General features: G+C 36.2%; 1 pseudogene; it reads left to right on the top strand.

The window, feature by feature from the left end:
- The first annotated feature begins 4,102 nt into the window (after window positions 1-4,102).
- LOC119801784 lies at window positions 4,103-4,308 on the top strand (annotated as a pseudogene).
- Window positions 4,309-144,179: the final 139,871 nt, after the last annotated feature.

Below are 144,179 nucleotides of genomic sequence, written 5' to 3' on the forward strand. Positions count from 1 at the left end.
TTCCAGAGAACCTGAGTTCTATCCGTAGCACCCACACAATGGATCACAACTGTCTGTAATACCAATCTCAGGGGGATCTGATGGACTCTTCTGATCTCTGCAAGCACTGCATATACATGGTACACAGATATACATACAAGTCAAACATTAATATACATAAAAATAAATATTAAAGACTAAAAAATCAGATATGGCACAAAGTTGACTTTTGGTATTTTTATATTACCACAGGCAGAATGACAAAATGGTATAGGGAAAAGAGAACCCTCCTTCACTGGGACTGCAAACCAGTTCCTTTGGAAAACAGTGCAGAAAATCCTCAAAATGTTATAAACAAATCTACCATATGCCCTCAACAAGACAACTTCTTGGCATATGCCTAAAGAGATTGCCATCCGACTCCATACATATACATGTATAGTTTAAATATAATTTTCTCATCTAGGCAAACAATGTTCCCCACAAGTGCTAAAGACTATCTAACAAAATTCAAATACTAAGCATGAGACGATCTCTTGTGAATCTGGGACTCTTGGAGACTCCCAAAACATAAATTAGTGCTATTGCCCAAAGTTTCTACCCAGCTATGAGGCACAGAAACACAATAACAACTATGAAGATGCAATAACTGCAAGAAGTAGTAATGGCATACACACATTGGTGATAAATAGCAACTTTCTTATGGACCTTAAGAATGGATTAACAATGAAACTGTGCCTGGTAGTGGAAATTTATCCAACCATTTTGGGCTAGTGGAGCTGCAGGTCATGGAAAAGAATGTACAACTACCAATTTACTAAACCACCACCATATTCCTGATTTACATTCTAAGTATTTATCCTTGTGTCCAAAAATGTTCTCACTCCTTATCAAGAAAATTTCTCCTTGCAACAGCTGGAGAAAAAACATTACAAAAAAATGGAACCAATCAAAATTCAGTTATGGAGCCCTACCTCAACTGACACATATAACATGACTCCTGAACCTAAGGCTCAGGAATTATCACAAATGAGGGTTCAATGAGATTTTAAGAGTCAGAGAAACAAATGATTTCTTGTGGGATTCTGGGTATTCATTAAGGCAGCAGCAGACCAAGACACTTGCCTTCTGACAAGTCTTTTCTTTTAACTAGTTTTATTGGCATCATTTAAAAGAAATGTTCTTACTCTTTCCTTCTAGTAGAAAACTGGGATCCAGGAGCCATTTTACATATTGAATAACCACATGTCCTTAAATAGAGAATAGAAATCATTTGAACAATTTAAGCCTGCTGGAAAATGTTGGATTATTTTTACAGATTTAATGTTAGTTAACTCAGTATGTTTAAAAGTTCATAAAATTATTTCTGAGACACGATTTTTCTCCTTAGATTACCTGCAATTTTACTATGTCTGACTTCAAAGGTGCTGTTCCATACATTATTTTTTCCAAGTGATTCTGCTCAGGTAGAGAGACTTGCCAGAAGCCATATAACAAGTAGACTTCATGCAATCATCTGTTCTGGAATGTTGACAGAGGGTGGTCTGGTATGTTTTTAGAATTAATACTTTTCTTTCAAAATTCCATTAAATAATTTTGCCCATGATTTGCTCTTTGACCTAATAATGCATCCTTTGAAGTTTTTCTTTCAAAATACTCAGTTTATGTTTTCTGTTTAGATATGATATTTACTATTTTCTGACATATAAGTTCAAGACACATAGAACTATAATTCCCTTTAATTCTTTCTTGAAAACAGTAAGGAAATTTTTCTAAACACATTATAGCATTTTAAACAACCTAGTTGTATATAATTAAACTACATTAAAACATTTTATGTGTAAATCTGTTTGTTCATAACCAGAATTTCATTACATAAATTTATTCTTTTCCAATTACTAGATCTGATGATTTTAATGTTTTTCTCAGCTATATAATATAGGAAAAAAATTTTCTTGCTTGTAATAAGATGAATTTTCTGTCTTTGCTTTCCATTGTTACATGTATATTAATTCTGTTTAATCATGTATGTATGTATGTGTGTGTGTGTGTGTGTGTGTGTGTGTGTGTGTGTACTTGAGGATTACAATATTCCTGATTACCTATGCTGTACTAGTGAGGTTTTCACCTCTGATGTTGTGACAAGAAGTCCTAAACCTTAATGGATAATGAGTGCACCGTTGGTTTCTAACCCCATGTTCCTTTACAGTGTAGCCTGGCATTCCAGTTCTCTAGTCTATGATGACACATATGTTTTCTTTTAATTACATATGAAGGGACAATATCAGTACAGTTTGGTCACTCTAATAGCAGGGTAAATGAACTATATAATGATGCTAAATCACTATTGTATATACTGCTGCTCATAAACTACTGTTTGCGCTCTTCCTAAGGTTCAGAATCTTTCAGATATGTTCAGATCAAATTTTTGGGGGGGTGGGTTGAGGTAGTGTTTCCCTGTGAAACAGTCCTAGCTGTCCTGGAACTAGCTCTTGTAGACCATGTTGGCCTCAAACTCACAGGGATTCGCCTGCCTCTGCATCCCATGTGCTGGGATTAAAGGCGTGTGCCAATTATATTAAAATAGTTTAATGATGTTTAAAGAGGGTGATAGAAATACAGACAATAAATCAAGGCCTCAGGGGCACAGTAGTAAGTACAATTTCAATAAGCAAAGAAACAATGAAGAAGGACCAAATAGATCGACAGAAGTATCAGTGAACTATAAAATCATATAAAAAGATGACTGTAGTTACAGAAGTGTGAATAGCTGCGAGAAACCAGTACAGCTCTAAATAAAGTACAGCGTTAAACATTGCACGAGGGAAGGGAGATGAAAAGTATCTGCGATCTAGAAAGGAAAATCTCTAGTAAAACACAGGTGCTACTAGCGGGCAAAGGCACTACTTCAAAAATGAAGAGAAGAAACTGGTGAATGTCACTCTTTACCTCTCTCCTGAGTTTAGATTCATGGAAATAATAACTACTGAAATTATAACAATAAATCTAACCCTAGTAAACCTGTACTGCTGATAGACTCAAGCTCCTTGTGCTTCCCATGTCCCCCTTTTATGATGAAACAGAGTGTATCCTATAAAGATAGGATAGGACCACAAAAAGAACTTTCAGCCAGCTATTTAGTGAAAGAAAATATGCTTCAGCTGCTGCAATCCCTGCGAGTCATTAAATGAAGATACTTATTTAAGGAGTAATTAAATGAGATCTATGTCTCAACTCAACTATTATTTGTATCTAGAAACATGAACAGTACAGAAAGGCACACATGTAAATGTATCAGGACGATCAATTCCTTCACATCTCCCCTTAGTGCTTTCATATTACAGGTGCTTCAGTGACTTTTCTCAGGACAACTGCGTGAATTGCTGGAGTTCTAGTCATATTTGCTCTTGGGGTAAACTGGGTACTATGAGAGTCAGAATGATTCAAACACACTATGGATAGAAGCTTCTGGCAAGTGTATATTATCATCTACACTTTAGCAGCCAATAGAATATCCATATAATGAATTATATAAAGATCAGGATTTTACTCTCTAATAGGATGTAGTGCTGCTGCCTCATAAGATTGGCATATCAGAGGACTATTTGACATGCCCTGGGGCAATATGACCCAATGGAAGCATAATGCAGGTTCTTTAAAATTAATAGATGGTAGGCTGAAAGCAAATCGAAAGCAATCATCAGGATGCAAAGGAATAGTAAAAAAGCAATCCTTTAAATCAATTCCAATAAGATGCCAATCTTTGGGAATAGCTACGGGAGAGGGGAGCCCTTGCTGCAGTGGCCCCATAATTTGTATGGTTCTATTTACTGCACGAAGGTCCTGAAGCAACCTCCATTTACCAAATTTTTTTCTTTATTACAAAAACAGGAGTATTCCAGGGGGATGTGGATGGCAATACATGCCCAGCGAGTAATTGTTCTTGTATTAAAGCATGGGCTGCCCGCAATTTTTCTTCCGTTAGGGGCCACTGTTCCACCCATATGGGGTCATCTGACAACCATGTGAGAGGTATGGGTGCGGGCGGTGAGACAGTGACCCGTACTAAAAATGTTCCCTTCAGTTCTTGCCGTACGGTCTCCAGCGCCGAGCGCCCGTCACCATGCCTTGGAAAATTGAGGAAATCAAGGACTTCCTGCTCACGGCCGGCGGAAGGATGCCAAATCTGTCAAGATCAAGAAAAACAAGGATAATGTGAAGTTCAAGGTTTGCTGCAGCAGGTACCTTTACACCCTGGTCATCACAGACAAGGAGAAAGCCGAGAAGTTGAAACAGTCCCTGCCCCCTGGCTTGACAGTAAAGGAATGAAAGCATTTGCCAAGAATGCCCCTTTATTGTGTTAAGGGGCAGATTATATAGAGATAGACACGCCCCAGCCAAACCCACCAGAAACCACTCTCCTGCCATCAGGAACTCCTGAAGGTCTCCTGCTCAAAGCAGCTGTAAACACTCAGATCAGAGGATTGCAAGAAATTCAGGATCTGGGGTCTCACTGCTCCCAACAGAAATGCGCACATGTAAATGTATCAGGACGATCAATTCTTTCACATCTCCCCTTAGTGCTTTCATATTACAGGTGCTTCAGTGACTTTTCTCAGGACAACTGCGTGAATTGCTGGAGTTCTAGCCATACTTGCTCTTGGGGTAAACTGGGTACTATGAGAGTCAGAATGATTCAAACACACTATGGATAGAAGCTTCTGGCAAGTGTATATTATCATCTACTTGCTCTTTCTTGCTTTCTTGTTTCTGAGATCTGGAGAATATAGTAATAACAACCTAGTTACTTAGTAGCTTGGATCTATACATCACCTCTTATACAAGTCATTTAAGTACTTTGAAGCACCATATCCTATTAAATTCACATGAAAAATATTTTTCTCTCATTTGTCTGAAATCTTGATTCTAAAAAATGATTACATACATAATTTAAATATAATTTAAAATTAGTAATACTATACTGACACTATTAAAAATTTCAAAAAATTATCATTCCAGGGATGCTATGAAAAGTAAAGATATTAAACCTTTAGCTTTAAAGATGTGATAATGATTTAATGTCACAAAATATTTTGATGTGGGTTTCCCCTCTGTATGCTGTGAATGTGTTTTACTACTATTGGTTGATAAAAGAAGCTGCTTCAGCCTATAGCGGGACAGAATATAATCAGTCTGGAAGAGATACATAGGGAGAGTAGACACAGTCAAAGAGAGATGCCCTGTAGCCACTGGAGGAGAAAGACGCTCAGGCTCAAATGATGGTAAACAACAAGTCTCATGGTAAAATATAAAATAATAGAAATGGGCTAATTTAAATTGTAAGAACTAGCTATAAATACAGCTAAGCTATTTGTCAAGCAGTATTGCAACTAATATAGTTTCTGCGTGATTATTTTGGGTCTGGGTGGCCGGGAAACAAATGATCACTCTCCAACTACAATATTTGATAAATCAGGTACAGTAGTGAAGATGTATACTTTCCAACCATGTAGACTCTTCCGGTTCACTTTGATAGATAGAAATCAATGGGCAGGCACGGAATCCAACCTTAATTTCATTGGTTAGGTAACTTATTCGTTCTTTTATGAGCAAGATTGGTGTCAATATTACAAGGGAATTGAAAAAAATTATGGAGTCAATCTTTTGTGTTAAAACTGTGTATAGAATATTGGTAAATTTTGAAAGCTTGAAATATACTGCAGATAGACATTTGTTTTGTTTCCCTATACCTTTGTAGCATTTGAAAGGAGTAACTATATCAAATTTTATATGTAAAATGAGATGTGAGTTTAAACACAAGAAATGGTGCTAGTTATTGTTAGAATTAATTGCCAATATAACAAAAACTCAAATCACTTGGGAGATAGGCCTCTGGGCATGCCTGTGAAAATGTGTGGACATTATTCTCTGGTTGAGATCCTGGACTATGTACATGAAGGGTGGAAGTTAGACAGATCATGTATTTACAGATTTTCTTTCTGACTGTGGTTTTGATATGAGCAGCTTCTTCAAGCTCCTGCCTGGGAGACCTCACCATTTTAGACTGTACTTTAAATTATAGTACACAATACACTTTTCCCTTAGGTTGCTTTTGTCAGGGTATTTTACACAGAAAAGGGAAAAACTAACTAAGGCAGTTATTTTCAAACGATGGATAGTATGTTCTTAATGAATAGAAACAGAAAAAAACACAGGATAGAGAAGATGAAAAGTAAAGAAGACAACTTACAAAGAATAGAAAGAATTAATTGCATATGCAGAAATCTTTGGTTCAAAGAAATAAGATGCTTTCTCCGTTTTAACAAAACAAAGAAATAAAATATAATACCTCCTGCCTATGGATACACATATTTGCTGCCACGAGAATGAGTGGATGTGTCTCCTTTTGTAGGTCAAAGAATGATTAGATCATTAGTGAAGCATGCTATAGCAACAATATCTTGAATAAAAAAAGGAGACTAGAAAATGTGAGTGCATTTAAAAAAGAAAAATGATATGCTGAAAAATAAGAAAGTCAATTTTCAATTTTGTTGTTGTTTTAACAATTTCATATATGTATGCAATGTTTTGCAAACATATTCATTCCACTATCTCCACTTTTCTCATTTCCAGTTCCTACAAATCCCTGGTGTAGTTGGTCCTTCTGTCTATATGTCTAGGAACTGCTTTGGTCCTATAGCAGAGCTATAAGGGAACAGAGCTAGGTGGGGAAAACTAAACGGAATGCTGGGAAGGAAGAAGAGGTGGAGAGAGACGCCATGGATCTGCCACCAGAGTAAGACATGCTGCTGAAACTTAGTTGGTAAGCCACTGCCACATGGTGATATACAGATTAGTAGAAATGGGTAAAGTTAAGATGTAAGAGTTAGCCCAAAAGAAGTTAGAGCTAATTAGACAAGCACTAATTTAATTAATACAATTTCTGTGTGGTTATTTTGGTTCTGGGTTGCCATAACAAACAAGCAGGCCCTCCTCCTACAGATCCCCTTCCTTCCAAATACTTCTTCCTACTTTGTGGTGTGTGTGTGTGTGTGTGTGTGTGTGTGTGTGTGTGTGTGTGTGTGTACAGACAGATCTTGTATGGGCAGCCATAGCTATGGTCTGTTAATTATTTCATCTGTTTTTTCATATCCAAGACAGCACTTCATAGGACTCCTCCTCACTCATCCTCTAAATCATTTAACAACATTTCTCCACCCTTTTCTAGGATGTTCTCTGGTCTTGGAGGTGACGGTAGAGACACCCCATTTATGTGGGTTTTTTTTTTTTTTTTTTTTTTGAGACAGGGTTTCCCTGTAGTTTGTAGAGCCTGTCCTGGAACTAGCTCTTGTAGACCAGGCTGGCCTCGAACTCAGAGATCCACCTGCCTCTGCCTCCCGAGTGCTGGGATTAAAGTCATGTGCCACCACCGCCCAGCAGAGATACTCCATTTATGAGTGAAAGCTGAACAATCATTCATCCTCTACATTTTACAGAAATTTAATGGGAAACACAAAGAGTTGGGTTTCTTCTGTATATTATATTGTCAGAGTTTAGGTTTATGAATTTTAAATAAAATTGTGTATCTTTAGGTAATAGTATTGTCACAGTGTTTAGCAGCAGGAATGAAACCACACATAAAGAAGAAACTTTATTTCAATTAATGTTTGTTTGATAACAGCATATGGGACAGAGACATAAGATGTGTAGGACATTGAAAGTACTTGCCAGTCGTGCCTAGGACACCATATTATGAATGCAGAAAGGAAATAAAGCAAATAAGGGGCAGATAGATGGAGTGGAAAATTACAGAATCATTGGAATGAAGATTTTATTGATATTGAAAAATGTACTGTTGTATGAAGTAGTAGATACTGATGCCTTTGTTGAAAATCCAAAGTCTTCATTATGATTCTCACTTTTTGCTAATATCTGCATTCATATTTCTACAAGGAGAAAAAAAGTAAAGCACTGCAGCCAAGTGAAAAGATCACAATCTCCCCATCTGTCATGTCATATCCCCATCTGCCAGATGACCTGCCTTTGTAAACTTTCCATGAACTCTTTCCTCTTTCATGAATTCAAGGATAAACCATTCACAATTCTCACCCTCCACATCACCCTCAACCTGAAACAAATTTATCAGTTCGCAACACATGTTAGTACATTTCATTTCAAATCGCCCTACATAAACTCAGAAGCATATTTCTCTTAATTAGTTAACACTTTCCATTTAATAACACACTACTCTTTTTTAATTTTATAATAATTTTTTTTAAAGCAGCATCTATAGCCATCAGGTAGACCATCTATTTTCCTTTCCTTTCTCCAGTCCTGTCCATGTGTTCTTGGTTACTCCGCATTGGATACATCGTCCATGTATCCAATGACCACTCACCCCCACCCCCACCACCAGATTGAGAAGCCAATGGATTAAATTTTTGATATTATTCTAATGTATCAGTCCCAACATGAGCTGCTTACTTACTGACATCTGATCATATTTTTGATTCTTTCAGCCCTTATGCCGTCTCTGATTGTTCTTGTTTCATCACAGTTTATTTTTGTCTACTTAATTTACTGATTTCTTAATTAGAAAACCTTTGCATATAACAAAATATTAAGTTTAGACTCATTTTCTTTACCTCTACTTCTTCTATTTATTATCTTACTCAAGTATATGAATTTTCATGGAATGGAATGGTGATTAGACATAAAGTTACATGCCCAAACTGAGTGTCCATCAAGTCAAGTTTCAGATTTCTTACAGGAAATTTTATTCAAATGTTCGTTAAAGACTTCAAGTTTAACATGTCCCAAGAAAAACTCAGAAGTTTCTACCCTGCATTGTCCATAGAATTTCTTATACTAACTGGAAAAATTATGTCAGAGCCAATTCTAATGTGTCTATTCCTCTCAAACCATTTGCATCAATATATGATCTGAATTACTTTGTAACAGGCTTCTCATCCAATTTCTTCTTATACATCTCTTGTCTCTATATTTCTAGTCTAGCCTAAATTCATCTTTTTCCAGAAGTACAGCAGTAGATGCATAGTTTTGCTCCTTCTGTCCTTATCCTTGTATAATTTTTCTGTATTCTATGGGGATAAACATTTTAAAAATGTTAGTTACCATGAATAAATCATATGAGTTTCATGGTTTTCCACTTTAAGGACATAAATCTCTACATCATAAAGAATTATACAATTGAATCCTTTGTCTCACTGATTTCTGAGATGCCTAGAAATATAGGAATTTTATTTTGAGTTATCGAAATCCTCTGTGATATGCCCCTGTTTCCCTTTAGTAGTACTAGTTACACTAGGGATTTGGAGGCTGGGATTTTATCCCAGAAAACAGCTTTTCCCTCACTCTCAGCAGTACAGTTAATGTACTCTATTGAGAAGAATAGCATCATTAAGCTGATCTACAACAAGCATGAACTACAACGACAGACACGATCTAGTGAATCAGCATTCTGATGAGGATCATGACAACTGTCCCATAACACATGCTGCAGTTTCTCACTGAAAGTAAACTATTTTCGTACACCTTGACATTACATCCTATGTAGAATGCAGACATGTTTCCTTGTTTTACCTTCAACACCTCGATTTTATCTTTGCCCAGTTTTTATCTCTTTATTTTCATTTCTGGAAAGGCTAAAATACCTAGCTGAGTGCCCTGATTTTATTTAAAAACAAGTCCTTCCTATATTTCAAATACAATATTTTGATTTGTCATTTTCTTTACTGTACATTGGTTTCTTATCATTTTATCCCCTGATGTTTACAAAATCAAGACTACTCCATATAGGAAAAAGTTTCTTTTTTTTTTTTGTTCCTAGAAAGGATTTATTTAGATATCACAAAACTGGCCTTGAATTTGTGATACGTTTGCCTCAACTTTAAAATTTGTACTTATAGATATGTACCACTATGTCCTGCTCCAGATTTATATTTTCAGTTCACTACCAAGACTATTAACAGGTATATTGTTTTGATTGGAATATATTGACCCCCTCTATTAATTGTCAGATATCAGTGCTCATTAATATTCCCATCAACTTTGCTTTGGGATGTAGTCACCAGTGACAAATTAACTGACAAATTAGCAACAATATTTTTCATTTTAATTATTTTACTTTTCTTTTATCATTTTATGTTATATACATTAGTCCTGTTGTTTTTTCTTCCTTTCTAATCTGTAAACTCTCCATTATTCTAGATTTCTCTGACACTTATCTTCTCAAGTGACATGGGAGAGAGGCAAACTCAACTATTTACCATGAAAGGCTGAGGATTTCTGATGGTTTAGGGACCTTGGTACAAGCCATATATTGTGGTGAGGAGCAGCAGGCTGTGTTCCTGCTGCCCAGCTCCTGGCCGCCTGGCTAGCTTATGCTCCAAAATAACAACATACAAACTGTACTCTTTTAAACACTGCCTGGCCCATTAGTTTTAGCCTCTTATTGGATAATTCTCACATCTTGCTTTAACACATATTTAGTAATCTGTGTAGCACCACGAGGGGTGACTTACCAGGAGAGATCTTAACCTGCTTATGTCTCAGAGAGGAGAAGCATAGCAACTGCCTGAAGCATCTGCCTCACTGCCATCTTCCCAGCATTCTGTTCTGTTTACTCTGCCTACCTAATTTTCTGTCCTATCAAAGGGCCAAGGCAGTTTCTTTATTAACCAATGAAAGTAACACATAGACACTCCCCCATCAATATATAGACATATAGCTTTAAGACAGAGAGTAATTTAAGGGCAAGTCAATTTGATGCAGATTTGGGCATTGGTAAAGACTTGAGCTTAAATATCGACAGAAGGAAATGACATTCATAAAGAAAGCAAGACACACTTATAGTATGAGTGTGGTATTGTATAAGAGATAGAGTTAATTGAAGAAATGTTATTTATATTTTAAATGTGTATAGTAGATACTCAGAAAAAAATATAATTAAGAACATGTTTGTGGAACTCTCTAAGATACAGGGTATTAAAAGATATCTTTAACAAAAATGTTACATGGGCCAAAGGGCTGATAACATTTAGAAATACAATAGAATATGCCAGAAAACTTGAGTAAATGCTTCTTTAAGATATTCATACCCAAAGGCTAGATTTTAGCAAAGAATCCATTGCTCTGAAGCTAAAGTTTCTTCTCAGCCTCAAATAACATTTCAATAAACATTATAACCATTTAATCCTATTGGGCACAGACCAAAGCTAATTGTTCTTTTTGAAAGTGAAGGGACACATAGCTTCTTCTGAGACTTTCAGGGGTCTTTATAGTGTGGCAATGCAAGGGGTCTTTGAAGGTAGGAAGTTAGTTGTCATGAACACTTTAGACCCTCAGTAAGAGGTAAATATTTTATCTTCTGAGGAAAGTGTAAGAACTTCTTTCTTACATGCACCACACTGAATAACAGAACACTGAGAAGAACTTCAAAATTTTCTAGCTCCATGTTATAAGGAGTACTCATATTGCAAGGAGTTTATAACATCATATAGAATTAAAACCTTACACACAAATCTTTCTGGAAAGGGAAAGGATATAAGAACTTACCCCATAAACTTTAAATACAAGTAGTTTGATTTTAAAACAGAGTATGATTTAACAACAACAATAATAAAATGTCACACAGCCCCGTGTGATGCTATTAGTGGTATAGGATAGTAAGGAAAGTTTCCATCAGCCACCAACATGGAGAAAGATTGCAGAATTTCTCCAGGCTACAGCCTAATCATTCCAATTTCTCATTGACTGTTCAATTTTGAAAATGTTGAGTTGCTTAAGGCAAACTCAGCTATTCACCATACATCTCTTAGTGTTCATTGTCCCCAAAAGGCTGCCCCCTTCCTACTTTGTTCTTTTAAACTCTCAGTTTTTAGATATTTTCTTGCTTCTTTAAGGACCAACTCAAGACACAGAAATTTCTAAAACTTTTCCCAACTATTATTTATTTTATTGATTTCTCTAAGTTCATAAAATGCTAACAGCCTCTAAGTGTTAATGTATTTCTCATCACAGAGAGTGTACACATTAAGTGTCCCAAGAAATTGAGATAATACTACTATAATATCTGTTTGATGTAATCTATTGACTGGACAGAGTTACCTTTGATTCCATTTTTCTACTGTTCTCTAACAGAGGACATATCAGAAATTAAACTCTTAAGAACACATAAGCCTAAAACAAAGACATGATTTTGCTGAGCTTTAAAATGGAGAGGGATGGGGAGGGGAGTGGGAGAAGGGTGAGGGAAATGGGAGGTGGGGAGGAGGTAGAAATTTTTAATAATAAAAAATTTAAAAAAACATGTTATTATTCTCCCAAGAATTACCACCCCCAGAAAACAAAACTGAGTGACAGTATACTCTAAAGAGTGGGTTTTAGTGTACACTAATTAAGAGCAGGCACACAGAAGAAAGAGTTATGAGCTAACTAGGACAGGTAAATATTGCACAGTACAAACATATTCTTCTTTATAGAAGTAAGCATTTCACTGGAAATACTCAATATTTAACATATCATTGAGTTGTAAGTTTTACTTCAGATTTCTCTGACACATTCAAGGTCTACATATGCTGTGTCTTCAATATCACATGAACATGTATATTGTTAACCTATGTCCTCCATTTATCTTTTCTTGCTGTTTGTTTCTTTGTTTTTAGAAAAGGAGTTTGTGGAATTGGGCAGATAAGAAAGATCTAGGGGAGGGGAAGCTGTGATTAAAATATGTTGTCTGAAAAAAATTTGAACTGTCATAGTACTTAAATATTTGCTTAGTGAGAAAATAGCCTAACCTACTGACAATATTTGATGACTCAGATAATCCCTTCCTAAACTACAATTATGTATGTGAACATATAATTTATAAGTATAAAATGTAAGTATTTATGATAATAGAATAATTGACACAGAAAAACGAATTTCGGAAATGAAACAAAGTCCTATTGATTCTGAATAATATAAAGCATTTTTGTGTGGTGATTGTTTATCATCATGAAAACTATCCTTGATCCTATTTTTTCTTTTTATTTATTAAATTTATTTATTTATTATTTTATTTATTTATTAATTACTTAAATTTATTTTATATCCTGAGAAGAGTATCCCACTCCCTAGTCTCCTATTCCCTTCCCCCACCTCCTCTCCATATTCATCATTATCATATATGTCCCATCAATGCGTAAGCATGCATGGCTAGCCCGTTTTGGGCAGTACTCTTGTTCTTTCTTTCCAAGGCAGTCCTAGATGCTTTATTGTCCTAGATGTGTTATTGTCATACCCAAGTCTTCCTTTATGCTCTCTATTCAGCATTTTTTGGCCTTTCTCTTTGTCTTATCCCATGCACTCCTACAAGTAGTAGTGCTATCTTTGGGTATCTGGCATCATTCATTCTCATAATATGGCTGAAGTATCTCAAGCACCATTATTGTATCCTGTAGTTCTTCTTCTGTAGATGTATAAGTTCCTTAATGTTATCATTGTGCGGCCTGTCTCTTTATGGGATGCCTAGAATCCTTCTGAGAGATGCCATCTGAACCACATTCAGCTGCTGTTCTGAGGAGTGCTTCGTTGTCCAGGTTTCAGAGTTGTAAAGAAGGCAGCTCAGGACCAGTGTCCCATATATTTGTAATTTTGTTGATGTCATTATGTCTCTTACTGAAGAAATTATTCTTAGTACCTGGCATGCAGCCCTCACTATACCCATCTCCCTCTTGACCTCTAAAATAGTTTCCTTCTTTGAGCAGAGTTTTCCTCCCAGATAGACAAAGTTGACTATTTGCTTGAGGTCCTGATTCTTTATTAAGATATTAAAATCCTTGTGCATCCTTCTCATGTGTTGCATCTCAGTCTTCTCAATGTTTACTTCATACCAAGGTTTTTACTTACTCCCACCACTCTAGTTACCATGGCCTGAAGCTCATTGGACTTTCAGCAAGCAGTGCTGTATCATTAATGAAACAGGTTATTGATTCACACAGCACCTATCTGCACACCTATCTCCTCAACCTTCAGGTCTGTAGATATTATCAGTTCTAGAAATATATTAAAGAGTAATGGTGAGAGGACACATCCTGCAACACTCCTATGACTGTCTTAAAATGATTACTTAGTTCTCCGTAGATTTTGACTGATGCAAAGGTATCTTTATAGACATTTTCTAGTGTTATTATGATTTTCTCTGGGTACCTGTATAACTTCATTGTATCCCAAAGTCCTATCCTTCAAATGCTTTTGAATACCTTCCTGAAGTTGATATAATAGACATATATGTCTCTTCCTTTCCAGGCTCCCTGAATACACTAGTCCTCTGTTTCTGTTCGAAAAGGGTCAGCCCTCCCATGAGTATCAACAGAGCAATGGCATATCAAGCTGAAGTTGGACTATGCTCATCCCCTTTTTTTAAGACAAGCCAGTATAAAGTATAGATTCTCAAAAACCAGCCAAAACCTTAGGGACTACTTTGTTCCTCATTAAGAGTCCCACAAGTAGAACAAGCTACAAAACTGTCACACATAAATAGAGGGCCTAGCTTGATCCCATGCAGGCTCCCTGGCCGTACTACATACTCTGTGAGCCCATATTTGTTAATTATGTTGGTTTTCTTGTGATGTCCTTGACCTCTCCAGTTCATAAATTCCTTACTCTCCATATCCAACAGGGTTCCCTGAGCTCAGCCCAGTGCTTAGCTGTGGGTCTCTGGATCTCTTTCCAGTAGTTACTGAATGAAGGCTCTCTGGTGACAATTGGGGTAGTCACCAATCTATGAGTATAGCAGAATATAGTTAGGCATCATTATATTTCCTTTTTTTTCTCCAATAGTGTTTGGTTCTATCCTAAAACTCTGGGTCATCCACTCTTTGGGTCCTCACAATACAGACAGTGTCAGGAGTGGGCTCACTATAGTGGTATGAGTCTGAGGCTGGAACAGCTGTTGGTTAGACACTCCCAAAATCTCTGCACCACCCTTAACCTCCCCCACATATCCCATGTACAGAACAGATTGTAGGACAAATGTTGTTTGACTATGTTGTTGTTCCAATCCCTTCACTAGAAGTCTTGCCTGGACACTTGAGATGGCCAGTTTAGTCCACATATCCATTATTGCCATGAGTTTTACATATTGGCACAGAAAACAGAACATCAGTAGTACAAAGACTGAGATTAACAATTAATAAATGAGATCTCATGAAACTATAAAGCTTCTGTAAGGCAAAGGATACCCTCAATAAGACAAAACATCAGTCTTCATAATGAGAAAAGATCCTTATTAATCCTACAAACTACAGAAGGCTGATCTCTAAAATATATAAAGAACTCAGGAAACTAGGTATTTAAAAAACAAATAATCCAATTTAGAAATGTGGTACAGATCTAAAGAGAGAATTCCCAACAGGAGAATCTCAAATGTTCAAGAGAGTTAAAGAAATGTTCAACATCTTTAGTCATTAGGGAAAAGCAAATCAAAACAACTCTGAGTCTCTCTTACTCCCATCAGAATGGCTAAGTTAAAAAACACAAACGATAGTTCATGTTGGAGACGATGTGAGGCAAGAACACTCCTCCACTGCAGTTGTGAGTAAAAACATGTACACTCACTTTGGAAATCAATATGTGCAGTTCTCAGAAAATTGGGAAACGATCTACCTTAAGACCCAGATCCACCATTCTTGAGCATATACCCAAAGGATGTTCAGTAATTCCACAACGATACTTGCTCAGCTATATTCATAGCAGCTTTATTTCTAATATCCAGAACCTGGAAACATCCTAGATGCGCCTAAACAATGGAGTGTTACTCAGCTCTTAAAATCAATGACATCATGAATTTGAATACAAATGGATAGAACTAGAAAAATCATCCTGAGTGAGGTAACCCAGATCCCGAAAAACAAACATGGTATAACAAACACTTATAAGATATTAGCTGTAAAGTAAAGGACAGGCATGCTATAGTTCATAGAACCAGAGAGGCTAGGTAACAAGGACTCGAGGGAGGATGCATGGATCTCCAAGGGAAAGGGAAATAGAAGAGATCGCATGGGTGGACTGAGAATGGGATCATGAGGGATCACAGGATGGATGGAAGAGGAAAGGACTGAAATAAAAGATTGGAAAGAGGGCACATTTTGAGCCTCAGGTAGAAATCTGGTGCAAGAAAACTCCCTGGGACCCTATTAGTTTATAGTAGTTCACTGAGGTAGGAAACTATATCTCTTAAATAAAAATCATAAATTACAAAATATACTCTAGAGGTGTTCAGAATGAGAATATCATGCCTCTCGGCATGCTGTTGCTTCAGATATCAGCACTTCGTTCACTGTTTAGCTGTAGGCCACTAGCAAATCAGCAAATATGGCTGCAGCAGTTTCCATTGATTTACTGAATACTAACACATGAGCATTGTCTTTGAGGGATTTAGGCATTCCTGGGAGGTAATTTTTGAATCTGTCCTCTTCTGGAAAACCCTTTCCTTTCTTCAGCACGTTTATCCAATGGTGTCTGAAACTACTCTACATGTTTAGAAAAAAGATATTTCAATGACTGTATTTAAGGAGACAATATTCATGAATTAGGCAGCTCTTACAACCACAGGAATGCAGACATAGGGACTGGAGACTCTTTTCTTTTATACCGTAAATGTGGAAGGAAGGCAAAGAAAATACACTTAATCAGAGTGGAAAATCCTTAGCAGTCGGTTGAGATTTTCTAATTGGGGACGTCTTTGGTTCAGTTTTGTGGTTCTGTTGGATTTCAGTTTGCTTACATAGGAATTTTATGCACTAGAGCTAGCCAGATTGATGATCTCTTAAGAAAATACTTTTAAAACATTAGATAAAAGACAGAATTTTCTTCCAAAAGAGATCTTTTAACAGTAATTTTAATAGAAACTTGCTCAGCTTCAAAGAGGAAAATGAGTATTCTAAGTGTTTCTCTCCAGCTAACAATGATTTTGAGATTCTTAGGATGGAAAATTGCGAAAAACAAGCAGTCGGGTATGAATATGAGCAATCAATACAGGCAATTTACATTTTTATGAAAATTCTACATATGGCTATGTGGAATAAAGTCATTAGGGTAGATAAGATTCATTTATATATTTTAGAAAGGCTAGCTTAGTATTTTGTCCTATTAGCTGGACTATTGCTGATAATGAGCATCTATTTAGAAAAAAAAAAAACAGTAGCCAATTTTCATTGCTGAAATAGCTGATTCCAAAATTACAATATTGAATACTCAACAGCCAATGGAGCCTAGTTTCTTTTAAATATCAGGAGAAAAAAAGACAAAATGACATTCTGTTATTTACAGACATCTTCATTAACCTGAGATAAGGACACTAGGTGGAAGGTGAAGCATGTTCTATTGATCTTTAGATAGCAGCAAATAAGGAAATACTGTGTGATCAGCACTGGGAAGAAGACAACCTGCACTGGAGAGCAGAAAGTCATCCTATTTAGGAAGCAGGGAAGATGTACAATAGTTAACAAATTTAGAAATGTATGTTTGTATCATTAGGTCTTTATTCATAATCAAGGGAAACAATGCAACTGTAACTATTAAATTTTATTTTCCTTATTTGCAAATAGGAGAAAGGTGAACCACGGAAACAGCTCTAGTATAGAGAGGAATTGAGGTTTTCCTAACGCTAATAGGAAAACCATCAGGTCTTGGTAAGTTAGCAACTTTTTTCTCCCATCATGAGGAAAATGTAAGCGGTGATATTGAATGCAAATTAAATAATCATTTGTATTATGAAGATTGTATGTAGCTTCTTTTTAAAACATTTGTCTGGGAATAAATGACTTTGCGACACATTTTTTATATCTCGAGGTATTTAGGAAGTATCTATTCGTAAAGATATGTAGCCACATGTATTTGCATGTTGCATAGTGCTCTGATTTAAATGTGTCTCCTCCAAACTTTACAGGGTGAAATCTTTGTCCCCAGAATAAAAGTGTTGGAAAACAGCTTCTTGGGAGATAAAAAAATTGTGATGATTTTTCTTCAAAAGTGGATCACTGGTGATATAAAAATGAAAGTAGAATCAGGTTATACAATCTATGCTAGTATACAATGAGGATAAATATACAGTTTCGATCCAAGAGCTCTGACTAGGAGCAGCCAGGGACTGGGGAGAGGATAGTCCTATGGATGGACACACATACAGTGGTGCAACTTGTCAGATGGGGTTCTGTAACACTCCCATTGCAACATAGAATCTAAGCATTGTGAATTCCTCTACAATTCATAAAACCCACATTGTATAAAAGCCAATGACTTTATTTTGTCCGTTTGTGTTTTACTTTTGAGTTCTGAGCCGCTCACCTAGTGATCAGTAAGACAAAGAAACTTTCTCTTTCTTATATACATGAAGGGCTTGGCACTCACCCAGATGACAAAAGTACTATTTTATATTCTATAATCACTTCGAGGGAGTGTTAGAACTGCTATGAAATATCTGGTTTAGGAAAGACTGAAAAGAAAAACAGCATTTTTCTACATATGCAATATAAAAAGATACTTTTTTGCTGTTTTGATTTTACCTCTACATCACCTTTCCAGCTGTCAACAGTTTCTCTCTATTGATATTAATTTAGTAATGTGAGCTATGATAGGAATATGGGGAAATATTCTTTTCCCATATTCTGTGATTGCTTCACCTAATAGCAAAAGCAAACAAATCAGGGTATCTGTAGATTGCCTAGTGACTCATATATATTGAGAATGGTATATAGAAGCATATATTTGAGTATCACTATACACATAGTATATGATACTAATGAGCTTTCCAGCAAGAGACACAAAGTGTTCATTTTGTCATGCTTTCAACAGTCTGTCTGCCTAGCATTATGGAGGAGCTCACCGGAAAAGTGCTGCTGGGTGGTTGGAACTTTCCCTGCTACTCTGGATGTGATGCAGAGGCTGATGGTATAATGGCATAATAAAGCCACAATGGGCACATCAGGCTGATCCTAGTTGAGAAGGGAAAGGAAGAGAAGAGATAGGTAAGGAACAGTGGAAGAAAGCTCCCCACACTAAGTTCCAAACCAGTACAACACATTGGCTTCAACCAAATCACCCAAAGTTAATAGTAAGGATGTAAAATTGTAGGAAGAGGCTGCTTGTGTGTTCCCAGCCACTCTCCGGTTGTTTTGTTTCCCTGCCGCCCATACTCCTGAAATAACCACACAGAAACTGTATTAATAAAATCACTGCTTGGCCAATTACTTAAGTGCATTGTTATCTAGCTCTTACGTCTAGAGTTAACCCATCTCCTTTATTTTATATTTTACCATGAGGTTCATGGCCTACCGGCAAGGTTCTAACATGTCTGACTCCAACAGCGGCTCCATGGCTTCCCACTCTCTGCCTTCCTTCTCCCAGCATTCAGTCCAGTTTTCCCTGCCTACCTAAGTTCTGTCCTATCAACAGGCCAAGGTAGTTTCTTTATTCATTTATGGTAATCACAGCATAAAGAGGGAAATCCCACATCATAAAATCTTGGAGTTACTAATCTTCGACTTCCAATTCATGAAGTAGTTTTGAGTTTTGTTCTTGATATTCACATACACGTCACTAAGAGAAACCATCTATTACAATTTTTTATCTCAAGGAAAAATTAAAATGAAATTCAAAGTGAAAAAAATTGTCACTAAATTAACTTGTATAAACTACAATCTATATTTATTCTGTTGAAATTGATCATCTGCCTCTTTGCTCATGCATTATATACATCAGAATCAAATAAAGTTTATAGTATTCCTGAAATAGTGTATCTATGTATGAATATAGGTACTATCATAGCCAAGAAAAACAAAATTATTTGCTCAGGCTTTAATTTTTTTTGGCTTTATTGGGACAGCGTTTCTCTGTATTGATTTGAAGCCTGTCCTGACACTAGCTCTTGTAGACCAAGCTGGTCTTGAACTCACAGAGATCCACGTGCATCTGCTTCCTCAGTTCTGGAATTAAAAGCGTGTGCCACCACCACTAATTTTTCAGTATATTTGTATTGTTCCTCTAATATTTTTGGCATAAAATTAATGTTATCATTTTAAGAATTTTAACATAATTATTGTTGGTTAAAATAAAAATTAATCTATTATCTTTAGTTTTTAGTCTCATTTTCAGTTATCACATTTTAAAGACATCATTTATTTATTCATGTCATTATTTGTTTTACAAAAGACATTATTTTGAACTTTTACACTGTTTTAAAAGTTATTCTTCTCAGCTGCCTTTCTGCATAAGGTGTTAATCAATGATTAGCTTATATGTCACCTTTCACTAACACTGGAAATGGTAACAAAACAATAATCTAATATTTAAAACAGATCTTTTATATATAAAAATATCTTATGCATGAAGAATATTTACAGAAAGAGATCATATAAAATTTATTTCTGCTTTTCTAAAATTTTGGAACAATAAAAGATTGAAGTATTATTGAGTTACAATTTGGAAAAAATTTCTTCTACCCTTATAATTCTCTGAATCTATTCCCCAAAGGAACAAAACAGTTTTTGTAAGTTTTTAAGAGATCTATGACTAAATGTTAAAGTGTTAACCAAAACAGTCATGAAATCTAATTAATTTGAGTCCAAATACTTTGTTATTTTTCAAAATCACTAATGTTTCAGCTTTAAATTGCAGGGATAAAATTACTTATCTTAGGGAAGTCTGTATTTGTTTTGGCTCTACTCAACTCTGGAACTTTGCACATTTCTCTGGGTTCTGTGTTATTTTTCCTTTCAAATAAATATTTCTAATAGAATTTACTCATGTTATAATGAGTTGATAGCTTAATTATTTAATTTTGCAAACATCTGAATGAACAGTGATTGGAATGAATATATAACATGAATGTGTGAGCAGCATGAAAGTAAAACATATTCACTTTAAACGAGTGCATTAAGATAAGCATAGTGGAGATTTACGTCCTCACAAGAACCAGTTGAGGTACAGATATATTCATAGTTCTGTGTCTTCCCTCATAGAAAATTGAGTTTTGAAAATTCAAAAGAGGCATATCAAAAAGGAGACACCATTTATATTCTACTGCTTCGCTGTTAGGATGTCCCACCATACTTAGTGGTGTTGGTGACTTCAAAGTCATTGGAGCTTTGGTACAGCACAATCCTTCATCACCCCCTTACACACAACCCCTTTCAGATGCCATTATTGGACATAGCCATTTATTATTTTTCCTTAAGTTATAATGTGTGGTTTTCCTATAAAGTTTTCAATTTTTAAGGCTAGGGGTATATGCAATGTGATATTTAAGAGTTACACAGTCACACATTAAAATGCCTTTCCTGGTCTAATATTATCTGCTACATTACTCACATTCAAATTGGTCATGTATTGCATAACATGAGGTACCCCTAAATAACTCAACTTGAAAATATCAATTTACTGATTAGCGTGAGATTTATAACAAGCAAAGGCCTAATTAACTTGGTTGTGTATTAGGAAATAATTTATTAAAAACATAACAAAAATGAAAGAAAATGGGTGTCTAAGGATTACAAATGGAATGAGAGATCACATAAAAGAAAGATGAAGAGGAGTACATTGATAAGACCAGAGAAGAGAGTCATTGGTAGTAGAAAATAAATTTAAAAGTGGATAAAAGTAGCAAATCTATAGCATTACTTTTGTCAATAGGATCATTTTCTAGAAGCAGACAATGAAGGAAAGAAACTAACAGATTCAGATTAGAGTTGAATGGATAAGGAGGTAGAAATTATCTAAGAGATGAGGGAGGGGAAACTATGACCAGAATATATTATATGAAAATCAAGTATGTTAAATAAAAAAGAGTATTAAAAAAGAAAAGAATATAAAGAATCATTTATCTCTCCTTTATGGAATAAATGGACAGGAATATATGTCATGTGGAAATAAGTGAAGACTGCTAAGATGAGAACAAGCAAAGACTGTTTATTTGAAGCTCACTATGAAGCAAGGGATTCAGTGCCATAGCTTGCATTTGGCAGAGACTCAAAGGCAGGCTGGGAAGTATGAAAGCTTCATAGTGATGAAAGAGAAGCCTCTGTCTAGATGCTATTGGCACTAGGTACCTAGAGGCAGGCTGACTACAAGCAGGGTGTCCTGTGTGATTCATAAGGCAAAGCTATGTGACTTTTTCTGGTTGGTGTTCAATTGGAAGCAGAAGCAAAATCAGGAAGGTTAGTATTTATTGATCAAAGCAGATCACTCATTACTGAGATTTGCCTTAGCTTTCTAGAGTCATACTTTGGAGATTAGATTCCTATTTCTTGTTTTTATAGTAAAATAAAATATAATAAGCTAAAACCAAAACTAAGACATGAGAATTGTACAAAACAAAACTGGAAATGAGTTCAAAGGAAGGTACAAGAAGGAGAGACCCAGTTGTTCACATACACAGGAGGGATTCCTATTCAGTAATAAAGTGAGACCATACTCTAACTTGGGTTTTAAGTTTCCTACCATTTTTTATTTAGATGTGGACAAAGACAGACATCCAACTTTCAGTCTCCCAAACTCAGTTTTCTGACATCAAGAGTTACCAGTTCATACCACCACACCGAACTTCTTCACTTCCTTTTCTAACTTTAGCGATGATTACTCAAATTACCAGAATTTCTTTGCAATTTATGGAAGGGTCCAAACAATGATCATAAGGTAAGTATTTTCACAGGAGTGTGTGTGTGTGTATATGTATGTATGTATATCAGTCTTGTGTGTGTGTGTTTATGTGGTGTGTGTGTGCGTGTGCGTGCGCGCAAGCGTGTGTTGGAGGGAGGTTGTTTGTTCATCCTGGCAGCCCAGAACCAAAATAATCACACAGAAATTGTATTAATGTTATTCCTCTGAAAATGGTCTGTCAGTTACTCTAGGTCTTAGCCAAAGTTGGTTGCTCTAATGTTGCAAATGAGATTTTGGGTGATTGTCCAGGTATCCAGTTGTCTCTGTCATTCGTAGTACATTTTGGAAGTTGCTTGATGGTACTTCCTTCTTACTCAAGTAATATAATTTCCCTTCTCACATCTTCATTGGGGTTGAAAACTAGATATTGTAGTTATTTTCCTTTCATGACTTGGCCATGGTATTTATAATGCAAGACTTAAGCTCCTTAGGATAGGCTAATTATTAAAACGTTTTTCATGTTTCTTGTTTAATATTGTTTATGCTGTTATAATTCTAATTTTTATACCTGATATTTGTTTTTATTGTATATAACTTTGTATTAGGCTTAGAACTTTCTTATTTAAACAAAGGGGAGGTGATGAGGGATTTACCTCTGTATGGTGTGATTACCATTAATGAATAAAGTACTGCTTTGGACCTATAGCAGGGCAGAACTTAGGTAGGAATGAAAAACTAAACGGAATGCTGGGAGAAAGGAGTCAGAGTCAGGGAGAAACCATGTATCCCCACCTGAGCCAGACAGAACTTAACCCAGTAAGCCAATGCCATGTGGCAATACACAGATTACTAGAAATGAGTTAAATTAAGATAAATTAGCCAATAAGAAGCTAGAGCTAACGATCCAAGCAATGATTTCATAATATAATTTGTGTGGATTTTTCAGGTTGAGCACCCAGGAACCAAAAAGTGGCCTCCTCTAACATGTTTATTTCAAGAGAAAGCAATTGCCTTTAACTGGCATTGATCTTGAATTTGTTTAACTCTTAAAACCATGTTTTTGAATGGAGCAATGTAGTGATATTTCACTTATATTTTAATAAATAATGCTTGCCTGAAGTTCAGAGAGTAATGCAACTGCACTGATCAGCCTTATAGACCAGGCAGTGGTGACACACACACACACACACACACACACACACACACACACACACACACCTTTAATCCCAGTAGTCATACTAGTTTGCCACAGAAATCAGGTGGTAGTGGTGCATACCTTTGATCCAAGCACTAGAGAGGGATATAAAATGGGAGGAGACAGCTCTCTCACACAGTCTTATTCTGAGAATCCTGGAATCAGGATCATCATTTCAGACTGAGGTAGAGGTAAAAGCCAGTGGCTAACTGTTTTGCTTTTCTGACCTTAAGGTTGAACCCCAATTTCTGTCTCTTGGTTTTTAGTAACTGTGCCACAGAGAAACATGCTATTTCTAATAAGTTGAAAAAATTAAATTTCTAAATAAAACAATATTCTTAGAAACACTTTTTTCTTTTGAACTAAATTCTGCCTTAAATATAGCCATATAAATTTTTCAACAAATAATGCATAGCAAAATGTGGATGAATTCCAGCTGAGTCATTGAACAGGATATGATTTGTGTGCATTGTGTTCTAAAACACCAACGCAACATTAAAAATGAGGAACTCGATGTACATGGTAGATGTTAGTCTTCCTTTCAACAAACAGACCTGCCTAGCAGAGGTGAGCCACTGACCTGCAGTAGATCAGTGTCAGGAAAGGACATGTTTTCACTTCAGTTCTGACCATCTCCCAGTGAAACTTGATCTCTCTTAACTGTCCTTTATCAGAAATCCATCGCTGTTTATGACTTCAGAGAAATCTGTCTTTCTTCGTGCATCCCATAGAAAATTGAAAATCACAATATAGTTCAATAAAGCAGCACATCTTAAGAAAAAGATAAATAATATATTTCTTATTTAAAATTCAAATTCCTCTTTTGAATTTAAACAGGCAAATAAAGTCTTTGAGACAACAACAGAGAATACTTGGCCCACTTCAGTGATGTATAATCTTGCTCTGACTCCTAAAATCTTTTCCAGTTTATCTCTTTCCTATCCCTTACAAAGTACCTGGTTAGTTAATGATATGCATTGTTAGCATTGCTGAATGATTCCTTGATTTCTGTAATCTAGCATTTAGAAACATCTTTACGAATATCAACAATGTACTTTTAAAAAGTATTTTAAGAAGCAACCACAATAAAAAAATCCCCCCATGAAACTTCCAGAGAAAAATAGAAAATTCCAATAGCTGTTTTTCAATAAATAATTAGAAAGGCGTCTGGCTATATCCTTTACTTCCACAGAGCATCATTTTTCTCTGGTTCCTGCTCCCAATGAGAAGCATCAGTACCTGAATTTAGTAAATAGCTTCTCTCGTTTTCTTCTATGGTCTCTAATGAGGCTGTAGCTTGTTTTACTTATTGTTGATTGTAGGATGTCTTAATATTGGTTCCTCATTGTATTCTCTTACTTGCTCAGCTATATTTCTATATATTACTCTACTGAACATACAAATAAATAAAAATGGTTAAAGGCATTAATAAGCACCCTAAAAACAAAAGAAGAGGTTCAAACCCAGGAAAGCAAGGGAAATTCCAAATGGCACATGGAATGTCTTCATATTTTAAGTAAGAAAGAGGAAGAAAAACTTGCATGTAGAATTAAGAAACTTGTGCCTTATGTTTTGTAATTTTTATGTAAGCCATTCTTTCTGGGAAAATTTGAGGCAACTGGGATTATGTTACAGGTGAATTCTATTTTCCAAGATTACTTCAGCAAGGTAGTGAGTCTCCAGAGAAAGGCAGATGAGTTCTGTTATGCAAATAAATCATTAAAGAGTGCCAGAAAGCTCTGTGAGCCCTTAGTGCATAGCAGCAACAGAACGAAGTACATGTAACTCAAAATACACCCCAAACCAAAACAGTTGCAGGGAATTGCTCGACAGGTGGGAAATTAATAGAATTTGAACAGTTCCCCCAAGCATGGTGCATAAGGAAACAAAGAATTTCTCTATACCTATGAGTTGGCTGGTGAAAGAGAATGGCTAACCACAATGCTTGAGAATTGTTTATATATGTAGCGGCAAGTGGTAAATCACTGAAAAACAAGCAAAGCATTGACTGGATAAAATATAATGATGAAAGATCAAACACAGGACATTCAAATTGATTCGCTTTTGTCTGTTTCCTCAGAGTATGTGGATCCACAATGTAGTACTGCAAAGAAGACAGGGAAGACTCTAGGCAGCTGAGATTATAAGTTACAGTTTTATAGAGTAGTTTTCAAGTAAAGGACAACGTTTCAGAAAAATTAGTTGCAGTTCACATCTAAGTCAGTAAACAATTTCTTCCAAAATACAAAAGTTTACTTAGATATCTATAAATGCAATTCAAAAATAAAAGTAATTAAATTGTTGCAGGATCTGTGCATTAAAGATATAGTTTAAATTATAATAAGGAACTCAAGTTGACCAAGAGTGCAGTGTTGGAATCCTATAAATAAATTAATTAGCAATTTGAATGTTTAGCTAATGTTTCTTATCTCATACATCATAAAATTATTATGTATAAATAGAGATAGCTGACAAATACTTTAAAGAATCTTGTGTGTACACACAGATAAGTGTGTTTTCAAAAGAATAACTAGATCTAGACCTATATGGGTTAAATTATAACCAGTAAAAATTTAAGACTGAGGTAAAAATATACCTGTTTTATACTTTGAATTCCACATCAAAAAAAATGTCTTTCACTAAGATTCCCAAGCTTAAAATTACCTGTATGATAGTTTTCTGAACATTTTCAATTTGATACTGAAGTAGCAAATTTAGTAATAAATATGTTTACCATATTTATAGAGGAGATATTTTTCCCCAGAGATACAGAGACAATTTTCAACTCAGTCAGTACAATGCACTGGTCAAAATATGAGTTTTGTATTTCCCTAAAGTGCAAAAAATAATTTTATACTTGATAAGGGCAAACATCAAGATAAAGTGAAAGAATTCATTGTTTATATAACAGGTTACTCACAAATTTGGATTATTTAGCAGATATCTTTCAAGTGTGAGCATTCACATTCAACAACTGTAAAACAAACTGTGAATTGTTGTACTGTACTTGACAATACCCCTGTAATGGAAATTAAGTTCAAGTGTTATAGGAAAAGAATTGGTCAGAATTATATATAAGTATTTTGCTTTTCACAACACTTGGCTAAAATTGCACTGTTTGCTTTAAAAGATGTGTGTAAGAACAATTAATGAAAGAATAGAGCAAGTATTTGAAAGAGAGCAAGGAAGAACATATGGGAGTCACTTTTTTTAGAAGACCTAATATTTTTATTTATTTTTATCTTTTTTTTTTTCCTCATGGTTTATTTTTTTTTTATATTTAAAAATTTCCATCTCCTTCCCTCCTCCTCCCCCTCCCTCCCCTCCTTCTCCCCCTTCTCTCCCCTCCTTCTCCCCCTTCCCTCCCCTCCCCTCCACCCATACCTCCCCTCCCTCCCTCTCAAGGCCAAGGAGCCATCAGGGTTCCCCACTCTATGCTAAGACCAAGGTCCTCCCAACTCCCCCCAGGTCCAGGAAGGTGATCGACCAAGCTGAGAAGGCTCCCACAGAGCCCGTCCATGAAGAACAATCAGAGCCCAGAACCATTGTCCTTTGCTTCTCAGTCAGCCCCCGCTGTTGGCCACACTCAGAGAGACAGGTTTGGTAGGATTTGCTGAAGGAGGCAGAGGCAGGAGGATCACGAGTATTTTTATCTTTTAAAGCAATCTTTTCTCATTTTACATACCAATCCCAGTTTCTTCTTCCTCCCCTCCTTATGCTTCCCCCACCTTCTTCCCACCCTGCTCCCCATCTACTCCTCAGAGAGGGTAATGCCTCCCATGGGTAGTCAATAAAGTCTGTCATCACTTGAGGCAGGACCAATGAGTTGTGGCCCCATGTTGGGCACCATCTGTCATAGCCGCACATTGGGGTGACATTTGTTAGGATCTACCTTCAATGGGGTGTGCATTTTCCCAGATAGTGGCACATGGTCTGGTAATGGTTCCTGGTTCCTGGCAGGATGGCCAAGTGGTGGAGAACACAGCTAGCTGTGCTAGCCTAGTAGACAGCTGCAGATCACAGCCTCCGGGAGCCAAGCATTTAAGAATGCTAATGCAATATGTAAGGCTGCTTTAGGCCTTACAGAAACAAAGATGATATCTCTTATTTTATTCAGATTTGTTTAGATATCGACCCCTTGTATACACAGGCACTAGCTATAGCTACTGCTTTACAGGGAAAGACAATTAATGATGTTCTTTTCCAAAAGAGAAACAAGCTTATGGCTCATTCACCTAATGGAGTTTCTGTTGTAAAGCAAGACAGAGGGTTGATCAATTAATTTTTTTCCTAAAGTGAAAATTGGAAATCAAGCTAAGGGATATAAGAGAGGAGAGGCTTGATTTGGTTCATCTGATGCCCATTACGTATAAGCCATAAGTCCACAGTGACGAGAATTCATTCTGTTTATAAATGGAAAAGCATTTCTTGTCTTCTTGATATTCGTGAAGATATTTCTGTTATAATTGCCAGTCAATGGGATTCAAGGTGTCCTAAAACAGAGACAATTACACAGTTACAAGGGATTGGTCAAACTCAAAATCCTGAACAATGTAGCAATGAGCTTTACTGTAAAGATGGAGAGGGTTAAGAAGGAATTTTGTGGCTATACATTGTTCCTCACTTCCTTGTAAATTTGTGGGGCTGAGACATTATGACAAGAATAGGGGTGTATTTCTTTTCCGCCGACACAGTTATTGCTAATCAAATATTTAAACAAGGGTTGTTACCCAATCAAGGGTTGGGCAAGGAGAATGAAGGAAGGATTGATCCAACCATACCTAACAAAAGGCCTCCAGGTCTCCATTCCCAGAAGAATGGCAGAATTTAGGAGGGTGTAGCATAGCTCTGCCCTGCCCAGACAAGCATCTGTGAAAATGCAAATGAGCAAATGGTACCTGTCAGTTAGTGAGAGCTCTTACGTCTTGGATTAGAAAGACAGTTTACAAACTTTAAATGATTTCCAGAGGTTATTTGGGAGATATCTAATGTCTATAGTCCATTTAAAGAAGACGAGATCTTCTGAGTAGATTGGCAGCATGGGGACCTTGGGAGAGGGCTGAAGGGGAGGGAGAAAGTAGGGAGTAGAGCAGATAAAAATGTAGATAGAGCTTAATAATAATAATAATAATAATAATAATAACAACAACAACAACAAAGTTGTTTACAGGGGATCTTGAGAGTATCCTAATTCCCCTGGGCGGCACATGGAAGCTGCCAAACAAAATTTTAGCTCTAATAAGGCATGCAATTAACATGTCCATAGAGCTTTGACAACATGACTTCTAAATAAACAAACAAGGAAACAAATAAATGAGGAGTTATACCCTCAGTCTATGTTGAAAGGGACCCATTCCTGTGTTAAAATAGGGTCAAGGGCATGTTATGCTTTTTCGCAGGAAAACACAAGGAAGCTTGGTGACTGCCTGTGGGGCAGAGGAGCAGCAGCCGTGATGCAACAGCTGCTGAGGTCTTCACAGAAGTATTGGGGTGAGACTGCTAAGCCTGCCTTCCTGACCCTTTGATGGCATTATGCTTCAGTCTGAGAAGGGAAGGAAGATCGTGGTGATGGTGGGTGATTTCCAGCTTCTTGGTGTATCGACTGCACAAACTTCCAGACCTTAGTGAGTCCTATTTACTTTGGAGCTGGCTCAAGAATGTTGACTGAATATTTGACAGTTTGTACATCGTATATATTAGAACACAGAACTTATTTTTGCCAGTATGGTGTTCCACAAGCTATTGAAATAAAGGACCTGAGAACTGATACCTCAGAGAATTTCCCCTCTGGGGGAAAGAGACTTGTTCAAGTAATGAACACTATTATGGAGGCAAAGATACTGAAGCCCCTCTTCAGAAATGAAAAAAAAAATGGCATAAAAGTTTTTGTTGATACTTAGACAACAGGACAATTCAAACTTATCTTTGAAAGTTAAGAGCAGCAATACAAGTAGACTATAAGGAAAAAGGACTCATAGCTTACCCATAAGAAAAACCTCTTCTTGTCTTTTGATTAGAATGGATTTAAGAGAATTGTGATTTGACAAATTAAGTGTTTATTGTTAGTTTTATACTAGAATTATTATATTGAGCGGTTAATGTTTGTAACTACTTTAGTCCACCATGAAGATGTTACTGATTAGAAAAAGGTTAAAATTTGTTAGAGAAATTTTGATATGCTGAGTTTTTAGATTTAATATGTTTAATACGATATATTTGGATTTCGAGGCAGTTAAAAACTGTTACATGAACTCTACAGCATGGACGGGCTCACTGTGAGCCTTGTCAGTCTGGTTGCTCACCTTCCTGGACTTAGGGGGAGCTGGGAGGACCTTGGACTTAACATAGTGAAGGGAACCCTGATGGCTCTTTGTCTTGGAGAGGGGTGGAGTGGGGGTATGGGTGGAAGGGAGGGGAGGGAAGGGGGAGGAGATGGAAATCTTTAATAAAAAAAATGAGAAAAAAAACTGTTAACACTGACATGAGATTATATTTTAATGTGGAAAAATTGTGTTCTTTGAGAAATATTTCCAGTACACAGAATATTTAATAGTTCAAATTCTATATTTAAAGCATCAGTTGCATTTTTCTTGGTTTAGCAGTTTTCATGAAAATAAGTTGTTCACAATCCAGCCTTTATCTTTGTCTTATGATTTATTTAGATCGTGTTATGTATGTCTTTGTATTTTTGCTCCTCTCTGGGGAAGGTAGTGATGAATATAGCACATCTCTACACTTGACAGCTAAACATTCTAAAACAATCATCTGCCACAGCATAAAAGGTTAAGAATGCATACAATCATCCATAATATATCTCTTTCACTTGAGTGTTACCATTGGGGCAACTATGCAATGATAAATTAGTTCATGTAACCATAATATATCTTAAATTATACAGAACAACTGCATTTATTATATGATATTTCAATGTTTTTCTATTTGTATTTATTTAATTATAAATTTGTGGGTTAGAAGTTTTAGATGATTAAAATACATCTGTATAATACATACATAGATGAGAAAATACATCTGTAATTATTCTTCTTTAAACTATAACATTCATACCACACACTAAGATACATTTTCCACTATTTTGTCTTGGTATTAAACAATCACATATATTATAACAATCTAAATGTGACACAAACACGCATATAAGATAACTGGAATATCATTTATGGTCATTTAAGTGTCACGAATTGTAACACTATTCTGTTTAAACTTATGAACTTTTTCACTTACTATTTAATAACATATACTTTCAGATATTCAAAGCCCTACATGATGTTTTTGTTTCTTACACTGAGTATTTGTTTCTTAGTGAAACTGAGACAGCAGAAATTTAATATTAAGATCTAGTTTTCATTCTCATATCATTCAACATTTAAAGTCTACCATATTTAAGGCGACTTTTCTCTCAAAAATGAGTTTTATAAGGTATTACTAATAATTTTAATCAAAATTTATGTTTCTTAGTTTACTGAAATGTTAATTAAATAAAATTAGAGGATAAACAACAACATATATTTTGGTGTGATCTATAGAAAGTTACTTTGATAAAATGAATAGTAATTTTAGAATTAATGTTTAATAGAAATATTTTAGAAATTTCTATGTGTATAACATTCATAACCATCATGATTTTATTTTGATTTTAATATCCATTATTTTCTTAGATTTTGAAACTTAAAATATTTTTTAATGTTTAAGTATGTATCATATCTGTAGAATATATACATTTCTGGCAAATTATAATATTTTTTTCCTCATGGTTTATTTTTTTTTTATATTTAAAAATTTCCATCTCCTTCCCTCCTCCTCCCTCCTCCCTCCGCTCCTCCTCCCCCTTCCCTCCCCTCCTTCTCCCCCTTCCCTCCCCTTCCCTCCACCCATACCTCCCCTCCCTCCCTCTCAAGGCCAAGGAGCCATCAGGGTTCCCCACTCTATGCTAAGTCCAAGGTCCTCCCAACTCCCCCCAGGTCCAGGAAGGTGATCGACCAAGCTGAGAAGGCTCCCACAGAGCCCGTCCATGCAGAAGAATCAGAGCCCAGCGCCAATGTCCTTTGCTTCTCAGTCAGCCCCCGCTGTTGGCCACATTCAGAGAGACGGGTTTGGTCGCATGATCCATCAGTCCCATTCCAACTGGAGTTGGTGATCTCCCTTTAGTTCTGTCCCACCGTCTCCATGAGTGAACGCACCCCTCACGTTCCTGACTTTCTTTAATAAACGTCTAAGCTAAGTTAAAAGTTAAAGATAAAACTAAGATTTTAAAGGTCCACTTTTTAATTAAAGGAAATGACTCAGTTTTTCTCATTTTCCTGAAGCCTGAAGGTTGTGAATAAAAGAAGTTACATAAGGCATGCCTGTTGCTGTCATTATGCAGTATAAGACCTTAAAGACTTTGTTCTGCTTTCAATAGGGAGCCAGAAAGAGAAAAAGAATGATGCATTAATTTAAGTGCTTGAATTTCATCTAAAAGTTCACATAGCAAGTTCAATGTTTCATATTTAGAGTTTGAAATCTTCCACCCTCTTTTCCAGAAACTCTTTGAGTAATAAGAACAGTCACAAGTAGAATCAAGACAAAAAACTCAATATAGAAATATTTGATTTGATGTTTCCATGGATGAGAATTTTCCAGCATTCTCACTCTTGAAGATAGTCTTTAAAAATATATTACATATATCTGATTACATACCCTTTTCTAGTTGTGGTTTATCTTTTAAGGAAGTGAGCAAAAAGAACAATTTGTATTTCTTATAGCATTCTTTTACTGGCTGTTCATTTATGTTCTGGTCCTTTGGGGACCTGTTTGAAGATTGTGACTGGTTTTGCTAAAACAAACCAAATAACTACTCTGCAAACAATGGTTGAAAAAAGAAATGTATATGTATACTGCTAAACAATAATATGATTATATGAAGTATAATTATTTCATTGTCACCACCATAGTAGTTTTTACTTTTTCTTCCCTCATATGAAGTCATATGATACTTCATTATTCAAAATTCAATGAAAAGGTTAAAGTGTTAAGGAATCTGCCATTTCCAAGATATGTGAGAGGTTTTCAAATCACCATCACCAAAAACAGCAAATACAAACTGGCCAAATAATTGTGTTATGTGATCACAAATCATTCACTTATGACTATACTTGATTTTACCTCTCTTTTTTGCCTATAACACCCAACTAATGTTGAATTTCCCTCTCTATGCTGTGATTACCATTGATAAATAAAGAAACTGTTTTGGGCCTATAGAACAGCTACAGGGGAACAGAGCTAGGCAGGGAAAACTAAGCTGAATGCTCGGAGACATAAGGCAGAGTCAGAGAGAAGCCATGTAGCCCACCTGAGACAGACACTGGATCTTAGCCAGAAAGCTGCAGCCATGTGGAAATACACAGATTAATAAGAAGCTAGAGCTAATGGGCCACACAGTGATATAATTAATACAGTTTCTGTGTGATTATTTTGTGGCTAACCCGCCAGGAACCAACAAGCAGCTCTCTCCTCTAACACTCAACTGTACAGTTATTAGCACTTGGAATTTTTTTTTCTCAGGAGAGACATTACAAGAAGACAAAGATGATGTATGTCTCGCATTTAAGAAGTTCAAGGAAATGCTATTTTTTAAGGAACACAAAACAAAAAGAGTTTTCTTTTGTTCTTTCTGACTTTAAAAAAAAATTCAAGCTTTGTATTCACTTCTGGTAAACTCCCTACACAAATTATTCCTGAAGCTAAACTCCCTGAATAGTTGCTAAGATTCCCCAGCCCCTTCTACTTTTAAGAAAAAAAATCTAGATTGATATCTTTTTCACTTCTAATATGGAAAAATATTTTCTTCATGTTCAGTTGAATGAATAACTGGAATAGAGAATTGTTGAAAAAATTTTAAGTTACTGGTGTACTATTTGTCTACTGTTAAGTTTATTAAATTTTCATTATTGTAGAATATTAGATAATGAATGTATATATTAGAAAATCATGGCAATGAAATGTTTAGTATATAAAGAAATATTAGAGAAAGACAAGGGTGCATATATGCATTCATTGTAAATAATAAAAGCAGGGGGAATTGAGGCTAAGAAATTACCTATAAATACTGAAACTTGACCATTGCAAGACACTAAAACAAAGGGGTAATCAAAGTGTGTCAAAGTTCTTTGAAGAAGGACTGCTATGTACTTCCCAGTAAGATACAATGGGAGAGAGGAAATGGATATTAAAAGGAATCCAGAAGGCAACCGTAACTATTAAAGTAGACATTCCCAAAACACATAAAGTTTTTGAAGAAAATTGGTATGTAGGGTACTTTACTACAAGCTTATCATCCATTATGCGCTATTTGCTATACTAAAGACGTTTAAGTAAAGTGCAGGTAAAAGAAGTAGCATTAACTGTGTGTTATCCAACAATAAGAGAAAGCATAGGATTGGAGAAATAAACAGCCACGCTTAGAAACTGATATGCTGTGTGAAATACGGTCACTGGTACGCTGAGGCAAAGGGATTTCTTTCAATGAGAATAAGCCAAAACATCACTGATGAGAATAATCTGGACAAAAGAATATGGAATGTGCACGGGAATCTGAAAAATGCAGTGTTTTTCAAACAATGGCAGATAAAAGAATGCAAGCTGAAAACAATCTGTTCACATCCTGATGATAACCAGTGGAAGTGCACTGTCAAAAGTTAAGGATAGCAGGGCGGTAGTGGCGCAGGCCTTTAATCCCAGCACTCGGGAGGCAGAGGCAGGCGGATCTCTGAGTTCGAGGCCAGCCTGGTCTACAAGAGCTAGTTCCAGGACAGGCTCTAGAAACTACAGGGAAACCCTGTCTCGAAAAACCAAAAAAAAAAAAAAAAAAAAAAAAAAAAAAAAAAAAAAAAAAAAAAAAAAAAAAAAAAAAGTTAAGGATGACAAGAATGGATGGATATATTGCAAGAAGAGAACCGTGAGAGCAGATTCAAATCCCTTCTTTTATTCCTCAATGCAATATGATAGCCACTTAATATTTTAATAAAAGAAATATCATCATATTTATGCTTTAATCTTAATTTGGTGCTGTGGTTGAATTGATTGGGAGTAAAAGGAGGAGTGTTGAAGAAAATGAAGAAAGAAATTACAGAGACTAAAAGAGGGTGGTGGAATAGAACTGGAAATAACTTGTCTACTTTGAGATATGTGTGAGCTGATAGTATTGGCATGGTGTGATATTTAAGGTATGGGAAGGCTACTCTCCTTTCAGCCTCCAGGAATTAATAAGGAAACTAGACCTGAACCCCAAATGACAATGTCTTATCTCTTATGTGTGGTCCCTAATTTTAAATATTTAAGTGTGAGCATATAACCTAATGTAACTACAGAAATCAGGAAAGTAAAACAAAACCAAATGGGCTAGGGATAATGGGAGCTCTAGGCTGAGGAATGTCAGGCCACAGTTGCTGTGAAAGGGAAAAGATAAAGGAGGGAAAGCTTTAACTAGGAATAGAAGGCCAAGAGAGGAATAAATAACACCAAAGATGCTTGAAAACACGTTGGAAATCATTTGTTTATATTTACCAATATTTGCATGCATAATATATTCATATTTATAAATAAAAACAACAAATAAGAGATAATCAAGCGTTTGTTTTTTTCTGGGTCCAGGTTACATCATATACATATATACATGGTCTAAAAGAAGTTACACTACTTAGGGTGATACCAATGCTCTGCAAAATGTCTTAGACTAAACAAAAGCCCAGCAATAGGCCTGGTAAACTTCTGAGTTGATGGTCAGGTAAAGAGATATCCAAACAACAAAGATCATTGTTGTTGCTGTTGGTTGTCTCCCAGAATTAGAAGGTAGAACACTGGCCCTACTGCTAGACGAGGTCCCTTAGCATCAGATGATGCTCTGCATGCTGTCAAAAGAGAGAAGCTCTCAGTAGTCCTACCCTGACAGGAAGCATTGAAGCACAATGACTACAATGGAAATGTGTCCATAATTATGCAATAGTGGCATTTTTAACTTAGTGATAACCAACAGCTGCCTAATTATGCCCAACTCAACAGGGTAGAATCCATGCCTAGTACTATAAAATAATTACCAATGACTAGAGAGGTCATAGACCTGAGAGAATCAACTACTGACAGGTCCCTAAAGCAGTAAATTTCTATCTTTTTTCTTAGACACTCAGATAAAGGTAACATTAAAGCTTATTTTAGAGCGAGACTATTTCAGAAATCCACAACTGGCCAATCCCAAAAGATAAATATACAGCTTGAACCTCATATTTGTGGCTTATGGAAACTCATATGAGGGGAGAAACACAGAAAGATTGAAAAAGCCAGAGGGCCAGGAAGCCTAATGGGAGATAGTACCTTCTTTATTTAACAGAGAAAGCTTAACCCATGAATTCACAATACTATTGTCTTAAAAGGACCAGAAAATGATGATACCAGTTGACATGCCAACATAGAGTAATTCCTTGTGATCCAACCCTAGATAAGCAACTACAGGTGCCCAATGATAGACAAGAGAGAGAGAATCAGTTTCTTCCAAAAATAAACTCCCACATAGGTTGTTCAATCTGAAGTGGTCACCCTTGGATACATGTGAATAAATGTGTGTGTGTGTGTGTGTGTGTGTGTGTGTGTGTGTGTGTGTGTGTGCATGTGTGTGTGTGTAACAATGGAAAGATCAAGAATTTGGGAGGACAGATATTAGAATTACAGGACATCGAGTGAAGGGCAAGAGTGATATAGGTACCGAACTCTGACATAAAGTTCTGACAAAAATTAAAAATTAGAAAAGAACTAATTTTGGCTCACCTTAGAACATTTACAAAATCTTCTGATTACTGCTGAAGAGGTCTAAAACTCAAAAGCAGAAATAATGTTTATTATATACTTTTGGGAGATGTCATTATATAAATATGACTAAAGATGCAGGACTATATGGACAACTCATATATAAAATACAAACATTTATTAAAAAATCACAGAAGACTGAACAAAGTCCTTTTTGCAGTACTATTGAGTACTTTCTTAACTGCTCTGACAAATTCACTACCAGAAGCAATTTAAGAGAGGAAGGATTATTTTCATTCCCGCACGTGGAAGGGTACAATCTGCCATAATGGGGAAAGTGCCAGTTCAGAATCATTTGGGTACCCTAGCTGTGGAAGCTTATGTTGGCAGCTTTTCAGAGTGCCAACACTGAGGAGAAAAGGACTTAGAAAGAGGTAGAACCAGCATATGATGCTCAATACATGTTCTAGTCAGTGTTCTGGTGATGTGGAGAGACACTATGGCCATCATTCTTATTTAAAAGACCACATTCCATTCCTTGCTTCCCACAGACTTATAGCCATATCTTAATACAAAATATATTTAGTCCAACTACAATGTCCCCATAGTTTTCACAGTCTCAACTCTGTTTAAAATTCCAAAATTCAAAGTATTTTTTGACACTCAAGGCAATGTCTTAACTGTACAACTCTATGAAATCAAAATTAAAAAGCAGATCACATATTCTCAATATGTAATGGTATATAATATATATTGCCAATCCATAATGACAAAAAAGAAGCATAATTAGGAAATACTGGATCAAACACAAAATCAAACAGCAGGGCAAACTCCAAACTCTCTTCAATCAACAACTTTTAGCTTTGTTCATTGCAACAAACTTCTCTTTCTTGGTTTGGTTCCTCACTCCATCTTCATCTCCCTAGGCAAATATTTCAGGATTCTGGCATTTTCAACATCTTGGGGTCTCCAACACATTGCAAGCTTTACCTTCACAGCTTTTTGCAATAGCCTCTATGGGCCTTCTTGATGCATGCCAGGGCTCAGCAGCTTTTCTTAATCATGGAGGACAATTCCACAATCCCATTCTTGTTTCCTTGACTTCAAAGTCAGAACCACCTGGCCAAAGCTGCCAAGTTCTGCCGCTTGCTGGAGGTGGATCAAGGCTCTCTCATTCTATTACATCTCTATCAGGCTTTTTCTTTGGGGCCACCAACCAGCTCTGAAATCATTAATCAGAGACTTATTTTTAGTCTTAAATGCTTGGCCTAGCTTAGGCTCATTCTGGCTAGTGTAAAAAAAAACCACTTAAATTAAACTGTTTCTCTTTATCTTCCTTTTGATTCTGACCTTATTACCTTTCTTCTGTATGTATCTTTCTTTCATTGCTTCTCTATGTCTGATCAGCTGACATCTGCCCGGCTTCTTGCCCTGGATTTTTCTTTGTTCTCTCCTTCTTCCTCTCTCTAGATCCTAGCTTTATCTTCCTATTATTCTCTCTGCCTATTCTTTCATCGGTCTAGCTATTGGCTATTCAGCTTTTTATTAGACCAATCAGATGTCTGAGGCAAGCAAAGTAGCATAAACAAAAGTAACACACCTTTGCATAGTTAAAGTATTACTCTGTCGCATAAACAAAAGTCACACATCGTTGCCCAGTTGAAGTAATATTCCACAACATTCATCTGCATCAGCTTTTTGGTTTTCTTCACTGCTTATACTTTTCCTAATTCTTTTACACAAGTTGTAAACTTAGCTGGGTAGGGTCTTGCCCTTTGCTCCTCACTCCCTTTATTCATTTTAGCATCAGATTTTCCTTTAAACTTTTTGTCCCCTTGAGTACTAGGTTTAACTCCATTACACTTCCTGGTGTTCATTATCTCCTTAATCTCTACATTTTGCATCTTTTCTTCTTTAGCTTTCTCCTTTTCATTACAAATTGCCATAAGAATGAGCACCAATAACCACACAATACAGTAAATACTAGGCTATTTTGAAATCTCCTCTGCGAGTACCAATAATCCAAAACTTTTCTGTTTAGCTTAGCTTCAGGCAGAATTTTAGAGAAGAGCATCAAGCGGACACATTATTCACCAAAATCTCACAATGATGGTTGCTAGACCACTTAATCATATTGTTTCAGAAACATCTGTAGTGGCAATTCAGTTGTATTTTAATAAAGACTGCCTAAAGATCGGAGACTAACACAATCCCACTGGTTAGTTTTACAGACCAGATTATGACAACAAGCACCTTTAATCCCAGTAGCCACACTAGTTGTCATAGAAACTGGGTGATGCATGCTTATTTTTTAGGCATAAAGCTTTATTAAAGGAGACAGGGAGAGGGAGAGAGAGAGGGAGAGGGAGAGAGGGAGAGAGAGAGAGAGAGAGAGAGAGAGAGAGAGAGAGAGAGAGAGAGAGAGAGAGAGAGAGAGAGAGAGGCAGAAGCGAAGCTGCCTCTCTGAGAGGAAGATGGAAAAGAGTGATGCATGCTTTTAATGATAATGATGCATGCCTTTGATCTCAACCCTAGAGAGGATTATAAAATGGGAGGAAACAGCTCTCAACAGAGTCTCATTCTAAGATTCCAGGAGGCAGGATCACCATTTTGGTCTGAAGTCCCAGTAAGAGCAAGTTGCTGGCTGTTTTCCTTTTCTGATCTTCAGGTTGAATCCCTATTTCTGTCTCTGACTTTTTATTAATAGTGCTACAAGATGCTACAGGTTTTTCATCATCACTGTCTTCTACACTCCTACTATTTGGCCAATTAAATCCTTTTTAAAGCTTCCAGCTGCTGTTGTAAACCCCAATTTCAAATCCACATTCTCCCTACAAGCAGCATGGTCAGGTCTGTTACAGCACTATCCCACATCCTGGTACCTACTACTTTGTTGGTGTCTATTGGTGTGCACAACAATTCATAAAATACAGCACTTACTTGAGGCTTGCATACAATTTCAGAGGGTTGTTCCATTATTATCGTGGTGGAAAGCATGACCCCACACAACAGACAGGTAGCTGAAAAAATAGCTTTGAGTTCTATATTCAGATCTGCAGGCAGCAGGAAGAGAGAGATGCAGGGCCTCACTTGGGCTTTTAAATTTTGAAACCCAAATGCATTGACACACTTCCTCCAACAAAGCAACATCTACTTCAAAAAGAACACACCTCTTAATTATTCTCAAGTAGTGCCATGCCTAATGACTAAGCTTTCAAATATATGAGCCTATGGATGACATTCTTATTCAAACCCTCACAAAATCCCTTGCCTCCTCTAATGATTCATTTTTGCTACTTGTAACCCACCCTTTGATGGTTCTTCACCATCCCTTAATATGCAAACAGCTTGGGTATAGGTGTCCAAACAATAATCCTGTGAAGGGACCTTTTATATCCAAATCATAACAGTTATGTAAAAGAAAAATAGCCAACAGAAGAGAATATAGCAAAGTTAGTGATATTTAACACATAAATAAGTTTTTGAGAAGAAACATACAGAAACCTTCATGAACTTTCAAATGAGGTTGTTGGTGACTATAGCAAAAAGAAAAAAGAGAGAAAGAAAGAAAGAAAGAGAGAGAGAGAGAGAGAGAGAGAGAGAGAGAGAGAGAGGAAATAAGGAAGGAAGGAAGGAAGGAAGGAAGGAAAGAAAGAAAGAAAGAAAGAAAGAAAGAAAGAAAGAAAGAAAGAAAGAAAGACCTGGACAAAAGAGATGAAAAACGCTCTGCTTCTCTATAAAGAGAGAACACTATATGAACAATCATTAAAACATCCTGGATTATCTTATAGGATAAAATGACTTAAACATCCTTATTATGCAACATAGGTCAGAGTATTTAATTTCATATATAAAACCCGAATCCACATGGCATGCATTTCATAGCTATTATGCCTGCTATCATATTTAAAAGATATTTTCACTTTTGTACTGCTGTATAAATGTCCTTGAAAGACAAAATGATAAATTCTCTAGTAATAATCTAGGAAAAGAACAAGTACAGTGTGAATCTGCCAAATATTGACTATAAAAGGCAAATGGAATGAATATCAATAAATATTTCAAGAAAATTGATCTTAAAAAATTTGAAGTCTGCTCCTCATTTAGCATGTAAGAAAACTAAACCACTAAAATGACAGTCTTCTTGCCCAGGATATTTTCAAAACATAAAATAAAATAAAATGTCTTTGTTGTTATAATGAATGCTAATCTTCTGAATTCAATAAATATTAATAGTAATTTTACAATTAGAAATCAGGAACCTATTCTTCCACAAAAATAATAACAGCTCATCTGTCTCCATTCGGACTATTATAACAGTACATAATCAACTGGATAACTCAGAAGCAACAAAACTATACTGCTCAAAATTCTAGAAGATGGGGAGTCAAAGGTGAAGCTACTGGTCAGGTTTGGTTTCTGCTATATTGGTTATGTTCCAGAGATCATCCTTCTTCAGTTATTATTTGTGGGTTACCTTGCAACACAAGAATTTTAGGTAGGCACAAACATTAGGATCTAGTATAATTTTAAACATTTCTAAATGCTGACTTCAAATTTGGTCTGCTATAGAAAGAAACTACATTTTTGCCTATTAGATCTCTGGCTTGTTAATTTTATCAGAGTGGCAGAACATAGATTCCCCAGAAAAGAGAAGCTCAGTGAGGAATTCTAAAGATCAGGTTGGCCTGTGGATGTATCTGTGGCGATTATCTTCATTAATTGATTTAAAATATTCAGCCCATATGTGTAGCATCAATTCCTAAGCAAGGTGTCCTGAACTTTATATAGAAAAAAACAGTCAGCAGGAAGCATGGATAATTTAATTTCTCTTTTTCTTGGCTGTAGATATTTCTACCTTGATTTTTCTCACAATAAGGAAACTTAACCTAGAATTATAAAAGAAACACTTGCTTCATTTTTTTGGTGAGTTTATTTTATCACAGCAACAGAAATGAAACTAGAATAGACTAACTTAAAACAAAATATGTATATTTACTTTTTTACACATCAAAGAAAATTCACTGTAAACTCTGTTGACGTAGAGTCTAGGTTAGTGATGGATTCTCTGCTTTGGTTTCAAATCATTGGCCACAGTAATAATGAGCAAGAAAGTACCTATTATTTTGAATTTTTGTTCGCAGGTTTAAATAATCTTGGTCTCTTGCTGCCTGATCTCTCTACTAATGACCAGATTTTTTTTTGTATTTTAAAAATTCTTAGGTGGTCTTTCAGAGTCAAATGAACTACTTTTAGAATAATACATGTCTACAGTGTTGAACCATGATTGCATTATTATTGTTATTTAATAGTTTAATGTGAGACTTTAAAACTTTAACAATGAAACATTATTTTCTAGGATCCAGTGGATGCTTAAGGGGCAAATTAATCTTTCAATATAAAGGATAGAACTAGAAATGTTTTCAGTGAAAGTGATTGAAGTTTAATGTATTTAGAAAGATGCTTTTAACATATGAAAAAAGAGACTGATGGATAGACAGAGATTGGGAGAAAAGAAAGAAACGTGTAAAGAAATTATTGTTTCCATATATTTTTCTTACTGACACCTTTTAGGTTAAAAAAACTAAAAATAGTGAGAAAATAATAACCCTAATTTTACAATTGAAAAAAAAAACCTGGCTCTGTTTAAAGAACAGAATAGCGTTAAATAATTAGAAAATTATCTGCTAGAGTTAGAATATATTTTTCCCTATCACAACGTTTTGGAAATTTAATTCTTTAATGTGGTAATATTGAAAAATGGTCACCTGTAGGGAACCTCTGAATCATGGAAGGAGCATCTTCATAAAGTAATTGATGTTGTTTCTGCAAATATGGATGGATATCATGCATTCATGTTTTACAGCATCAGATGCGCAGGACTCCTGCTGTGTATACATGCTCGCTATCCTGAGACTTTCTCCAGTGAGTTATAGCAGTGTAGTCTTACTCAAAGCTGAGGGCTTTCCAGGTCCCTGCTTTGAGTTCCACAACTGAGAGCCAAAACAAACCAATTTCTTGTATTATATTAAAGCAATGGAAAGACTAAGAAAATTTTTCATAAATTTAGTTTCCATGAAGGTAAGATGTAGTTAAAACTCTTTACAGTGCTTGCTTTGGATAAGGAGGATAAGCTCCTCATCAAAGTACAGTGTTAAATTTACAATAGGTGTAGATTACCATTGGCTTATGAAAGCAATATTATTAATGTCATAAAGTTGCTGAATGATAACGTTTAAAGGAAATTAAGTAAAACTAAATATATTATCATATGAACTCACAGTTAAGGCTTTTAAAAAGCAATCTAAGACTTTTTCAGACAGATTGAAACAATTATATTACATAAAATGAAGTGAATCTGGACAATACTTATTGTTAATAGATACATCTTAACAGAGTCTAATGCTCATGTATATGACCTTTTCTTTAGGAAAACATACTTCTATTAGCATGTGAGAAAGGTAAGTTTTGGTATCACTTCATTGTTTATATTTTCTGGGAAACTGAAATTTCTTAGCTTTCTTAACTTCCAACCAAATTTTTAATATCCATAGTAATATCATATAAAATGACAGTGAGCATTACAGGCATTTGTCTAGTTAATTGTTTCAGTTAAAATGAATACAAACTTAAAAGAAAATCTCTTTAGAGGACTGTACAGCATGATCCTAGCACGCAGGAAACACAGGTAGGAGAATTACAAAATTGAGGTCAGCCTGAGTAATACAGTAAGTTTGAGGCTAGTGTCACACATACATTTGAGGTTGATCAGTTGATCACATAGGTAGATCAGTATGAAAACAAACAAAAAAAAAAACAAAAACGAAAACAAAAAAGACTCAGACTGTCAGTTAAAAACTGCATGGACCAGCAAACTACAAAATCTATTTTTCTAAGTTTCCACATTTCAAGAAAAAATGAGATGTGGTCTTGGAAGATGACAAACTTTTCTGCAACAGTAGTGACCTGCATCCCAGAGAGGTTCCATTTATAGCATAGAGGACTAGAAGAAGGAGAAAGGGGAACAGAAACGTGTGGTGTCTCCATATGCTCCATACACACAGAGCACCGTTCTTCCTTCCCTCTCAATAGGGTGGATCATATGCTTTTCCCTAAGAAAAAATAGCATAGCTCTAATACTGTATGGACAATGACTGGGATATGTGGTTTCTAATACTATTACTGTCTGTGAAATATCTTGTAACAGTCATATCACTAATTCAGAAAATATCATTGTGCATTTAAAATAAATAATGAGATTTAAAACTTTGGAGATGATGGCTTGTTTCAGCAGGCAAAAGCATCTACCACGAAGCCTGACAATTGAGTTCGGTGGCTGGAACTGACATGGACAAAAGAGAGAATGGACTTACACTATTTTCTGCTTGTATACTGTGGCGCCTTCACAACTGTGCTCTATCTCTATCTCTTTCTGAAGCGTGGTGGTCGGCCGGCAATGGGAAATAACCAAACTAGCCTTGTCCGAAATAATCAGCTTTAATAAAGGAAGGAAGTGGGGCAAACTTACAGAGCCAGGGTTCCAGCCTGAAGAGCAGGGAACCAAGAGGGCGGAGCTTACCCAAACACAGATCTTTTAAAGGTATTTTTTTGCCCTGGAGCGGCCACGCCCCTCAGACAAAGGATTGGTCAGCTACCCCATCCCCCCCCCTCTCTCTCTTTCTCTCTCTCTCTCTCTCTCTCTCTGTCTCACACACACACACACACACACACACACACATACATACATACACACACACATACATACATATATAAACACACACAGAGTTGTGTACCTGCACACAAAAAGTAAAGGAAATATTTTTTAAATCCATAATAATGTAAAATGTTGATGTCCATCAAACTAGTTAAATACATTTTGGCATTGACATTTGACAAAACAATTGTCCATGCTAGAAATGTCTAGATAGCAAGCAAAGGGAATAGTTCCAAGTCAAGACAGTTAGCAGCTATGATCTAAAGTCCAATAGACTACAAGAGATTAAATATTGTTAAGACTTCAGAGTAGAATGAGACTTCAGACTCAAGTATTAAGATGAGATTACAGTCATGGGCAAACATCCAGACTACAGTCCTCAGAGAGACCCTGCAGCACACACCCAGCTGTATCCACACAAGATTCCTGGAGTAGAAACTAAGCTAATAAAATGTTTTATTCCAAATAATCTGAATAGAGAGCTAATAAAATGAGCTAAATCCAAATCACTTCATTGAAGTATTTTTATCCACAACATTATAGGTAAATGAGTTCTGTAAACTAACATTTTGTTTAATAAATTAAGGAGACTGTCACCATTTTTTTAATTCTTAGAGGTTTCTATGAAATACAGAATTTACTAAAATAAACTGTAAATTCAAATCATTTAGAAAAATAATAATTCTTAATCAAAATAAGTACTGAAAAATCTGAACAAAAAACACTGACAGGACCATACTTCATATAAACAAAAAAAATTATTGTGTTTCAATGTAGCTCTAAATATCCGAGGTCACTTTGAAGATTATATATCAAAGTCTTAAGAATGAACTTTTCCTAATTAAACCAAAGAATTAGACAAATTCATAAAGTAGCTAATGTTTTATTACAAAATCGTGAGTTGAAAGGACATAGTCTTACTAGCCTCTTTAGCTCTCTTGTGCTGGCTTTGATCAAGCAAGGAGAGCCCACATATTGCTTGCAGGTATGTGTGTATGCCACTGGCATACACAGTACACGTTACTTCAGAGTCTAGAAGAAAAATAAAAACTGTCTCAAGGGAAGAATGCCATTAGCAAAAGAAACATAAAAAATAAGCCTTTATAAAAAATAAATTATAGTACTTTCTAGTACCTCATGCAAATGTTATATAAAATATGAAAGAAGTAAAGGAAGTGTAACAATTTAAAATTCTTGGATATGAAGTGTATGTATAAATATATGTAAATTTGAAGTATATTATGCACATTGTATTGCAGATTATGGATAGTATATAGAGAAGTTAGCTTTACTGTGCAAGTGTACATTGATCGTAAGCAAAAAACAAGCATTAAATAGATAAAATACAGAATATAGAAATATTTTAACTGACACTTTACCATTTTTACCCTCATCTGGTATAAAAAAATGTATGTGTTTTGTATGTACATAAAGCAGCAAAACAGAATTAGTAAGTAATGGGTAAGTAATGTGTGCCCTTTTAAGACATTTGCAGAATGCATCTTGTATGCTGAAAGCATTCAGTACATTAAAATAGACCTCTGGGGTGCAAACCAAAATGATGCTTAGAGAAATGGGAAAAAAAGCTTAAAACTTATGGTCTATATTCTTAGTCACAGGAAAAAATAATAATGTAACTTTTTAGAAAACCAAGAAAAATGTGTTTCTAAGTATCAAAAAATTTATCAAACTTCATGTTCTATACACAGCATTTAGATTCCTACAACAATGGATGCGAACACTTGACATTTAAAACAAACTAGGCACATTGTTGCACATTTGAAAGGTATTTCTTTTCCAAATCACAATTTTATGTAACAAACTTTAGACACATCTTCCCTACTGGGTATGATGGTGTTAAGCAGAAGTGATGATAGTTTATTCTTGTAGTTAAACATAACTGGTATATATTTAAAGACTGGACTATGCAGAGATTGAAAAATATCAGCCAGTTGTGCTATCTAGAAGAAAAGAAAAAAATCTGCTTATGAAGAATGACTTACATAGAGAAAAGGCAAAGAATTGCAGATACATAAGAATACGACAAGCATGGTTTCTGGCGTGATAAGTGAAAGGAGGTATAAACCAATGCCTGGCCCCCTTGGTTTGTGGTTGAGAAGAGGTAATAGTGGTATTTACTAAAACTTTAACCACTAGTAAGGAAATTGGATCTTATCTGTTGCTTTGTTGCAGCAGACTATACTTCTTCATAGCAAATATCTTAACATTTTGATTCTACACAATCATGTAGACGTTGTCTTCTTTCCTTCCCCTGAATCCTATTGATTCTTGTGAACTGCACTAACAAATAAAATACAATGAAAAGGATGCCACACAACCTCTAAGATTGTCATCAATGACAGTCTTACTCATCATACGCCCCCCCCCCCGAAACCAGTAATCAGAATCTAGGAGGCTGAGATTACAAGGGAGGGACCATGTAGGTGTACAGACTAAAGCAGCATCAACCACTTGGTGTGAGAACACACAGACTCACAGGATTTGAGACCTCTGGCTTTGCAGTCATGTTTGCTGACAATTAGAGCAGTAAAGAAAGGCCATCATTTTCACATCCTGATCAAAGTGTATATTTATAAGCAAAATATGTCAGTACATTCAAGTCATGAAGTTTGGAAGATTTGATGTTCAGCCATAAAAATTAGAACAGTTCAATGTTTAAGAATGTTTGTGACTATAAGACATGTATATCCACACATATATCTGTTTATGTTTTGGAGAAAGGGAAGCTTATGTAGCTGAACTGTAGTTTAGTGTTGACCTTTTTTATGAAAAATATATAAATTGATATGTCAATTGTATATATATATATATGTATATATATATATGGATTCAGAGTTTGAACTTTTAATCCAGAGATATAAAACTAAGAGATATTACAACAGATTACAAATATCATTACAGAAGCAGAACCCAAATAACTTACGTAAATAGCTTAAAAGTTATGTAGATAATAATTGCAATAACTTATCAAAACAAAGGCTATGACCTTCAAAGAATGACACTTTCGTTTGGTTTTGTTTTTCACAATAATGCTGCAACAAGAGCAGAGAAAGGTTATTTAATTTGTGTTTGTTAAGTGCAGTGTTAAAGAGCTAATATATATATATATATATTATATATATATATATATATATATATATATAGCAATGGGGATGAGGTCGAGGTAGATGTAAAGAGATAAATACAGAGGAGTTTTTTTCATGTATTCAAACATAGAACGCAGGAGATTATTTTAACCTATGGATATTCACTAGTCCTTTATGTGCATCTGTAACATAATACCCAAGACAGAGTAGTTAATTATCCACAGGATTTAATTGGTTCACATAACTACATACCGAGAAATTTGAGATTGATATGAATGGTACATGGGCACGCCAAAGAGCACAGGAAGAAAGAGAATGAGAAAGAAAGTATGTGATGGGTGGCAAACACTGTTTTCTAAAGAACCCACTCAGATGATAAAGAGTTGTATCAATCCATTTCCATTCATCTCTATTTATAAATATGGTCACATTTGGGCAATAGGATTTTTAACACTTTTGAATAAAATAACAAAACTGTAGCAAAAAGAATGGATACTATGCCATAATCATATAATTAATAGTTGTTAAAAATCAAACTTGGTTTCATCCTACTGTGTTCCTTTAATATATATTTTTTGGAAAACGTTTTCTAGCAAAAAATATCATAAGACCTATGCATGTGCTCTATAATCTTCAAATATATAACTTTAATAAGTGCTAATAAATGAAAATTTAAAGATATTTACTCCTCTATGATTATGATCTTAAAATGATGAATTTTCACTCTCTTTCAACTGATGCATTAGAACTGGACTCCTCTTAAAGACTGATTATTTCCTGTAAATTTTAATCACTTGCATCTTGAAAGACTGCATTTCTGCTTTTCATAAGAGAAAATAATCTTACATCTTATAAAGACTAATTATTTACACATGGAGAAAAACACAATGCACCAAAATAATACTGACACTAAAGATGTCCCATACAGAAGAGATAAAGGATGTGATACTCAATGGATTGGCTACAGTATGAACAACAAAAATTACTCACAAAAGTAAACCTTATATTTTCTACATTTTTGATAAATTCTTTTTTATATTTTTATTACTTTATAAATAATACCAATCAAAATTCCCACTTTCTCCCCTCCTCCTACTTCCCTCCAGGTCCCCCAAACACCCTCCCCCCACCCCCTAAGAGAGGGCAAGGCACTCTGCCCTGTGGGAAGTTCAAGGCCCTCTTTGCTACATCCAAGCTTAGGAAGGTATGCATTCAAAAATCCAAATTGACTAGGATCCGCCAGTACATGCAGTAGAGACAAATCCCAGTGTCATTATCATTGGACCCTCAGTCTGCCCCAATTGTCAAGCACATTCAGAGGGTCCAGTTTGATTCCATGCTCATTCGTTCCCAGTCCAGATAGAGGTGGTGAGCTCCCATTAGCTCAGGTGCACTGTCTCAAGGGTGAACAATCCTCTAGTGGCCCTGACTTTAGTGTTTATATTCTCCCTCCTTCCACTCTTCAGTTGGACCTTGGGAGCTCAGTCCAGTGCTCCGAAGTAGGTCTCTATCTCTGTTTCCATCCATGGCTGGAAGAAGGTTCTATGGTGATATTCAAGATAGTCATCAGTGTGACTATGGGACAAGGCCAGTTCAGCTACCCTCTTCTCTACTGCCCAGGGTTCTAGCTGGGGATATCCCCGTGGACTCCTGGGAACCCTTCCAGAGCCAAGCCTCTTGCCAAAATGACTCCCTCAATTAAGATATCTCCTTCCCTTCTCCCATATCCATCCTTTCTTCATTTCAACCATCCCACTCTCCCAGGCTCTCCCCAATCCTCACCTTCTCCCCCTCTCTCTCTCCCCTTCCCTCTACTCCAAACCACCTTAAAAATAAAAGCTTTCTAAACATATTCACTCTCTACTCTTTCCATTGTGGTTACTAAATAATGAAGGGGGTGTATAATTTCTTTAACATGCAGTGTTCCTTTTATTTTATTTTATTTTTCTTTACAAACTACAACTTCACATTCTAATGAGTGATAAGTTTCAATAACTCTTAGAATTTAGTCATGATGCAATATAATGTTTATTGACATCTTGAAAGTAAAGAAAATACTCATCTAGTTCAAGTTTCTAAGTCAATAAATCCAAAAATGAGTTTTAACAACATGGCCCAGTCACCATATAAACCACATTATGTTTATTTTTGGGCAATAGAATGTCTCCTAGCAATGTCAAAAGATGATTGAGGATATAAATTTTAGAGTAGACAAATTTGATTTCTGGAGTCATATACTCATATTTTGAATTTCTTTTCTTTAAGGCACATTACTTACTCTTGAGCATACACTCAGTTTCCCTTGGAGCTTTATACTGACTTTGGGAGTCTTGCAGTTTGAATGCAATTAGCTCCCATAAATTCATAGGGAGCGGCACTATTGGGAGATGCGGTCTTGTTGAAGGAAGTATGTCATTGTGAAGGCCAGCTTTGAGATAAATATATACTAATGATTCTGCCCAGTATCTGAACGCACTTCCTGTTGCTTTCTTATCAAGATGTAGCCACGACACCTTACCTTCTTTCACCCTACCAAACTCCCTACCATGATAATAATGGACTGAATCTCTGAAGCTGTAAGTGAAGCACCTCAATTAAATGTGTTTCCTTTAAAGAGTTGCCATGGTCTCTTTATAACAATAGAAACTCTAAGACAGAATCCTAACATGAGGCCAGTCAGCAAACTTTTTCTTTCTTATAGGAAATATAGCTTAAATTCTTCTCTTCATATAAAAGTAGCTATCTTCTGTAATCACACAAACCAGTTGTCTTGTCAAGACCAGTTTTAAGGCAGTTGATTCACAGTCCCTATATGAAAGTATCGGTCAATGTTCCAAGCACTTAAATCCTGCCCAAATCATTATAGCATCATGTGCTTTCCTCTATCAGATTTCAGTCCCATTAGGATGGCAAAAGATTGTCCCTCATCCCATTGACAGTGACCTTGATAAAGGAGAAGATGTGGGAAGAATGAGGGTCAAGAACTTCTAAACTGAGGCTGTCAGAAGTAGCAGGTGGGTTTGGTGTGTGTTTGTATATCCTTATGAGGAAAATGTTCCTGGTAGGCCCCGTTCTCAGTGAATCAGATTTATAGTTATATCAGGGCCCAAGCTGCCATCAAAAGCAAACCCAGAAGATTTTTAGTTTAAAGACAAGTTGCCTCAGCTGAGGTATAAAACTATGAAAGAGTAGCTGTAAATGTTTATTGTTGTGAGCCACGGATATCTGTAGATCTTTGTTACACAACACAAGCTGACTTATATGATGCCTTTAGGCTCTCTTTCCTATGACAAAAGGCACCCCTGTCAGCTTTAACAACTGTAACATTACTGTTCTTCTACCTTGTTTCCTGTCAAATGCTTTATTTTACCCAATCACCTAATGAAATAGCCACACATTTTAAACTGATTGTTCACAACCAAGCCATCCTGGTATATGTCCAAATACACCTTAAGGTGAATATATTCTTTTGGTCATAGTGATGCATTCAATGTTGAAATAGCATTTGTTTTCTACTTCTTGGTCTAACTTGTAGGTCACAATCTCTCTCTTTAAAGTATCTTTCATATTCTCTTTTGAACCATAAGCACATTAAATTTTAAACAATAAGTATAAAAAATTGTTTCCTGCAAAAACATCAGTCATTTTGCAACATTGGAGTAAACCTAGACTACTGATTTCTATATGAAAAGCAAACTCTCCATATAGAATATAATATATAATACAAGATGTTGACCTTTGATTTCTTGAAATGTTATAGCAACAAATAGCAAGTGATTGTCTACTTTTGTTTAAATAGCTAATAAATCCATTGTCCAAACTGTTTCACACAGACTCCATTGTCTTAACTGTGTTAAATAGGTTGGGTAAATGTTTTAAAGAAAGCAATTGCATAGTTTTTATCTCCAATAAGACCATTAATAAGAAAGAAGTTGAAAATTGTTTCTTTCACACTGGGATTTAATCATATAGTTGTCAGTACATCATGGTCTTCTTTGAAACTTTTAACATTTTGTGCAAATTACCATTATTTTTGTTGTTATATTTTAACACTTGAATCAACTCAAGACAGCCAGATTTCCTAACACAGTACTCTTGCTTTCTGTCAAATCTCAAAGACTTACACATCCACAGCAGTCATACACCATCTCCTATCAAATTTCTACCCTAATTGAAATCGCTTTCTACACTCTACCTTTTATACTAACTTCCAATTGGTATTAATAAATTCAAATCTCCTAGATCTCCGTTAACACTTTAGCTGTGATTGTAGCTTGATAGTCACCAATTTTAAATAATAGACTGTATGATACTGCAGCACAGTAGGGGAGAAAGTTCTTGAGACCTAGAAAGTAGGTAGATAGGTTGTGGTAATGCCCTACCTCAAGAGGTAAGAGTTAGGTGTATCTCTGTGAGATTAAGGGGCAGTCTAGTCTACATTTTGAGCTTCAGTACAGCCAGGACTGTATGGAAAGACCCTATCTCACAAAACCAACCCAACCTCTCTGCAAAACACAAAACAAAACAAAACAAAAAAACCCTAATGCACAATGTGACTGTCATTTTCCAAGTATGATAGTGCAAGCCACTTAATGTTCCACAAGTACTAAAGCTTGACATATTGAACATAAATTTTTGCCTAACAGTTCATGGCTACTACTTATATTCACTTTAGCATTAAAAATTTAACAAATTCTAAATTGTATGATGAATTTTTTGAGAGACCTCATTCAATCTGACAATCCCTATATTTATTAAATTCTTTCAAGTTATGATTCATATCTACAATGTTTATCAGTTTTCACCAAAATCCTCTCTACTTTTGTTGCCATTGTGCCAAGATCAACTACCAAAGAACTGAGAGCAAACTATACTGTTTCTAGCAACGCAGAATTTGTAATACAGAGCCAGGGCAAACAGTCATGCTATGTATCTTCCAGATTTAGAATGTTGAAATACATGCTAAATGGAAAAAAATATTGAAAAGGAAATGAGCACACCATTTTTTGTTTGATTCTAATTTAGATGTCATTCCCTAGCATAGATTAAAACTGACAAAGGCTATATTTTATCTAACTAGGTAACAGCCTGAAATCCAGATTTAAATGCAGTTGCTTTAAGAATGCCTATCAAACCTGAAAACTCTAAATTCATAATGCAATGCCATCATGGAGGTTTGATTGTTCAGACTTTCTGCTAGACAATCAATAAATATATGACAACAATTGATTAAACCCCATTTTAATGATTAAGTACCACACACCTTTTATATCTATGACGCACAGCTGTTTGCTTTGTTTAAAAAAATCACCAGATTTAGCATTAATATGATGGTCACAAAATATTTGCCTCTTTTGAGAACATGACAAATGGATTCTAGTGTGGAAATGGAGGCTGACTTGTACTCAGTAATCTAAATTTTCGGTGTTCCTCTAGATACGCACAAATGAACAGAAAATAATTTTAGGTAATTCTGAACAGAAGGTGCTGTACTTAGTGATGAAATTAGAGCAAGTAATCAAAGTTGTGCAGCTCTCTAGGCAAATTCAATGAACCAAAACAACTTTCTGTGTCTGTCATCTGAAATGAGTGAAAATTACTTGAAGTTAGGCAGGCAAGCAGTGGTATCAGGCCACAGCCAACATCTTGATCAAAAGGTAGCAGACCTGAATCCCTCCCGGTCCAAGTTTTTGGACTCAGCCAGAATACATGGTAACTCCTCTCTAAGAATCATCAGAATCCTCCATTCCATATCCACTTGGAAGTTGTCATTATCAATCAACATCACACAGCAAATTAGCCATCACAGTCCTGGTGAGCAGCAAGTTCCCAGATGCAAAATTAAAAACTGTGACTGTCAAAGAAAGAACAGGAAAAAGAAAATGAGAGATGAACGAGAGGAAAAGAAAAATAAATGGAAAGAAGAAAGTTATACGAAAGAAAGAAAAGGATGTAAGGAGACAAGCTAAAGGAAGGGAGAGATAGAAAGGCAAGAGGTGGGAGAGAAGAGGGAGATAAAAGAGGGGAAGTGTGGGGAGAAAATAGGAGAGAAGGCACTGCAAGGGGAGGGAAGGAGAGAGAAGGGAAGGGAAAAGAGAAGGCCATTTTTAATCAGCTGGTTTAAGTAAATTTACTTGAAAGGATACTCAGGAAAGATTTTTCACCTATTAGCAGCAATTGTAGTTTACATAAATTATATATGCTAGACGGTATTCTAGAAATGAAATACAGCTTACCTTGTAGAGGTGGCAATGATAAGGTAAATTACTAAAATCAAAAAATTCTAAGCAAAACTATGAATCATACACATGCAAATGTGTGCTAATGTAAGCCCTAAGCAAGGAATAGTTCAAAATAAACAAGCCTCTGACCACAGAAGGAAAAAGTTCTGCAACACAGGGGGAAAAAAATCTCCTCAGTGTTCAAAAGAAAATAATTCTGGGGAGAGAGGAAAGAAATATCCTAACATAACCTTAAGAAATGTTAGCAAACCTTCATTTCCCACAATGAGCAATGAGAAGATGAGGCAGCTGTGGAAAAAAAGAGCAGGAAGCAGGAAGAGTAATGTGCAAGGGAAGAACAGCATGAGAGACTCAAAGACAGTGTTCTGGACTGAAAAGACAGCTGTCTGGAAGGAGGAGAAACAAAGTCATAAAGTAGACACTGAAGCAATAAAAAGAAAGAGTAGTCCAAGTTCCAAAGCAGAGAGGAAATGGACAAGCAGAATAAGCTTGAATGGAAATGTGACAAGGCTATCTGAGTCTAGAACTCTGATAGAAAACAGGAATTTACAAAGAATCAAAAATACTAAATAAAGAATAACTCAATATGTAATTAGAGTACCAAAATTTAAGATCTTAAATATGAAAATGTTAAACCATGTCTACCATAAAATTCAGGATGTTCAATGTTATAGTTTAGCTCCTCAGAGACCTGAGGACACAGAACAGTAAGGTAACCTGATTCCCAAGGATTGTAGACTTTTCTTTGGGCTACAGTGACTGTGGAGAACAGAGGAGGTTCTGATAGTTTGTCTATATATTGCAGCTCTTACCCAGAGAAGGGTTTAGGGAAAGAATTCAGAGCAGGCCCAGAAAACTGACTGCGTACTCTGTAAGGTGCAGGCTGACTCAGCATGCACTTTCTACAGACGTACTCTGTGGAAGCATATTAATGCCCAGACTGCAAAAGAAGAGAGATGATCAGATGTTCCTAGAGACATGTTTTCGGGATTGTTTTTGAAATAAAACACAAGCAAGCTGCTTCTACAAAAGAGGCAGAATGTGCATTCTTACCTTGGAATCCAATCCTGTTTCAGGAAGACTGACTGACAGAGGTAAACCCTGGAGTCCTAAGAGTCATGGCAAACAAAACAGCCACCGCAGTGATTAGAAGAAAGTAAAATATTTGCTAGTGGGTACAAATACCCATCCATTTTAGACAGAGGTTGGGTCTTCTAAGACACAAATAGAGCACTGATTTTTTTTTCTTCCCTGTGTTTCACTCTCCTGCCAGAGCAGATCCAAGAATAAGAAAACATTGTGCTCCAATCCCGAGTTGTTGCCACTAATATAACAACAGGAAATTTGTTGTTCAGTATTATAAGGATATATATCCATAAATAGTTGGAAATAATTAGATATCTAAATAAACCACAAAGCACAAAGAAGAGTAAAACTCTTTGAAAAATATTTTGAACTATGTTTCACTCAATGCAATAAGAACATTACAAACATATGAGAAGTAGTAAAACCATGGATCTGAGAGAATATTTATACCGGAAAAGATATTCTTTCAAACAGCTAAACTTCTACTGCAGAAATAAATACATAGGTAATGAACATCAAATAAAGTTAAACATCGATAGAAACAAGAATGTAATGATTAAAAATAAAATAGAAAATAAGAAACACACTTATGTATATATAAAATATAGGTAATTCTTCTTTTCTTTTTTTAAATTGCTTTATAAATAATACCATTCAAAATTTCCACTTCCTCTCCTCCTTCCATTTCCCTCCTGCTCTCCAACTCACTCTCCTCCCTCCCCCTTGAGTATTAAGAGAGGGCAGGGTACCCTGCCCTTGTGAAGTCCAACACCCCCCCCATCCAGGCCTAGGAAGGTGTCCATTCAAACAGATTGGATCCCAAAAAGCCAGTGCATGCAGTAGAAAAAAATCCCAGTGCCATTATCATTGGCTTCTCAGTCAGCCTTCATTGTCAGCCACATTCAGAGTCTGGTTTGATCACATCCCCATTCAGTCCCAGTCCAGCTGGTGCTGGTGAGCTCCCTTTAGATCAGGCATACTGTCTCAATGGGTGGACCAACCCCTTGTGGTCCTGACTTTCTTGCTCATCTTCTCCCTCCTTCTGCTCTTCATCTGGACCTTGGGAGCTCAATCCAGTGCTCCAACGTGGGTCTCTTTCTCTATCTCCATCCATTGCCAGATGAAGGTTCTATGGTGATATTCAAGATATTAATTAGTATGACTATGGGACAAGACCAGTTCAGGCACCCTCTCTTCTACTGCCCAAGGACCTAGCTGGGGAAATCCCCATTGACACCTGGGAACACCTCTAGAGCCAAGTCTCTTGCCAACCCTAAAATGGCTCCCTTAATTAAGATGTCTTCTTCCCTGCTCCCATATCTGCCTTTCCTCCATCTCAACCATCCCACCCCCCAAGTTCTCCCCAATCCTTCCCTTCTCCTTTCTCTCTTCCCTTATCTCTCCCCCTCTCCCCTTCCCCCACCCTACTCCCACCCCAATGCCCCCAATTTTTGCCCGGTGATCTTGCCTGCTTCCAATTTCCAGAAGAATCTATATATGTTTTTCTTTGGGTTCACCTTATTATTTAGCTTCTCTAGGATCACAAACTATAGCCTCAATGTCCTTTGTTTATGGTTAGAGTTCACTAATGAGTGAGTGGCAACCTATTGAATGGGAGAAGATCTTCACCAACCCCACATCAGACAAAGGTCTGATCTCCAAAATATATAAAGAACTTGAGAAACTAGACATTAAAATTCTAAATAGCCCAATTGAAAAATGAGGTACTGAACTGAACAAAGAATTCTCAACAGAAGAAGTTCAAATGGCCAAAAGTTACTCTAGGTCATGTTCAACTCCCTTAGCGATCAGGGAAATTCAAATCAGAACAACTGTGAGATACCATCTTACACCTGTCAGAATGGCTAAAATCAAAAGCACCAATGATAGCCTATGCTAGAGAGGATGTGGAGTTAGGGGAATGCTCATCCACTGCTGGTGGGAATGCAAAGTGCAAGCACTCTGGAAATCAGTGTGGCGGTTTCTCAGGAAATTGGAAGTCAACCTACCTCAAGATCCAGCAATACCACTTTTGGGAATATACCTAAGAGATGCCCAATCATACTACAAAATCATTTGCTCATAGCAGTACTATTTGTAATAGCTAGAACCTGGAAACAACCTAGGTACCCTTCAATGAAAGAATGGATAAAGTGTGAAACATATACACATTAAAGTACTACTCAGCGGTAAAAAACAATGACATCTTGGATTTTGCTTGCAAATAGATGGAAATAGAAAACACTATCTTGAGTGAGGTAAGCCAGACCCAAAAAGATGAATATGGAATGTACTCACTCATTAGTGGACTCTAGCCATATTGAAATTTTTCTAATCACTATATGCTAATATATTCAAATAAAGTAATCAAATTCCTTAATATAAGTAATCACACTAAATGTAGAAAATCTGAACTCAGTGTATGTACTAACTTTAGAAAATTAATTTTTAGTTTAAAGTAAACTTTTCATGATCATACTATTGGGACACAATCTAAAACTGCCACAGTGTTATGAGTACACTGATCAGAAGCACTGTCATGCTTCATGTTAAATTACATAGATTCCACTACATCTACAGAGCACCACAAGCAAGCTAAAAACACAAACCAATTTCATCATAGTTGTTTATGTCAGAGATATAAAACTTAGACAGCCTAAGGCTTGCTATCTGTAGTACAAATATTAGATTAAATTTTAGGAGTAGCTGAAGCAACTTAAATAGAATTTTAAATGTAAATTAATTTGTGGCTTAAATGTTCATATACAATTATGATAGACATTGCAAACTATGATGCAATGCTTATTTTGTCTTCACATTTCCTATATTATAAAATATAACAAAAATATCTCAACATATTCACCCCTCCTTTTATCTTTGCCTTTCACCAGAAAATGTAACTGGGGACTTTGTTTCATTTCCTGGCCACCCAGATATGAATAATCACAGAGAACAAATATTAATTACAACACTATTTGACCTATTAGCTCAGGCTTATTATTAACTAGCATTTACAACTTAAATTAACCCATTATTCTTTTTTGGTTTTTTTGTTTGTTTGTTTGTTTGTTTGTTTTTCGAGACAGGGTTTCTCTGCAGCTTTTTTAGAGCCTGTCCTGGAACTAGCTCTTGTAGACCAGGCTGGCCTCGAACTCACAGAGATCCGCCTGCCTCTGCCTCCTGAGAGCTGGGATTAAAGGCGTGCGCCACCACCGCCCGGCTTAACCCATTATTCTTATCTATGTTTCACCACGTGGCTTGGTACTTTTTCTCAGTGCAGCATTTTCATCTTGCTTCCTCTATATCTGAGTGGTGAAGCCGACTGAGACTTTCCTTTTCCCAAAATTTTCCTATACTGATCATCCCACCTACACTTCCTGCCTGGTCACCCCACCTATACTTCCTGTCTGGCTACTGGCCAATCAGTATTTTATTGAACTAATACTAGTGACAAATCTTTACAGGGTACAAAAGCATTATCCATCAGTACTTCCCTTTTTTTCTTTTCAAAACAAGAACTCTGAATCTAATCTCCTTTGTTAGATGTTTTTCCTGACCATTATCCATAATAACTCATAAACAACATTTTAAACAAAAACAAACATGCATAAACCATTATTTGGAAAAGTATTCATAGTTTCCTAGACTTCTTCCTGCTGATTAGGAACACTGATAATCTTGTGAGGACCCAAAGAAAATTTTGGATTACGGTCAAGTCCTGATTAGACTATTCTTTGAGACTGAGGAAAGATGCCATCATGTTTCCTGCCATTCTGATAATGAAATGGTAAGCAGGTTTCAATTAAATGATTTCTTTTATAAGAGTTCTCATGGTTATGATATCTCTTTACAACAATACAACAATAAGACCATACCCAAACAGTGTTTAAAACAAATATTTTCCTGCTTTTGTACATACCTCTTATTTTATGGTCCTTGTGTGTGTACTAGAGTTTTACCAAAGTGGTATTCTCAAGAACACTTTATCATATTAGTCCAATCACTGACTAAGTTTTTTCAATCTTCCAATTGAAAATTATCTTTATTTACTTATTTCCACGTCTTGTCTACTATCTTTTGTCCAACCCTCAATATTGTGTCTAAAATTATCTGCTCTTGATAATTAGTGCAGTCATTTAAAGAAATTCTTTAAAGTTATTCTTATACAGAAAACAATAATAAACTACTACTAGAATAATATCCAAATCTTCTAATACAGAACACAATATGATTTAGGATGAAACTTTACCATTCACATTGCTTTTGATCCCTTCATATACTTCTGGTATTATAAGACACTGTTCTTTATGTGTTACTGACATTTATGCTTTTGAACTCATTAAAGGGAGTAGAATACAAACCTCATTTTGATGTCCATTTCCTGATCCTTGTAATTGCATGCTATGTGATTAAGTTGTGATTTAATTTAATGTGATTAAAGTGAATGTCATGAGATGGGAGGGAACCTGTGATTATCCTGATATGTGTGAAGTAATCACAAAGTCCCTTTTAAATCAAGGTGGAAATAGAAGATTCATAGAAGCAAGAGTTTTTGGTGAAATGATTCATGGTTGAAACAGTTACACAGGAGAAAATGTGTGTGATATTTGAAGACCCCAAAAGACAATAAATGGGACTTTCTCAAAGGTCTCCAGAATTAATGCATTCCTATCAACATGCTGATTTTAGTTTAGTGAGACTGATTTATGATTTTGGTCTGCTAATGCTGTTTCATAATGAATTTTCATTATTTTATGTCATCAAGGGTAAGGAATGAGTGTGTTGATATCTATTTGTACAAATGAAGCTTGCCTGAAGATCAGAGAATGCAGCTAGTCACTAGCTAACATAGAGATCTGGAGGTCTGTACAGACTGACAGGAAGTTATATGAGTGGGCAGAGAGAGGAAGTGATAAGGCAGGATGAAACAGGAACTGAGTCCTATTTGCTGGGAAATTGAGAAGTAGCGTGTCTGTGGATTTGGTCCTTCATCTGTCTGATCTCTTAGCATTTCCCCCAATATCTGACTCTGGCCCTTTATTATTAAAACCAATTAGAAGTAGGGCTACATGTTGGCACCCAACTTAAAAGTAGGACTTAAACAAACAAAGAAAAAAGTACTTGTTGTAGCTTTGTAGCCACAGGCACAGGCTGGGGCTGCATGTGGGGCACTGACCCTTCCTATTTAAGTTTTCTTTTTTTTTTCCCTAAGCATCTAAGCAAGTTTGAGATTTGTTGTTGTTGTTGTTGTTGTTGTTTGTTATAGCCTCTCTGCCACCAACTCCACAGGCCAAACCTCCACAGGCACCTGGGTTCCAAATGCCAGAGGACTTACCCACCTTAGACTGACTGACTCTGCCTTCAGGCAACACCCATCACACTTGCTTTTTATGCACAACCCGTGTGCCTTTTTCAGACAGTCAGTTCTCTCTCCCTCCCCCGTGGGTTGCAGGCTTTCCTTATACTCCCTCTCCTTGGGCTGCCACTGGCACCTCATGGCTGTCTGCTAGCATCTGCAGCTGTCCTCAGCCATGCAGTTCACCACCTGTGCTATCTACTCAGATGTGCTGTGCCTCACAGTTCACTGCCACTGTCAAGTCAACAGATTTGGTAAAGCAATTAGGATTTCTTAAAGTGAGGAATTAGTCAAAAGAGAGAGTTTTCCCACATTAAAAATGGGAAACAATATTACAATGGACGGACTTAGGTCTCTGGATGATAATATGCTGGACAGTTTGAAAATGGAACAATTAAGTGAGAAGATAATATAATAAATATTATATAAATTAAAATAAAAACCAATATAGATGGAACTTGCATAATGACAATTATAATATCAGTTTAATCATTTTTGTTTTTTTCATAAAAATGTTGGTTAATTAAAAAGTAAGATACAAGTTGTAGAAAAGCTTAATAAAAAAGATCATAGAGATATTCAAATTCAGACAGAGAAATTTACTGTAGAACCAATATGGTTAGAGATGAACAGTCTAAGGTTTTTAAACAACTAATTTTAATCAATCCAGTTACCTTACAAAAACAACTAAATGAAGGTTATTCCCAAGGCTGTATAAGAGATAATGGACTCCTGTGGAAATGTTAGATTTAAGAAAATTCAAAAGTACTGATAATCTCATATGGCTTGCTTTCACCTTTAGTGAAACAGGTGTTAAACTCCTGGTCAACTTATAATACAATTATCTCTAGAGATAAGAGAGATTTTGTTAAAGCAGTCTTGGACCCTGTTGTTCACAGAGTGGATGACTTGGTTGAAAGAAGCTAAGACCATCGATCAAGAAAGTAGGGCTAGTGGTATGGAAAACTCCCAAGACCAACTTCTTAGAAAGGGAGATTATGCTGATATATAAAGACAATCTCTATATGATGACCACATCCTAAATATATACCACACAGCAACTTTGAATGCTTGGGACAGAAGTGGAAAAGTAGGAAAGAAAATTAAGTAATTTACTAAATTTATATAGGGCCCAAAAGAAGGCTTCATGGATTTCTGACAGAGACTAACTTCAACAGTAAATATAATGATTTCAGATTCAGAAGCTAGACAAATAATAATTGAATCTCTGGCTTTGGAAAGTGCTAATGAACAATGCTAAAGGGTAATTAGACTATTAAAGGCAAGATCAGCACTCTTGGAAGAATGGATATGAGATATAATCAATATTGAATCTCATGAAAAATTGAAATGTCAAGTGTTTCAATTGTGGTAAACACAGTCATCTAAAAAAGGGATTGCAAACAGGGTGCTCCTAGAAACAATGTTTGAAGAAAAATTGAAATGTCAAGTATTTCAGTTGTGGCAAATATAATCACCTAAAGGGGATTGTAAATAGGGAACTCCTAGAAACAATGTTTTTCCTGAGCATAATTCAAACGGAATAACTCTCTCTTCTGGATTATGCAGAAGGTCTGGCAAAAGCAGGCAATGAATGTAGGTCAAGAAGGGAAACTCTTTTATGGGCCTACTGTAGGCCTGCAAACTAAATTTGATTCAGTCATTTCCTGAAACCATGGAAAAAATTCCTTCCCATAACAATCAAAGAGGCTAATGCCTATATTAAGAAACCATACTGGTCTTTATGATAGAAACACTGTAGAGAAGAGAATAAAAAAATTCGGGAGAATCCATAAAGAAAATATTTTGGCAGATGTCTATAAATAAACAAAAACCAAAATAAAATATACGAATAAATTATGTTGTTATTGAAGACACAGGTATGAATTTTAAAAGATTGTTTCTTCACTGTGCCTTTACCAAAAAGAAGACAGAGAAACATTTGCCTTTGCAGTGCCTACTTATAATACTTCTAGGTCCTTTAAGAAATATCAGTGGAAGATTCTCCCACAGGGAATGTTAAAGAGACAAACCCTGTACTAATATTTTGCAAATCAGCTATTGGAGATAATACACAAGCAATTTCTTCAGTCTATAGTTTACCATTACATGAATGGCAACTTACTATCTGATTCAAATGTAGATACTTTAGAAAAAAATGTTTGAATAAGTAAAGAAAATTTTGTCTAGTTGGGAATTACAAATTGCTCCTGAGAAAAATACAGGGAGGAGATTCTACTAATGATTTAATCTATAAAATAGGTTTACAAAAAATTAGACCCCAAAAGATGCAAATTTGAAGAGATCAATTAAAGACTCTTAATGGCTTTCAAAGACTACTAAGAGACATTTCCAATATACTGCCTACTATTGCAATAAAACCTGATGGACTGATTAATTTAAATAAAACCTTAGAATTGGCTTTGATGGAAGAGAAATACAGATCACAGATGTGAATCATGTGAATCCAAAGCTGCATTCTGCTCACATTACCCTCCAAACATTCCCCTATAGGAATTTTAGTGCAGAGAAAAGATATTATCGTAGAATTGATCTCTTTACTACATAAACCAGTAAAAAAAAATTAAAGACTTATAGGGAAAATGTCTCTGATTTAATTCTAAAATGAAAATTGAGACTTTTTAATTAGCAAGAATAGACCCAGCAGAAAGTATAGTACTCTCGGCCGCTCCTTGTGATGGCCAGATGGCCTAGGCTATCGGTATCGACTGGCCACAGAAGGGTGGGGTCCTTCTCGTGTGGCAAGATTACTTTGGTTACCAAGGTTGCTGGCTGCAGTCCTTGTTAAGTTGGGGGCATAGCCCCATCCCCCTGGCCTGGGAGTTGCTTTGCTCTGGACTCCAAATCCCAGCATGCAAGGTCCTGACACCCCCACCACCACCAGGGAGGGGTCAGGACCAGTCCCACAGGGTATTTAAGGGGCCTCCTAGAGGAGGAACACGTGGTTTTTTTTCGGGCCATGCTCTCGGCCACCTGAGAGCGTCATCCTTAATAAAACGATGGGCATTTTGATTTGGTTTGATTTGACCTAATTGAATTTCTTGCGCCAGCGGGACTGCTCTTATTCTTAACATATGGAGTGTCCCACCGAGAGGCCTTAGTTTTTTCCTGTGGGGTCTGGATCCCAGGGCCTGGGGTCCGAGGCCACGCTGGGAAACGGGCCTTCCTGCACACATGCTCCGCCATGCAAATTTGGCTTCACTTGGTGAGTTTCCCTTTTTTTTTTTTTTTTTTTTTTTTTGGTTTTTCGAGACAGGGTTTCCCTGTAGTTTCTAGAGCCTGTCCTGGAACTAGCTCTTGTAGACCAGGCTGGCCTCGAACTCAGAGATCCGCCTGCCTCTGCCTCCCGAGTGCTGGGATTAAAGGCGTGCGTTTAAATAGCATGCGGGTAGGGTTTCGGGATTCATTTTTTTCAGGCTTTTTTGAAGTCACAGCCGTGCAAAAGGCCTGACCTGCAGCGGCAGAGTCCGGGTTCTCTGCTGAGGTGGGATTTGGGTGCCGGAAGACGTTCCCTCCCAATTTCTCACGTACTCCATATAGATTAGACATATATTTCGACTAACTCGGTGCTGCCTCTCCAGTGGACGCACTGCGATGGGCCCATGTCAGAGGCATGCTTTTAAAGTGGGTTTCTTACGTTTCCTAGCCCATTTCAAACGCCTTAAGCGGGCACTTAAAACTTTTTAAACTGTAACAATCTAACTTAAATTACACTCCAAGCCCGCGTTTTTTCAAGTATGGTGCTCTCATCCCCCCCTCTTTCGCTGTTTTCTCTCATTTCATTGGCTACCTGACGTTATTAGAGACAGTCACCTATCAAAGATTTTACAGGAAAACATAAATCAAGTAGCGAATAAGAAACCTGCCTGACTCCATAAAATATAAAGAATAAAAAATAAATAAAAAAAAAGAAAGTATAGTACTATTCACTAAATATGAAATTGACAAATTATGGGCAGAAAGTGAACCCTGGCAAAGAGCTTGCAGTAATTATTCTGTGAGAGATTAAAAACAAATATTCCCAAAACAAAAGAATTCAAGTTCTAAAGAGAACTAGCTGGATCCTTCCTTACATTGTATTGGGAACACCAATCTCTAAAGCCACTACATTCTATGTTGATGCAAATAAATCAGGAAAGGCAGGCTTTAAATCATATAATTTGAGTAAAGTGGACATAAGCCCTTTTTATCCTGTCCAAAAGGCAGAATTATATGCTATTCCCATGGTACTAAAGGATTTAAAGGAATCTCTCAACATAATTACTGATTCAAAATAAGCAGAAAGAGTTGCTTTGCACATTGAAATTACTGAATTTATATGAGGTGATACAAAATTGACTCTATTATTTATTCAGTTTCAAAAATAATCAGGAATAGGAATCATCCAATATACATAAAACACATACGATCCCATACGGGTCTTCAGGGTCCTCAAGTACAAGGTAATGCAGAAATCGATCAATTATTGATTGGAAATGTGCTGGAGGCCTCAGAATTCCATTAAAAAAGCATGTCAATAGCAAAGTTTTTTTAAAAACAAAACAACAAAAACAACAACAACTTTTCCATCACGTGGCAACAAACCGAAGAAATTATAAGGAAATATCTTACTTGTTTTTTAGCTAGCCAAACATTACTACCTGGAGGAAGTAACACAAAGAGTACTCAAAGAAAAGGAATCTGGCATAGGATATGTTCCATTTTATAGAATTTGAAAAATTAAAACATGTAAACCACACCATTGATACCTATTCGGGTAGGTATGGAAAGAGAAACCTGGACATCAATATAGCCACAAAACCATTAACCTACAATCTGTCCTATCTGCAAAATGTGCTGGGGCAATGTTGGCCAAGAACTTGTGTGAGTGGTCAACCAATTCTTGCTTCAACAAGTGCTTTTAACATCTGAGCCATCTCTCTTTCCCTACCTCTTCCTTTTATTAAGAATATCCTGATTGCATCAATCCCACGGTGATGAAGTAGGATAATCACACAGTCTCAATTTTCTTACTTTAATAATATCTATAATCCAACTTTCCACATAACATTCACATTTGAGAATGGCATATAAATCTTCAGGGAATCATAATTTAGCCTCTTGTGTCTCCCTATCATAAATGCAATGTTTACACTAAAATATAAAGTGTTTTAAGTCATTTCATAACCTAAATAAATATGTGTTGTGTCTATTTAATATCCAGTTTCCTTATATTCCTTGTAATGAATTAAAAATACTTGTCTGCCACTTAAAAGATATCTATTTTTATCTGTATTACTTCTGTATTTTGAAGGCTTAAAGTATTTTCAAAACACATAAAATAGGTCTAGTGCATGGACTTATTCCATAGCAAACCATTTTATTTTCAAAATAGCAAATGCAAGTCTTCTTCACAGTGAAGACTCTAAGAAAAAAGCAGATAAAATCAGGTGAGGTGTTGAAGCTTAGGAGGGACTTAAAGATAGCAATGAAATTCAGTCATTTATATTAATTGTCTTCGGCTGCAACAGTGGGTATGGTTTTGAATTCATAAAAGCAACAAGTTAAAGGAAAGTGTCTAGAATCAAGAAAGACTATTGATTGTTCTGGAATATGTTTTCCAAAGTATATTTAATAAAGTGTCCTGATAATTTTACATATACACCTGTCATAGTTACAAAAGTCCGTAAGACATTATAAATTAATATACAATGTAAAATTAAAAACTATGCATTAAAAAATATCACAAATGCACAATAAGAGCAAAAAGAATTAGAGAAAACAGACATGGTGTTCACTAACAATAAGAAGTGGTAATGTAGAGAATAACTTCCGCTATTAAATTTCTATCATTTTCAGCTGCACTAATAAAAAGTTATGGGTAACATTTCTTCCGTGAAATAATTCATAAACCTCTTGATGAATGCCATGCATGCCAATATTTAAACTATTTAGCCTGACAAATGTGCTTGCTTGTGCATGATGAGTTATGCAATCTAGGTGAAACAGATGAAAATAGTCCCCATATGGAACAGTAAGTATTTAAATGGTGTTCCTGTTTTTTATTCATAGAACAAAGGAAGGACCTAGTCTCTGAGAAGACAAAAGATAAAATTTATACTGATTTCAGGCAATCTTAGGCAGCTAATTTTTAACTCTCACACAGAGTAGAGCATGTTAGTTCCATTTTCAAGTTTAATTTTCAATCACTTTCAGTAGTAATTTTAATAATTATAGTATAAAATTCTAAATTTTATATTGTTTTGTAGCCAAATAGAAAAAAGTTTTAAATATATCTTATATATGAATCCCTTCCTTCCTTCTTCCTTGTCCTAGCTGACACAGACATCATTACGTAGACCTTGAACTCACAGATATATCTGCCTCCCCAGTATTGGTATTAAAGGTATCCAACAACACAACCAACCTTTTTACTTGGTTAGGAAGCTCAGAGCAGATCTTTCTATAAAATTAAGTTATCCAACAGTAATTTTTCACTAACAAGTAATACTGACATTTTTCTAATTGCATGACAGTCATTCTTAAATTAAGAAACATGCCAAAAAATCTATGTTGAGGTCTTCTTTTGTGGTGCGGAGGAGGGGAGGATCTGGAATGAGATGGGCAGGGGGACTATGGTCAGAACATATTGTATGAAAAAAAAAAACTCTTTTCAACAAAAAAGGTTTAGTTCTGAGAGTATACTATAATCACATAATTTCTCCCCTTGTCTTCCCCCAAATATTCCTATAAACCTCCTGTCTTTCAAAGTCATGAACTCTTTTTTCATTATTTGATGTTACATGAATATATTTTTAAATATAAACTGCCCAGTTTGTACAATGTTACTTCTGTTTATGTTTTCAGGGCTGATCATTTGTTATTGAATAGCCAATTAGTGTACTTTCCCCTAGGGAATACTTTGTCCTGCTCTCAGCATTCCTTAATTGCCTATAGTTATTTGTGCATGGCTGCGGCTGTATGCCTTTTTCCCCAGGCACTTTGGCGTGTCCTAATTCAGCTCACATTTAGGTAGTCATGGTGAGTCTATGTTAGATTTTCCTCTTTGATATGACATTGAAAACAAATATTTCTTTCATCATTGCAAGTTAAAAGTTGAAAACACTGATATGTGGATGTGAAGAATAAGAATCAAAATGTAGTTAAGGAATTATGTGGTCTAGTAAAGTGGTGGTGGTAGATTATTTTCTAAAATGAAAATACTGACCTCACTAGTTTGGGCTATTTGACTACATTTCTAGTACCAGGAGCAAGTTTCTCCCAGTTGAGTGTAGTTTGAGTTCACATAAACAGCTGTGGGATAACACCAGCCTGTAAGTGCCACTATTTAACCATATGTCACGCCGGTCATATTTTCTGATTCATAGGTGTCACATCTGAGTAGGACCATTCTTCTGTCTCTTCATAGCTTCCATTGTAATTTCGGGTACTATGGTATGGAAGCTAGGCAGAAGAAAGGAGATTTTCAAGTTAGATCCAACCTAAACAATACAAATCATGTGTCTTAAGTGTGTTGTGTTTTCAGCCAGCATCTCATGGTCCCATTCCACTTTCTTGCTTCTGCAGGTAATCCATGTTGCATAGCCACATGTGAGGATTTGGAGTCACTAACAGATGATAGAGAATGTGTGACATTTCTAGTGGGGTTATGTAGGTTACTTCTCTCAATCTAATCTTTTAGAGGTTCATCCATTTACCTGAAATCTCATTATTTCATTTTTCTTTATAGCTGAATATCTCATTGTATATATGAGTCACAGATTCAGTGTTCATCCACCTGTTATAAAATATGTAAACTGTTTCTATTCCATGACTATCAAAATAAGCTTCTCTCTGCAGTATATGGAGACCATTACAAAAAGCTACAACTGGACACAATGTAAAGATCAGTTGTAGAGGTTCAAGCTGAGCTGGCTACATCTGCAGCAAGGCTTTGGCATCCATGGCTCTGGGAACATAGAAAGGGGAACTGAAAGATTATATAATTCAGAAAGCCAGGAAGCCTGCTATATGATTCCCTCTTTTCAAAAATGCGGTAAAAACAAGCCCTGAACACTGACAGCATCAACAAACATATTCATGCCGCAGAGGGAAATATTCATGGTGTCTCACCCCTTGTCGAATTACTACAAGCAACTATCAGCTGCTAAGAGAAATAGAATTAGCCTTTCTAGAGGTGAGCTCCCTGAATGGACATCCAATGCAATGTTGTCAGCCTGGACACGACACATAGGAGCAATAAAAATGAGCTCAATGTCTATTTTTGTTAACACATCTGGGAATTTGTGTGTGTGTGTGTGTGTGTGTGTGTGTGTGTGTGTGTGTGTGCGTGCACACACTTGTGTCTCTGTGTGTAGCATTAACTAAAGAAAAAGTGACTCAATTTGAGAGTGGGGGAACATGATGGGGATGCTGGAGGGGAAACAAAAGGGGTAAGGTGAAATAATTAGGTTATAATTAAAAATATAGAAAAAAATTTGAACAACCTCCCAAAATAAAACATGAATTCTAAATATTTAGGGTAAAAGGACCAGCAAGGAAAACCAGCCAATCCCTGAGCAGGAAACCAATCAACCCTGAGCATGCATCCTGATTCAAACCCAGAGCTAGTGAAGGAAACATACCCAGTATCTGAAACCTGAGCCAGTGAAAGAAACATGTTATCCCTGAGCAAATAAATAAGAAACAAAGAAACACATACTGACTCTGAAACCAGTGCCAAAGAAATACACTTTATCCCTAGAATCCCAGCCAGTGAATGAAGTTGTTTGTGTTTGCCCTAAAATTAGAGCCAAAAAGCTAACACAGTTTGGTCCTGAAATCAGAGCTATTTCTGCACCTAGCCACCTAAAACCAGCCAATCCCTGAGCAGGAAAACTAACCAATTGTGAACATAAAAACTTCTCCATGGGAAAACTCTGCCCCTAAGAAGTCCCATAGAAGCCCTTCTGCCTTTTCAGTTGCCAACTCTCCTTCCCACACTGATAGAAGCAGCCACTCTCCTAGACTCCTCCTTCCCAAACAAATTGCTTTCTTTAAAGAGTCTTGGGTGAAGCTCTTCATTTACTGGTGCCTAATAGAAGAACATTTCTGGGACCACTGCAGACAGAAATTTCTGTCCCACCCAGTTCTACAGCTGTTCAGTCCCAAAGAAACACAGAGGCTTATATTAATTATAGACTGTTTGATCTCAGGCTTGTAATTAACTAGCTCTTACAACTTAACCCATAATTCTTGTCATGTTTAGCCACATGGCTCGGTATCTTTTCTCAGTAAGGCATTCTGATCTTGTTTCCTCTGTGTCTGGCTGTTGACTGACTCCCTGCCTTTCCTCTTTCCAGAATTCTCCTAGTCTGCTAGCCCTACCTTTACTTTCTGCCTGGCTACTGACCAATCAGAGTTTTATTAAACCAACAGGTGTGACAAACCTTTATAGTGTGCAAGAGCATTATCGCACAGCAGACATCTTTTAGAGACCTAATCAGAAACACCTTTTTGAGATGTTCCCTTTTGAGAGAGCAAGGATGATCAGAAAAAGTAACGACTTTTCAAAAGAGCTGGAGGAGATTGCTTCATTTCTGCTGTGGCTTTCCCTTTAGCAGAGTGTAGCAGAAGTAACATCTTGGGCCTCAAAAGAAGTGGATAGCTCTGCTAGGACTTTACCAGTGTGAAAAGAGCAGAGCTCAGCTGTAAGGCCTCTCTACCAGAGAGCAGTATTGCTATGTCTTGCTGAGAGATCATCCCCCACCACACCCCAACTTCAGGTAGTCTGGCATCTGGACAAGTCAGGATACCTTTCCCTCCAGAGCTGAGCTGAGCTGTCCTGTGGGGGTGGTTCCAGCTTCTAGAGCTGTCCTTTTGCAGCTCTGGGTATAGCCTGGCTTCCTTGTAAGTCAGGATATCTTTGCAGCTCCAGAGTTGTAATGCTCACACTCGCTTACAGAATGTATGAAGACAATCTATTCAATACACATCTTTGAAAAGTTTAGACCAAACCCTTTTAAACGTGTAGAAATATCAAAAATTGGTTCAGTAATTCAAATGTTTTAAAAAGAACATTCAATTTCTTCCATATATTAATAGATGTTTATAAATAGATTTCTATATTATTACAAAATAATAATCCCATTTGAAAATATTTGAGTTTTCTTTGGATAATAAATCTTAACGTGTTCCTAAACACATTTTAACAATAAATGTCTCCATGAAGGAAGTGGTATATTGATATTCATTCAGCACAAGCTCATTTTTAACTACATAATAACTATAGAAGTTGTACTGATATTGCTGCTGGGTTCTCAGTACAGATTCTTATAAAAATCTGAAGTACCCAGGCATACTTTAAAACTATGCAGTCTTTATATTTTAAGTTTCAGTGTTCAACTTCTGGCAATGAAACTAAAAAGTGTTTCGTGCCATTACTCTGTTCAAGTGATACAAGCATTAAAAGAACTGCCTTGCCAGCTACGTCTGCACATTTGCACATTGCAATATAAAAGGCACTGGCAGCTTGGTTCTCTCAGATGATTTTTCTTCTCACTGGCCATTGCTGAAATACTGCATGGGATAGAAGCATCCCTCCACTCTGATGCATTGCACAAAACAGCATGGGATTTAAAAAGCTACCCTTTGTATTTGACTTAAACTTAGGTTTCTCCTCTGTTTACCTAGGTCAAGGTCAGACATAGATCCTTCTCAAACCACTTCTTGGTCTTGCAGTTAACTATACTGAGAGCTCTGGGAGGAAATGCTTGCTAATTTGACTGGATGAAATGTTAACTAAGCCTTCTTCTCTTACCTCAAGATGCAAAATTCCACCTTACCTCAATCTGAAGCATCATCAAACTGAAAACCTCTTGTAAACCAGCTGTCTCCTATCTGCTGTCTAAGAATTCCTCCTGATATCGCACATCCATATACCTGTTTGAATGAAACAAGGTATATACCTCCATATACCTTCTCAATGAAAACAAGGTTGTGAAGATGGATGTCCCAGCCATCTTGATTTAGAAGTATCACTAGGATCCATTGGACAAAGCCCTTCTACTTGAATGTTCTCGGTGTTCACTAGCAACAGACCCTAACTCCTGCAACAAGAGTCCTTTTGGACATAGATTTTTTTTTTTTACCCAGACTCAGATAATTTTTGGTACCTTTGATAACTAGGGAACCTATCTAAGACTAAACTAAGCCCTATAAATGTAGGTGACAGTTGTGTGTCTTGGGAAGTCTGTGGGGTCACTAGCACTGGAACCAGTATTTTTCCCTAGTGCTTGAACTGGCTCTTTGGAGCCCATTCCCTATAGAGGGATACCATACTCAGCCTAGATACATGAGGGAGGACCTTGGTCCAGCTTCAAATGATGTGACACACTCTGATGACTCCCCATGGGAGACCTCGCCCTCTCTGTGCAGTGATGGGGAGTGGGGTTAGGAGAAGATGGAAAAGTGTGAGGATGGGAAGGAGAGGGAACTGGGATTGGTATGTAAAATTAGATTATTTTAAAAATAATTAAATAAAAATAATTTAAAATATTTTATTGTTTTTTACAAAGTATATTCAGGTAAGAATATTTCATTATCTGCAAATTAAGAATAAATATTAATATAAGCATTACTGCATTTGTTTTGTAATTGATATTAAATTATAAACTTAAAAATCATTCTCAATAACTACAAAAATGAAAGTGCAAAGTATTATGTGTTTTATGTAATCTTAATCTTTTTTTTTCCTTAGTTTACAAAATACACCATATATTATATTGGCCTCTAGGATGCATAGTTTATTCCACAAGATAAACATAAAAACTTGAGGAAATTATTAATAAACTGAATTCACCAACCACATGCTTGTATAAAGTAGGCTATCAAATTGTCATAAAAATGTTAAACTCCTCTTTATTACTATGCTTTTGTTTCATACAAAAACCAAATACTGAGCCTTCCATCTTTGTAGGCTCTGATTATGTGGCCTGGTGAATTCGTTCAGAAGTCCTGGGGTCTGGATTTACAGCCTTTTTCATGCTAGAGATATTTTGGTCACCTGCTGCAAAATGGCTGAAATGGGAAGGTACCCTGCCATTCGCTTCTGATAAGTGTGGAGGTTTTAGTAAGACAAGAAGCTCATAAATAAGATATCAGCTTTAAGGTCTGTTTCAATAATGGCAAAATGAAATTAACCAAGGGAGTTATCCACTTTAAAAGTACTTATTTCCTAAATTAACTTTAAATATGAGGCAATAAATGGCTGTGGACCTGGCATCCTCGAAGAGCAATGAATGAAGTCCTAGTGTGCTTTATGCCACTCTCATTCCATCATTTGTCCTGTTATCACAGAGCACATTTTTCTTTTGACATCACTTCACTGAGAAGTAAATTTAATAGCCAAGAATTTAATTAAAATACTGAAAGCAAATGATTTGCTATAGAATTTTAGAAATATCAAATCTTCCTCCACATTAAACTTTTTTATATTTATTTGTTTTGGAAACATCATCTTTCTTTGTAACTCAAGCCTGCCAAGAATTTATATTCTTCTTGCCTCTGCTTCCCAAATATGGGGCTTATGGACACACAGCACTGTGCCACCTTGCTGTCTCAGTTTTGAAAGATTTGTTTAAGTCGCAGAATATAAGTACGCAGTTTGTTTTGTTACGGTAGCACATCAGCAAGGAAATTAATTAAACTCCACTAATATTCTTTTTGTATAAATGTAGAGCATATTATTTTATCATCAACAGGAATTTCAAAAAGGCATGTAGGTACCTAATACAGGACAAAACACACACATTTGCTTGACAACACTTATTTTTTTAGCTTACTTAAAGCACATTTTTTTTCTTGAAGTAGATACTTGGTGTATAATGAGACTGAAGTTTCATTTATTATCTCATGACACATAAAGTCACGAATCATAGCAAGGTGGATACAAAATTGTCACCATGAGTGAAGAACAGTGTAGATTAATACTGAGTTGGACTCAAGTACCTACTCCCTCCTAATCTCCTTTTCAAAGCAACAGCACAAAATAAATGGGAACCAAACAAAATAAATCCCCATTCTGTATCTAAGCATCTATTTTCCTGATTAAAAAAAAAAAAAGATTAAAGTCACCAAGTACAGTTCCTTCACACCTGCACTGCACCTTAGCCAAGAGTTTATTTATAGCTTGTGCATCATGGATCTCACTAGACTATAAGGCAAACTATCTGCAGGCACCTCCCACATGGCGGTTATGTTGAAGTACCTCCTTCCTTTAATATATAACTTTATTTCCATCCAAAAATATCACTTGATAATTCTGACCACAGTTTCGTCTGTTTGGCTTCGATTATGGTGTTTATTAATATTACAGCTGTCTTTATGTTCTTTAGATGTTTTTAGCACTGTAAATACTTCTACTTTTGACCTTTTATCTGTTTTTTTTTAATTCTTTATTTTTTTATAAAAAATTTCCATCTCCTCCCCTCCTCCTCCCCCTTCCCTCCCCTCCCTTCCACCCATACCCCCTGGGAGGACCTTGGACTTAACATAGTGAAGGGAACCCTGATGGCTCTTTGGCTTTTATCTGCTTTTAGTAATGAAATCAGCCATTGCCACCACAGCCTCTGCCCCTCTACCACAAGAAAAGTGAAGAAGCACCAGGGTCAGACATTAAGATGATGGATGAGTTACAAAGAGTGAATAAACCATTTAGGGGTAGGTAATAACAAGGCAGAATCGTAAAAATGTAGGGCATTTTTATGTAATTAATGTTCATCATACAGGGATGCAGTCCATTTATTGACAGAACTCAATATGGAAAATGCTAACACCTAAGACGTTGGTAAGGCTCCTCATAGCCTTCTAATTCCTAAAGCATAATTGTTTCCTACTTATGCCTCAAAGAGCATGAGGTTACTTCCCTCTGAGCCCATCCTCTCTTGCCCTTCTCTCTTTCCTTTGTCTGTCTTCCTTCCATCCCTCTTATCATTTCTTCCTTTGTATTTCTCTTCTTTGTATGACCTTGGGCGTTTTGTACATGATTATGAAGTAAATTAGCTGGCTAAGCCATGTTCTTATCCATGGATGGGAAACTCAAAGAAAGAAACAGAATCTTCCCAAAGTAGCTCAGAACACAGTGATTCACCGTTTCAGCAGTCATTTTAGAGGCATTTGTGGTACTCTTTGGCAAGACTTCAGAACCGAAATGAACTAAGGAGTTGCAGTAGATGAATCTTTAGTCTAATGATCCAGATGTAGTTATTCTTAAGTGTACTCTTTATTTCCACTTTTTCCTGATTCATATATAAAATAATGACACATGCAAATTCATGTGCTGTCATTACCGATTTGCATTCTGAATTCACCATTGGAGACCAACCCTTCCTTATTTGTGATGTTATTTTGGGTTGTACTATTTGTGTGACTCTTTTCATCACTTTTTATGCTTCACTGATCCATATTTTAATCGAGAGTCTATTTTTGAGAACCGGGGACAGAAGGGAGCAAAGGCATAAAAAACAAAATTATAAAATTAATAATGTTAGCAGTAGCATGAAAACGGTGTGAAAATGTATTAGGTGAGACAAACTGTGTCCAATTAGCAAAATCTTTACAGACAAACAAACTAAAGTGGTCCTTAAAAGGACATGCAGAATTTTTTTAGGGCAAAAATGGCCATTAATTGTATGAGTAATGAGATTTTTATGCAAATAAAAATTAAGCTTACATTTCAAATTCATTTAGGGTTCTAAACAAAATAGTTTCATGAATTCTTTTTTGTGTGTTCCTATTCAAACTGACAGACTGCCTCTGACATGGCCAAAAAGCATCCTTTAATTCTTCTATGGATGTCAAATTAAATCATGTTTCCTCTCACATTTCTTGTCTCTGAACTCACTACACATCATTGTTCTCTTTGTCTTCTTCCTGAGATGTTGTATATGTACATGCATATCCACTCACATATGATAATTAGGAAATAAATGAGAAGAGCCCTGTGTTTTGACCTATTATCATAATTTAAAGTGGTTGACACGGAGCAGAAGAGGGCAGACACTCCTGTTGACCTTCCAGTCTTATCTCTAAGAAGCCAGATGAAACGCAGCAGCAGCTTTCATCCGTCCACTGCTGACATCTTCTCGACTGAGTGTTCGACCTCAGGAGGGATGCTGCCTGAGCTTTAGAGCACAAAGAGCCAAAAGGAGACCAAAGATAATAAACAGTAAGTAAATGCATAAAATATTGCTCATTACAATAGTGACTTGGCACATCTACCTAGTGAAGAGCCTTTTCTGGAAAAATCCCCAAATCACCTTCCTGACATACACAATGCTACCTTGAATATACATAGGTGTTTGTACAAAAAAAACCTTGATAAATTTAATAATCATAAGAATTAGGCAAATATTTTTGCAAAAAAATAAATATAATATGCCTTAGGATCAGTATGCTGACTTGTTCAAAATAACTTCAATTTCTGTTCTTTATTGTAAGGAAAGAATGCTGATCCTTACATTTTGCCTCTAAAAATATATTGCAGATCCAATAGAATGTTCTTGCTCTTACATAAATATATAACTTTGATATAAATAGAACTGTTCAAACACATGAATAAATGATGAAGTTGAAAATAATGAGCTTCCCCAAATTATTTTATAATTCATTATTTTTATTAGCTTAAGTATCTTAAATGAAATATTAAAAGTACTTTCAGTTTCACTGGCATATAACACATACACACACACACACACATATATATACATTATAGTTTGATCCATATGTTGATAGATTGTTTTATTTAGTTCATATGAACTGAACATATACAAAGAGCAAGGCTCCATGCTATTTAGCACAATGTAGGCCTAAATCTCAGCTCTCCCAATACAATGGGGCTTTAATACTCATACAAGTAGAAATAGATCCACTGTGTGCAATCTATAGATCACACACAGAAGGGCAGCAGTCCTGGATTTTTAGCATTTTTCGTTTCTATTGATCAGTAATCCTAACTATACTGCTAAGATTTTATTATCTAGTGAAGGTTTATGGGAAGGTCAATTATATATCTTGAACCTGACTGATAGAAAGGAGCTGAGGATGCTCAAGCGGCACCTGACAGCAGGATTGGTGAGGCAAGCCTTGGGCTGCTATATATAAAATGTATAAATGATAGGCTGGGGGATATGGCTCAATAGCAGACCACTTATCTAGTATGAGCCAGGCTCTAGGTTCATTCTTCAGGACTGAAAGAGAAGTTGGCAACTCTAAAAGCACCTAGCTTCACCAGTAGGCGATTTCTAACTCAAATGAGCTTCCTACCCATTACTGGGCACACATTTGTAGAGCATTATCACCAATAGAGTTTGCCTAGTTCTGCTGTTCAAGACAGCCTGATATCAGTTTTAATGTGTTATTATTTTTTTGTTTTATCCATTTGCACCTGTCTTTTAAAATGACTAGCACCTTTTCATAATGTTGACAGAACTAAGAATTTTCAGCTCTATTATGATGTTAAAATGATGTCATCTCTATTAAAAGTCAGCTATTTTTACAATTGTATTTCCATGTCTGAGGAGAAGGCCATGTCCAAAACTCTTTGCCTATTATTTTGAAGAACTAGAGAATTTCGAAGACAATGGGTCCCAAGAATAGATTTTTTGAAAAGATGGAATTTTCTTTTTTATAGAATTTATATGTATCATACATGAAAAGCAGACCTTTTTCTTCCTTGAGCAACAATGAAAAAGGCAGACTCTCAAAAAAATACAAATTCTGTGATAAAGAGATTTTTAAATAGCTATCTCAGTTCCTTGAATGATACACGTGAATTAGCCTAAATGGTACTATTAAGAGCACCATTGAGCACCTGCAGTTGTGATCACTTTTGTTAATGAATCCTTGATAGAATATCTGAAAGTTGTTCATTAGTGTTCTTCCCAATATAATATAACAGGAGAAGAGGACCCTAAATTAGCTGCATCTTGCCAATTTGGACTGTAGGTCAGCTGAAGGCTGGGATTGCTTTTTGACAGTGACTGAAGGACATGACTCTTTTAGAAACTGTGACATTTAAAGATAAAAATTCTTTAAATACATCAGAAAAAAAAATATTAAAGAAAAATAGTAATGAACACATTTTATACTCAAAGTTTCATACTGTTTTGGCTTTGCTTTATGTCAGTTGACCGTCACCATAAAGCCCTCTGAATGGAGAACATGACCATCACTGATCCATAGAAAGAGGCCCTTGAGAGGGGACGATGCACACGATTTTGAAGTCATTGTCTGGTATTTATCCTAAATCCCACCACTTACATTATTTACTGGGGTTGCATGAGGCTAGCATAGCACTTAAAACACAAAAATCTTGTATAACTTTGATGGGGAATGTATTAAAAAATGGGAACTAGGTGCTTGCTCAGAAACTTTTTTAATTTCCCCCTCTCCTAGTCTTCTAATCTAAAAATTGTAGGCACCTGATTTACCTAGGTTATAGCCTCAAGATTGCCTCTGACCTTTTGAACTAAAGGGATTTGGACTAGTATTAATTACTTTCTTAATGTATAACATTTTCTGTTTTTATGTTTTGTTTTCCTCTCTACTCATTGTTACAGTAAAAATATATGTGTAATGTGAAGACACATCCCTACAGAGGTTTGTACTAGTGCTGCCCTGTTGTACAAGGAAGGAATCAGTACTCAAAGAAACTTCCAGAGTGTGGACTGATCTGCACACAATTTCAGCTAATCCTCAGAACACTGAGGCCTTTCACAAGGAGCAGAGCAAGGAGGGAAGAAAACTGGACTAGAGTCACATGACTGTTAAGTCACAGAGCAGGAAAGCAGCGCATAGATGTCACCTAGCTACCATGAACATGAGTGAATCCCTGAGGCTGCTAGTTAAGAGAAAAGGACTATTTGATCTTAAAGCAAGAACTATGAAGAGACGGGTGAGTACCACCTAGGAGATGCTATACCAACTTTTAGGTAGTTTACTAACAGTAAAATAAACCTCACTATGCTGAGAAGGTTAGATAAAAATATAAGAAAAGTTATTAAATATAATATAGATGTTAATTGTAAATATCTAACCTTGAATGTTTTGTTTTCTTTTAATAAAACTCACAGTGAAAAAAGGAAGGAATATCCATGATAATTCATCACATATCCTAAGACACCGACTTCTGAACAAAAGAACCATGCCAGTCACTGTGACTCTAGATAGAGAGCGAAGAAGTCCTCTACGAGCCCCATGGGTGTCCAGAAGTCTATCAATCTCTCTGTCCATCTTCCGGATCATTATTCAAGTTACTATCCCCAATTTCTCTGCATTTACAAGATCTAATCCAGCTCCGTAGATCACTTTTCTTCCTAATGAATTAGGAATTTGTAAATTATCGTTGAGCTAACATGCTGCTCAAAAAAAGTAGTAGGAATGGCAACATCACCTGTGCTTGTTTTGTGTAATTGTTTATATGTCTACCTCACCAACCTTGAACTTTGATTGCCACACAAGAACTTAAAGCTATCCAAGGCAGTGATAACAAAACTTAATTGTCAATGTCATGGTTTCCTTATTTCTCTTGACATTTTTATTATATCTTTGCATATTATTTTTACTCTTTCAAGGATCCAAATGTTTTCTAAGTCAAGAAAGACAATTCTTAAGCGTCCCAAATTGATGTAAAAAGAATAACCAGATGGTTAGATATTTTCTAAGAAATGACCAATATGCTAGGTAATTTACATAAATGCTAACAAAATTCAATCAGCAAAACAGACAAATGTAAAAATAAATGAAGAAAGCTAGGATGACTGTGGCATACATTTACAAAATGAATAATATTTTTCCATATTGTTATATTTATAATTTATATATTTTATATATTGTTATACTGAATATTGAACAATATTCAACAATTGTAAAAGTGTAGAACATTTCATAAGAACTAGTCACAAATAAAAATAATTGTATCTGAGGAGTGCGAACATCATCCACTAATTTTACTGTTATGAGCAATGTGACTTTCCATTCTTTCCATGGACACTACTTGACATATTGTAACAGTTGAAAGAATGACAGATTTTGCAACTAAATTATAAAATGCAAGTCAGAGGGAATAAACATCTGTTAAGAGCAGAAGCAGTCATCAACGAATCTTTGTTTTAGGTTCTAAGGAAACAACAACAGGCACCTGCTGAAGCATGAACATTCACAGATGCTAGACACTTTGCGGAGGAGTGGGAATCTTTGCTTCTAATTGACATTTTCTGTGTGCTCTTTTCACCTTCAGGCATTTCCCAGCTCTGGGACCAATGGTAATGACATGGTGTCTACTCTCTAAACTCAGTGCTTGTGTAAGCGATTCCCTGTGTACTTACCATTGGGATGGCCAGTATGTGCTTATTGGAGTCAACACACTGAGTTCCTAGCTCAGGTCTGACATGACTTAAAATCTCAAAATAAGTATCTTTTAAGTGTGTAAACCCTGCTGAGTCCAGAGGCACACACCTTTTTGTCCCAGCACTCAAGTGGTAGAATCATGCAAATTTTTGTGAATTTGAGGCCAGTTTGATCTTCACAGCAAGTTCCAAGGCTATAATGCTACATAGTGGGTCCCTGTATCACCTCTCAGAAAATGAAAAAATAAAAATAAATACAAAAATTAATTAATCACAAGTTTAGATAAAAATAGGTTAATTTTTAATGAATAAATGAAGACTATTGCCTACTAAAACTAAGAAACTATATGTGTTAGACTCTACAAAGTCGTGAAACCTGGACGGGGGCAAACTCTAATGACAAAAATAAGAAAATTCCATATCACCCTTGTGTTACAAACAGGTTTTGTCATTTATGGGCTTTCAAATAACACAAAGAAGGCAATACCCTTTCCATGTGCATTAAAATATATTTTATTCTTTTTTTCTTTTTATTCATTCTTCTTTCATATAATACATCCCTACTACAAGTTTTCCTCCCTCTACTCCTCTCAGTTCCCCTTCTCTCTTACTTACTCAGACCTACTGCTCCTCTGTTTCCCTTCCGAGTGAGATCAACGGAACACAGAATGATAATAGCGAGATGCAATAAGAGTAGACACAAACTCTCATATCAAGGCTGGATGAGGCAATCCAGGGTCCCAAGAACAGGCAAAAGAGTCACTCCCACTATTAGAGATCCCACAAAAAGTGCATTAAAATTTAAATTGAACTGAAATCCCAGGGGGCATGGAAATTGTAATTTACTCTAAAATATTGCAATTATTTTGTTCTTTAATCTCAAATCATGAGGAACAAAAGGTTGTTTTGCTATTTAAAGATTTAGCGATACTGGTTGTCTTGATTGCTCCACTGCCTGAGGTCAGTGAGCTATGCCTGGTACGGTCATCCCTGCTCCTCCTCTCAAATATTGATTTCTCTTGCCCTTGCTTATTAATACATCTGAAATAAAATTAGTGACAGATTTCTCCATTGTAACTTAAGTAGTCATATAGTAAATGAAGTACTCTTATTTTTGGTTGGGGGTATCAAAATATAGGAATATTTGCTATATGGCAAGAAGGCTAGTTATTCTTGTAGATAATGCTTCATGCCTTAATACCAAATGATTAATTTGTATTTTCTATATTTTTATAAAAGTGTGTACATGTAAAATACAACTTACAAAAGTACTTATTTAAGCACATATATCTGTGTGTTCATGTGTGAGTACTATCACCCTCAACATTAATTTCATGATGATGGCGTAAATCACAAACAATCCCACACCAGTTTGGAATTATGATTAATAGAATGGTTATTTATTTAAAGGGGAAAAAACTTACAGATCACTGTCCCAGAAAACAGCCCTCTGCACAATCAGGAAGGGAGCCTAGTCGTCAGAAGTGGAGCCGGAAGCCAGAGAGCAAGCAGAGGGAAGTGGCCGCATTTTTAAAAAGAGAGACCACGCCCCAATGGGCTGGTATCTCAGCGGCTATTGGCTGAAGGAGCAGAAGGAGCTCCCGCAACATCATACTTTAATTATCTTTGTGTTTATTTTTTCATATTGTAAATACAAAAATCATTCAATTACCTGTATCATTTTATATGAACATGAAAATTCATAATTCTTCAAGTTAAATACATAGCAAATGTTCATGAGATTCAATGAATATTTTCACTAACCATAATCTTCGAAAAAAACAGGGGTGTAGTAGTCTGTCAAGGTGAGTGAGGCACGACTTCAATCCAAGGTTTGTGATACCATCTTAAACGAAGTCCAGCACCTAAGTTACCATGGTTTCCTGAAGAAGGTCACAAACCCTCAAAATCACCAGAATGAGTGGTCATCACAGAAAAATCTCATGAATTTTCTATACAATTTAATAGTAGCATTTTATTATTCTATGTTATATATTATCATTTATGATTATAGCACCATTCAGTAAAGTGATTTCATATTTCACCTCAAATTATATTTATTACTGTCATTACATATCTTTTCTTTCTAGCTGAACAATGTGTTTTCTTTCTATTTTTAAAAACAGCCAAGAGGAAAACTAGTGAATAGTGTAATGACACACTGTAAAGTACATTGTTACTATGGTAATACAAAGAAGAGCAAATGTCCAAATTCTTTTGGATACAATTCCTTTCTTTGTGTGAATATTTAGCTCTCTGCACTAAATGTAAGCAAATGTTCACCTGACATACTCAATTCAATAAAAGGATTTCTTTTAACTTACATTTAAACAGGATCCTACTATGTCCCAAGTATTTACAAATACTAACATGATCAAAATAGCACATTTGATCTGCATAATTTTGACTGTGTTAGAAAAGTAGGTAAACCCGTAAGTGATGTAAAATATATATACATAGGAAGTAGGCAACTAGCAATCTTCCTCCTCCTGCTCCTCTCCTTCCCTCCCTCCTCAAACTTCTCTCCTAAACCTGTTCCCTTGCCTCTTCTTCCCCGTCATCCCATTCAAACCTCTCCCTCCCTCACTTTGAGTTCTTACTATTCCTGCTTCCCTTCTGCTTCTTTATAGTCCTCTTCATCCTATTTTTTATATGGTTTATTTTTTTATATTTAAAAATTTCCATCTCCTCCCCTCCTCTTCCTCCTTCCCTCCCCTCCCCTCCACCCATACCCCCCCTCTCCAGGCCAAGGAGCCATCAGGGTTCCCTACTCTATGTTAAGACCAAGGTCCTCCCAACTCCCCCCAGGTCCAGGAAGGTGATCAACCAAGCTGAGAAGGCTCCCACAGAGCCCGTCTATGCAGAAGAATCAAAGCCCAGCACCATTGTCCTTGGCTTCTCAGTCAGCCTCCACCGTCGGCCACATTCAGAGAGTCCAGTTTGGTCGCATGTTCTATCAGTCCCATTCCAACTTGAGTTGGTGATCTCCAGTTAGTTCTGTTCCACCGTCTCCATGGGTGAACGCACCCCTCACGGTCCTGACTTTCTTTCTCATGTTCTCTCTCCTTCTGCTCCTCATCAGGACCTTGGGAGCTCAGTCCGGTGCTCCAGTGTGGGGCTCAGTCATTTTCTTCATCTATCGCCAGGTGGAGGTTCTATGGTGATATGCAAGAAATTCATTAGTATGGCTATAGGAACTGGCCTTTTCAGGCTCCCTCTCCTCAGCTGCCCAAGGAACTAGCTGGGGGCGTCTCCCTGGAAACCCGGGAACCCCTCTAGAGTCAAGTCTCTTGACAACCCTCAGATGGCTCCCTAAATTAAGATATATGCTTCCCTGCTCCCATATCCACCCTTCCTGTATCCCAAGCATCCCATTCCTCCGAGTTCCCCCCATTCTCCCCTTCACGCTTTTCTCTCCCCATCTTCCCTTGGCCCCGTCTCGCCCCACCCTCAAGTTCCCAATTTTTGCCTGGTGATCGTGTCTACTTCCAATATCCAGGAGGATTACTATATGTTTTTCTTTGAGTTCACCTTCTTATTATCTTCTCAAGGATCCCGAATTATAGGCTCAATGTCCTTTAATTATGGCTAGAAACCAATTATGAGTGAGTACATCCCATGTTCATCTTACTGGGTCTGGGTTACCTCACTCAGAATAGTGTTTTCTATTTCCATCCATTTGCATGCAAAATTCAAGATGTCATTGTTTTTTACCACTGAGTAGTATTCTAACATGTATATATTCCACAGTTTCTTCATCCATTCTTCCACTGAAGGGCATCTAGGTTGTTTCCAGGATCTGGCTATTACAAATAATGCTGTTATGAACATAGTTGAACAAATGCTTTTGTAGTATGATTGGGCATCTCTTGGGTAAATTCCCAAGAGTGGAATTACTGGGTCCTGGGGTAGGTTGATCCCGATTTTCCTGAGAAACCACCACACTGCTTTCCAAAGTGGTTGCACAAGTGTGCATTCCCACCAGCAATGGATGAATGTACCCCTTACCCCACAACCTCTCCAGCAAAGGTTATCATTGGTGTTTTGGATTTTAGCCAATCTGATAGGTGTAAGATGGTTATTTTTGATGCATAGTAGGCAGTTGGATACACTAATAGCAGAAGCCAAAGAAGCGATTGCAGATTTAAGACTACCCCGCTAGGGCAAGTATAGATAGCTAATATTATGTACAATTAAATATCTGATAATTCCTCTCAACTCATTTACCCTACCACATTTTCTACATCGTTACTATTTTTTTAAGATTTATTTATCATGTATACAACATTCCTTCCCTGTATGTTTGCATGCCAGAAGAGGGCACCAGATCTCATTACAGATGGTTGTGAGCCACCATGTGGTTGCGGGGAATTGAACTCAGGACCTCTGGAAGAGCAGTCAGTGCTCTTAACCTCTGAGCCATCTCTCCAGCCCCAGTTAGTTACTATTAAGTCCTGTGTCTCATACCATGTTCATAAGTAAGATATCAGACAAGAAAATATGGATCCTATGAGCCTAAGATAATACATGTCAATCCAGAATTAATCTGTCATATTTATTAAGATATGATTGAAATAAAAGACTAGTTCCAGCACAGTTGTTTGGGCCATAGTATTCACTAGTGATGATGTTGTACAGGCTTCCATAGTACTAATTCTCATGTTACCAACTAAATTAGTTTTATTAGAAAAGTAATGAAAAGATGAGTAATTATTGTTGCCAGAAGCACAGACACAGGCACTTATTCTAAAAGAGCACATATTTTCTGAAAGTTCCGTAGTAAATACAAAGTATAGATACACACAGATATACCACATTCTGGGAGACTCCTTTTAAGGACTTGGTGCAAATGATTGTCGTTGTTGGCAAGACCAAAGTAGATGATGTCCACCCTCTGGCTACAAACATAGAACAGAGCCTGTATTGCAGAAGGTGTCCCAAGATGGTTCAATGGCACTCACTTTCTTTCTCTTGACCTCAAGTCCGAGTCAGGCCTTATACTGATTGGTTTAATTCTATTTGCCTTATGAATATCAGCCTGCTTTACTAAGAACACTGACTTAAGTGGAAAACTTACTTTTAATCCAAGGAAGAAATTGGGCCCAAACTCTCACTCCTACCTGAAGAACAAGTGACAGTTGTCAGCTGCTGGTAGAGAGAAGATTAATTTTCTCTAAGCATGTTCCCACTGATAAACCATGCTGAAATGGAAGGACATGTACCCAAGAATATTCATACAATACAAACTGACTTTTACAGGACAAAAAAGACACCAAATTTGGTGGGCAGAAACAAGATGTGGGTCTGGAAATAATAGAGGAAGATAAAAGTATGTCGAAAAACATTGTATAAAAATTTCAAGGAAGCTAACATGTTTTTAAAATATAGAGTAATCTTTAATTTTTTTGTCTTAGCCAAATTTATAAATAACAATAATCAACATATTTTAAAATGTATGTCACATATCTGCATATTTTATATATTATTATTAAGCGTTAAATGTAGAATTTGTTATAAATTTTATTCATCATGTCCTGTGAGATATGTTTGCTGCAGACCCTTTAATAATCGAGGATATGAAGTGTAAAGAATATTGGGAATTGTATTGAACTTTTAGAAAATAAGAAAAGGATTTCAGCAAAACCAATTTGTCTACAAATTCTGTTCATCTTCTTATCTCCTTCCCTACCTGTCATGTTCTTCTTTCGACATGTTCCTTCCTCGCAGTTATGCCATTTTGTTTTGCGATTTATTTTGTTTGCTTTTCTTTTCTTCTTTTTTGCAAACCTCTGGTTTTAACCAGTCTGTATTATCAGTTTGGAACCAGTCACTGTAACAACATGGTACACGACTTAAGGCACTGACTACCACTCCCGCGAAATGCATCGAGCCACAGGAACACATGAGCTCGTCAATCCAGAACTGGATGTTTTGAGGCACAGTGTTGGCAAACACAGTTGCAGCAGGAGAATGTTTGTAATGACCATGTCATGCTCTGAAGAAAGCATTTCACATCTCTTCTTCCTGTCTTGACACTCCTATACTCATTCTGATTTCTCTACGATATTCCGTAAACCATACAGAGGATGATATAAATATCTTCCTAGCTCTGAGCACTAACATGTATTATAAGCATCTTTTGCAGTCCTGAGACCAAGGTTTGACCACCATTCACTGCAAATAAAAGTTTCTCTGATTAAAGATGAAAGTAGTATTTGCCTATGTTTATAAAAAGAAACATTTAGAAGATAGTTTTATATATGATTATTCAGCTAAATGATAAAACAAGTCATCTCCCACTAGGGTCTATGATCCACTAAACCACAGACTTTATTTATTTATTAAAAATTTCTACCTCCTCCCCTCCTCCCATTTTCCTCTCACTCCCCCTAATCCCCCTCTACTTCTCTCTCCAGTCCTAAAAGAAGTCAGGGTGCCCTGCCCTGTGGGAAGTCCAAGGCTCTCCCCCCTCCATCCAGGTGTAGATCTCCCAAGGTCCAAATGAAGAGTAGAAGGAGGGAGAACATGAGCAAGGAAGTCAAGACTGCAAGGAGTGCGCCCACCCACTGAGCTCACCAAGGCCAGCTGGACTGGGACTGAATGAGCATGTGATCAGATCAGACTTTCTGAATGTGGCTGACAATGAGGGCTGAGAAGCCAAACCATCGATTTTTAATAAAATCGATAGTACCAGGCACATATTCCCTTATGGAGTAGACCTCAAATCTAGTCATTCGATTTTCCCCATTGATAGACAGTTGTATCACTATTGTACCAGTTGTACATCCTACCTGGCAAGATGGAATACAGAGGTTATTTACTGGATATGACAATTAATGCCGCATCTACCCAAGTATAACAACTTCTTACACTATTAAGTATAATCAATGAGGAAAAGCTTTCAGTTCATTTCTAGATTTTATCTTGCAGCCATAATGTGTGGTGTCTTTAGCAATAGTTGTGCTAGGCAAGCAAAGTATTTTGGAGGTTTCTGGGGCTTCCTTAACCAACAAGTTATACAGAGGTAGCAAACTCCTGGTGCTGGCATAATTCTTTTCTTGACTAATAATGTGTGCTACAAGTTATGTTCATGAAGTATGTTCAAAATATAATTATATTTTAATGTAGTAAGTCAATAAGACTAAAATTTCTAGCTTAGTAGTTAAATAGAAATCTGTCCAGTGCTCCAATGTGGAGCTCAGTCATTTTCTTCATCTATACCCAGGTGGAGGTTCCCTCACGGTCCTGACTTTCTTTCTCATGTTCTCTCTCCTTCTGCTCCTCATCAGGACCTTGGGAGCTCATGAGGAGCAGAAGGAGAGAGAACATGAGAAAGTCAGGACCGTGAGGGGTGCGTTCACTCATGGAGACAGTGGGACAGAACTAATGGGAGATCACCAACTCCAGTTGAAATGGGACTGATGGATCATGCGACCAAACACGTCTCTCTGAATGTGGCCAACAGTGGGGGCTGACTGAGAAGCAAAGGACAATGGCGCTGGGCTCTGATTCTTCTGCATGGACAGGCTCTGTGGGAGCCTTCTCAACTTGGTCGATCACCTTCCTGGACCTGGGGGGAGTTGGGAGGACCTTGGTCTTAACATAGAGTAGGGAACCCTGATGGCGCCGTGGCCTGGAGAGGGAGGGAGGGGAGGTATGGGTGGAGGGGAGGGGAGGGAATGGGGAGGAGGAGGGGAGGAGATGGAAATTTTTAAATATAAAAAATAAACCATGAAAAAATATTGTAATAAGCAAAACAAAAAAATAAATAGAATTCTGATAACATGATTATTTCACAAATTCTGAGCTTATTTTGTAGCTTACCAGTACTTATGAATTAAAATATAAAAGTCCTGCCATTAACTCATATATCTCTGAATCATAGTTGTCTTTTCAGAGTGACCAGAACACTGTTAATAAACAATAATTAATGGATTAGGAAAGAGATAATTGTCTAAAATGAAATTGCTCAAAGATATGTAGGTGAGGTCAGATCCTGAAAATCAATGTTTCCAAGGAAGCTGATTTTCGAAATTGAATATATATATATACCCCTTTGTGGCTTTGAAAGCCAAGAAGTGAGTGAAGAATAACTGAGACTAAGATCCAAGAATCTGTGAAATTCTAGAAATGTGAGTCTATCACATGAAACCATATTTACTTATGGGCCATTTTATGACACCAAAGAGATGGATAAGATATTGAAGAAAAATATTAATATTTAATACTAAAATCCAGAAACATATCATTAGCCAATGATTGATAGTAATAACAATCAACTATGTACAATTATGTTCTGAATATTAGACATTGAGCCTATAAGATATGTATATGTATTTGAAGAGGACTTTATTATAGAAATGAATTTATTATGGTTTTTGCTCAACTATGGTTGTTGAAAGGTTTCATGACAATCCATCTGCAGGTTATAGACAAAGACATGCCTGCCATATAGCTCAGTTCTTAGCTGTCATCTTTTAGAAACACCTTCATAGACACATTTAAACAATAATTTGCGGTGTTTCTAGGTATTTTCTTTGCTTAACATGATACAACTTACTTATACACAATGAAAATTCTACCTCCAGAATAAAAAACTCTACCTCCAGAATACCCTCATCTACTGTCATCTTTCATACTCATTATTTTACAGGGAGAATTATAATTTTAAGGTTTTAGATTTCAATATTTGGTACTTCAATATGTCAAGATTACAATTTTCAACTTAGGAATTTTGATGTTTTAAGACTTCATCTTTGATATTATGACTATGACTATGACAGTTTTTATGTAGAGTGTTTCTCATAAAGGCTCACGATCTGAACACTTAGTCACTAGCTGCTTGCCCCTATTTAATAAAAAATACATCTTAAAATATTACAGTTACATAGATGAAACCTATTTAAACGAGGTTCAATGAACATTGTAAAATCAGACTAGGAGCGAAATGCTCCTGAATACCTTTAGCTTAAATGGAACAACTCTTAATAAAAGTTTATACAGACAGCTGCAGGAAACAATATTATATAGAGACTTTTTCTTTGTATGTGATATAAGAATGTCCAGTTAATACTAATTCATTGATCAGATAGCTATATATGCATGAAGATTTTCACAACAATAAATCTGAACTATTTCAAATATGAGATGATTCAACATGCAAAGCATGTATTCCTAAAAGGTTTTTTTTATTAGTAGAAAATTCATAAATTAATAAGGGTAATTAATTTAGTAACATTTTCTAGTAGACCAATGTTTTCCTAAATTTGTATTTCGAATGCAAGTCTAGGTCTCTGAAGATCAGGAGAATGAAATGAAATCTGAAACACTAAAGCATGGCTAGCACACATGTATTACTCTTCAAAAAACAAAAATGCTGGCTGAAGAAAATCTTGAAAATATATTATTGATCAATATAGATAAATCCAAATAAATTTATTTTAGAATATCAACAGGCTATAAAGACCTACCAAATGTTTTTCAGCATACTTGCTTGAGTTGTTTCTTTACCAGTGCATAAAACTAAGACAATCAATTGCTTAATACATGGAGTTACCAGTAAAAACTAGAAGGTTGCACAAAATTTCTTCGATTTAACACTTATTTATATCTGAAACTCATCATTTAAATATTCCCAAGCACTTTTAGGAATATCTTGCCATGATGGTCATTGTTGTAGTTCATGAGTATCACAGCTGAGTTGGAATATTGGCTTCTTCACTCCATCGGCATCTTAGAGAACACATTCTAGTCCTATGAAAGCTACTCCTCAGGGAAAAGTCCTTCAGGTAAGATCCAGCTTAAATCCTGTCAGTCCTGTGTCCAAAAGGCATGATGTCTTCACAACTAGGGAGTGAATTTCAATCTACTCAGATCTTAGTTGTAACCAATGTCTATCCAGTTAGACTTAAGTCTAGCTCACCAAGAGAGAAAGCACCAAATCTTCTTCCTTTCTGAACACTTACATCCACAAATAAGCACAGCTCTTACCTATCATTAAAGAAGCTTCTCTTTGCAGCAGAATGAGACAACTACAAAACATCACAAAAGCTCAAAATACAAAGACAACTGAATGTGGAATGCACAGATGCAAAGAATACAACTGCAACACAACGATGCACTTTAGGCTCAGGGAACATCACCAAAAACAGGGAACAGAGCCTGTCAGAACTGAAGATGTGGAAGTCCACTGTGAGATGGTAAGATCCTGTTGCTAGAAAAAAAAAATAGGAAAGCCATGCCTCAATAATATGTCTGCCTAAATAGTATCTGAATAATTGCAATATCAATAGATGTGCTTTCTTGTAAGGAGGAAATCTCAATGGGTCACACTCCTTTGGAATGGACTACAGGTTAAGAATTGCCAGAGAATTAGTCATTCCCACGGATGAGCCTCCCAAAATCCAAATCCAAGTGGTCATCCCTAAAATGATAGACATGATAATAACACTAAACAGATTAAGCAGGTTGTTTTACTTATCTATACATTTATTCATATAATAACATTTAAATAAAACAGGCCATGTATTTGAGATAGAAGTACATGGAAGGTGTTCAAGGGAGTGGGGGAGGGGAGCATGGTCACTCCTGTGCAGCTCTTGTTGTCCTGAACCCACAACATAGAACTGGTAAGCGTCGAACTCACAGAGATCAGATATCTGCCTGCCTCTGACCCCCAATTGCTGGCATTAAAGGTATGTACCACCACACCCAATTAGAATCTTCAAGAAAAAACAAAAACAAACAAACGAAAAAATAAAACTAACCCCACCTTCTGCCATTTTCTAAAACTGTGGAGGAAAACATTCTCAACTTGATTAAGAATATATGCAGAAATTACAAAATAGACAGAACATTGCACAGTTAACCTTATACTTAATAGTAGGAGACTAGATAACTGACTCCTAAGATTAGTAACAAGAGCCCTTCCCTTTTGTCTTCTGCTAAGCATCACAAACTGAAAGTGATAGCTTATATGTCAAGAAGAGGAAACACATGCAGGATGGGATGAAACAAACCTGTTTCAGACACCAAAGTTTGTTTCCTAGAAATACATGAGAAACATCTAAAAGGCAGAATAGGAGAAACCTCTGAATGACTGAGCCAGATATAGTTTTTAGATATAATATCAAAAACACGATCAATAAATACCAATTTGAGGAACAAGATTTCACTAAAATTAAAAGCTTTAGCTATGAGAAGAGTGTTGTTTACAAAAATTATAATCCACAGATTGGGAAAAAATATTTGCAAAACACATGTCCAATAACTTAGATATACCTCAAATAAGCATGAATTCTTAACAAAACAAGCTAATTAAGCAGAGGTCAAGGACTGTCAAACTTCAGTTCATGAGAAGAGATCTATACGCGTAAATTAGGCAGATGAATTGTGAAAATGCCAACATCCATGCATCATTAGAAAAACAGTAACTTATGGTGAGATTCCACTATTCACTTACCAGAATATACAAATTGAAAGTACTATGAATAACAAATATAGATACGATATGAACAAATGTTTGAATATAATACTGTATATGAAGGCAATATAACAGGTTTTAAAAGTAAAACTATGTGTACAATGTCATCTAGGAATTACAATCCTAAGTATTTTCAAATAATTTGAAGACATCTAAATAACCAACCTACAATCCACAGCCCCAGAGAGGCTAGACAACAAGAAGGTCCCAAAGAGGAAAACATGGATTTCCCTGAGAAGGTGAAGTAGAAAAGATCTCCTTGGTAAACTGGGAGTAGGGGTTTGGAGGGGTGGAGGGATGGGAACTAGAGGGAGCAGGTTGGGTGGTCTGGTACAGGATGCCGGTTGGAGGAAAAATGGAGTGGGAGAGTAGTAAGGTCATTTAGGGGTTAGGGAGAACCTGGTGCAAGGGAAATCCTTAGGATCCTACAAGGATGAACCCAGGTAAGACTCCTAACCATGGTGGAGAGAATGCCTGAACTGGCCATCTACTCTAAGTAGATTGGTGGCTTCCCTAATTGCCATCAGAGGCACTGTATCCATCAACGGATGGGAGCAGAGGCAGTGATCCAGACAACTGTACCAGCAGGGGACCGGGATCATCATGTGGGAACCCACAGTGACAGTTGGCCTGAGCTTGCAGGAGTTCATGGTCATTAAACCAACAGTCAGAGAGTCTACATGAATGGAGTTAGGCCCTCTGCATGTGTGTGACAGTCCCTTAGTTTGGTCTCTTAGTAAGGCTTCTAAGAGTGAGAGCAGGACCTCTTCCTGGCCCTTAGCTAGTTTTTGATAACCTGTTTCCCATGCAGGATTACCTGGCACTACCTGGAGGTAAGGGGAGCATCTTGGTCCAGCCTCAACTGTGTCATGCTTTATACAAGTGCATGGGAGAATTGTCCCTTTCTGAACGGAGATGAAGTAGTGGATGGGGAGGCGGTAGATGGGAAAGGGGGAAGGGACAGAAGGAAAGAGAGGGAAAATTGAATGGTATGTACAATAAATGAAAAAGTGTTTCTTAAATGATTTTTTAAAAAAGTAAAATTAAGTTTACAATGTTATCTGGGAATTACAATCCTAGGTATTTTCAAATAATTTGAAGCCATCTAAAGAAAACCTGCTCGCAAATTTTACATGAATTTTATTCATTATTGCCAATATGTGGGTAACGTCAAGGTCTTTTTTGATACATGAATGATAAACTGTGATATGTGTAACTATATCCTGAAATAAAAGTAACTAGCCAACCAAATCCCAGGAAAGCATGTTGTGTTTGAATTGCTCAGTGAAAGATCAGTTTAAAGCCTCCATCGAGCATGATTATGCCTAATTACCACTACCATATGGGAAAATTAGAAACAAAGAACAGTAATTGCCAGGTTTGTGGAGAGGAGAATAAAGAAAACCGGATGACGCATGGGATGATTTTCCCTCTCCATTATATCTGTAGATATAGGGCACTGTGCTCTTACTACAAGTTATCCAGCAATAACGAGCAAGCATTAACTAAAAAAAACCTGACTTATTTAATCACAATGTATCACTTTTGTCAAAAATGTCATACCAGTGTAAGATATTAATAACAAATAACAACTGTGGAGTGAAAACCTGAGTTTTGGAACAAAACATACAGGAAGTATATATTAGTTTGTGTTTTGTTGTTTTGTTTGTTTTCTCTTGAATTTCAAAACTTTTCCAAGAAGTAAATGTTTGGAAGCAAGTACGGGAATTTAGCGAAAACTGCTTGAGAGGAACAAACCCGTTGCCTATGTTCCCATTCCTACTAAATTTACTACCACTCTACTTTTCATTTATTTATATTTATATTCTGGCCTGGTTATCCAGCTGAAAGCTCTCTCTAAAAGACTGTCTTTTAGAACAGTTGTCAACTTATTAATAGAGGCAGCACTTGTGACACCAAGTGAGAATCAGTTCTATATTTCAACAGCAGAACACAACAAACTTTGAATCCCTAAAAGAATCCACAAACGGCATATTAAACTTCCACAAACAACTTCTAAAAGTAAAGGCAGAAGTCAGATCTTTTGAAAAGAAAATGCCTTCAAGAAAAGAAGAAAAAGAAAAACCCACAAAAGGCAGCTGCTATTTTATCCTATACACAACCAAATCTTCTATAGAAGAAAATGTTTGTTATTTTATTCAAGGGCAGGTCTCAGACATTCTGTAAAGAAGGAAATCTATTCCAACAGCCTATTTCATATGTATTGCTAAAGGGAGGATCAGTTCTGAAGGTGAGGTTGACCCTTACCACATGGAGGTATGTACATACCAGAAAGTTCCTTTCTCCAGACTCTCAGAAACATCACTTCAGAGTTTTCTTAGGGGAAAAACCATAACTGAGTCTATTTTCAAACCCTATTCAATCGCAGTGTCTACAGCTGGACATAGTGGTCATTTACTGACACTGATGAGGACTGTCTGTGTAGACATGGTGAGCAATGGAAACTTGTAGTATCTCTATTTGGTTAGCAGACTATATTAGCAGTATTCATCCTCAGGAGAAGAACCTTCTAGTGTTTCCTCAAATATCAACTTATTCTATAAAATCGAGTATATATACTGAAAATATAGTCATCAAAACCCAAAGTTGTATGAATAATTGCATAACTCAACCAGCATATTTAAAAGAGTCATAAGACACAGACAATAGTCAATGTATACCTTTTGCACATATATAAAAATATTAAATTAGTTTTCAACAGGTAAGAAGATAGAGGAGGTACTTTTGGCCATCATGGTTTTCTCAATATCTGTAACATTTTAATAATTTATAAAATTTCTAAAAATATTATGTGTTCCAGAGACAACCTAAAAGAATGACTTATAGTATGATTAAATTTATGCATTTAAATTTTCTTTTGAAACATTGTAGTCAACAGTTCCTGATATCAAAGAACTTTTAAATGTTAACATTACAATAACAAAAATAAAAGTGTTGGCAAGTGTATACTTTTAATGAAAAGCAGGATAGGGACTAGGGAGATGGCTCTGTCTTAAGAGCACTTTCCGCTACTGAAAAGGATTTCAATTCCTTTTTTCCACATTAGACAGTTGTGAGCGGCCTGTGATACCATATTGAAAGTTCCCAACACGTCCTTCTAGCTTCCAGGATGCCTACTTGCGCGTAACTTACAAACACACTACACAAACACACAAAAATTATTTCAGAAAACTAAAAATAGTGCTAATAAGCTAGAATTGTATGTTCTGATTTGGTGGAAAGATAATAAAGTATCCTGTTGACCTCCAGTAGTAATTTTTCCTCTTCTCATTCTAAAATTAGTTATAGCCTATTCCCCTTCAAAAAGTCTGTGTAACAATGTGCTGACTCTGGTAGAGCATTTATATAGCATACGTAAGAACTGGACCCACTCTTCTGTTGTGCAGCATCTTCCTGGTTTAAAAACAAAATAAAAACAAACATTTCATCCAGGAGGGAAAATCTTTTCAAAAAACATTCGAAAGGGAAGCGGTACATTCTATCTTTCAGATAATCTCGCAAACTCAAGAGGAAAGCAACTAAAAAGCTTCAGGAATTCTCTGAAACTGAAGAGATTCACTAGGTCTCAGTATCCTCAAGAGAATACTGAGATATGCTTAGATAAGCTGCCTAGAAGAGGCTCAAATCAGCTGTAGTAAGGAGGCCACTAGTTAGCTTCTGCCGGCTTAGCCCCGAAATAATCACACAGAAACTGTATTAATTAAATCAGATTGGCCCAATAGCTCTAGCTTCTTATTGGTTAACATTTAGACCTTAATTTAACCCATTTCTATTAATCTGTGCATCATCACATGGCTTGCCTCACTGGCTAAAGTTCCCAGCATCTGTCTCTGGCAGGCTATATGGCTTCTCTCTGACTCTGCCTTCTAAGAGACAATTTAATGTTTTCAGAAAGAGGGTTTAGAAATCATGGGTAAGCTACCATAAAACCTCAGTGAAAAGAAGTCCTTTTAGAGATAGCTATTTCTAATTCTAAACTATCAGCTTTGGTACATTGGGAAATTGTATTTCATGTCAATTTTGATCATATTTAATGGTGTTTTTCCCACTGGACTTACTGAACTCAACTTGTGAAGAATTAGAAATACCATAGAAAGGAGAGTTGTTAGAGAATATAAATTCTTTCTCACAGTTTTAGAAGCTGGAAACCCCAAGATAAAAAGAAGTGCATCTTGGGTGAGCACTTTGCTCCTAAGGCCTACATGGCACAAAGCAAGAATATAAAATGAATAAGCCTCAGCTACTTCTATTTCCATCCTTCTCCTAAGCAATTGTCCATTTATGAAGGAAAACCCATTATGAGTATCATTAGTTAATAAAGATACACTAATCTCCTAATTCTCAATCCCACTGCAATGGAAATTGAGTTTCAACATGAATTTTAGGACAATTATTAAAACAGTAAATCTCTAAAGGAACTGTTTGTGATCTTATTTTCCAATTGAAGAGCATGAGGGTTTCATTCTATAACATGCTTATATAATGAAATGAACGGAAAGCAAATGCTTTCAAGGCTTAGCCATAAATTTAGAATAAAAGAAAATCAAGCCAAAATAGATTGCATAGGTTTTCCATGATATTTATAAAAATAAACACAAAAAATATAGACTTTCATTATTCGGTTTAATCTATGGAGGGATTTCCAGAGTACCTGAATGATATTCTATTTGTAACATTTATACTGTCTGTGTCAATGAACATTTAGATATTTGATTTGTGTGGCTTGTTTTTCTCTTTAATACTACAGATCATTTCAAGGGGGTCATTATCAGGATTCACTGCCTTCTTCCCACATTGCAAATGAATGTGTCCTAAATATCAGACTATAGAACACAAGGTGTAAGGATTCAAGGACAAGAAAAATATTAGCAGCTGCTTGATTTGGAATCACAACTCCCTCCGAAAAAAAAATGCAACTTACATTCCTGGTACCAAGAGTAATATATTAAATCTATCCCATAGATAGGCTGGATATCAGAAAAATACATGTGTCAACAGTTACACAAAGAGAAAACCTGCTAATCTTATCCCAGGAAATTACACGGGATTCTCTACAGATTGTTACACTTGGAACGCATAAATGTCATTAAAATAAACCAATCTGAAGTGAATTTGGAAAGGAAATGTAATTATGAAATATGTCCATGTACATACACATATTTGAGGACTTTAGGACTAAAAATATAAAATCTATGTATGTGTTATACATAAGCCTATGGAAATCCACTTTATAAACACCATTTCCCCAAATTATTTTGGTGAAAAATTCTTAATACTGGTGTCACCAATTCCTAAATGTAAAATAATATAAGCTACCAAATAAATTCCCTGAATAATCTACTTAAAATAAGCCATAGATCAAAGAATATTGAGGGCAAGACATATTTTGATGTTGTATTATATATGTTTCACAAATAATTGATTAGAAGCAATATTCTTCAAGGAAGAAACAAGCTTTCACAAGTTTAATGCTTTCTATGATGTCATATTCAGTCTGAACTGTGAATAGAATTAAGCCAAATGTTTTTCATTTAAAGTTGGCCACAGCAAAGATTTCAGTTCTGTCCAATGACCTGGAAGCGTGCTATGGGCAAGAACTCAAGAAAAGATTATAAAAAGGGTACCTGTGGTTTTTAAATTAAGCCCATTTGCTGTAATTAGCCAGCTTTATTTTTAATAAGTCAACCTTCTTCATTGTTTTTTAAACCATCCCTGTGGTGGTCATAAACACCATGCAGTTTTAATGGGAAGGATTTTGTTTCTTAAAACCCCAGGTGACTGGAAATTAAATCACTAAGGCCAGTTACAAAAGGGCAGTGGGAAAAAAGAAAAAAAATAAGGACACTGGTTAACTCAGCTCCAGTTATAGGCAGTTCAATCAAATAGGCTTAACTGGAATTATTCCTGTCTATTCTATACATTCTTGATGGATATGCTTTTCCCTTGAAAGTTGACTCTGAGCATTATCATCTCTTATCTATAGTTATTATTCCTTAAAAATAACTGTGCATACAATGTAAATACATTCTGACATAAAATTTCATGGAAAGTATGTGGTCATCAAAAAATTGAAATTTGTCATTTATAATAGCAAGTAACATGAAATGTCAGTGTGAAATGTTTACATTTAAAAAATGTAAAAGTTTTTCAGGTTATCAGTGCTTCCATTCTGTCTAGGCCTGTTTTAATACTATCACCCCTAAAGTGTGCCCAGAAATACCATGCTAATTTAGAGAAACCTAATTTACACTGCTACTTTGCTGAAAGTTAGTCATAAAGGCAGAACTATTCCATACTTTTGCACACCAGAGCAGGGTTTCCCTACTTTTATCATATGCACTTTTATTCAAATTATTTCTTTCTTTAAAAGAATCACAAGCTCCTCATGAAAATCAAAGCTACTCTTCTGAAAATCCAGGAAATACCTTGATCTTGAAAGTGCCTGATATGTGTGAGAACAAAGCAATGATGTGTTTGGAACTGCCCTGTGTGTTTCTTTTTTGACATGAGTGCATGGCTGACTTTCAAAAGCAGTACTGTGCTCTACCAGTGGCCATACGGGTAGACACCTATGGCAATTATAAATCCAAAAGTGTGTTTTTCCACAGAAAATGTGAGTAACTATACAAGTGATCAAACTTTTAATCAAAATTATTTCAAAGCTCACCAATGAATGTAAAAAAAAAAAAAGACAGAAACTTTGACACAAAGATACTTCACTCAGAATATTAAGAATATCACATATAATAAGAAAGAAATGAAAATAAAGTCCAAGATAAATAATTAGCTATATAATGTAGATGATGGCCTGCTTAAGTAGATATTTCCCAGGGCAGACTAAGTATGATTTAGTCAGTATAATATATTTGGAAAATGTTTGAGATTGCTCATAAAGCAATACTACCTTGTGGTATAGCAATTTTATCTGCACTATATGCCCTAAAGAAGTTCATATTACTAAGCATAAATTTTTATAAAGAGGGTGGTGGTTGTAGGAAATAGCTATGTATGAATAATTGAAACAGCATGATTTAAGACATTTGTAATATAGTCACAAAATAACATACAACACATCTATAAAATGATTAATTAGTGCTTCATGCATTTCAATGCATTAACTATGAAACATGTTCATTTAAAATTTAGGATACAAAATTGTATATATAATACAGTTCCATTAGGTAAAAAAAATCAAAGTAGTTATGTCATATTCAGGGAATATATAGAGTTGATTCATTATATATAACAATGATAGAACATTTTTATAAATTAAAATGAATGAATACTAATGTTTGCACATAGCTTAGTGTACAGAGAGGGTTCTAACTGATAAAGACTACATAATAGGCATCTAAAGAGCAGATTTATGCCAGAGATGTTTTATAGATGCACTTCTTTCTACATTACAAATGCAGTGCTTTTGAATGCAAAACTTTATGCTTAGCTTTTACAATGAGAAATAACAGTACTACAATGGTAGAAGAACTCCACTTCCTCTGTGTATGTATATAAATTTATGTAATATTCACATAGTTACAATATTAATTATACTTTAGTGCCTAAATATACTCATACTGGGTTTAACATATTCTAAATAACTAGATTAATTATTATTTATTTTAAATGCACATAATCAGAAAGAAAAAACCTTTTAAAAGTAACATGATTTCCTTAATCGTATTTACTTTAAAAAATAATCTCATCTGTAGATAATAAGATGCTTAAAAATAAACATCTTCCAAAAATTACCAATTTTCCTTTGATGTAGGGTCTCAATGTAGCTTTTCATCCATGGGCCTCAATCTCTCAAATGCTTAGACTATCGGCATGCACAGTTATTCCCAGATGAAACAAATATTTTTAATGTGCAAATATTATTCTTTATAAAGAGATACTCAAAGTTTTGAGAATAATAACAGATTGTTATTACCAGTCTTTCAAAAAATGTTTTGAAAAACTTAATATTTGGGGCTTGAGAGATTCCTCAGTGGATAAGAGCATTTGCAGAGGAGTGAAATTTGGTCCCCAGCAACTATGTGTCAGCTTAAAACTGCCTGAAATTATAGATACAGGGATTCTAAATCTCACTTTTGATGTTAAATCGATCCTAAACACATACATGTATGCATACACATAAATTGTTGCAGATAATTGGAAAATAGAGATCATAAATCATGTTTGGATTTGGATTTGATTTCGGGGTGGCTTGTGCAGCTTTGGTTAGCCTGAAACTTACTATCTCAGCTAAACTGGCCTTGAACTCATGGTATTCCTACTGTATCTGCCTCCCAAGTGCTAAGATTAAACGTGTGCAACACTAGAACCATATTTCTTGGTCTATCTGTTTGGTATACAATGCATAATTCTTGACTCAGAAAGAGTGTCATAGAAAGAAAGAGGTTATCTTAACAATTTTTATTGACAGTAAAAGGATAAATATTTGCTTAAACATGCTCTCTCAGTTACTGATGCTACCGCTGATCTGAGTTGTGCAACACACAGAACGTGCTAAATAAGAGAAATATTATCAAAACCAACAGATGAACATACTCTATGACATCAGAAATGAGCTCAACCTGCCAACCCCTAGGATTCTTTCCCACTTTACACAGAACTTCTAGAATTAGATTCTATGTACCTTGGGTTTTTTATAAGAAGTTCGATCACACAATGAGACATATCACTTCACATGCTTAACCTACGTGAATAGAAAATCAAGACTCACTAATCAATTAAATATATCTAATCTTCTCTGCCAGTACTAGAAAATACAACCTCTGCTCTCAGGCTTTTCGGATTGTTTGTCTACATTTTGACTGAAATCAATTTCCTTCCAGAGAAATGTCACATTCTGAGTGGTGAAAACTAGCTTCTCCATACTTAAATATTGAATATGTCTGTAAATGAAGAGCTAAAATGATCAGTACTTAGAAGAGGAGTGGTAATGCTTATTAGTTTTCATTTTTTGCATTGTGACTCACAAGACGGTTCTAGATAGATCGCTAAATCTAAAATCTACAATCTTACAGTTCATTCTTATTTGCTTGTTTTTACATCCCAACCACAGTTTCCCCTCCCTTCCGTCCTCCCAATTACTCCCCCTCACCTCACCACTACTTCCCTCCCCATCTCCTCCTCCTCCACTGTTTCTCTTCAGATACAGGCCAGTGTCCATGGGTATCAGTCAACCGAAGTATATCAAGTTGCATAGAGACTAGGTTCCTCCTCTTCTTTTAAGGTTGTATTAAGCAATCTAGTGAAAGAAATGGATCCCCAAAGTAGGCATTAGAATCAGAAACAGCCCCTTGTTCTCACCATCAGGAGTTCCACAAGAAGCCTGTTCTACACAGCTGTAACATATGCAGGCCTAAAGTTAGTCCCATACAATCTGCCTGGTTCAGAGTCTAAGAGCCCCTGTGAGCTCAGCTTAATTGGTTCTGTGGGTTTTCTTGTTGTATCCATGATTCCTCTGACTCTGACAATCCTTCTTCCTCTTCTTCCACTGAATTCTCCAAGTTCTGCCTAATGTTTGACTGTGGGTCTCTACATCTGTTTTCAGCAGTTGCCGGGTGAAGCCTCTCTGAAGACAGTTTGGTCAGCACCCATCTATGAGAACTGCAGAATAACATCAGAAATAATTTCATTGACTATTTTTTTTGCCAGTCCTGTTGACTCTATCCTGGGTCTCTTGGTATCCATCTCTGTATGGGTCCTGGCCCTCAGGGGTGAGCTCCCTCACAGGCTGTGGGTCTCCAACTGGACAAGTCATTAAGTGGAAACTCCCACAATTTCTGTTCCACATTGTACCCCATCACATCTTGTAGACAAAGCAAATTTTAGGTCAAGGTTTGTGGCTGGGTTGGAGTTCCCATCCCTTCACTGAAAGTATGGCCTGATTACAGGAGGTAGCTGGTCAGACTCGTATCCCCCATTGCTAGGAGTCTTAGCTAGAGTCGTCCTCATAGATTCCTGGGACTTTCCACTGTTCTAGGTTTCTAGTTAATCGGAGAGATACCCACAGATTCCAGTTGTCCCTCCCAGTATTCTCTCCCTCCACCCTTCTCAGCCTGATCCCTCCTATTTCCATTCTCATTCCTGTTCCAGGACACTTTTTAATTCATTGGCAATGGACATTCAATTTTCCCTTCACAGTGAGAGTCTTGCATCTCCCCTTCTCCCAAACTCTCCTTGTTACTTAGCTTCTCTGGGTCTATGGTATGTAGTGTGTTTCTCCTTTGCTATACAGATAAAATTCACTTCTGAGTGAGTAATACTCTGTTTTTCTGGGTCTGGGTTATATTACTTAAGACGATCTTTTCTAGTATCATCCATCGTATCAGCATGTAGAAGAGTGAACATAGGTCCATATTCATCACCCTGAACAACTCGAGTCCAAGTGGATCAAATACCTCAACATAAAATCAGTTATACTGAACTTGATAGATGAGAAAGTTGAGACCAATCATGAAAGAAGTGACACAGGAGACAACTTCCTGAATAAAACACCAATATGCAGGCAATAAGGTTCACAATTCACAAATGGTACCTCATTAAACTGAAAGGTTTCTATAAGGCAAAGGACTCTGTCTAAAGGACAAAATGACAGCCTACAGAATGGGAAAAGATCTTCATTAAACACACATCTGACAGAGGCCTTATCTCCAAAATATATAAGGAACCCAAGAAACTATATTAACAAACCAAATAATCCAATTAAAAAATGAGGTACAGACCTAAATAGAGAATTCTCAAGAGAGGAATATCAAACAGCCTAAATATCCAAAAATCACTTAAAGAAATGATCAGCAACAAGGAAATGCAAATCAAAACAACACTTAGATTCTATCTTACACCTGTCAGAATGGCTAAGATACAAATGGTAGCTCATACTGGAGAGGATGTGGAGCAAGGGGAACACTCCTCCACTGCTGTTGGGAATGCAAACTTCTACAGTCACTTTGAAAATAAATATGATAGCTTCTCATAAAACTGGGAATAAATCTACTTCAAGACCCAGCTATATGGCCAGGTAGTGGTGGCACATGCCTTTAATGCCAGCACTCAGGAGGCAAAGGCAGGCGGATCTCTGTGAGTTCGAGACCAGAGACCAGGCTGGTCTACAAGAGCTAGTTCCAGGACAGGTTCCAAAGATACAAAGAAACCCTTTCTTGAAAAAAGAAAAAGAAAAAAAGACCCAGCTAGACAACTCTTGGGCATGCACAACAATGTTCATCGCAACATTATTTGTAATAGCCAGAAACTAGAAACAAGCTAGAAGTCTCTCAATCCAGGAAATCGAAGAAAATGTGGTATATTTACACAATACAGTATTATTACTCAGCTGTTAAAAACAATGACATTAGGAAATTTATCATTTTTAATTAAACCATTCTTTCTACTCCTCATAAACTGATACATGTGAGAATATCAGACAATGGGTAGCAGAGCAATGAAAGTAAGATGGGTAGATCCTAAGATGAAAAACTAGAATACTCTAGAATCCTTCTCTGCCAAAGTGTTGAAACCTATCAGTATAGATACTGCAGCTAACCTTTCTAATAACAATAACCTTTCTAATAAGGATAAGGCTGTCTTAAATGATCTAGTTTTATATTGCAATTTCATAACAAGTAAAAATTCTCATCCCTTTCCGTATAAATCAATAAAGCATCTATGCACAGAACTCAGAGTGACTAAAATCTTTGTTTCATGTTTTCCTGCTCATATTCAACAGGAGAAACATATTCCACCTGAATGAAAACTAGACTTGGAAATGTAGATCTAAAATCTCAATTATTTTCAATCAGAGATAGAGGTAAGAGGGCCATAAATCCAAAACCAGCCTAGTCTACCTAGCAAACCCCTGTAAGAAAATTAAAATCAAAATGAAAACGGAGGGCACAAATACAGCTCTGTTTTAAAGTACTTGTCCAGCACACACAAGGCTAGGGTTCAACCTCCAGTAAAAGAAGTTTTTTTTTTTTTTAAAAAAAAGATGAAGAAAGTGATGTAGGGAAGCAAAGAAAGGAAAGAAAAGGAAAGGGAAAACAGAAGAGAAGAAAAAAAGAGGAAAATTAAACCTTCATTTTACTCCTTCTAAAAGCACTTCTGGAATAATAATAAAACTTTAATTTAAAAGCCTAAACACACTTTCATGCACACCCTATTTGTAATTAAGAAAGACATACCCCTTAAAGTCATTTAGCACAGATATTCTCATGCTTTTTTTTAGAGCAGGGTGAGACAGTAGTGGCTGCAGAGTTCTTCTACGCTTGTTCTGCACACTAAGCATAAAACTGCACATTCCTTGGGCATCTTAGACACATAGGACATTTTCAATAATGGAATAGCTTATTTGGACGTCAGGAGTCAAATATATACCTATTATAACAGTAATTTACGCAAGCCCTGGTGATGGATATTTTTGGTTTTCACACATATCACTGTGGAAAAGAAGACTAAGAATGGAACTACTCATAACCAACAAATATCAGCAAAATATATGAGGGCAGCTAGATAACAAGCTTGTTTCTGTGACTAAAATTTGAGTTATTAAAGATTACTAAAATGCTAATTGAGGGCTACAACTTCAAAAAACTGAGATGAACTTCTGTTCCTTGTATTTTTTTTTCTTACTTACCTTGTAACAGTTTTAATGTTAATTCAGGCTCCTATAAAATAAAAATTAATACCTGTGAGAACACTTTGTAAATTATTGCACACAATATAAATGCCAAAATATCTAGTATCTACCTGCTTGGTGATAACAGGATAATGAGAAAAAGCATAAAGGTGGATAAGGGTGGATTTTTTTTATTTCCAAAGTCAAAAAGACCTTTGCAGTACTATTTTATTCTCTCTCTCTCTCTCTCTCTCTCTCTCTCTCTCTCTCTCTTCTCTATTCCTTTTCCTCTCTATCCTCTTTGTCTCTTTCTCTGTCTCTCTCCAGCATGTGTAGACATGTATGTATGCCAGCTTCCCCACAGCACACACACAAGCTGACTTTGATCAACCTTCAGAAAAACTAAATACAATCCGAATTATTATCTTGAACATGAAAAAAATTCATCTGTACAGGCTACAGCCATGAATGTATAAGTGTTATAAATGACTGAAAATGACTTGAAAATGTCTAATAAAAGCAGGTATCTTTCAATCTATGATAGATTAATTGAACTTAATAAGGGAGGATAGGAAAAGCCGCTGTAACTCATACTCTTACAAGCTGCAAGCTCACCTTAGTGTGATGTATAGCAGCACACTGTTCTACTTTAGTTAAGGATCTCATTATTAAATTACCTTGAAACATCAATGTTGGAGGTTATAGAGCTCCTTTGCTATTTATCTGTGTTCTAAAATGGAAGGTCACCTTTTTCTTTGAACATTTCATTTTTACATTCTGCAAGTGCCTGCGGCTAATGATACGAACCTTAAAATAATGTAATGGGGTTACTTAACGAAACAATAGCAATCAATCCCTACAAATATAAGAAGAAATTAAAAATATGTTGGAAAATTGATTGATTGCCTAAATTACATCTTATCACTCAGCAACTAGTGAGAATAAATTAGCAGCATTATTAGTGCCTCCTGCCACATCTTTTCTGATTTCCAATTTAGAACCCTCGGAAGCAGCATTTTTCATTGTTTGCCAAATGCTACTGACGCATGTGTGCATTAGCTCTCATGGTGGTCAAAGACAACCATCTATCTTCTTAAAACAGCACAACTTTCACAAAGAGTTAATGCCTAATACCTTTCCCCTAAGGAATTTCCCCTAAAGAGAACTCCTGGTGTTAGACAACGGGGTGTTTCCTGCTACATATTTGTGAAGCATGGCAATCCCATTCTTACTAGTTCATTTCTAAGTCAGCCTTCAGCATTGAGTATATGGCTTAAAATGTTGTTTTGAGGTTTCTAGGAAAGAATGCAAGAAAGATAAAAAGCAAAGTATGACCAAAATTACTTCCTTCAACTTTGCCATTGTCTTTTTTTGTTTGTTTAGGAGTTTGAGAAATGTGTTTACATGTCTGCTCATGGAGGTCAGAAGAGAACATTGCATTCCCTATAGCTTGAGTTACAGATGGTTGTGAGCCACATTGTGATTGTTAGGAGCATAACTCAGGACATTGGCAAGAGCTGCAAGTGCTCTTAATCATTGAGCCATCTCCCCACCTCTCTTCTGCGTACAGAAGAGGTAAGGTTTTCATAAAGTTGGGAGCAAATACAAATACTTAGAATAAAATGCAGCAGTGGCTAGCATAAGCCTATCTTGTGTCATTTAGAATATTACAAAGAAGAACTTGCTGTCCAATAATGTCTAAGACAGAGCTGTAACTACATGCTAAATTTTAGATCTCTGTCTCACCATGCTTATAACTAAGTTTTCCTCTGCTTTTGTGACTTCATTATCAATTTCCTTGTCAGTTATCCAGAAATTATTTTCAAACAAAAGGAGAAGTCAACTTTTGCTCACAATGCAGTCATGTAGTGTCATTGCCTCCATTGCCTAAAGGGACCCTTGTGTTTGTGTCCTCCTGGACTCTTTAATGTTTAACCCACTGTGTCCAGTTAGTTCTCCCTCTATGAGTACAATGTGGGGCTATTGACTGGAACATGAGGAACATATCATTTAATGGCTATACCCCCCCTCCAAAATTTATTTCTCTCCCTGAACAGCCATCACCTGCCAATAGATGCTCAATGAGAGGCTATTTCTCCCACTACTGTGATGTAATTTTAGCTGCCTTGATCTTGTGCAATGAACCACAGCTACAAATTGTTTATGGGGGTAACCACCTTCCTTTTACTTCATGATATGCTTGTATAATATATGATACATTTAGTCTTCTATACGAACCATAAGATGAACACATTGTGTTATTACCGTAACTCCCCTTCACATAAGATTTTTAATCTCATGCCATTTGACAGCTAATATAAACTAATCAATTATCTTCATAGCTTGGGATGTAAAAATAATTACTTAAGATACAATGTGTGACATTTGTATGGAACAGTTATCAAAATAATCTCAACAATGAAATTTCATATTTTTGCATATAGTTAGCTTCATAACATTTTGATATAGATATAGCAATGGACATCGAGATGGGAAGATATAGATACACATGTAGGAGATGCAGAAATAGATATACATATGTCTGCATCTTTAAAAAAGTATAGTGAAATGAAGACAATCCATAGATTAAAATTGTCAAATATAATCATATTTATAGTTAATACCAACACAACTGTTTTGTGTCATATGAAAAAAGTCTTCATGCCAAAAGAAAAAGTTTCTTATACTAATATTTAATACCTCTTTAGCGATAAAATAAAGCAATCAGTATGGCAGATGTATTATTTTACTAGATAATGTTTACCAAAATTTTGCATTTTGAATTCTGAAGTCAGAACACATGGGCTGCCCAAGATAACAGAATAAGATCGTTCGAGAAATACAGGCTTTTGAAACTCCTTTGAAAACGCTTTTGAAGTAAAAGATTAATGTTCCAGTATTTCTAGTTTTACATCACTTTCCTTTTTCCTTAAGTGTCTTTAAAGAAAGCATGACTAAGCTGTTACCTTTAAGAACTGTTTAATTTCATTCCGAGAAAATAATGAAAATCCGCTGAAACTCATGCAGTAATTACAAGCAGCTGGGAGTGAGCTACAGAGTGTTATTACAGCCAGCGTCCACAGTGAAAAAGCCATTGCCTCTGGAAGTCTTTAAAGCTAAACAATCTTCCGTTTACAAAAGTAAACCCAAACTTTGCAAACTGGTTTTGGTGCTACTCAGAATTACAATTACATTAGATTAAATAAAATATGAGAAAGAGGCACACCGTAACTTTGCTATCCTTCACAGTATTTTCCTCAGGCACAAAACCAACTTTTGGTAATATAAGCAGTGTATAGCCTAGAGAAACACATATGATGCTGTCAAAGCGGATTAAGATAGATGAGAACTCATCCCGGCTCCTGGGGGTCCACCTTTATCACTTAAAGTAGCTGGAGGGATAAAGTATAAAGTTATTACCCAGGACCATTGGAATCTTTATTTTTGTTTGTACTTTCCCCTCATTCCCGTTGCCACTGATGAGCCAAAAGCATCACCCTGAGTAATGGCAGTTTGATGCACAATGAACAAACTAGAAATGGCTTGCTTTGGCTAGACTCAAGGTCCTTCAAAATTCAATTTTTAAGCGAATGTGGGGGAAAAAAACAAAATTGAAGACCAGTTTGGAGACTGAGAATCATCACAAAAATAAAATATCAATCTACAAATGAAGGAGGCTCTGCTTTGGCAATAGAAGTTAGTAATGGATCATCTAATTATCTGCATCTCACATTTTTGCTTTCTTAGCACCAATTGCCTGAGTCTGTTCTTTCTCATCTCCTCCCTATCACATCCAGATAAAATAGTAAAATAGTGCTTTCCTCAACAAACAAGAAAATGAAGCATTTAGCCTGAGGTAGCAGCAGAGGTTCTCCATGGATGTCCTTGGCCAGACTAAGGAAAGGAGAAATCCATTGCATAATTTGAATTTGAGCATTTGATTGTCACCAGATAGCACTTAGCCAAGAATTAAAGCATGTATGCATTTTCCCTAGTTCAGTGCTAACACATAATGAATGTTCTGTGCATACCAACTGCGTATGTCACCTACATGGTTTGGAACCCTGAAATTCAATGAGCGCTGTTAGCTATACCTCAGAACCCCTCTCGTTTATTCTGCTTTGCAGCAGATATAGTTCTGTCTTTCATGGTGATGGAAAGTACCTTCTGAAAATGATGCTTTGAGACTTCAGCAATGAGAGAGATATGGCACACAAACTAATACATTGCATATTCATGCAAATAAAAAAGCAGCACATATGAAATTATCAAGGTAAATGTGGAACACATGGTCAGATTATACATGAAAACATCATTTAAAAAAAAAACATCCCCATCAATATTTCTAACTCACAACACTAATGAATTCAAAACCCTCTCACCTGAATCACAGAATAGGAAGGTCACCAACTCTAGGCATAGCGCCATCCAACCATTTGAGCATTTACAGGAATGCATCAGCATACTCTCCACTGTTCAACACGGCCCATTCCAACTATTTGTCCAGATATAGTACCTTAACTTGCATTGATTCAAGTTGCTCTGAGTGACTCCAGCAGCTCTCCAGTTGTGTTCTTTCATAGCTTTTCTGGGCACCAGCAGTGATGCTCCCAGCTATCTGCCTCAGGTCAGTAAGGTCTGTGTGTGTGTGTGTGTGTGTGTGTGTGTGTGTGTGTGTGTGTGTGATATGTGGCCAGACAGTTAATACTAGGAACTAAGATCAGTATTAAAATATTTTGTGAATAACAACAGCTATAGTATCTAATCAAATCAGGATTGCATCAAACAATCTAATGCTACATGAAATAAATTCTGACATTGTGGGAAAGTACAATTGGATCTGTCTATGTATCTGATTTTAAATGCTTATGATACACTGCCATGGAGGATATTATTGATCACTCTCTTTGGCATTCATTGACTAAAGAGTGGCTATTACCTCTGGATTTTATATGGCCTCTATTATCTTGAAACACATCAACTATGGTGACTGACAAGGGAATTTAACTTTCGGTCCAAGTGATGTAATTAGCAGAACAATTAATCAGATAACTAGGTAGCTGATCATCATGAGGTTACAGTCACCACCCATTCTAACCCAATGACCCAATAACATGTGGTGCTAAATTCCACAAAATGACTAGGGAAGAGGCTAATTCTGAGAGGGGAGTGTAACAGAGTTGCCCTGTGTGTAATCTCAATAAATTCATTCATTCACCGAGATAGATTTAACACTCTTCCTTGACTCTGTCAGTTCCCTCTGTATTTGGATTTACTAGGTGTTTCATTAATGTCGTCCTAGGAAGACATTGAAACATGGATCAATTACTGTATTCAAATATTTACCATTAAAAGCTTCAAGAAAGAACAGCTTTAAAAGTGGTTTTCTTAGGTTATAACAGACCAATCGTATTTGAAGAATGAAGAGCGTGAGACAAGTGTCCTAGGGACGTTATTATATGTGTATATATATCTTTGAATTGTCTCGATAGTATACTATAGTCAATCTCCTGAACCCCAGTCACAGAAAATGTTGAAATACAGGCATGGTGACTGAGAAAAGTTTGGGGCATAGCAAGAAAGAAAAGAGATTTTTAGTACTGAGACAAGTTCATCTCCCCCCGTCACAGGCACTCAGAGACCAGTAGCTCGTCTCTCTTAACTGATGTCAACAATGGTTCTCCCGATCTTGTCACAGTTGCATTTTATGTGCTAAGTTTCGCTTTAAAGATCAATATATCTTTTTCTTCTACTATCTAATGAAATTATGATAAATAAAAGCCACAGTGTATACTAAAATACTCTTAATACTATACTACTAAGAAATATTAGATGAATGTACTTGTAAAAATACATTATTTACTATGTGTATATTTAAAAAGCCTATTTACATATATATTTGTGTACACGTGCAAATAATGTTTCTAATGATTTTCTTTCTGATATTCTTGAATTTTTAATTGGCCTTTATGATTTTGCAAAAGCAGCAAATTTAGCTATCAAAGCTTAATCTCCAATCCATGTGTGATGATTAGTGTCCTTTTAAAGAATCAAGGAGAATTTATTAAGCCCTTCGATTGAGTGAGATAAAGAGTGAGAAGAAATCCTTTGTGAAAATATTGACAAAATTAAAATGATAGATCAGAAAATATAATCCTAGTAGATGCTTTAATATCTGCATACAAATAATGGAACTTCATAAAAGAGTGTATGAACAACGTGATAGTGGAACAATTGCAGGAGACATTACACATGCAACATTTCTTCTTAAATAGTATTTTCATTAATTCTTTAAGAAATTAGTTCTTCATCCAGCAACTGATAGAAACAGAGGCAGAGGCAGGCAGCTGAGCTGTGGACTGAGCTCCCAAAGTCCAGCTGAAGAGTAGGAGGAGTGAGAATATGAGCCAAGAGGTCAAGACCCTGATGGGGACACCCACTGAAACAGTTTTCCTGTGCTAATGGGAGCTCACCAACTTCCTTCCCAGCCAGACAGGGAAGGAAACAGCATAAATGCAAACTAGTTTCTTTGAATGCGGGTGACTGTTGTATGGCTGGGAAAGACTGCAAGGCCTCTGGCAGTGGCACTAGGATTTATTCCTAATGCTTGTAACTTCCTTTTAGGAACCCATTCTCATTGAATGGATACCTTGCTCAGCCTAGATATAGTAGGGAGGGCCTGGGACCTTCCCCAAAGCAAGGTGCCTTACCCTCTCTGAGGAGTGGATGAGGGGTGGGGTGGAGGGTAAGTGAAGTGGAAGGGAAGAAGGGCGGGAGTGGGAACTGGGTTTGGTATGTTAAATGAAAAAAAAAAGATAGTTTGGTTTCTTTTTTTAAAAAAATTAAAAAGTGGAAAAAAGAAAAGAAAAAAGAAATTATTATATTCATACGATGTATTTTTGTCATATTCCTTCCCTATTTTCCATCCTAATTCCTCCCACACCACATCCCATGATCACTATCTCTCAAATACCTGAGGTATTTTTATGACCCAGGTGTGATAAAGAAATCCATGGGTAGTGACCATCCACTGGTATATTATTGACCTACTAGTGGACACACCGTTAAGGAAAGCTGACTCACTTTCCTGGAGTTTTCTATTATCACCAGTGGCTCAGTTAGATGTGGGACTTCATGAGACCTATCTTTCTCCATGCCGTACTAACTGGTAAGCATATTGATCTCTATAGATCTTGTACAAGCACTCACAGCTTCTGTGAACGAAGACTTTAGCAGTCCTGTTGTGTAAAGATGACACTGTTTTAGTCTATTCATCCCAAACCTGTCACTCTCCCCTACAGGTCCCCAAGACCTATAGAGATATACCATCTATGGCTGAGCATTCCACAGACATGTGTTCTCTGTACTTAGGTTAGTTGTCATTTTTATGTCAACTGACTTATGATGCAGAACAGAAACAGACAAACAAAAACAACAACAAAATACTTTCTTAAGGTCAGAAAGCTGCACTAAAATATGGGTATGGGTATAGAGATATGAGTTTGTTTTGATAAGGTCAGAGAAAATTACTAATCTATGGGAATAAGTATAAAGAAATGAATTTAAAGGACATTGTGGTACTATATCCATTTAACAAAATCATAGTAGCAGGATAAGCCCTTAACTGTGGGAACTACTCCCAACCCCCAGTTCCTGGACATATTTAAAATTACAAGTATATGTTTCATAGTGAGCAGCCCTTAAATCAAATCAGAAAGAAGGTTGTTACCCCTATAATATTAGTGCCAATGTTGGATTCATGGGCATATTTACCATATTGGTCATCATTGTAGTATACAGGATTCATAGCTAGATAAAACTGTTGGAGACTTTTTCCAAGCCTGAAAAACACCTTGTAGTTATATAAAACCATCTAATAGCTTCCTGGTCAGTATCCATGTGAGTTTTCCATGTCTTATGAACAAACTATGTTTTGTCTTATTGTAAAGTTCTGGTACACAACCAAAATTAATGATAATAGCCTGCACTGTTTGGGGAATTCTCTGGTACATCAATGACTAACAGCTCAATGGGAGCTGTCCTATACCTGGCATTTTGGAAGGAGGAATAAAACCACTAAGAAGGTTGGGAAAATTCATATGAAAATCTACTATTTTATGAACTATAAACATATTTATGCATATGACATACATGTGTGTATGTATATATATGTATCTTTATGCACATATAAGATAATATAAATAAAGCATGGTTAAGGGCTCAGACTTATATAAGAGTTTCAACATATACGTAAGGATCAGAGAACATTGAAAAGGAGGGCTGAAAGAGAGAGTCAAAAGATATGAAGAAGTGTTGTAAAATGCTATCTCCTAAGCACAACATGGCCTATGATGTGACTACACAGATTAGGAAGGGGCTCCCATGAGGTCCTACTACATTTCACTGATTTATTGATAACAAGCAAATTCCGGAAGATAGGGTGACATACTATCTAGTTGTATACCTACCAGTGAGAACTCCAGGGTCTACTGGATAACTCCAAATCCAAGGTCACAGAGAAAGCTCTAGTTAAACCCCTTGGGAACCTAAACTAAACAAATAGTAATTATTATGAGAAAGGGGTTTATAAGGAGTTAGCTGGGAATAACATGAAACAGAATGAGATAAAAAAATAAAAGGGTATGTGCGTAGAGTAACCAGAATGTATTTAAAATAGACATAGATGAACTTATAAAAGGGCAACATATATTCATTAAAATAAACTTAAAAATTAAACCAACAAAACTTTTATAGAAACTTTTCAGATAATTTTTAAAGATAATAAATTTACAGAACATATTAACATCAAATTTAACTATACTCCAATAGAATAATATAATATAGATAGAAAGTTATTAATAAAAGATGTAAATTCAAGAAAAAGCCATGTACCCATGAATGAATGTAGTACATATGTGGGATCTTTACTTATAAAATATAAAATTTAATTGATATAAATAAAATAACCTAAAACAGTAGATGAGTTAAGTTTATATTAATTTAAATTTTTAAAAGATAGCCAGTGTTTTCTCTGTCCTAATATTCATTCTTTCTCAATAATCCCAACAGACTGCTTGAGGGAGACATTAGGAGAAAGAAAGGGAAGAAAAAAAAGGAAAAGAGCTTCTGGAATATAATGCCACAAATTATTCACATTCTCTGAACAGAACATATTTTAAACAAGTTACAGAAGACACTTATTTATAAAGGGAAAGTATTTTTTTGTATTTAAAAGAATAATACCAGTCTATCCAACAAATTGCAACAGTGAAATAATAAGCTGCACAGACAGACAGACATGTTATGCTTACTTATTGGAGTTACTGTAATACTTTGATACATAAATATATATTCATAGTCACAAATATAATTAAACAAATTGATATTTTTAACTGATATATCCAACATTTTTAGCTACTCATATGCTGTGTGTGTACTGAGAATATTGAAGATCTGTTATCTTCAATAATTTCAAACACCCCCATACACTATTATTAACAAACAGTGATAGTAAATCTCTTGGGTTTATTCACTCCATCAGAACTGGAACTGTGGAACAATGCTTTAATGTCTTTCCATTTCTATCCTCAACCTCTGCTTTGTTAGTTCATTTTGTTTAAAATAATTCCAGGAACTAGTGAGATGACTCAGCAATTAATAACAATAGCAGGGCTTTCAGAGGACCCAAATTTGAATCCCATCACCCACATGGCAGCTCACATTTCTAGGAATTTGTTGTGACACTTGCTGGTTCCCAGCTGCTCAGCCCCAAAATAATCACACAGAGACTGTATTATTTAAATCACTGCTGGGACCATTAGCTCTAGATTTTTATTGGCTAACTCTTACATATTAATTTAACCTATTTCTATTAATCTGTGTATCACCACAAGGTCGTGGCCTACCAGCAAAGTTTTAACACATTTGTCTCTGGTGGCAGCAGCTCCATGGCTTCTCTCTGACTCCACCTCCTTTCTCCCTGTATTCAGTTTAGTTTTACCCAACTAGCTCTGTTCCCCTATAGCTCTTCTATAAGCCCAAAGCATTTCCTTTATTAACCAATGATATTCACAGCATACATAAGGGAATGCAATACCTTCTTCTGACCTCCAAGTTTATAAGACATTCACACGGCATATAGATAGACACGCAGACAAAATACTCATATTCTTTAAAAAAAATTAAAGCAAATAATTTTAAAACAAGATTTCTGAGACAAACAAATTTCAGACAGAGAATGTTGAGTTTGGATCATATTTTGGGAAATCCATACCATTTTAATGGCTTAATTACTGTGAGCCTGGTGTCCTGTAATAGCCAGCATATAGGGTAGGAAGCAAGCCACTCACTTCATGACCACGAGATGAGAGAAAGAATGAAAAAGGAAAGAGGGTCTCCTTCAGGTATACTCCTGAATGATCAAACACCCCCCCAAGTCTCAGCTGCTATTATTTTAGACTGTTCTCAAAAAAAAAAAAACATACCTGAAAACAACACCCTTAATACATACCTTTGAGGAACAATGTAGAGCTAATTTAATGTATTTTGTAACTATCCTTATACTTTCTAGTTCTATAATTTAACTATTCTAGCATCCATATATAAATAAGAATGCATGTCTTCTGTGTTCATTAAACTTCACTTAACATATCTTCTATTTTATAAAGTTTTCATAAATAAGAGTATTTGGTTTTATTTGATATTCAATAGTATTGCAAAATATATGGCTTATACATACTTAATATTACAATGTAATTTATGGTTCCTTGCTTTTATTGAGCTCACATTTTCTCTGCTCCCCTCCCTGCCTCTCCCCTCCCCTTCAACCCTCTCCCATGGTCCCCATGCTACCAGATTACTCAGGAGATCTTTTCATTTTCTACTTCCCATGTAGATTAGATCCATGTATGTCTCTCTTAGGGTCCTCATTGTTGTCTAGGTTCTCTGGGATTGTGATTTGTGGGATGGTTTTCTTTGCTTTATGTTTTAAAACCACTTATGTGTGAGTACTTATGATAATTGTCTTTCTGGGTCTAGGTTTCCTCACTCAAAATGATGTTTCTAGCTCAATATATTTGTCTGCAAAACTCAAAATGCTATTATTTTTTTCTTTTGTGTAGTACTCCATTGTGTAAATGTACCACATTTTCCTTATCCATTCTTTTGTTGAAAGGGCATTTAGGTTGTTTCCAGTTCTGGCTAGGACAAACAATGCTGCTATGAACATAGTTGAGCCCATGTCATTGTGTTACGATTTAGCATTCTTTGGATATATACCTTTTGGTTAGTTTGGATAAAGGCTTGTTTATTTTGATAGTTTTCTCTAAGAACCAACTTTTTGTTTCATTGATTCTTTGTATTGTTTTCTTTGTTTCTATTCTGTTGATTTCAGCTCTCACTTTATTTTTCAGTCTAGTTCTCTTGGGTGAGTTTGCTTCTTTTTGTTCTAAAGTTTTCAATTATTCTGTTAATTTACGAGTATGGGATATTTCCAGCTTCTTTTTTTTCATGTTTTTTTATATTTAAAAATTTCCATCTCCTCCCCTCCTCCTTCCCCTTCCCTCCCTCTCCTTCACTCATACCCCCCTCCCTCCCTCTCCAGGCCAAGGAGCCATCAGGGTTCCCTACTCTATGTTAAGACCAAGGTCCTCCCAACTCCTCCCAGGTCCAGGAAGGTGATCAACCAAGCCGAGAAGGCTCCCTCAGAGCCCATCCATGCAGAAGAATCGAAGCCCAGAGCCATTGTCCTTTGCTTCTCAGTCAGCCTCCACCGTCGACCACCTTCAGAGAGTCCAGTTTGGTCGCATGTTCCATCAGTCCCATTCCAACTGGAGTTGGTGATCTTTTGTAGACATTTAATGCTATGAACTTTCCTCTTAACACTGCTTTCACTGTGTCCCATCACTTTGGATATGTTGTATGGTCATTTTCATTGATTTTAGGAAGTCTTTTATTTCTCCCTTTATTTCTTCCTTGACCCATTGATGAATCGAATGAGCATTGTTTAATTTCCATGTGTTTTGGAGCTTTCTGAAATTAGTGTTGCTGTGAATTCTAGTCTCTGGATCCTGCCTACATCATCATAGGTCCCAGACTTATGCCTATAATCACAGAGGTCTCTGGCACCGGCCCACTCCCTCAGCAGTTGCTCCTTGAACCTGCTCCTGTAGAGTTTGCTGTACCAGGCCTGCTACGGCCCAGGTTGCTGACTCATCCTTCTTCTGTGGAGTTTGCTGCCTTAGGCCAGCTCTGGCCCAGGTCGCTGGCTCAGTCCTCCTTCTGTAGAGTTTGCTGCCTCAAGCCTGATCTGGCCCAGATTTCTTTATTCATCCTTTGGTATATATGTAGTGTGAGTTGATTGGTGTGAATATTTCTGTAGTGAACAAAGGAGTACAATATATCTTTTGATATATTGAGAAGTGGGATGGATAAATTTTGTAATAAATATGTTTTTAAGGTTTTAATAATAGCTTCTATACAAGATTTTGTAATGGTATTGTAATTGACATTCCAACCAGCTGAGGTCTATTCTCTGCCTAGTCATACAAACACTATTCCTTTCTTTCTAGAATAGTAACCCTAGAAGAATTAAGGTATTATATCATTATGATTTCAATTCAAAGTCCTTGAGTGATCAAAAATGATGAATGTCTGTCAAATACCAGTTGCAGGTGTTTACTTTTTTGAGAAAGTCTTTTCTGTTTTTTTTGCCAATTTTGCCAATAATAGGATTATTATTTTCTAAAATTGTTGCTTGTGTTTCTTATATTTTTATCATTAATTCATTCAGATATATAAAAGAGAAAAGGAATGACTGCTACAATAAATACTATTGGAGAAAAATAGTTATGCACAAGCAAAATAAAATGTACCCTTATCATACATAATATACAAAAATTACTATAAAATGCACTATGGACTTAAAAGGGATGCTAGAAATTATAAACATCTAGAAGAAATTATAAATATCCAGAGGGGGAGCCTTTGTAATATTGTTCTTGATAATTATTTTTATATGTGCATCAAAAAGTATAGACCAATATACTCAAAATTAGGTCAGTAGGACTGTACCAAATTTCAACATAGAAAAATGAACCATCAAGTGAAGATAGAATGAGCAGAATGCAAAGAAAAGTTTTTATAGCAACACAATTTTAAACATATTCACATATAGACACATAAAGGCTCCTACAAATTTAATATAAAATCATAACTAAACACAAACAATTAGAACATGTTACAAAATGAAAACCATGAGCAAAAAGTTTAACGTCTTCAAGGATTTGGTTTATTTCACTGAGATCTCTGGTCCTTAAGATATTTCTGAACTAGGCTGTCAAGCATCTAGATTTTTTAAGTTATCTTCCAGTTCTATGAACAAGGTGGTGTGAGAAAAGCAATTAGTTCTCATTATGGCATGTGTTCTGTTTTCCTCGGACTATTTTGTACACAGCAGCTATTTTCTCAGTCTGTTCAGTGGTCTGTGAACCAAAGTGATGACCTATCATGACCAAGAAAGTTCACTCTTGGTTTTCTGCATCTTCCTTGCTTCGGGATTGCTGGGGGACATATTTGTTCCTGCAAAGAAGAAATTTTGTTCTCTTGTGTCAAAACTTGCATAAGAAAAAGAATAAGTCACTGGGATTTTGCTGTTCATTTTTACTTTCATTAGGCAGAATGGCTTATCTCTTGAATACAACAAGAAAAGATGTGTAATAGCTATGCTGGATCTAAATACGAATATATATCACCTTTTATCTACTCTACTGATACTTTCTGCAGGGAGAAATACAGGGTATTTTATCTGAATATATAAGATGTGATAAAACTATAATGTGGTTCAGAGTATAATAAAATGTTAATTTCAGTAGAAATATTTGTCAAAGTACCATTGTTTTCACAAACCAATTCTAGTATCAATGCTATGAGAACTGGATTGTATAAATTTGAAAAAAATACTTAATGGTTATATAAAAATTAATAACTGTGTAGTTTACACTATACCATAATTTCTTCCAATGATAAAAAAGAAATAATAAAAAAGGAAGATCCAAGTGCAAATTGTAGTTTTAACTCTCTTTGGATTATCATCTTCAACTATAAAGTATTTAGAAATGGGTACTTAGCTATGAATGCTAAGACACAATATATTTTCTAATACTGTATTTCTTTTCTGCAACAAAAATTTTGCATGAAAATTTGATTCTTGACTAATAATACTAATTTTCAACTGAATGTCCCTATAGAAAGGTGATTTCAAATTTCACATACATAAATGTTTACAAAAGTATGTATCATAAATGGCTAAAATAAAAATCCCTTACAGAATTTTCCTCCCACATTGCCCTGACCACTGCATGCTGTAAAAATCCCTCCAAAACAAGCAGTCATCTTTCCATTGAGTCGGAATGTTCTGTCTTTTCTCATTCCATGACCCTAGATTTTCCTTTATTTTTTTCCCACAGGGTGGGAGAGTTAAATATATTTCTTTAGGAAAATCCCATTTTCCTCCTACAGATTGAACAATCTTCATTCTTACAATCCCAATTATGTGCAAACATAAATGGATATGTTTCGATATTGCACATGAAAAATATAACCCAAGCCAAGGGATTGCTACACCCCTAATAACTTTAGCTTGCAATTACCTGAATCCTGTACCAAATACATTCCTTATTCCCATATTTAGTTTATTCTCTGATCTCTGTTTCAGAGATTCAACCTTCACTATAAGGCAGCACAAGATTCTGTTCCTATCTCCTCACAATACTCAACTTAGTTATTTCTCTCATTCTCACACTGCCAACTGGATCTGATGTGGCTTCAGGTTCTGTTAGTCCTACTGTCCCTTACATTTGCCAAGTCTGCCATACCTGTCCTCTGTGGTGACCCATGTGCACAGGGAATCGGACCCTGAAAGCTTGTCCCATTCTGATGTGGGATTTCTCTCTGTATGCTTGACTACTGTACAATGAATAAAGAAACTTCTTTGGACCTATAGCAGGGCAGAACTTAGGTAGGTGGGGACGACAGAACTGAATGCTGGCAGAAAGAAGAGCAGAATAAGAAAGAAGCAATGGAACGGCCAGAGAGAGATGCTGGAAACTTAGCTGGTAAGCCACGGTCACATGGTGATAGACAGATTAATAGAAATGGGTTAAATCAAGATGTGGGAATTAACCAATAAGAAGTTAGAGCTATTGGGCCAAGCAGTGATTTAATTAATATAGTTTGTGTGTGATTATTTCAGGTCTAAGCTAGCTGGGCAGCCAGGAACCAACAAGTGACCTCTGTCTCTCCTCGTACAACATCTCAGTCTGTATCTTCTCAAGCCCATTATCCACCATGAATGAAAATCCCCTATCCAAAAGCTGGGTAGGAAAATGCCCTGCTTTCAAGAAGAAGTCACATTTTCTAAAGTAAAACTCAAATATTTTGCATGCCTATCAGTTACATTTGTACTATCCTTATCCCTCATCGTTCCTAGGATTCTGTCAGAGTAAATTGCTTTAAGTTATTAAAGCCTATTTCTTATATTGGTGTTAATTTTATGAGGAATTTGAACCTTCTAACCTTATTCTTTTAGCTCAAATCCCCCCCATTTTTTTCTAAGTCTTCATTTAGTTACTTCTCACTGACAAGCACTTCCGGATATGTATGCATGGGCTAAGTATTTTTATGCAGATTCCCTTAGCAGTCTGTAACTCCCCCCACCCCATTGCCTTGACTGCAGAATGCCATAATGCAGGGACTTCATCTAGATCTCCACTGCTTCCTGAGGCCCCGAGTACTTGTCATGTTTACTATCAAACTGATGAATGAGGCCAAAACTTTCTTGAGACGATAACAGAAGACTATTTATTACAAAGGGGTAAATGTGAAGCTGCTTTTCATTCTTCTATTAAAACACCTTTTTAAACACGACTCTCAATTAAAGTCTCGCCTACCTTCAATAAGAAAGTTTTGATTCAATCTTCTCTCAATTTTTCATTCTAGATATTTAATAAAGATAAGCATACTGATGTTACCCCCATTCTAAGCATGGCTAGCAGCAGCATCGTGAAATCCTATATGCTTCTATTAACATTAATTGGCAACATGGTCCTGATGGACAAGCTATTATCTACCTTAGCCCTGGATTTCTCATTTTGAATGCTTATCTTTATCCAATTGCTAGAACAAAATCTTATCTATTGTCTCCCATACAGGGTGATTTGATAGCTCCATTGCAAATACAATTTTCTTCCCAAATTATCCTATCAGTTCCATTATTCTCTTTCCATTACTATGAGACTCCAAAAGACTAGCTAAAAAGATGAGGTTCCAAATTCACTAAAACTTTGACAAACAGATTGGGGTAACTTTGAAATTCTGGGGACATGGTTCCATCTTTCCAATTAGCTCCTTCAGATGTTTGACTTATGAAATATAGGGATGCAGAAATGAAGTTACATATAAATACACATGGAAATATTTAATGTAAGTCACAGGAAATTTGGGAAGAAGTTCAAAAAAGCTTGTTTTACAGTATATTTAGTTTTTTTTTTTCTGCCATTAGTATTGTTACACGAAATGAATCCACAATTGACTCTAGCCCTCAAGGATAATTGCATTACGCTATCATAATCAAAGTCTCCAAGGTCAGTTGGTTTTGCTTAAAGGAAGCCCATACATTCAATGATTAAAGAAAAACATAAGACACAAAGAAGATGTAAATAAGTTCCATGAACAGTTTGAATTTAGATACGGGGCTTATATATTTATTTCCGTTCTGAACGTGCAATGTTGTCATCACATTGGGGCTTCTTTACTCAATGTATTAAGAGCAGACAGACTATATTTAGACCCTGAATTAAGGTTTTCTCAGGTGTTATTGGCCTTTCCTGAAACTCAACCCTGTTTCAATATCATCTTTTGTTTAATGGTTTTATTGACTTTATTTTCACTTTTTGTGTAGACAATCTCCACGATGTATTGAGCCTGTTTCCATTTGGGAATCAAAACGACAAACACACATTTCATAATCTCATCTTTAAAAATCAAAGTGGAAGAAGGAAAAAAAAAAAAAACCCTACCTTTTTAAAGATCCCAGAAAAATGACCTGCATATCTTGTCAGATCTCAATATGGGAAGTTTAAGACCCATAGTCAATGTTGAATTACCCATTGCTTTAGCTATTTTAAATATAAATAATCACTGTAAATTACTTTGGATTCTGATAAAAATCAGATTTCCCAAATCTGTTTAAATATCAGAATCATTTGGGAGCACAATAGATATATATTTTCAGGGAGCACAATAGATATATATTTTCAGTGGTAGCCACAAAATATTCTGAATTATTATACTGAAGAGATATTTGGGGAAAATAATTTTAGAATGTTTCCATAAAATAAATTTTTTGTTTAAAACATTTTATGTAACAGCAAACTATGCAATTTCCATTTGTTACTCTTGAATGTACGTGTAATCAAAACATGAATGCAGGCATATTTACATTTGCCTCTGGAAAAAAGGAAAAAAATGATGGTAGTAATTTTGAGAATTAATTGATTGTAATTATGGCATTGGTTTTACTTAATAAAGTTAAAGAAAACTTGATAAAATATTTAACAATTCTCAGATTTTGAATGTGGGTTTGCAGACTTCTGTGTTTTTCTCATTTCTTTCTACATGCTTGAAATATTTTGCAATCTAAAATAAAACTGTCTCTAGGTATTTGGTATGAGCACTGAGGTTTGGGAAATATGTAGGTAACTGTTATACAATCAGTCTCATGATTTAAATTTTTGAGAAATGAAAAGTGCACTTGATAATTTTTGCCATCATAAGAGGCAAACTAGAACATATGGTCAGACTTAAATAAGTATTTTAAATCTTAATGCATTGACTTCTTAATAAGAAAATTTATCTTTTATCATTTCCCCTAATCTCCTTCTTCAGAAGTTATTACAGACAGTGGTTATTGATCTAATGTGCTCAATTTATTACCCATCTTTTCACAGAAGTACTTTAGGGTAATATATAATTTTTAAAGTCATAAATAATGAAAATAATAAAATTAAAGCATCTTTTCCCAAGCTTCAGTAAGATACAGCTCATTTGTCAATATTTATTGCATGCTCAATATTTTAAAGCAACATACCAACAGTCATGATTCGAGAAACAAAGTAAAAACAGTCTTTGACCTCAAAAAAACATACATATTTTAAGCTGAGCATTGTGGTTCATGTCTATAACTCAAGCCCTTTAGAATATGAGACATGAGAATTACTGTGAGTTTGAGGTACACATGTGTACAGAGTGAGACACAGTCTCAAAAAGCAAAACACAAACAAAAAATGGTGAATTTCAACCTTGTCTACAAACAAACTATATAGAACTACAAAGTACAGATTCTTTAACTATGAGAATAAAATGAAAAGTGCAACCCACTTACCTCTTGAAATCTCAGAACTAATGGAGAGGCAATCACACAGTTAATAATGAGAGCATCTCTAGTTGCCATATCCCAGTGCTCAGTTTCTTGTCTCTCTTCTGTATCTTTGCTTTGTTCACAGGTTTTAGGGTTTTTTATTTTATTATTTATTTTTATTTTTCATTCTCTTTACTTTTGTTCCTTGGCTCTTGTTTCTCTGCTTTACACATTTATCTCCCCAGTCCCCAGGAATGATTTCAATTCTGCATTCTTTTTGCCAAAGATATATGAAGAGCAATATATTTCAGCTAGAAAGGTTTAGATAGCTAATGTATAAAAATGCTCACAAATGTGTTTAATAATGGGGGCGGGGAACAATCTATTGGTTCAAACAGATGAGCAGTGCAGATATAGCTTAATCTAGGACTCAAGTGATACAACCAGCTCCCATATGGCCCCTTTTATTGCCGAAACATTTCAGTGTGGGCTTCATCCTCAAAATACCTTCCCCCTCAACATGAGATAACTGCCAACAATAGCTTAACTGTTACCTTGGAGAGTCACATCCACATGAAAAGATCTTTAGTGTTTCCCAACAGCTTTACTCAAAAGTTCAAGCAATGACTCATCTGATTTTAGTGAAATATTGTTCTGTAAGTGCATTATGGCTGGTTCTAAATTCTCTTTCCAACTACATCATGCTATTGAAGTAGATAAATTTTTTTTTTTTTTTTTTTTTTTTTTGGTTTTTCGAGACAGGGTTTCCCTGTAGTTTCTAGAGCCTGTCCTGGAACTAGCTCTTGTAGACCAGGCTGGCCTCGAACTCAGAGATCCGCCTGCCTCTGCCTCCCGAGTGCTGGGATTAAAGGCGTGCGCCACCACCGCCCGGCTCTGAAGTAGATAAATTCTTAATACAAGTATTTGTGTCTTCTAAGCCATAGCTATAGAACAGGACAATAAATGCTGGATAGGCAAGAAGGAAAGAGAGAGGAGAGAGAGAGAGAGAGAGAGAGAGAGAGAGAGAGAGAGAGAGAGAGAGAGAGAGAGAGAGAGAGAGAAGTAATGGTGATGCAGGGAAGAAGAGAGAGCAGGAAGACAAAAGACAAAGGGGGAAAGAGAAGAAATCAGTTCTGTAGAGCAGTGTTAAATTGGTAAGTGAATAATGAATAGCTCTCCAAACAGAACAAGAAAAGAAAATATATATATACTTTTTTTTCTAAATGATTAATTTAATGTATATATATATGTATATATATATATAAAGACAATCTTTCCTTACGTTGGAAATTGTTGTTATACAAATTACTCCACCAAGATGATTTTTATGACACCATAAACAGTTCACTGAAAACAAAATTGGGAATATATGTCACACAGATATACAAAACATGAATATCCAAATGCAAAAGCCCTTTAATGTCAAAAGTAAATAAATTAGTACAAATAATTAAGGAAAGTTACATTTTCAATATTTAGTGACTCTGTTCTTAATGTAATTTGTTTTTCTTTTAATTTTATGTGAGCTTTTTCTAAATGATTAATTTAATAATTAGCGCACAAATAATCAAAAATCTTAGAAATCACCTCCTCTATGTTAGTACAGGTGACAGTAAGAAATTGCAAAGTATTTTTCTCAATTTTTTTTTAAAGAATATCAGTCTTATATAGAAAACTAAAGTCTTGGGGACCAAAGAAGACAATTATCATTATCATCTTCATCATTGTCATCATTATAATTAAAACCAAAAATTATATTAGTCACTAAAATTGCTGTTCTTGAAAATTCTCTATCATATCATCTGTAATTCTTTAAACTTTACCTCTCAATTCACCTCCAGAAGCAACACTGCTTTTGCTATGCACAGATTGCTCTCCCTTTCTTGGCTTTCATCCTGAAAAGTGTTCTTACAAGACCCTACTCACTCTGCTCCAGGAAATTCTTCTCACTCTTCTAGGAAGAACCATCTAATTGCATCTAATCTCTAAATCCCCAAACAACTGTAGACTTATCATATTTTCAAGCCAAAATTATAAGAGTTTAGAAAACTGTAGTTCTAGGACCACCTGTTTAAAAAGAAAAGTGTTATATCTGAGAAAATGATACCTCAGTTCTGTTGCAGATTAATTAAAATATTTGGAGATAGAGACTACATCAAATCTTATTTGCTAAATGTTTCAGTGTTGTTGTTTGTGACATGTCACCTATAAAAGGTGGAAAATATTTACAGATTCAAAATATTCAAAACATTTTACATATACTTCTAAAATTTATATCATATTATAATGAATTCAGATTGAATTCCCATTACCTCCTGACTAGCTACTCATACAGATATTAAAACTGAGAGCAAAAATTTACAAATTACAAAAATTTGCAAATGGATTGTTAAATTTACTTGTTCTTCTCTAGCAAATGATGTGATGAGGATAGGGAAGAGAAAGGAAATATTTGCCAACTATATATCTGGCAGGTCATTAATGCTTAGAATGTATGAAGAACTCTTTAAAACTAACCAGCTAAAACCCACACAACATCATCCAGTTTTTTTCAACGGGAAAAATATGCGTATGTATTTCTATCAAAGAGTAAATGGAAATAGCAATGTTCTAGTTTGGTATTTGTTGCTATGACAAACACCGTGATCAAAAGCAGAGAGTGGACATAAGAGTTTATTTGGCTTACAGTTACAGACACATATGCACACACACATACTTACACAAACACACATATACACAGAAAAAAGCAAAGAGAGAACTGAAAGCACAAAGAATTGTTGGAAGAGTGGTGTGTGTGTGTGTGTGTGTGTGTGTGTGTGTGTGTGTGTGTGTGTGAAGTAGAAAATAAGGATAAAAATAATAAAACTGAGGTATTTGTTTCAATTTTTCATTTTACACTGAGTTCTTATTTCATCAAATAATACATCCATCACTCTCAGAAAATGTAAGGTTCTAACTAAAAAAAAATACACCCAAGATATTTTTACCACTGTCTAGGTGTTCACTAACATATTCAGGTTTTGTCATTGTATAAAACATATCATAAGTGGCCTTTAGACATAAAGCAAAGAAAACCAGCGTACAATTCACAATCTCAGAAAACCTAAATGACAATGAGGACCCTAAGAGAGACATACATGGATCTAATCTACTTGGGAAGTAGAAAAAGACAAGATCTCCTGAGTAAATTGGGAGCATGGTGACCAAGGGAGAGGGTTGAAGCGGAAGGAAGAAAAAGAGAGGGGAGCAGAAAAACATGTATAGCTCAATAAAATCAATTTAAAAAAATCAAAAAGAGCATATAATGAAGTGTCTAATTGAATCCATGCTGGTCTAGATTACATCAACTGCCATGTGAATCAAAAAGCTTCCTGCTTATACTCTTCTGTATATGCATTCATTAAGTCTTTAAAAAAAACATGAAGCTCTGTCCCTGATTTCAAAAATCACATGCTCTGTGGCATTGTGTGCAATTCTCCATGTTTTCCCAAGTCCTCTATGACATACTAAAAAGATAACCAATGGATATGCAAGTTCTAAAAAATTTCAGTACAATAATTACCTGCGCCTACTAATACATTTATAGTTTGCTTTCCTTTACTCTACTTTAGAGACTATAGTCAAGTAAATTCAAAAGAGTCCATCTTAACATGCAAGTACTGTTATTTATAGCCCAGCAAAAGTCAAATGATGCTAGAAAGTTGCATATAGCACTGATTTTTTTCAGCCACAAAATGCAACCAGCATTTGAGGCATGTCAAAATCAAAGCAACTATATTTCAGCAATCAAAGCCAGTCACCATGGGAAGAGCAATTTAGTTTCAGCAGAGTAATCTTATGTGTCATATCAAGTTAATGCTAATCTGAACTTTATAAGTTTTGCAGATGTATTACTACTACATGCATAAATTTTCTTTTAGCTTTAGAGATGAGTACACATGAAAACTAAAGACTTTCTTCCCCCATTTCTAGATTACAATGGAACTAGCTAAGCAAAGGAATATATTTTCTAACAAAGAAACATGTGTTAGAACAGAGTACAGTGCTGATCCTATATTGTTCAGTCGGGAAAAAAAATGAATAAATAAAAAGCCAACTTTATTGTGGCTCTTGTAATTCACAAATCCCTGTTGACTTGGTTGCCTTATTTGGCTCACTAAAGTTTATTATTTTGCTTAGCATTCGTCACCACCCAACATTGCAATTATCTTTCACTCGGAAATACTTAGCAGTTAAGAGTGTGAGTGTCTGAAAGTCTTCCTAAGTTCAGATATTGTTTATGTTATTTATTGCCTATGGCAAAGGTTTTGCCATATATGTTCACCAATCTATTCCATACCTAAGTTAACACGCAACTGAAATGTCCAATAGATACAAAATAAACCACATTAGACATTCCTCACATTGCTCATACCTACTCTAGTCAACTACCTTACTGTTATGCCCAGACCTGCGAAGTCCCCCAAAAACCAACAAGGAGACTGAGTCCCATGTATAAAAAAGGAAAGAGCCTTTATTTCATGCAAGTTTGCAAACTCAGTCTCTCCGTATGTCTAATGTATCAGAATAATCAAAGATCCCTGCGCTCGGTTCAAATTGGGTTTTTATAGTAATAAAGGTGGGGATGAGGGGTTTCTAAGGTTCAGGACCCCTGATTGGCTGACATTTGTCTAGGGGTATCCTGGTGAGTGTGCTGGTGGGTGATCCTTTCTACAGTGGTTGGAACATTAGGAATTTTCCTTTAGATGGTCTGTTCTTGGGTGGTGCTTGAGTAATCTCAGTTTGTGTTTCTTCCTGCAGCCAGGTATTGCTTCAGGGTAAACTACCAAGACTAGGCCTCAATTAAACTGGCCTTCAACTGCTCTACCCTGCTAGAACCTTCTAATTGAAGTTACTAGAAGCTGTGCCTAACTTAGAGGATCAGAGGATGGGATTTTCACCTGTTGGCCATTGACTGCAGTGTATTTAAGCCTCCATGGTGCTATTAAAGAGGGTTTTTGGTATCATTGTTTAAAGGTCTGAGTGTTGGTCTGTCTCTGTGTGTGTATTCTCAACCTCCAGCCCCTTGCCCGAAGCTTGAGAACTGGGTTCTAGAGCACAGAGCGCAGACAAGGGGGGAACGGGGCGCGCGGGGGCACGGTGCACGTGGCATGTTTCTATTTAGCTTATCATGGCTGGCTCCTACATTGGCTGACTCCTACACCTTCTTGCTCTAACTGTTCCACATTGGTCTTGATAGATAGATATTCCCCCCAAACTGGATTTTATTACAGTGAGAAATAATTTGAAATTCTGAGTCACCACTAGAAGGAGGGCTCATGATGGCAAGAAATAGGGCTGACAGAAACTTCAAGTGTTAAATTGTTATGATATGGTACTTCTTTAAGATAGTGGCATTTCCTGGCCTTGCCAACTAGTAGAATTTATACCACCTTGGCAAGTCAACACGGGTTACAAAATTAGACTGAACTTCTATCCCATTGTTGCATGTGTGAGATTCCATTGAGCTAGTTCACACAAGCCTCTAAAACAGTGTCTAAGGTACAGCATGGTTAAGAGGCTCTGCCACTACTCCATACTTCCTTAAATTGATTTTTTTCTCAGTTCACTTATTTGTAACACTTTTATTGGTCTTTAACACAACAAGTAGCAAATAAACAATTGCCTAATCAGTAAATCATTTTGTCTTCAAAACATTTTTCATTAATTTATTCTTTGGTTTCATACAAATGTAACATAGATTCTGGTCATTCATTTTTTCCTGTGCTCCTTTATCATACCAGTTCCCTTCTTGGATAAAGTCCCCATCCCTCTGAACTCAAAAAAAATCAACAAAAATAACTCATTCTAAATTATGCTTGGGATCTGAGCAGAGAGTTCTAATCAAAAAAAGGTAAAATATTTAGTATCTCAAAATGATGCTCATCGACCTTAACAACTGAGGAAATGCAAATCAAAACAACTTTGAGATTTTATCTTAACACCTTCAGAATAGCAATAATCAACAAAGCAACTGGCAACAAAAAATTCTAGGGAGGTTGTGGTGGAAAAAGAACCTGCATCCACTGTGACTGGGATTGAAAACTGGTCCCACCCTTGTGGAAACCAACAAAGAATCCTCAAGAAGTTAAACTAAATAGAGAATGTAACCTAGCTATGATATTCTTTGCCACATGCCCAGAAGACTGAGCATCCTCCTCCATAGATACTTGTTCACCTAAGTTCTATTCACAATAGCTGAGATATAGAAACAGCCTAAATTTCCCTCAATAAATAAGTAAGTAATGAAAATGTGATGCATATACACTATGGAATATTATTCATCTATAAAGAAAAATGGAATCATGAAATTTGCAATTAAAGGGTTAGACTAGAAGAGATCATATTACACAAGGTAACTCAGATCTAGAAGGACAAAAGTCTCATGTTCCTCTCATATGAGGTTCATAGCTCTAAATCTTCAGGTGGGAGTCCATAGCCTGGGGTGACTGTAGAAAACAGAAAAGTGACATAGGAAAATCACCTGGCTAGGAAGATATGGAAGAGCAATAAAGAGGGGAATGGCAAGATGTAAGTGATTTCAAGAAGGGAATGGGAAGAATGGTGTGGGGTGGGGGAGTAATCCGGTAAATAAAAAGAAATAAATACAGAAGAGCCAAAAAGGTAAAATAACATTGTGGTAGTGAGAATAATAATGGCCCGCATATTTAAATGCTTAGTCACCAAGACTGGAACTCTTTGATTGGATTAATAGGATTAAAAGGTGTGGCCTTTTTGGAGGATGCATTTTTTTCTTTGTCTGTTTGTCTTGTTTTTTAATTTTTTATCATGGGGTGGGGAACCTTCATAACCTCATGCCAGGTCCAGTCTGTCTACTGCCTGCAGACCAGATTATAGTTCTCTCATACTACTCCAACACCATGCCAAACTGTGAGCTACCATGTTCCCTGCTATGACGATAATGGACTAAGAGTTTAAAACTGTAAGCAAGCCCCCAGTCCAGTGCTTTCTTTTTATAAAAGTTGCTTTGATCGTGGTGTTTCTTCACTGCAATAAAATAGTGACTAAGACAAATAGTAAGGATGTCTGCAAAAGTCACAAGGAATTATGCTATAAACTACCTAAAATTACATATAATTTTTGTAAACACACACACAGTATACCATGTGTGTATAATTTTATTTAACTATATATACAGTTTTATATATAAACTATATAAATAAAATCAATTATATTAAGTAAAATATATTATATATAAACTATGTTTATGGATTGGAAGATAGGTAAAGAGATGATAGATAGATAGATAGATAGATAGATAGATAGATAGATAGATAGATAGATGATAGATAGATAAGTAGATTCTAGATAGCATCGATATATAGATAGATAGCTCCCTCGCTCGCTGCTCGCCCGCTAGCTCGCCTGCTCGCGACTCGCTCGCTGCTCCGCTCGCTCGCTACAGCTAGCTAGATAGGCTCGTGCTCGCTCGCTCGCTCGCTCGCTTGCCGCTCGCTCGCATCGCTCGCTCGCTGCTCTCTTCTCTCTAGCATACGCTCGCTCGCATCGCTCGCTCGCTAGCTCGCCCGCTAGCTCGCTTGCTCGCTCGCTCGCATCGTCGCTCGCTAGCTCGCTCGCTCGCTATCTGCTGGCTCGCTCGCTCGCTGCTCCTGCTCGCCCGCCATCGCTTCCTCTGCTCGTCTCGCTCGCTCGCTCGCTGCCTACGCTGCTGCTCGCTCAGCTCGCCCGCTTCGCATCGTCGCCTATCTCGATCGTTGCTCGCTCGCTCGCTCGCTCGCTAGCTCGCTAGCTCGCTCGCTCGCTGTCTCCACGTTAAATGATTTTTTATCCATCTGGGCTGATAGTGCTCCCTCTAAGAGACAAGAACCATCAACAGAGTTTCAGCACCAGTGTTATGTTTTGTTTTTGTTTTTACTTGGTGATTCCCTGACCTTATCCAGGGCTGCTGTGTGGAAATGGGTTTGGAGCTCTCCACTGGAGCATGAGGAATTCACCAGCGGCTACAGAACTGGCTATAATGACTTCTTTTCCCCAAGCAACTGTCACGTGCCATAGCTTATACAGTTCAGCTTATACTGGCTTAATAAAATTACTACAAGTTCAGTGTACTGTAGCAAACATACGTGTTCTAGCTTCTCATTGTTTTTCCTTTATTATACCCTCTCTTTTTTAAAAAACAATTTCTCGACTCTGAAGGGTTAAAACCATCTGCATGGTTTAAAAATCAATAAATGAAGATGGTAATTCAAACTAAAACCTTAAAGAACTCAATAATGTAAGTTAAAGTTTTTGTGTTGCCTGTTCTCATATGGAAAGTCCTCCTGGGTCTTCCATAGTTTTACTCTCAAGTTATAAAATATGAGAATTGCAAAATTTAAATTTCATATTCTTATAAAATAATCAGTTAATGTGGAGAAAGTTGAGCTTGTGAGTGTTCATCTTTCCTTAGCATTGTCTTCAGAGATCTATTGCTTGCTTAACTGTACTGTAGCTAAAGCTGATGTCATTATGCATAGATCTATCCTCTTGTCAGCTGTTGCCACTGCATTTGCTGCACTTGCTGTCCTTGGGGAACTATCCCTTGATTCTTTATATATTAATACCTAGTCCAGGCACTGAAGGACAGAATTAAAAGTTAAACTGTTAGCCATTTCAGCAAAGAACTTTCTCAAGGTAAAATATGATTTTTTTTGAAAAAAAGGTATTCATTTGTCTGTATATTTCTGTCATGTATGCAGCAAGCATTCTAGTTTCCATAGCAAGCCGATTAGATGAGTGATCTGAATTATGAGGTGAGGAGCATATTGAAATTATCACAGTAGCAAGAATATCTCTGGTACTCTGAGGATGAAAAAATACAGCATGTTACATAAGACAGAGTTGCCTGAGCAAGGGAAGAATAGAAAATATAAACACTGAGTTTTGAAAATTAAGACCTTCCAAATAAACACACAAGCTCATTGTATTGCATCCAAACATCCACTAAGAATACCTTATCTGGGGGGAGTTGGGCGGACCTTGGACTCAACATAGTGTAGAGAACCCTGATGGCTGTTTGGCCTCAAGAGGGAGGGAGTGGGGGTGTGGGTGGAGGGGAGGGGGGGGAAGGAGGAAGAGGAGGGGAGGAGATGGCAATTTTTAATAAAAAATAAATAAACTGGAAAAAAAAAGAATACCTTTCTTGAGCTGGAGAGATGGCTCCGAGGTTAAGAGCATTGCCTGCTCTTCCAGAGGTCCTGAGTTCAGTTCCCAGCAACCACATGGTGGCTCACAACCATCTGTAATGGGGTCTGGTGCCCTCTTCTGGCCCCAGGCATACACACAGACAGAATATTGTATACATAAGAAAGAAAGAAAAAGAAAAGAAGAAAAAGAATACCTTTCTTCTAAACATCTAATACTGAACAATTAATTTTAATTCTGTTTCTTGATAGCAGGCTAAATAGATAAAAAACAATGTCTAGTTGCAATTGTAATCATTATCAAGGTGTATAGAAATGTAACTTTTTCTTCTTTATAAAATTTTAAGTCTCTAATATTAAGTAATTAGCAAGCAAGGGGGGAGATGTTGAACACTACTAAAGTCAGATTGTGTCATCATTTTCCCTTACACTGTATCTCTTCTTGACAACATAATTTCAAGTAAATTCTTGTTTTCATAGGCTTCTGATCTTAGAAGAGTTTTGAGCTCAATATAGAGCTGACTGAAAGTGCAGAGAGTCCCATAGTTCCATTTCTCACACATGATTGGCCTCACTCAACAGTACCCCCTACTAGGAACCTGAACTTATCTAATCGGTGAAGCCCTTTAAAGCACAACATCCAGAGTCAGCATTTATATTAAAGCTGCATTCTTTGAATTTGAATAAATGCACAATATCACTCTTGAACAACACTCACACAGAGTATTTTCACTGTGGTTAGTATTCTTTAAAGACATTATGTCTGTTCAACTTCTCCACACTCGACCTCAGGGAACAACAGAACATTTTAGTGTTCCAATAGTTTTACCTTTTACATAATGTAATAATGTTGGGATCACATGAGATGTGGCCTTTTCAAGTGGACATAATTGTGCACATCATGATTCTTCCACGTTCTCATGTCTTGACTATACTGAATAATATTCTAGTGCCTGGATGTTCCACAGGTTAAAAAGCAGAAGACATTTTGATTTTTTTTTCAAAATATGCCAATGAGTTAAGTTGCTACAAACATCCATAATTTTTATGTTACTTTGTTTGCATATTCTTTAGTTCCTTCTTTCATTTTATATGTGACTCTTCAACTCCTTTGTATATATGCCAAGGACTTGCAGATTGGTATATATGATGCAGATTACTAGATTGTATAGGAAGCTGAATTGATGGACTATGAATAACATAGCCTAATTGGAGGCAGCAGGTATGACCATGTGCCTTGGAAGAGCATATCTTGCTCCTGTCTTGGATCTCAGCAACCTGACTTTTTTTTTCTGCCATGAGTTCTCAAATACATGATAGTCTGTTTCACCTCAGCCAAAGTACCTGAGCTGGCTGACTTTCAATCAAAGCCTCTGAAAATGTGAACCAAAATGAATCTTTCTTTTTCTCTTTAATTTGAATCTCTCACATCATTTCTGACAGAGATGCCGGTGAAAGGAAAGTGACACCGTGACAGAAATAAACTTGTCTTGTTCTTATCAATCAAACTTGTGACAGTTTAGTAAGCAGTTGTGTTAGCACAATTTTCCCCCAGCACTGACATAGAAAACGTTCAGCCTTTCAATTCATTCTTCCCATAGCACGTAGAAACTCATTGATGTATGCTCCCTTATGATCCAATCACTTATCCAAAGAAATGGCAATTGACCACAAAACCCTCAACACATGAACATTTAGGCACACAATAATATGAAGGCTGTAAAATTTATTCAGTGACGATAATATTCATTCAAACTTAGTGGAAGCACGTGGATCCTTGCTTCTAAATATTCAAAACTCTTAGCCAGCAGTGAATATAACTCAGTTATTGCTCAAATGTTTTAGTCTTCAATCAAATTCAGAACATTCCAACATTATCCAAATACAGATGTAAAAAAGGTCTTGCCCGGTCTTGGGGAAGAAAGTAAGGTTAATAAGTGGTGCTGTTATAGCTATTCTCCTCTATAGCCTCCTAGCCAATGTTGTAGACCATGGCTAATGCAGAAGGAAGCATGAGAGTCATTTTCAGGACATTGAGTAGTATGGCAGGAAAAGTAAAGGCAATTTTCTTTTCACTCCTGTCATTTTACTTAAAAAAATGGCTTCAAGGAGGGACAAAGCTGATACCATCTTTCGTGTGATCTCTTGGTTCCTCCAGTCTCCCAAGCTCATAATTCCACCTATCAATTCCTTTAACTGGTACATATATTTCTATTCTTAATTCCTGTCTTTATGAATTGCATCTAAGACTAGAATACTGTCACCTTATATAAATTACCTTATGAAATGAAATTTTCTGAAATACAAGTCACCTTCAGAACTATCATTTTCATCCCTGGAGAGTCCGGATTTTGTAAAACGAGTCAACCCATGTTTTATGTGTCTTCTAATTCTTAAAGTGATTCTCTACGAGTCTCTTTTCTAGGCTTGAAATGAATGGGGCAGAAAGCAAAGAGATCAATAGTACTTTTTTAGTATTTTCTTATACAATTCTTGCCAAACCCACATATGATTCTCCTTTTCTGGAGTTTTTGATTTAGTCAAGAAGTCCAAAAATGTAGACTATGCCCCTTAAAAAAGTTTTACTATGTATATTCATCTTATATTTACTTTGGTCCCTGAAGGCAATTTGCTTAAAATAGATCAGGAACTATAATTTTGTTCTTGACTTTTTCTAATAACTCCTTGTGGGACAATGAAGTAGTGCAGATTGAGCTTAGAGCTTCACTAATTCCCAAGAAGTGCTCTGCCCTTTGGGGTGTAACCCTGACTCCAGCCTCCAAACCTCACTTTGAATCACAGCCTATTTGATTCTCTCTCTTTTGCTATCACCATTTCGTAAATAAAGACAAATCCATCCATATTTTGTGCTAAGAAAATAAATGAAATAAAAGTGGATTATTTAGATAATGAATCTAACCTCCAAATGAGTAAACAAACTATCAAGGTAAATTAAATAAGCAAACTAACTTGATACTGTGAACTGGGCTCTGTTCACAATAAAGATCATTATTGTAATAGAGGGCATTGTACCACAAATAATAAATGGGGGTTTACAAAGCTGCATTAGAGGAGATGGGTAGAAGGGAAGGAATGAAATTAAAGTTAAGACTTGAAGTTTGGGAACGGAGAAGTTCTAAGACAAACAGGCAAGTTGCATTCCAGACTCATTGAAATTGGAAGCAAATAGTCCCTAAATATAAAAACTTTAAGGACCAAGAAGCAGGAGGCCAGAATGACCAAACCACAGCCACTGAGGCAAGGGAAGAAAAGTTCAGGAGAAGCCAGCATCCTTGAAACACTTTCAGTGCTCAATGGTCATGTATTGTACAATAGCTCAGTGCAATCTAGTTTGACAGTAGTCCCCATATGATATTCACATTAATACACAAGAATATGGTAATGTACTAAGAGGGTTAATTCGTGTCCAGCTTGTTTTGTCATGGGCCATTTAAACTCGGTCTTGAGAACACTAGATCTACTTTCTAAAATGTCATTTAATTCACTGCTGAACAAAGAAACTCAAAAAAACCTCCTCTGGGTGCAGATCTGCTTCTAAAATGCTGTGTTCAGAAGAAAGACAGCACACTGTGCTCAAAGTGAATTTAGCTGCCAAAACCCTGCAATGATAAAAAATATAATATGTTGTGATTCTCTAAGAAAAGATTATACTATGAAAATTTCAGATGGAAAAAGTGGATAGTTTATGGTCTAAAGCAGCTTAAATCAACCTTCCCCAAACTCTCAACTATTAATCAAACAAATAGTCATAAACAGTCATGAATAAGCTTTTAAATACAGTTTCCCTGGGGGAGGGGTGATTTTTAAAGATGGTGTCTCAAAATAAGATAGATCCCAATGAGTGTTGTGTTTCGCCATAAACTTGAATCTCAGCTTAAGTTTGCAAATATTTTGGCCCTGAGCCTAGAATAAGTTCTACATGAGCCCCAAGGTAGAGCTTCACACATCTCCTTAAATTTCTCTCTGACTAGAGAGATTACTCTTCTGGGCCAAATTTCTGGATGAGAGAGAGGCATCTTGAGCATCAGTGAATCTCCTGTGTGAGTTAGGCAGAGTCATTCACTTCCTGCTCTCAGCTTTCTTGACATCTTGGGAGGATCTATTACTCGGCCTTTTCTAGGAATCTAGTTAGTCCACCTTGCATCTGTCCCTCTCTCCCCCTTACTTCCTTTTTTTCTCTTCACCAGAAGGTTATATACCCCAAAGAATTTTAATTCTAGCTCATGCTTCTTAAATTTGAACTTCAGTATCATGGTTACATTTATTATCAGCACAGGTAGGCCATGTGGCCAGAATGCCACCATGGGGATAACTTTTACACCTGATTGGCATTTAATTCCATGGACTTTGAGCTTCTGTGTAAAGTAGATTGCCTTTTATAATGGCGTTGAGCTTCATCCAAGCCATTGTGAGGTACCCCAAGGAAAAGGAATATTGTCGCCAGGAATCATTTTACTTGGGCTTGCAATGACTTTTCCCTGGGTCTGTACCCTGCTGTTGCTGCAGTCTTGCTAATATCACAATCATGAATTAATGTTAATTTCTTAAACTCTCTCTCTCTCTCTCTTTCTCTCTCTGTCTCATCTATATAAACTGTGTGTTTAATATTTTATTTTCTAACTTGTTCTTATACTTTTCAAAAAGTTAACTAACATGTGCAATGACTTTTTGAAAGATTGAGTAAATAAATAAGTCAGTAAGTTTGTCATCAGGCATCAGCTTAATAAAAAAATGAGCATATGAATTGAGTAATGGCTATTAAAGAAGGATAATCTGTATAACTTCATCTTTCTTAAAAGTCCAAAGTTGAAAAAAACTCATCTTTTCTTAGCCTATGCACTGAACCATAATGACATGCTTCTCGTCTTCCTAATATCAATAATTTGAAGACATTAGACAGACTTATATGCTACAATTCTGTAATGTTCCCATGAACTTATGCATACTGCATAAATTTCTATATTAACAAATAAAAAGACACTTTTTTCATTTTTATCATTGTAGAAAATAGACAAAGACCTGAAAAAATCCTAAATGGGAAGCTTGGAAATTTTTACCACCTGTAGTCACAAAGAAACAAACCTAAAACATCATTAGCTTCCAAGAAAGTCATCTCAGATCAGTGCTAGTGTTTTGCAAATGCAAAATATTTTAAATTGGATTATATTTTACTTATTTTTTGAAAACTTTATGTGTGAATATTGTTTCTACATCACTTCCCTCCTCTTTCTCCTCATTCCACCTCCTCTAAAGTCTCTCTACCACTTCTCAAATCGTGGCCTATTATTCTTTAATTGTTACTGTTATATTTACATATATAAATTTATAAATATAACCTATTAAATATTTAGTATTAATTTCATGTGTGTTTGTGTGTGTGTGTGTGTGTGTGTGTGTGTGTAGGGCTGACTGCTTGGAATTGGATCATCCAGCAAGTGTCCCATCTCTAGAGCAGACTGATTCTGTCTCTCTCAGAAGAAATTGCCTGTAGTTCTATATGTAAAGTCTTATGGGATTCCCCCCATTCTCGTTTAAGTATCTATGTATACTTCCATTTTTTAAGTCCTTTAAGAAAACTATAGGTCCAGATTCCCTGTCATATAAAGGATACACTATTAAGTATTAGATGTCCTGTTCCTCTGCCCCCTACAAACGTCTTCACCCTCTTCTGTGATTTTCCTAAAATTTTGATGTAGGACCTGTGTTGATGATATACCAGGTGGGGTTATTCTTAGCATCGTGATCAGTTGTGTCTTTCTATAATGTTTCTGTCCAGTAGACAGTTGACAGCTGTTTGATGATGTTGATAGACACACATTCCTGTTGGCAAAATGATACATATTTAAAATTCGATTAAAAATCATGTTGGTTTATGGAAGTGGGCATAATAGGTTCTTCTCTAGGCTCCTTGGGCTCACCGACCATGAAGAATGAGCTAGGTTTACTACATTGGGCACGAATTCTCACCTACTAAAGAGCCTGTACATCCAAACATGTTGCTGTTGGTTATCCACGGGATAAAAGTACCAGTATTACATCATGCCATTCTGAGCATTGCTGTGGTTTGTGGGCATCACAATTGCTTAGGATTACTAATTGCTTTTTTTATTCTTATTATCTTGCCTACTTCTTTCTGGTACTATAAAGCTAATATTCATAGAGGGTCTCCTCGATGGGTTCCAGCTTGATTTCTTCAAGTTTTTTTTTAAATAATTCATTTAACTTTATGTGCATTGTTGTAAAAGTATCAGACTCCCCTAAAACTGGGGTTATAGACAGTTGTGAACTACCATGTGAGTGCTAGGAATTGAACCCAGGTACTCTTTAAAAAAGTAGACAGTACTCTTAACTACTGACCTATCTCTCCAGCTCTGATTTCTACAAATCTTACAGCACAAAATCTTTGATGTTAAATGTGTTTTGAAGATTGTATGACCCTTTTCCTCTGGTGATTTTAAATTTCTTCTTCATTTGAATTAAGATAAAGAAAGAGTTAGGATAGGCTTCCATGATGGCTCTTGACCAAGTCCAAATGCCAAAGGCACAGATTCAGAATTAGGTTTTGCCTCTTCCTAAGTGTAATGCAGGAATGTGAATATTTGTGCTGCCAACCCTCATTACCTGAGTTTGACCACCAGGACACACATGTTAAGAAAAATACGTATCCTGCACATTGTCCTATGACCTCCTTATGAACACCTATATAACACAATGCACACACTCTCTCTCTAAATAAAGAAATTAGTTGATAAATGTGTATATTAAAAATTAATCTCTACTATGGAAACTTATCCCTTTATATAATGGTATTTGGAGTTTGGGCTTTGGGACTTCGTCAGATGTCAGGTTATTATCATTCTACTACAAGAGACTCTAGAGAAATTTCTCATTTATTCTAAATTGCATGAACATAGCAAGAAGTTGGCTCTTGTCATCAATTTGATTTGAGCTTCACAGTCCCCTAAACATGATGAATACATTTCTGGTACTCAGTACTAATTCTGTGATGCTGAATCTTTGTTTCACTGTATTTCTCTGTCCCTATTCTGCTACCTATACAGTGTCTTGGCAGCTTGTGTGGGTATTGGGAAAGGAGGTAGTGATGTGGGAACCTGAGATTCTCTAGGTGGAGTCTTCAACTTGAATAGGCTTCATATTCTCCTGTGACTACGCACTACTTCCTGTGAGGAAAGAGTCTACTCTCTCTGTATGAATAAGAAATTATAATATAAAACATATGAACTTTATATTTAATATAGAACATATGAACTTTAGATTCAGATACAGAGTATGGATAACCAATCACAAATAAATGATCAAGTATGGCTTATGATATATATGTTATAAATAAATACATTTCATTAATGTAAATAAAGCTACCATCAATAAAATCTTAAAAAGGGAAAAATAGAAAAATGTATCATGAAGCATAAAGAGGAAATCTACAGAGAAATAGATGCATAATGATAGATGGATAATATATATTGCTCAACTTCATGCAGCTAAAATGAATATAGATAGACATCATACTAGAAAGAATTACTTTTATTTATTGTTTAGGATTTGATTAATGAAAACATGCACCATACATCTAATTATGGCTGTTTTAACAAGCAATTTTAATGTTAGAAATTTGACTTAGAGAGAAAAATAACACAAATGCACAAAATACAGATACACATATATCTATTTCATACACAGAATCTCAGAAATCAGAAACCATCCACATTAGGTTCTTGCCTACTTGACACAAACTAGAAGAGGAAGCTCCATTCAGAAAATGCCTGAATGTACAAAAGTTTGTAGGGCATTTTCTTGATTAATGACTGATGTGGAAGGACCCAATCCACTGGGCGTGGTGCCATCCCTGGACAGCTGGTCCCGGGCAGCATAAAATAGCAGGCTAAACAAGCCATTGGGATCAGGCCAGTAATGAACACTTCTTTGTGGCTTCAGCTTCTATTCCTGCTTCCAAGTTCATCCTTTAGTTCCTTCCCTGATTTCCGTCAGTGATGGACTATGATCTGTGAGATGAAATAAAGCCTTTTCTCCTAAACTGCTTTTGGTCATGATTCTTTTTTAATCATAGGACTAGAAACATTATGACTGCAACATGGTTTTCCATTGATATGTTAAATAATGCTTCATTGGATTTAAAGGAAACTTGAAACTCAACATTTTTGCTTTTTCTATAGAGTTTAGTTGAAAAGACTGATATTTAAGTTTAGTATTAAAATAGATTAAGTACAGCACACAACCTGCTTTGCAAATGAACTGTTCAATGTCACATTGACCCCAGCATTAGGTAGGCATAGTTATGTCAACTGGTAACAAGGTGTCCCAGGCAAATGCCCCTGTCGATGAGTAAGAGCTCTATTCCTGGGAGTCTGCTTTTCCTCAGTACAGCCCGTCACTGAGACTTCTGTTGCTAAGAATAAACATGAGGTGAGACTGAAACCGAAAATCCATCAATTGCTTTTGTGGAAAATTCTCTCCGCAATAAACTCCAATTAAATAAGAAATATCTTCCTGAATAGAAAGGTGGTCTTTTGTTTGTTTGTTTGTTTTTAAGAACTAATATCTACTGATAGTAAATATGTTTGTTAACAAAACCTGCAATTTACTTAATAGGCTAGGACCTTTTCACTTAAAAAATGATCATAAAAATGTATGCATTTGATCTGCCTACACTTATACAGATATAAACACAGCCAGAAAAAAAAAGCATGCATGTGAAAACTATAACAGGATTCATCTGTAGAGTAGAAAACAGAACATATTTAAAAGGAAATTGGCACCTGACCAAAGGCAGGAAAAGAGGATGTTAATTAACAACACAACTAAAATAAAAAAAAATATTAAAACCGGTGCTGGAGAGATGGCTCAGCGGTTAAGAGCATTGCTTGCTATTCCAGAGGTCCTGAGTTCAATTCCCAGCAACCTCATGGTGTCTCACAACCATCTGTAATGAGGTCTGGTACCCTCTTCTGGCCTGCAGGCATATATTGTATTAATAATGAATAAATAAATATTTAAAAATATTAAAACCAAGAATAAACAGTGGACCTCTTGGTTTCCTTAAATTATCACCTCAAGTTATAAAATCACATAAGGGTGAGGAGTCTTTACAATTGATGTAGATTTACTAATAATGTTGATGTTACAAACAATAACCAAGCACAGGGAATCAGTAGGAGCTCTGAGGAAGTGTTTTCAACTGGAAAGTTACAGAAGAGAGCTGCCAGGCTCAGGAAACATGATATGGAATTCCCCTCTGTAGGCTGTGAATATGATTTATTACCATTCGTTAATAAAGAAGCCACTCTGGCCAATGGCTTTGCAGAGCAAACCCAGGTGGGTAATCCAAACAGAAATATATAGAGAGAGATGCCATGTAGCTGCTGAAGAAGGAAGACTCCCCAGGATCGTACCGAAAGGCCACAGTCTCGTGGTGATAAACAGATTAATAGAAATGGGCTAATTTATGATTTAAGAATTATCTAATAAGGAGCCTGAGCTAATAGGCCAAACGCCATTGCAATTAATATATCTGTGAGGTTATTTATTTCTGAGTAGTCGGGAAGCGATGAGCAGTCTCTGCCTACAGAAACATCTTTAGTCTTCTGGTTGTCATAGGCCATTGTAGGCATTTTGCATAAGCTGCTGAAAAAAAAGGAGCTTATATGCCTTTATCTTGCACATTGTAAACAATGTGGTACAGCCTGCTAAAAACATCCCATAAATATGGAATCCCTCAGAAGTGTTTTACATTAGTTGTCTGTCCAAGACTTTTTGAATTTACAATGAGATTAACCCAGTCACCTTGATTCTTCAAAGGAAAGAAGCCGGGCTGCACACATACTCCTCTTAGTGGACTTTAAAGAGAATCCTCTGTAAAGTGAAAGGGATATAAACACTGGCCACTCAATGACAGGTACACATAAACAATTCATTCCAAGACTTTGAAAATAGAGTCAGGCATCTGTTTTCTGAACATGTAGGGTTATACCAACAAATATGGGCAGTGTATACCTACTGGAGTCAACCACTCTTTTATGTAAACAGGAGGACTTTGATAAAAAAAATTAATGCTCTTTAGAATATTTGATGCTTCCAGTGTTAGGGAAATGACACCAACACATTCCGAGAACTGAAACAGCTAACATAAGGCCTCAGGATTCACTTTCACATAACTATTTTCACACAAAGCTATGTATATCTTTAAAATAGATCAATTAGCTGAGTCCATTATATTCATTTTAATGTTTCCCACCGAACAAATATAAATTGCACTGTTAACATGGTGTGTCTTATTTCATGTTTCCAATAGGATAGTAAGAAAATATCTAAAAGTAAAACTGTTTACAAAATACTTATTGTAAGTCAAGAAAAGAAATATATTTTTGAATAACTTTCAAGGTCCCACTATTAAGATTAGAATTTTATTAAAATAACTGTCATTAAGATGTCCCTCACAGACGGAAAAAGGATTGTACAAGCCAGATAATCAAAGTTATCACATGGAAACCTACAGGAACAACTCATAGGAGCTTAGAGTGTCTGGACCAACAGCTGGGGAGCCTGCATGGTATCAACCTAGGACTTCAACTTACGTGTGACAATTGTGTAGCTTGGTCTACTTGTGGGACTCACAGCAGTGGGAGTGGAGCCTGACCCTAATATTTTGCCTGGCTTTTGGAAACCTATTCTTCATACTGGGTTGCCTTGCCCAGCCTTAATACAAGGGGAGGAGCATAGTTCTACCTCAACTCAATAAGCCATGCTATATTGACACCATGGGGTGTCTGTCCCTTTCTGAACAGAAACAGAGGAGTGAATGGGGGTTAGGGTGATGAGAGGTGGGGAAAGGGTATGGGAAGAAAAGAGGGAGGGAAACTGAGGTTGGGATATAAAAATAAATGAATAGATTTAATAATAAGAAAATAAGATGCCTCTCATAAACTGAATGAGTTTCTTTACTACCCCACAGATGCATCAGTTTCTAACAGATCAAAGCATTATTTACAAATAAAGGATGTACACGAGAGCCTGGGGAAATGGCTTAGTCTGTAAAGTGCTTGTCATGCAAGCTTAAGTAAATAGGATGGATCATCAGGCTGAGAGAGAGAGAGAGAGAGAGAGAGAGAGAGAGAGAGAGAGAGAGAGAGAGAGAGAGAGAGAGAGAGGATGTGGTGGAGACATTTGTAATCCTGGTGCTGTGACGATAGGAACATGAGGATCCCTGGGGTCCTCTGACTATTCATAGCAAAGCCAATTTGGAAGTTCTAGACCAGTAAGAGATGTCATTTCAAAGAGTAATGTGATTGGTTACTTGGTGTGTTCTTCACTGGGGAAGATTGTTTTCCCTACGCTCTGCATTCCTTAGTTACCTCTGACTCCTGTGCATCCCCCACGTCCACATTAGCCTCTCTACTGCTGCCCTTGTTCAGCTCCTAGTTAGGCAGTCAAGCTGGTGAGACTTCACGGGTGAGCTACTGACAGTCCTGGGAGACAAAATGTCACAGCAAATTCTTCTGAAATCATGAATATAGGTGACATTATACAGACTGAGCATGTTGTAGTTGTGTATTTAGGCATATATTCATATGCATATATGTATATGAAAGATAACGGAAATATAAAAGGGAGTGTTTAAAGGTAGGAAAGGTTGCCTTTGGTAGTATTGCCATTTTTACTATGTTGATCCTCCCAATCCAAGAGCAAGGGAGATCCTTCCATTTTCTGGTATCCTCTTCAATTTCTTTCTTCAAAGACTTAAAGTTCTTGTCAAATAGGTCTTTCACTTCCTTGGTTAGAGTAGACTCTCTGAAAGTGGCTGATGGTGGAGGCTGACCGAGAAGCCAAGGACAATGGCGATGGGCTTGGTCTCTACGACATGGACGGGCTCTGTGTGAGCCTTGTCAGTTTGGTTGCTCACCTTCCTGGACCTGGAGGGAGTTGGGAGGACCTTGGACTCAACATAGTGTAGAGAACCCTGATGGCTCTTTGGCCTGGAGAGGGAGGGAGTGGGAGTATGGGTGGAGGGGAGGGGAGGGAAGGGGGAGAAGGAGGGGAGGAGATGGCAATTTTTAATAAAAAAAAAATAAAGGTAGGAAAGGGAAGGGATAAATGACATAATTATAATAAAATCTCAAAAACTAAAAGAAATAATAACAAAGGAAAGTGAATGATACAAAAATGACTTGCACTTACATATGCAAACACACAGAGGTGCATCTGTACACATACCACATGCATACACACAGGAAATAATTGCATATTAGCCATTTTTATTTTTTAAAAATCTTGGTTTTGTTGATCTAACGATTTCAATAGTATGATTAAGTAATATATTACCATCTTAATTTATATTGAGTGAAATAGGACAATGGTGACATAAGTTAAATATAAAGAAGATTTCCTCCTTTAATCAGACTCTTGATGTATCATGGCATTTGACTAGCTTCATATGTTCGTAAATTTTCATAAATATCAGATAATTACTGCATTTCCAATTAGTTAAATATATAGAGGATTTAAATATCCCAACCAAAATCTCATAATTTACACATAATCTATCTAGAAAAACTGTTATTCTAATGAGTGGTAATGAAACAAATTACGTTATAAAATTTGATTGATACTTTGAATTTTAACTTAATTGATAATTGCTATTCCAATTAGTAAGTGCGGTAAAATTTGTGAAGTGTCTCATACATGCAAAAGAGAAGAATGAACAACAAAAGTAAAGAATAATAATTATTATACATTGGTTTATCTTACAACTGATCACTCAAAGTTATACACTGTAAGCACTATCTAAAACACAATTGAATGTATATGGACATTCTAAATATATTATATTAAAGAAACACA

This window comes from Arvicola amphibius, chromosome 1 (genome assembly GCF_903992535.2).
Source record: "Arvicola amphibius chromosome 1, mArvAmp1.2, whole genome shotgun sequence".
NCBI classification, from domain to species: domain Eukaryota; kingdom Metazoa; phylum Chordata; class Mammalia; order Rodentia; family Cricetidae; genus Arvicola; species Arvicola amphibius.